Raw genomic sequence first — 137,071 nt, 5'->3', positions numbered from 1 at the left:
AGTAATTGTTACTAGACCAAAGACCTTCATAATTGTATTTATAAAGTCATAGATTCAAATTATGGTGAGAGGTCTTGAGCAAACACCATAAAATTATAATAGTAATTACTAACGTGTGAATAAATATGTACATTTTAATGTTTTCTATTAATTTTATTTAAATAATTTTTTGTATAAAATTAGATGTCCCCATCTTTCCAATTCTTTATAAGTATTGTATGTATGGCAACAGGAGCCAATCTGGCAAAGTAGTTTATTTCTGAGTTGATATGTTTATTTATTCTGGGTTATTTATATCGTTTTATGTCTACATTAACTGGCTAAAGTTATCTGAAATAAAACTGTCTTTTACTTTAGAAATGCGAATCTTGTTTAATTGTTCCTGAAGGTTATATTATACACACAAACAAGCTTTATTAACAAACTAACTGAGAGCTAAGAAGTTTGTCTGTTGTGTCCTCAAGCGATATGTCTGCGGACTTATAACCCTAAAACCATGTTTCTACAGGGTGGCCCGTAAGTACCTACCCATCCGTATGTTATTATGTTATATTCAATTACGCATGTATTATAAATTTGTTTCTTTTTTTCAATGTAATATGGCCGATCTACGCCCATGTTGTGATAAATGTCTCACAGAACATGGCGTCGCATAATATTATGCAGCGAGAATGAGGGACAGCACGCAGATACACTGGATACATAAGATATATGGATGGATAGGGACTTACGGGCCACCCTGTATACCTGTGGTGGGTAGAGTACAGTTGTCCTATTGTGTAGCTTTGTGCTTAACTTCAACAAATAATTTGTTGTAAAGTATAAGATTGCACAATGGGCTATCTCTCTTTAACCTACCGCAAGTATCGAAACTTAAATTTAAATCATATTGATCATACATGCCATACTCTGACCAAGAAAACTTTTTATTTCAAAAAATTTAAGGCTTTTCTTCTAGAAAAGGATGTTTGAGAAACTGAAAAATTATTCGAAGATATTTTTAAATCTGACTTTTAGAAACAATAAAATAGTTTATTCTCTCACATAATGCTCACGTCAGTTAAACCTGCAAGTTTTCAAAATAAATATTAGATGAAAGTAAAACGATAATTTTCTTGAACTCAAGATTTTCTAAATTTTATTTCTACGAATATTTTTTCTTGCAAACCCGCTAAGAACCCAGCCTATTGTACGTTCTCACGAAATGGTACTCATATTTTATGGAACAAAAATATTTTAATCAACATGAGAAAGTGCCAGTGATTGTATTGTCGATATATGACAATGTTATTTGTTTGTTCTTGAAATTCTCCCAAAGCTACACAAGGGCTTTCTGCGCTAGCTATCCCTAATTTAGCAGTGTAAGAAGAAAGGGAAGGCAGCTAATCATCACCAACCAATAGTGGGATTGATCGTCACATATAATGCCTTTCCACAGGTTGGATGTGACGGGGATTCGAACCAGCGCCCCTCACATAATGAGTCGAGTACTTTACCCACCTGGCCATGCCGGGCCTTGTATACGGTACTTTTCTATAAAATACTAAAACGCTCGCTCCTTCTAACCCTTGGAGTAATTTTGATTTTTTTGAAATATTAGTAATCAACTTCATTTTGGATTTAAAAAGATGGTCGAAGGCTTAAACTTTAAAGTTTTCAATAATCATAATTTTTTTAACGATCATGAACAATACTAAATGAAATACTTGTGACAGGAAAGAGAGAATTTAATCTTAAGCATTTAATGAATTAACTGTAACGACCTCATTCGTCTTTACACAAGCTGTAAATTTAATCTCACTCAGTTGTCGGTTTAATCTCGATGAACATAAGTCGGTCTTGACTTAACAGTAAGCTATGAATCTTCGAATCCATTGTTTGCATCCAGTTGTCGACAAAAAGAAAACAAAAGAATAGAAAAAATAGGCTCCAATCTTTGGTGCCGTAGGTGCGTTATAAGGATGACAGTCAAATGGCAGTATTGATAATCTATGTTGACCTAAAGTTATTAACTTAACTATTAAGACGAAATAAAAAGTTGTTCCAGCTGTGAGAAATACCAGCATTAAAAGTGAGCATTACTATTCAAATTTTAATATTAAGTATAGACCACAATGTGCTGTAATTTTTTTCACCAATTACAAACAAGACGCCATTTCACCTATAAAGATATAGAGTAAACGCCAGTAATCACTGAAAGCAAATATAAAAAAGAGAGAATGAAGTTGTTTTGGAATTTCGCACAAAGCTACTCGAGGGCTATCTGTGCTAGCCGTCCCTAATTTTGCAGTGTAAGACTAGAGGAAAGGCAGCTAGTCATCACCACCCACCGCCAACTCTTGGGCTACTCTTTTACCAACGAATAGTGGGATTAACCGTTACATTATACACCCCCACGGCTGGGGGGCGAGCATGTTTAGCGCGACGCGGGCCCGCGACCCTCGGATTACGAGTCGCACGCCTTACGCGCTTGGCTATGCCAGGCCAAGAGAGAATGAAAATACATTAAAATCATAAGACGAAATTTAAAAAATTCATAAAAATTATATTATAAGAAGTGCAGTATTTAACATTTAGAAATAAATGAAAGGTTTACAGCCAAAATTTAAAGATCACAAATCAAAATATCAAATACAAACTAAAATAAAAGCAAAATGAAATGATCTTCGTGAAACACATTTCACATCAAATTGAAGATACTTACTAATATATACTTTTTTATTTATCTCCTGGTAGCAACGAACTGTTCAGATGCCTTCTCTAAACGTGGTGGTTGTCGTTACCTTCCATTTTCTGGTTATTCGTAACGCATGTCGACCATGGTAGCTGAACCACTTTCCATCAGTAGCTGATTAGACAACACTTGAATAATTTCACGCACGTTTCCAATATGCATTTCGTGACGTGTTTCCCTTGTGAGCTGTTTCACCGTGATCCTCCCATGAGCACACTAGAACTTCAAACAGTTCGCAATATTATTCTTGGTTCAATTAACGAGAATGATAAATTTAAAGAAAGAAAACAACAAGTCAACTCAGATCAGAAATTTAGCTATAAATGTATATTAAAGGTCATAATAAAAGAAATTGCCATGACCTGACCTATCCTAGGAAAAGATCGTTCAGATAGGCATGCAGCATGTTGCTCTCATCATTCATGGTGACTGTAGTACCTACTACGACACCAGAACTCCGACAAATGTATCATTCGCACAATTTCATGCAGAACAATGTACATCCTATCCAGTCGGGCTCTGCAAGGCCTAGTGGTTAGGGAAACTCGACTGGTAATTTGCGGGTCAAACTCCCGTTGCATCGAACAAGGTCGCCCTTTCAGACGTGGGAAATTCCAAAGTGACAGTTAATCCCACTGTTCGATGGTGAAAAGAGTAGCCCAAGAGTTGGCGTTGGGTGTTGATGACTAGCTACTCGCTGTTAAATGTTCACTGTTAAAATATGGACAGCGAAATTCCAAACAAACCAAATCTAACGAGATACTAGAGAAAGCAATGCTTCAATCATGTTTTTCAATCGTTGTGATGTAGGTCTTAGAGCAGCCCTATGTATTTCTCTGAGTGTACAACACAGATTGGGACCAAACTTTGCTTTTTTAAGCAAACACTGTGTTTTACAGTACAGTTTGTAACTAATTACATAAAAAGTTGTTCTGGCATATTATGTGTTATCCAGGAGTAGACATAATCAAATATATACAAATTGGTTGAAATGTCTAACTGAAAATACATGTGCTGTTGCATATACGTAACTAGCATTTCATAATTGTATTACGTGATGTCACCATTCAGGGACTAGCATGGTTTCCATGGCAACTAACCACATTTCAGTTGCATTCTCCATGCCCATTACCCAAATTGCCAAGTTCATTCCCAGAATAGTGGCATCTAGGGTGTCGTAAAAACTTACTACGTCAGATAAACGCGAAAAATAACTCACAAAAACTTAGCAAAATAATACCAACTTTTAAAAAAAACTGGTACATTCCAACCACAATATAATGAGCGATTTTCATAGTGATATAACACAAGGATATTTTAACATATGTTTAATATCACGAGTTAGTTAAGAAAGTTTATACCCACATGCAATACAAAACCGAACATGAGTCGCCAGAATACGAGTTTTGAGTAGTTCTTTCAACATGTTCCTTTTGTTATAATTTTCATTCGTTAAAACAGAAACCATCTTAAGAATTTATCGAAGATCCTCACACATCCTAGCTGTGTATCTAACGGATTTCGAGCTAGATAAATCAAGTAATGATTGTAAAACATGATACCTATTTTTGATTACCAAGTGCCACCAAATAGCTTGGAATTTGACGGTCACAACTTTTTTTTTAATTGTTGATTTTCCAAACAATCAACTGTCTTAACTGAATAATAATTATGATTTACTGAGTATACATTCTATTATGAAACTCCATTTTATGCTTGGAAAGGAATGAATGCCACTTCATTTCAGGCATTACTGTTTCAATCAAATAATTAATTCAACTGCTGGTTAATTAGATAATCCCAACTGTGATGAAAAGGAAGTTGTCATCAGTGCCTTGGCCAGTCATTTGTGCAAGCTGACTACTCCGATGGTATACTCTTTGTGAACAGTCAAATATACACCACCAATTTTTTTTCCATCAGATAAGCATGGCCAGGTGGGTTAAGGCGTTTGACTCGTAATCTGAGGGTCGCGGGTTCGAATCCCGGTCGCACCAAACATGCTTGCCCTCCCAGCCGTGGGAACGTTATAGTGTAACGGTCAATCCCACTATTCGTTGGTAAAAGAGTAGCCCAAGAGTTAGCGGTGGGTGGTGATGACTATCTGCCTTCCCTCTAATCTTACACTGCTAAATTAGGGATGGCTAGCGCAGATAGCCCTCGTGTAGCTTTGCGCAAAATTCCACACAAATTTATCAGGTGAGATAAAATCACATAACTCAGCAGTATCGTTATCATAGTCAACTTGTTAATCCATTTCAGATTCTTCGAATAATAGATGCTCAAAATATTAATCACTGACGTAGAGTTTCAGTTTGTCGTGTTAGGCATTCATGTGTATGGTAGCGATTTCACTGAACAGTCGACAAACAAGGTGTGGACAGCCTGAACAGGACTGAGTTGTTATTGATGCTGCAGGCACGAACCAACAGCCAAACCCAGTCACTAAGATGGAACTATCATTTCCTACTTTTTATTGTAGTACCATCATTTTTAGTATGCAGATATTTTACCGATTTACTACTTTGCAAGTTTGTGTGCAGTGCATATCTCAGAAAACAGCCATTTGAGATATTCCTATGGAGAATGCAGAACTTAATCCAATCCACTGGAAGCTTTACTTATTATCCAAATACCAAAACATTTACAAAATAACCAGTCACTGTTGCCCAGCAGTGTGGTACATCACAGTCACGTGCAGTAGGTGTCGATTCCAATCAGTCAAGTGGTTAATATGTTCAACTCATTATCTGCTGGTAGCGGGTTCGAATCTCTGTCCCACTAAACATGCTCATCCATTGAGCAGTGGGTGGTTATGACTAGCTGCATTCCCTCTAATCTTTAACTGCTAATTTAGGGACAGCTAGTGCAGATAGCCCTTGTGTCGCTTTGCACAAAACATAGAAATTATATATTTGACATTTGGTACTGCCCTTTCTACCAAACCATCAGATTAACTATGATACAGTGAAATGCACATTTTAACCATGCTCAGCAGTCGAAACAGCTTTGCAAACAACTATATATATCTTTCGAAACTAACTCCTTCACTCGTGTGGATGTCTCCAGTTGTTCAGCAAACGTACTTGTAAAATAGCTTCATTAACATGTCAATTAACAGGTAAATTTTAGCCTTTGAAATAACTGATAATAACGGTCTCATATTCATTACATTTTTAAGTTTTAGACAAAATATAATTTTATCTAGAGCATTTCTCTTGACATATAATCATATAACTCCATGATGGAATTTTCACTGACGCAACTGGTTGTTCTTTTGAACGATGCACGTGAAAACATGTCTACACCTTTTCTCAATGTCTTAATGTAAGTACGTCTAGAAACTAGTTTAGAATTACTGCAATAGTGTGAGACACTTTCTAGTGCAGTTCAGTCTTTGCATTATCCAAAATCTACAGTATTCCATGTCTTAAAGCTTAATAAATAGTATGGTGGCTACAAAGTCTCAGCACTTTGTACTTTTATATAAGATGCCGCCCTGCATTCGTAACTGACTCTACAAAGTGTTTAATTTTACACGCACACCTACACATTCTCGTGTCCTTACGAAGTGCACGTTCGTCTTAGTCACAAAGAAGTACAGCTATCTTGGACAATTTAGCCAAAGACCATTGATAAGACGACTTGAAATTAGACAAAAGTGAACTTCTTGTTTGTTGGAACCAGTTCTTGGCTACTGTATTCTTTGCAGGATTGCAGGCCTTTAAGAATTAATAAATTGCTTTTCTGCATGTACCAGCACACAATTTTGTATACTTAGTCTTAAGCCTTCGGTTTTTGATGAGTTGAACACCTTTCTCAGGTTCTCATCTGCAGCTTGAAATATGTGCCCAAAGTCAAGTGTATCATCCACATAACAGAGATATCTCTCTTATTGTAGTCCTTTAGATATAAGCTCCATCAGTTACATTACACGCACAAAATGGTACGAGGAAGAGTCGTTCTTAGGTGTTTAAAGCAGTCTTAAGAATACTTTCGCCATTCAGTTTGACTTTTCAATGTCTAAAAGCTAGATATAATGGACTGAACTTATGCAAACCTTTCAACATATTCAGACATCCATCTGCGTTTGCTGAAAGAAAGGCACAATTCTCAACTAGATAAGTCAAATGCTCTGGAATTTGTATGTTCATTTTTGTATACAATACAGTGGTTGCAATACTATATATTTAGATTATTCATGTAACTTTTTTTTCTAATACCATTTTAATGAGTATTTAAACTAGAAGGTTAAAATTTAATGTTTATAAGAATAGATCCTGTTTTAAGAAAGTTACTGTTGAAAATACTGTGTTTCAGGCATTGACTCCACCAGTGCAGCATACAGTGGTAATTCTTTAGACAGCATCTGTAATACACTGCAGTAGAACGCTTACATATTAAGGGAGGATTATCATATTCTTTACATTGTCTATTGTTCTTGAGTCAAATATAGTTAGTATTGAATGGTTATATATCTAGAATGTAGTTTAACTGTTGCAAAACAAAACTGGCTGTCAGTTTCTACAGTAAATACACCCTTGAGATAGCAATGCCTAAGCCCACGTGAGAGATATCTATCTTTTTCAACATAATAACATTGCCAAGACTAAGACAAAGATATACTTCTTTACTCATGTCTAACTTGTCAGCATTTTCAACGACAAAGTTTTTGCCAAATGACTGAAATGGTACTTCCCAAGGAATGCTGAGGCAGGATTTAGTCTATTATGACTGTGACCATATCAGAATCAGTTAAACTCTTAACTATACATCCATGCATACTTATCGATGCATACCATGTGATGCTCAGTCCACTGCTTTTCAAACTAGCCATCATGATGTGGTACGCGAGCTGAATATTGCACTCATCCAAGTTGCTGACCATGTCTAACTTAGACTTTGTTAATTAAAACTAGTTGTGATAACGACAGTTATAACTCATCTCTGACTTTTCTGCGTCGATTATGGTATTAGTCTGAATGCTACACGTATCTATTGTTCCTGTCTAATGAGGATGTTATCTATTATAATTTATCTCGGACGAGCCTCTGATTTATTATGTTAAGTATTTCGATTTCAAATAACCGGAAATTTTGATTTAAATTTAGAAGTGAATTAAATGCTAATATGTATCAAATTTATTATATTTATCAACAAGATTATCTTTCTTAACACAAAAATATTTGGGCCCGGCATGGCCAAGCGTGTTAAGGTGCGCGACTCGTAATCTGAGAGTCGCGGGTTCGCATCCCGCGTCGCGCCAAACATGCTCGCCCTCCCAGTCGTGGGGGCGTTATAATGTGACTTTTAATCCCACTATTTATTGGTAAAAGAGTAGCCCAAGAGTTGGCGGCGGGTGGTGATGACTAGCTGCCTTCCCTCTAGTCTTACACTGTTAAATTAGGGACGGCTAGCACAGATAGCTCTCGAGTAGCTTTGTGCGAAATTCCAAAAAACAAACAAACAATCATCATCGATTTATAATGAAGACATGCTAAGTCTCCTATCTGTTCTCAAACTAAATATTTTATCGAAGATTCACAAAAAGTGAATGAATTCTAAGTTAATATTGTTACACTTCACTGTCTCTTGGCAATTTATAAACCATAAATTTCTGAGATAATAAATATCTGAGATTATTTTGGTACTACATCAATGAGTTTCTCATCATCACCTATTGAAGACATGCTTAAAAAAATCTTCTCATACAATTTCCATAAATTGTCCACATAAACAGACACGCTCTCTTGGGTTCATCACCACATGATGAAATCTGCAGCGTAACTCACTGAAAACTATATCACAGTTATCGAACTACTTACGATTCGCCAAAATTTTATAAGACATCGAGCTGAGGGGACTGTTATGCTCACCATAAGATTGTATCACCTTGCGATACAAGATTTTAGCTGTTTCTATAAGCAACCTTTCCCTTGCAAAAGGATTAGCGTGCATTTACGACCTTTTGACATACAGTTAGAAAGAATCACATGCTTACAGATAAGTTTCACGAAAATGTAGACACTTTCCCTGATGTTCAGAACTATACATATGCAAGGCTGGCATTTACAGCCGTTCCAGCTAAAAACTGTATTTCGGATCTGAACTGTTTCGCAAGTTTGCATACTGTATGATAAATGAGGTTTATCAGCTCAGAAAATGGAGTGTTATAAGTTTTTATTAGTTAAAAAGTATCACAAATTTCTAAAACACATCATTTGTGTTTAAATATCTAATATTGATACCAAATGGAATGTAAAAAACTGCTCAAGTAGCAAAAGATTCGAAAGCTGGAAGATAACTTTCAAACTAATTATTCATACTTGTAAATACAATTCAACTCCTGTCCTATTTTTTAATACATTATTTAAATTAACTGAAACCGAATTGGGAGATCTCGAAAATTCCCAACTCTTCCCTTAGCCAGAAACTTTTAAAATTTATTTTAAAAGACATATATCATGAGAAAAGTATTATATAGATAGCTTAAAAGTAATTTCTAATCAGAAACAATTTAAAACGAAAATAAATACACTTAGTTTTTGCTGTTCTCTTTCTAAGTAAAATATTGCGCACGGAAGACAAGATATTTATTAACTAAGAAATGTCCCCCAGTGGCACAGTGGTATGTCTGAGGACTCACACCGCTAGAAACTGAATTTCGATACTTGAGGTGGGCAAAGAACATAGTCCATTGTGTAGCTTTGTAATGAACTCCAAACAAACAAATAACTAAGAAACTAATAGACTACAAGCAAGTTCTACTCTTAAAAAGAAATCCTAGCTTTGCACCTAATTGAAACAATTACACTATGTAACACAAGTTTTGTTCCTGGATAGTATGTGTTATTTCTTAATTGATTTTGTTGTAAAAGTACAGAAAATGGTCATTATTCCCTTCAAATTTTGCTTTTGTGATCTGGATAATGAAATTTAGAAATTAACCTATTTTATATGTAAAAAGGTTTGAATAAAACAACATATGAATCAAGATTTACATATATTTGGATATTAAAGTTATACAAAAATGAACAAATATGTTTAAAAGTGAGAAGTTTTTCGAGATTTGCGACTGTAATGTAAATCACTTTCACGTATCAGCCCCAAATATAGTTCCCCATCATGTTTTTGTTATACGCTCCTTGATAGCGGCGTTCAAAGTCCAGTATATTTTGGTGGAAGCGCTCGCCTTGCTCCTCTGAGTATGCTTCCATGTTTTCCTTGAATTTATCAAGATGAGCGTCAAGGATATGGACTTTCAGGGACATCCTGCAGCCTATTTTGCCGTAGTTCTTCACTACAGCCTCAACCAGTTCCACATAATTTTCAGCCTTGTGATTGCCCAAGAAGCCTTGAACCACTGTGACAAAGCTGCCCCAAGCTTTTTCTCCCTTCCTACTGCGCTCCTTATGGAATTCTGTGTACTCACACCAGCTTTGAATTTTGCCTCAGACAGCTCATGGAAGAAGTCTCGAAGGTACTTGAAGGCTGTAGACTCCTTATCAAGAGCTGTGACAAATTGTTTCATAAGACCCAATTTTATATGCAGTGGTGGGAACATCACCTTCTGGAGGTCCACTGGTGGCTCACACTTGACATTGTGCTTCCCCACAGAGAACTCGGTCTGTTGTGGCCAATGCTTCCTGTTGTCGTGCGCTGCGGTATCTCTGCTGTACCAAAGGCAAAGATAACGGGGAAACTTGGTAAAGCCTCCTTGGAAACCCATCAAGAATGCCATTAGTTTGAAGTCTCCGATAACCTCCCACCCATACTCATCATATTTCAAGGCTTCTAAAAAGGTCTTGACGCTGTTATATTTCTCTTTGAGGTGCACCGAATGATCCAGGGAAAGAGACGGATACTTATTCCCGTTATGGAGCAGCACAGCTTTGAGGCTTTTGGATGAGCTGTCAATGAAGATGCGCCACTCGTTCGGGTTACAGGTAATTCCAATTGCCTCGCACAGACCGGATACATTGTGACAGAAGCAGAGCCCAGAGTGAAGAAGCTTGAAAAATGTCGGTGACGCTTCCTCTGACTTGCGACCTGCACACTTTCATCTAACAAATCACACTCCTTGAGCCTAGATGGCAAAAGCTCGGCATTTGACTTTGTTAGACCAAGATCTCTCATCAAGTCATTGAAGTCTTTTTGGTTGGGGCAGTATGGAATTTTCTTACAAGCTGCACCTCTGAAATTGTAATCTGGATCTTCAAAGTCTACCTCCTTTTCTGATTTGCTGTTCTCTTTTGAGGATGACTGCTTTCTCTCCGGCGGAGTGGGTACAGGGAGCTCAGGGCAGTGTGGCACTGGGAAAATGGATAATAGAAGGTCCCGATACATGATAGCAGATGCATTCTTGCCAGCTCGACATTTGGAAGAGTCCACCATGCAAAAGTAGCAATTACTTGAGTGGTCAGTGGGTTCACGCCAAATTCTTGGAATAGCAAACTTCATGGCTCTCTTTTCCATTTTTCCTGCAAAAGAGCAAAATAAAATTGTTATTATGAAGAATAAATTTATTTCATTCACAACTAGTATGTAAGATGTTCATGCAAAATATTTTATAGGTGATATTTTTTCTATATTATTGAAAATTAAAAAATAAAAGATATTTAAATCTTAAAAGGTCTGAAATTTGTATAATATAAAACCTTTCTCTTCAAGCAAGCAGGAATTGTACGTCTTGTCTTCTAGAGTTTGTTTGCAGTGCTCACAGGTAAAATGAGGTACCCAGGGTTTGTCTTAATTCCCGACAGCCATGCCGAAATACACCTTGTAGGCTTCACACATTTTAACAGATGGTGTCATAGAGTAACTTTTCGCTCTTGTCTTGATAAATTGCCCACATACATAGCAGAATGCATCTGCAGAATGCTTGCAGCTTCTTGATGCCATCTCTATTAAAATCAAATACGTCTATGTGTTCACTTAGGCAGCCAGAAGTGAACTGAAGTGGTGAGTGGAGACCCCCTGTATATATATATATAACTACAGACAATTCTAAAAGGTTCTTAAAAATTCTCGTAAGTTAGGGAAAATTCTCTATCAGCTACTCAGCACTGAATCTACCTGGAATGTGGTGGAAAATGGACAAATTTGAAAATTTCATTACCCAGGTCACAAAAACAAATTTTCAAAAGAAAAATAGGTCTTTTCCATTTACTTTAGGCATAAGCAATTGCGAAATAACACTTTCTGCCCAGGAATAAGAAAAAGTAAAAAATTGTTACATAGTATTATAAACAATAGCATAGGAAGCAAAGGGAATGGCATTTTTCAATCTGTTTCAAGTAAAAATGCATCAAAATTCGAGAACGTATTCTCACATACACATAAAAAAAATGCATACATTTATTCCAGAACTAAAGAATTTCCAGGACCTTAAGGCGAGCCCTGGATTCCAGAATTGGTTAAATGGGTGCTCCTCGGTGAAATAAACTTTGCTCCCAATTTTGAATTTGCTTTCTGCACACTTCTGATAATGTGCTCTAATTATCATTTGCTTGTCATGTAGCAGTAAGTGAGAAAATGAAAAAAAAATATTTTATGCGTAATTGCTTTTTAATAACTTTCATTGTTTTATATTTTAAAATTTCTTGGCAAAAACAAATTAATTTCTCGAAAGCAAAATAACATGGTCAGTCCTACACATAACAGCAGCAGTATTCATTCGAAAAGTTTTTTAAACTATACAAGTGGACCCGGCATATCCAGGTGGTTAAGCCACTCGACTCGTAATCTGAGGGTCGCAGGTTCGAATCCCCGTAACACCAAACATGCTTGCTCTTTCATTCGTGGAGGCGTTATAATGTGATGGTCAATCCCACTATTCGTTGGTAAACTAGCTGCCTTTCCTCTAGTAGTCGGCTAAGATGGCTTGGCGGTGATGTGATGCATGACTAGCTGACTTTCCTCTAGTCTTACACTGCTAAAATTAGAAGAACGGCTAGCGCAGATTGTCATTACATAGTGTAGGTTTACGCGAAATTCAAAATGCCCGCCCTTTCAGCCGTGGGGCGTTATAATGTGACGGTCAATCCCACTATTCGTTGGTAAAAGAGTAGTCAAACAAAACTCTTCCCTAATCTAGGCAGGCGTTAAAAACAAAATCCAGTATGTTACATCATTTCGTAGGATGTGCTAGATTTAGTTGTGATGACAAGAAAACACATCTATAATTTATAAAATATATCAAAAATAGTACATTTTATTTGTTGTTAAGCACAAATCATACACAATCGGTAACTTGTGACCTGGTCACCACGAATGTCAAAATCAAATTTTTATCGTTATTAGCACTCAGACTTAGCGCTAAATCCATGAGGGATGCAGTTAAACAAACAAACAAAAAAATTGTACGAAAACCTGAAGGTGTCACTTTTATGTCATTTTACACGACATTCAACAATGCTTGTTTCTAAATTCTGTTGTGATTTCGTAGTTCGCTTTCGGTACCATTCCATCACCCCAAAAAAGGGTAATTTTCAGCTTTCCCTCTAGTCTATCATTTCGAAATTAGGACCATATCGCAAAGATAGCCCTCTCATTGACAATAACTTTTATTTTATTTCAACAAAATGCATTTTAGTTTTCAACAACGAAATAGTGGTTGTTTTGTTGAATATGTCACCATGACAATTCTGGTCATTTGAGTAGAAAACTTTACTTTTTCAACATTATCTTTTGGAAATATGTTACTGAAATGTCCATTATATTTTGACTAGTCATAAAAGCAGAAAAGAAAATGATAGATACTTGTTAAGAATTACAGAGCATTTTATTAGAGAGAAAAACGGAGAATAAAATAACTTCATTACGAATCTTTGCCTCATTTTGTCGTCTTTATTTTTATTCAGTATCCAAGTATCAAGTTTAATACTAACATTACTTTCCCATCTTTATCGACTTTCAAAACCGAATAACTCTCAACGTTTTGCAAAGGTTTTCAGATGAACTCTCATCTCTTATCCAGCAGGCTAGCTGATGAGTTTCTATACTGAACGAAAATCACTTCATGTACAATGAGTTGTAGAAGCAAAATCATTACTCTAAAACAGGGGTGTGCAACAGGCGGCCCGCGGGCCACAACCCGGCCCGCCAAGCCATTTAGTGTGGCCCTAGTTGTTGTAATCTAACCATATGGCCTGATCTGTAATCCAACGCAAATGGAATATTTTTAAAAGCATCGATCCTACGGGATTCCCAGGCTTCGACTCGACAAACTTCTAAAATTATCTTTGCTAGAGAGGAGCAGGCCAAATTCGATTGGTCGGCCTCCTTAGGGCATGAATAGGTGACGTGCACTAGCACTATTGTCTACGACTCAACGTCATGTCCTGAACCTCGCCTTCGCCCGCTGGCGACAATTTTCCCTAACCTCTGCTGTCCGTCATTCATTATAGGTGAAAATTTTATTACCTTTTACAGTTACTACAAGAGATTGAAGGTAAATTGATTATTATTTAGCATATTGTTGTGACTTTACTGAATTTATTAAAATTTTTGCTTTCAGATGCATCTGATTCTATGTACAGTGTGACCTCGTTATTCGCGGGGGTTACGTTCTTTACCCTCCCGCGAATAGCGAAAAATCGCGAATATTGGACGCAGTTTTAAAACGTATATGTATGCGATTATATACTATATGAAATGCTTCCCAAACACTAATGATACTTATACTCATTGATGCAGTAATAATGTAGCAATATTGCATACTGTTATGTATTTCACTAAATTGTACCGTGCGTTACCGGGCTGTGCTTTGCCGTTTGCGTTGTTGGGGAAGCTGAGGCAGTCAGCCAGTAGCAGTCCAATCTTGTTTGGTGAAGACGACAATTGATAAAACGGCTTGATTGAGTAAATACAACAGAAATCTCCTCGAAAAGCCCTTTCAGTCTCTGTGACCTACAAAACGCAGTTCGCGCATAACCCGCGAATATGCGGGGCCGCGAATGGCGAACCGCGAATAGGCGAGGTCACACTGTATTTTGCTATTCTCAATTAATTTAAGTACCGGAAGGCTATGATCGGGATGCCAATTTAGAAACATGTGTTTCTGTCCATAAGAGGTTCCATGTGTAAATAAATTCTATGTTTTTTCTACTTTGCTATTTTCGTGAGAATAATTTTTGTTCTGATTTCAGGGCTAGTAAAATGTCAGCAGTTAAGAAACGAAAAATTGATGATGAGGGAAGGTTATTCAACAGTGAATGGTACACAAAATATCTTGTTGTCCCACATAATCAAGGTGTTGTCTGCCTCGTCTGTCAAACTACAATTGCAGTCATGAAAGAGTACAATATTAAGCGACATTACGCAACTAAGCACTCCTCCCACTTTGATGAAATTGTTGGTCAGGCACGAAAGGACAAAATTGAACATTTAAAACATCCATTGAAAAGCAACAAGGTGTTTTACCACTTTCAAGAAAAATTCAGAACTGGTGACAAAACTGAGTTTTAAGCTTTGTGAATGTATGGCAGAAAAGGAAAGCCTTTCAGTGATGGAGAATTTATTAAAATTGTTTAACAATATTCACAGAATATGCATGTCCAGAGAAAAAATATTTGGTGGAGCAAACTAGCCTTTCCCTTTACTGTCTCACGCAGGACAAAAGATCTTTCAGAGGACATCAAAGAAACTTTGAAAGAGAGATTGAATTCGTGTGAAGCTTTCAGTCTGGCTTTGGATGAAAGCACTGATATCAATGACACATCCCAACTTGTCATTTTCATCAGAGCTGTTACTGCAGGCTTTGATGTTTTCGAAGAGTTTTTAGATATGGCAAGCCTTTCCTCCACAACCACAGGACAGGATATTTGTGAACAAGTGCTTAAGGTTGTAGAAAAGTTTGAACTGAATCCTTATAAATTATGTGGTGTTACAACAGATGGTGCTCCTTCCATGACAGGTAGGACAAATGGATTCACCAAGAAATTTCTAACTGCAATTGGAGCACAAGACGTAGTTGTAAGCCATTGCATTATTCACCAAGAGAGCTTGTGCACCAAAGTTCTGGATTTTGCAGAAGTCATGAAAAATGTCGTCCAATGCGTAAATTATATTCGAACACGAGGATTAAATCATCGACAATTTAAAACTTTTTAGATGAGCTGGACAGTGAGTATTCAGATGTTTTGTACTTCTCTGCTGTACGTTGGCTTAGTAGAGCTGCTACTTTGAAGAGATTCTGGAATCTGCGAGAGGAGATTAAGTTCTTCATGGAGAGCAAACGTCAGAATGTGGACTTCTTGAGCAATGAGAACTGGCTGAATGACTTAGCATTCCTCACAGACATTACACAGCATCTGTCTGATTTAAACTTAAAACTACAAGGGAAAAGTCAACTTGTGAATAAGTTGTTTGAGCATATTTGTGCTTTTGAGAAGAAATTGGAACTTTTCCAGGTTCAGTTGAGAAGAGCCATATTGACCCATTTTACATGTCTTGCAACCAGGAAACTGGAATTTCCTAATCTGGATTGCACCAAATATGGAACCAGTGTACAAAAGCTGCGTGATGAGTTTGCAAACAGATTTCCAGATTTCAGACAAACTGAAATTAGATTGAAATTGTTCGCTCAACCTTTTGATTTGGCAGTGAAAGACAGTCCTGATGATTGCCAAATGGAACTCATTGAACTGCAGGCTGACATGGACACTAAAAGGAAATTCTCTGAAAACAGTTTGCTAGACTTTTACAAACTCTGTGCGTGAAAAGTTTCCCAATTTGTCCCGTCATGCACAAAAAATTGCCTCCCTTTTTGGTAGCACCTACTGCTGTGAGCAATTTTTCTCCAAAATGAAGCTCATCAAAACCAAATGTAGAAGTCAGCTGGCTGATGAACATTTGACCAGTCAGTTAAGAGTGGCAACCACTTCTGTCAAAGCTGATGTTGACAAGCTCTGCAAGGACTCTAAATTTCAAGTGTCGCACTAAAATGATCACTCATGCAAAAATATAAAATATTATTGCTTGCATTTTGAGAATTTTTTTTAATTTATTGTGCATGTACACGAATAAGCTTGTTTTTTAAGTGGCCCCGCTTGATTGATGAAGTTGGTTATATGGCCCACCGACGAAAAATGTTGCACACCCCTGCTCTAAAACGACGTCTATTGTTCGGTATACGTAACTGATGAACGAAAAGGAAAGTTTGACAGAAAACAACATCTGCAGTCTAAAGCGAGACTATTGATTCAAAGTGTTATTTAAAATAAAGAAATATTATTTTCAGTACCAGTCATTATCATCTGTAAGTTAGATTCCATTTATAAAACAAATGCTATAAATTAAATTTTAAAAATGGAAGAAATGTCGTCTGATTATATATTATACTCTTTTTTTCTGACGCTTATCAATTTAACAATTAGGCCGCAATTTTATTTTCATTCGAAGTTTAACAAAGCGTATCAAATTTGCTGTTACAAATCCTGAAGACTGTGTGAAAATATATATTTGTTCTCTCTGGAATTCGGCAGGATATGTGAAATCAATATTAATAATTGTTCCCAAAGGAAGGAAATTTCGTCTATCTTTCGAGATTGCTCTGGTTATCAGTTTTTGTGCAGCAATTTGTATATGTTTTGTTTATGTTTGTATACAACGTCACTATTATCATCATTATTAAGAACATTTATATTTATTACACCCTAAAATTACACTAATTCCCGCCTAGTCACTAAATTTGTAGAAGAACCTCGAGAGTAAGAATCAACTACATACGTTTTACGAAAGCACTAGCGTATCGCCATTATTGTAGAGCCAACTAAAATTTCAAGAAACTAGCCTAACGGTTATGTTTTATAACCGGAATCTGCAGATATTTGACCAGGAACATTTATATATTTCGAACTTTACAAACCGTTTAACTTCAACGAATTAACATCGGACGTTAGTATTTTTACAGAAAAATTTTATGAGTGAAAAACTCGACTTGTAACTCGCGTGTGATCAGTGGAGACTTAGCTAACTCCCTATTGAGTGAATTGTGCCGACATCAATTCGAAATTAATTCACTCATCGTGAACCCTCGTTAGGATATCAAGAAAGTTCCGGATCAGATAGAAGACTCAGTATTGTTTGTAGGTTTTTAACACTTTTTTATATAAATAATTATTTGTAATAATCGTTATTATAAATTGTGTTATTGTTTTTATAGTAAAATATAATATTAAGAAAGAAAATTGTCTGTATCAATCTTCTTGCCAAATACAATAAATCTGATACTTATTGATATTTAATTAACTTCTAAATCCAAATTTTTAATTTAATTATGTTTCAGGCTGTTTCAAATACCTAACATAATAAATTAGAGACTCGTGCGAAATAAATCGTAATACGTAACAATTATGACGATATTACGAGGATATTATTTCAGTTTGTTTGTTTTGGAATTTCGCGCAAAGTTACTCGAGAGCTATCTGTGCTAGCCGTCCCTAATTTAGCAGTGTAAGACTAGAGGGAAGGCCACCACCCACCGCCAACTCTTGGGCTAGTTTTTTACCAACAAATAGTGGGATTGACCGTCACATTATAACGCCCCCACGGCTGAAAGGGCGAGCTTGTTTGGCGCGACGGGGATGCGAACCCGCGACCCTCAGTTTATGAGTCGCACGCCTTAACACGCTTGGCCATGCCGGGCCTATTATTTCAGTTTAATTAATTTTGAAACAAGTTAAACATATCTAATGAACAGAGTCCAGTGGTTAATTAACTTAAAACATATTTAATAAACAGAATCCAGTGGTTAATTAACTTAAAACATATTGGTTTCGAATCCAAATCAAAACAATCTAATTCCAGTTTAATTAGCTTAAAACATTCTTTCCAGTGGTTAATTAACTTGAAACATATTGGTTTCGTAAATCAACAATTTTTTTCCTTCTTTTTGTATCTAGCACCCCAAACTTAGTCATTTATTTATGACCACAATATCTTATTTACTCCACAGGTATCTATATGAGCCAGTTGAAAATAATACTGCCTCATAAAATAAATATATTATTACAAAGTATAGGCGTTTTGTTTGGCTTAGTGATAAACTACACAACAGACTATTTGCACTCTGTCCACTCTGTCAAGTTGAGTCAGATATTTTCAAATTGAGTCAAGTATTACTGCCTAGTTTAAAAGTAACTCAAACGAAAGCTAATAAAATAAAAAACAATAAACGTTTAATTGCTGGAAAAATATTTTTCTTCTATATACAAGAAAACTTCACTAAGTGTCAAGTATAACTACTGTTTATAACTGATATATTCAACTGAGCCAATTAAATCTACTAAAAAGTTGATACTTAGTCGCTGTTCTATAATAACGATTCTCAAGATGAGTGCGTCTTCAGATAATAAAACATAAAGAAACAGCTGAAATGTAGCTTCATGTGATAACAGTAACACTGTTTATATTTATTTGAAACTCGAGGTTGAAGTAATAGAATATTAATATTCGTAACGAGTAGAAATTGTGTTTTTGCTTCTCATATTTCAAGAACTTTTTTTCAGGGCGATTTCTTGGAAAATTACGTTACGTATTATTTTTATTATATTTCAGACGACTCTCCAGTTTATAACATTACGTATTACTATCTCAAATAGTCAGAAATTTGAATTTGAGCTTAGTAGATAATTAAATGATAATGCTTATTAAATTTATGTTATTTGCCAACGATATTGGTACACAAAATTTTCTTCTTAACACAAGTATATTTTAATATACAGACAGACAAACAATAAAATTTATAATAACAGTTATTACAAATGTTGGTTTATATACAAGAAATTCAGAAATTTACAGACTGTACTGAGTCTTATATCCAGTCTAGAGCTGGATATTTTATCAACGATCCAGGTTCACGACGAGTAAATTAATTCTGAGTTGATATTGCTGCCCTTCACTTGAGCTAACGACGACTTCCTGTCTTTCTTGCTCGCATCACACAGGTTAGAAGTTCACTTCTTACTGAATAACATAGTTAATGTCCCCATAGAAATTCTAACATCCAAAGTAATTCACTGAAAATGAAAGAACGGTTTGTAATATTCGAAATCTATAACGTTCCTGGTCAACTTCTGTAGTTTTCCGATTAATAGACGTTAATCACAATTATAGCTTCCTAGGCTTGTAGCTGTCCAATAATATTCTTTCTTCGTTCAGCTAGCCGCTTTTTAAAAGAATCACGCGAGTTTGTAGAAATTTCGACAAAATTCTCGTTCGTTTTCGTCAAACCAGTATTGTTGATTTTTACCACAAGAACGTTCTACACATTTCGAGTACCGGTGGGACTTGCGCAATACACAGTTAATAATATACGCCACATGCAAAAACGAAAACTATATCGAAACAAACGTAGGCACTAAAATAAATCTATAACAGCAAATCTGTTACAATTATTATCGTTATATCTGTATCTCATGCTTATTTTCAATGAATACAGTTAATTAATGACTACCTAGGTTACGTCAGCTAGCATATCTTTTACCCTATAATTCGAGTAGTAAAAATAAAATTGTACATTTATTTTATACGTATTTTAATACGTTCTGTAGAGACTAACATAGTCTGGTGGCTAAGGCGCTCGACTCACAATCTAAGGGTCGCAGATTCGAAATCCCAGCATTGAATATACTCGCTCTTCGGCAGCGTGGACGTTCTAATGTGCATAGCCCAAGAATTAGGGGGATTAGTATTAACTAGCTTATTTCCCTTCGATTTTCCACTGATAAGTCAGGGACGGCTAGCGCATATATCTATCGAGTTGCTTTGCGAAGGGCCCGACATGGCCAGGTAGTTAAGGCACTTGACTCGTAATCTGAGGGTGGTGGGTTCGAATCCCTTTCACACCAAACATGCTCGCCCTGTCAGTTGTGGGAACGTTATAATGTGACGGTCAATCCCACTATTCATTAGTAAAAGAGTAGCCCAAGAGTTGGCGGTGGGTGATAATGACTAGCTGCCTTCCCTTTAGCCTTACACTGCTAAATTAGGGACGGCTATCGCAGATGGTCCTCGTACAGCTTTGCGCAAAATTCAAAACAAACAAGCTTTGCGTGAAATTCAAACCAAATATTCTGTAGATAAGATACTTTTGTTTAAATGATTTCTAAACAACAGTTCATGCTTTTGTTTTTCATCACTCATGCTGGCTTTTGGCAACAATGTATATATATATATATTATAACTAGAAAGATCACTAGCCATTTACTACAACGAGGTTGTCTGCACTTGTGTTATAGCCATCCAGGCCACTAGAAAGATCACTAGCCATTTACTACAACGAGGTTGTCTGCACTTGTGTTATAGCCATCTTGCCAGAAGTATTGTCTTTGTATAGGAGTAATAATGACAAGAAATATTTTAAACTTGTAATTAAAATTTACATATTTATAACACAGGCACAATGTCGAGGTCTTAGAAAAAACGTCACGAATATTTTAGCAATGTTAACTACAAGTAAACGTTCGGAGAGGTGAGCCTTCAGTTGCAATTAGGCAACGCCGGTTATAAACATTTACTGGCCCCATACGAACTTGTTTTTACCTTCTTGTAAACAGTACTTAAGCACTTTGGATTATGAGGAATAGGTAATGATCAGGAAAACGTATAAAAATTAATTAAGCGAAAAGTTTTATTTTAATACAAAAGCTGATTTCAGATTTAACCTATCTATATAAATTTTAATTAATAAAAATCTTATAATAATGAAAGAATGCATAAAGAAAGAACTATTTTTAAATGAAAACTTTTATTTCACTACAAAAACATTTTACACAAATGAAAAAGTTTAACGAGAATCAAAGTTTATTTTCTTTATTCACGACTTGCGAAATCAACAGTTAAGGTTGAGTAACCGAGCAATGATGCGACAGAATGTTTCAACTGAAATCGTAGGAAGTTCAGCCAGCCTCTTGTATCAAGAACACAAGCGTGTCTTAATTAATTTCAGTTTAGATAAATTATGTTCGCCATTAGCTCCAGTAACACGTACGGTCAGTAAAACTTTCAGAACAATTGAAATATTTGGCATGATGTCAATTAAACGATTTTTCTGAAGAACATATCATGGAATCGAATGCCGTTCCCTAATGATCAAGGGTTATTACGGATAACGTTTCAAGCTCAGTATATAGGCTTATCCCGTAAACGCCACCTACCGAATAATTTTGTTCCTAGTAAAGTTCTAAATATTTGCACCGTTAAACAAATCACCGTTAGACTTGTTTTTGTGTTAAGAAATATCGTACACGAACCCAGTTTTTGTGGAAAATTTTTAATTGTCGAAATCGTTCTTCAAATTACAGAAGTATTTGATGAAGTAAACTATTATAAAATTATATACAATTTTTATTTCTCACGATCATTAATTAATGTGTGTTTATTTTTCTTATTGTTAAGCCACATCAGACTATCCACCAAGGAGAATCGAACCCGTGATTTTAGCGTTATAAATCTACAGACTTACAGCTGTATCAGCGAGGAACATTTAACAATCTCTTCAGCTCCATATGTAAATCGTTTATTTTCTTCGTTGATGAAATTATTCCACTTGAAAAACAGCTTCTTCTGGATCCATTTCTAGTTCATTTTCAAGCTGCTATTTTCGAACCTTTAAAGCAATTTCCTTTGAATTTGATCAGGAGACGTTCTGTGTTTTGTAAAAATGTTAATGCTTGATATATCTGTTTATTTTTGCTTTGAATCATCATGCTATCAACGTTAATTCACACCAGAATATTTTAGTAAATCACTGACAGCACTAAGAACTTCATTTTCATTTCTTTAGCTAATGAAAGTGCTTCTGAATACCATTTAAGGTCATTTTGTTCCGAAACATTAATTAAATTATTATACATGTTGCCTGAATGATACCGAATTACTTTCACACTATCAATTCAAGGCCGGTATGGCCAAATAGTTAGGATGTTCCACACTTAATCTGGGGTCGCGGGTTCGAATCCCAGTCGCACCAAGCATGCTTGCCCTTTTAGCTCTGGGGTCGTTATAATGTAACTGTCAAACATACTATTCGTTGGCAAAAGAGTATCTCAAGAGCTGGCGGTGGGTAGTGAAGACTACTTGCCTTCCCTCTAGTCTTACACTGCCAAATTAGGGACGGCTACCGCAGATAGCCCTCGTGTAGCTTTTCGCGAAATTCAAAAACAATCATAGATCCAAAACAAAGGAACATAAATTTGCTGCAAAATTCCAAAAGACGACTTAGCATCAACAAATGACTTTGCCATGTCACCGAGTACTTATTTTAAACTGTGGCATCCACAGGGCGTGGAGAAAGTTCGCTGATTAGTACGCAAAATGCAAGTTTGTATATCCTTCTTAAAACTTCTAAGAAACAACTCACTACTTGTATAATAAAGACCAATCAAATTTGAGACGTTTAGATGACGTTTCCCGCTAGTACAGTGGCAAGTCTACGGACTTACAACGCTAAAATCAGCTGTTCAAATCCCCTTGATAGCAGATAGCTCGATGAAAGTTTGCTATATAAAAACACACACAAACCATTTAGATGACGTTTTGGGCATGTTAAGATATCAAACTTACCTCTATACACAACCAGGAAGGCGTGAAGTTTTGATATCTTTACAGTATTTATTTCAGTGTTCATTTAAAATAAAGAATTTCAATTTTATGAGATTTTATTTCTACATTATCATTTGCTTTATATCAGTAGATAAAAAAAATATAGGCCATTTAATTAGTCTTACTTAGGGATTTGTCGGTAAAACAAACGCCAATATTTTCATTTTTGCAAACATGAAATAAATACATACAGTAAAAGTAACCAATGAAAGAAATATTCAATCTCAGTAGATCTGCAAAATGTTGATACTGTTATGAATGATTTAAATGTCAAATAAAATAATACACCAGATAAAAATATTAAGAAACTTGCAATACATTAATGAAAATTGTCTGAAGTAAATGTAACCATGGGCAGGCGGTTAGAGTGTCTGACTCGCATTCTGTTCCACCAAACATGGTCGCCCTTTCAGCCGTGGGTGCGTTATAAAGTATCAATCCCACTATACGATGGTAAAAGAGTGGCCCTAGAGCTGGCGATAGGTAGTGAAGACTAGCTGCTTTCTTTTTAGTTTTTACACTGTTAAATTACGGACGGCTCATGCTTGTAACCATCGTGTAGCTATGCGCAAAATTCAAATTCAAAACAAAATACAGCCATGAAAAGGAAAAACAAAAGAAAAAATTCGATACTTAATACTGAACTGATCAGACAGAACAGAAAAAGAAAAAAAACGACCAAGTTTAGCTTTTGTTTGTTTGGAAATTTCGCACAAAGCTACTCGAGGGCTATCTCTGATAGCCGTCCCTAATTTAGTAGTGTAAGACTAGAGGGAAGGCAGCTAGTCATCACCATCCACCGCCAACTCTTGGGCTACTCTTTTACCAACGAAAAGTGGGATTGACCGTCACATTATAACGCCCCCACGGCTGGGAGGGCGAGCATGTTTAGCGCGACACGGGCGCGAACCCGCGACCCTCAGATTACGAGTCGCACGCCTTACGCGCTAGGCCATGCCGGGCCTCCAAGTTTAGCGTAATTCCCTAGTGCTAATATAATTTTGCACAGTTTAATGACGACGTAACCATACCCGTAATGAAAGGGTGGGTGTAGATAGTGCCATGCATTGCAAAGGGAAAGGCACTTAGGGAATGAATCTCTCATTCCTCAGAACACCATCTCAGACATCAATATTAACGTGTTAAGAATATGTGTGTAAATTTCTTCATGTGTTTACAGACACTTATAGTACTGGTACTGTCACCCTGTTCATGTAGATGTTTTTAAAGTACCGCCATCCTATTGAATTTTAATACTTGTCCCCAATGTCCAGGTTTTGAAAACGTCTCTACATTTGCCATTTCTTATTAGATAAGACGATTGCTATCTATTTTCATCAGACCAGTCGGTTCAAAGAGTCTTTTGTACTGAAGTTGTTTGGTAGGTCCCACTTACCTTTTATCTCATAGTTAGTTAAACACCCTACACTCTCTTCTGATTCTTTCTGAACTCTAGGTTCCTGAATAAAAGACTGTTATCTAGATGAGCGTTTTTAGACAATTGTCATTTCCAAAAGAAGTGTCAAAAGGGAGATATCTATCTCAATTCAAATACATTTATTCGATATGATACAACAAAACCATGCATGTATATAATATCAACATATATATATATATGGTAAAACAATAAATACATACTCAAATACTTTATGTGTTTTTCTACCGTTCATGCTTTTAGCTTCAAAATATTTATTTCAATCATTCGACTCACAAAACCTCGTGTTTTTTTCCTGAATGTTCTTGACAAAAAAGACAGAGTTTTGTTCTTTTTACATTTTTTATAAGACTGACCATTTAGTAAAACTGTCAGATTGCTACTGATATCAATATGAAATTTTGGTAGTTGCAAAAAAATTAATATTTCTCCTTGAATGTTCTCCATAAGAATATGTAAAAAACAAAAGAATATTTAACATCACAAATAAAAAAAATCAATAGCGTCAGTCACTGAGAAACTAAGTGTTTGGCAAGAACAAACACATTCGTTCCTTTTTTAACCCAATGTGTAAGCCTAAGACCTAATCGATTACTCCAACTGAATTATTCTTATTCTTGGATCTTACAAAGGCTTTTATTTTTATTTTTCTCTTGACTTGTGAATCCTAGTAAATATGAGAGAGTATTTTTACATATAACATAAATATTATACTCTTTTTGACAATGAAGAAACGATTCACCAATACTTTCTTAAAATTCCCAAGCTTACAACTGAAGTTTTTCTATGTTAGAGTTTCATATATGGGTGGACTTGGATTCTTCTCTAGTAGGCGTCTGTGACTTGTTCGCAATAAATTTGAACAATAAACGGATAGCACACAATCCACTTGTTTTAAAATAACATATTCAAAACAATTCAAAGGTATGTCTAAAAAATTGTACACTACAGGAAACCATAGTATTATCTAAAACTTTAAATAATTCTATTTTCTAGTTACAAGTCCACACAGACTGATTCATCTACTTTAAATCCAGTTGACAAAACGAATTATCTTTCTCTACTCTTATCACCCCATGGATTACCACAGTTGTATCCTGAACTTTAATTATTGCCTCCTTTTCGTAAACCTCCACACAGGTGGATTCAGTTACTTTAGAATACCCTTTGACAACATAAAATATTTCTCCTTATTGCTGTTTACAGTGAAACACTTTAAATATTGCCCATTATAGCAAAACTAACAATCACGGAGACTAACTTTACTTTCGCTAATATAACTTCACACAACATTTGCTAGTTACCAAAGTTGTATCAAAAGCCTTAAATAATTGTCTCCTTTTTTCGTCAAAATTCTACGCAGGTTGGTTTAACTACGTTGTTTGTTTGTTTTGAATTTTGCGCAAAGTTACACAATGGCTATCTGTGCTAGCCATTCCTAATTTAGTAGTGAAAAACTAGAGGAAAGATAGCTAGTCATCACCGACCCCTGTTGGGCTGATCTTTTACCAACGAATAGTAGCATTAAAACGTCCCTACAGTTGAAAGGGAAAGCATGTTTGGTGGAACAAGGATTCCAACCCGTGATCCTCAAACTACAAGTGAAGCGTTCTAACTACCAGGCCATGGTGGGCCCCCAGTTATTTTAGAACCTACTTGACAAGATAAATCATTTATCCTATCTCTATGTTTACAATACAGCTATGAAACACAGTACAAAAATCACCCGTTAAGACTAATCACTCAAACGCCATTTAACTACATGTTTTCTTTCACTAACTAACTTTTTAATCTTCTTATTGAACTATTCTTTTCTGACACTCTCATAGTCGCCTATTTATATATATATCGTGCCCAACTGAGGCCTCGAGCGTTTTAGAAACTACGAGACGCTCTGATGTAGCAACACTCACATAGCGAGAAATACTTAAAGGTTTCGAGAACAATGACGTCAGTAACTGAATTGCATACATAACTTTAGAGTCTTACCGAGTTACGTAACGAAACTTGTTTTAAATATCCAATCTAAAATGATTAACTTTAATACTATTGTCATAAAAATTAAATAATCATTAAATATTAGATCACTAAATGATAACTCTGACACTAAACAGTCTTGTATAATCAACACCCGACATGAGAATATTTCCTGAAGTTTTATAATTTATAAATAACATGTACAGAAGTCTGATTTATCAAGAAAGTTCAATGTTGCTTTAACAAAATGTCTTAACACTTTACTATCTACTTTAACAAGGGAACCAACATTTAGAAAGACAAATACTCCTGAAGTAAGCTCCTCAACTTGTTCAGGCACAGCCACCACAATTCATAAAACCGGAGTGTTTTTCTTTCGAATTATCCCACTCAGTTTGCATTAACAAAGCCATGAAATCGGTTATTAAGATACATCCCCTACCATGCTGAGTTAATAGTAAAATATGCTAGAATATGGGGGATCGATTTCCTGCAGTGAACACAACAGGTAGCCTAATGTGACTTTGCTTTAACAACAAACTTAGGTTCAATTTATCCCAAATGTTTTCAGTATTACTTGTTTCGTGTGTGTGTTTTGTTTTAAATTTTCAACTATTCCGCCCAAAAGACTGCTTTCACACTTTACAGAAGTTCTCTAAGTAAATGGCCATGAAGGATGACGTATTCCAAACATTTCTCGCGGAAATCTTTAAGATGTTTGAAAAATGAAAATAAGTGGTTATAAACACATATTCCACTTCCTGTTTGTTAAACTATACCGTATCACGAGTCCTACGACACCAGGAAAGGCACTTCTGATGTCTTTACATCCACTTATATCCTTTCTCTTCTATCTTCTTGACAAACTCTTTCTTATTGGAAATTCTTTTATCATGCCTCGTCAATCACTTTTCATTAGTTTAGTCTTCTTTTGAAGCAAATATTTTGTAGAGGGACAATATGCTAGGGAATACACAATGCTGTTCAGTATCATCTCATTCACTGCTTGTGCTCAGGGATGGTTTCAGAGTGAATAACTGAAGCATGCTCCCTCAACAGATATTTTGGCATAAGTGCTCATTTAGGTTATCTGTAAGTATAGATATAACTGATTTTATGGCTAGTTGCTGAAGAGAACGTTTTGTTTGTCCCTAAATAGAAATAATATAGACTTCAATAGAACACTGTTTGGAAATCGAAGCTTCCAATTAAAAAAAATTGAAACAGCTATTAAAACTTTACAAAATTTTTCAAGTTTGACAATAACGAATCTTGCACTAACGTGATCAGTCGATCATTAGATATTATACCTTCATTAAAAACATTCATCACTTCAGGCTGGTTTTTCTGCAGATTTTTTCTTCGATTTCACACATTTTCAGATTGTTTGTTTTGAATTTCGCGCAAAGCTACACGAAGGTTAGCTGCGCTAGTCATCCTTAATTTAGCAGTGTAAGACTAGAGAAAAGACAGCTGGTCATCACCACCCACCGCCAACTCTTGGGCTACTCCTTTACCAACGAATAGTGAGATTGACCATCACATTGTAACACCCCCACAGCTGAAAGGGCGAGCATGTTTGATATGACTGGAATTCGAACCCGCGACCCTCGAATTACGAGTGGAGTACCTTATCCACCTAGCCATGTCGGACTCAAAACCCTCCGATTGATGTGTTTGATCACGCTCAATATTTCATAGATTAATTTAATCTAATTCTTTGTAAAAGAATTTCGGTTTGAGGGTAGGTTTGTAAAGACCATTATGAGTAATAAAATGGAATGGAGTACATTGCACTCATCCTTGGCGTCGCTGTTGTACAAAAATACAGCTATTCAAAATGTAAATAAAGGTCTCATAGATTAATTTAGTGTAAGCCTGTCCAAAAAAAAAGAAATTCAAATGCCGCAGCGTTTGAAAATCATCTTTTATTTTCTCTCACTATGAAAAAGTCTACAGTTTTTAAACTAACTAGTTAGGCCTATATTGTAAATTCAGTTATTAATTTGTTACAATATAGTATCTGTGATTTACAAATACTAACAAACGTATCTGTGAGATGAACGGTGAGAGTTTTGTGGAAGTTAACAAATAATTTATATTATTTATTTATTGATTTTATAGAGAACAAACACTGTTTTATCTGCGACCACACCTTGACGGTGGTTTGTATCTATGTATGCAAAAGTCTAAATAATTGCCTTGTTGTGTTCATAGAGAGGGAAATGTGATTTCCTCCGAAATATTCCAATGGCAATATAAAGATTGAAATTACATAAAATAAAAATAATTCATGTCCACTGAGTTTGATTATTTAAATAACATTTATTTGTTATCGAAGAGCAATAAGTAGCATGGGACTAAAATTCTCAATTAGTATAAATATGTGAATTTTGAAAGCTTGAATAAACAATATGTGAAAAAGAAATCCCTCAAATTATGGGGCTTGTAAACAAAATGTAATTATAGAATTAATGTTTTACCAGTTTTGAGTATAAGTATTGTTTTTGTGTTAGATATACCACTAATGATTGAAATTACATAGACTGTATGTATACCCCACGTAATGAAGAAGGAAACTGGAAATATTCCCAGTGACCATCCCTACTGACTAATCTATATTTATCTATCACTAGAGGTATGAAACCTAAAAGTAAAATAATCTTTACTGATGCATCCCAAATCATTCTTAGGTAATTTAGCCGTGTTTTGCATGTTCAATACAAGACCCTAGAAGGAGTTAGAGGACAAATATACACAGTCTTCTATTGTAAACCTATGAAAGAGACCTAACTCGTCTGTTTTTAACCATCTTATTAAAAAACAACACTACACAACCAAACAATCACAAAATATTCAGTCACAAAGTGAGCAAAATTAATAATATCTAACTAAACAGTATTTTATGTCATAGTATAAACCTTTCGTCAAGTTAAACACCTAGAATATTCTATACTGTATACAACGACTGTCTTAAGTTCATCCACAAGGTCTGCTCCAACATTTGCAGTCCCTTTGACAGCTTCAATGCAGGATCTGTAGTTATGAAGGTGCAAAGCCCACCTCATGATCCTCGCACTATCGCCTTTGCACCTCTGAATTTATGCAGGTGGTTTATCTGGTTCGTCTGGATGATAAACTCCTCTCTGTCTAGATAGTTTTGGAACTAACACATGGCAGATATGATGGCCAGATTCTCTCATTCAGCCACAGAGTAGTTCTTCTCATTATTTAACATTTTTTTGCTGATATATGTTACTAGAAAGAGTCCATCTTCATTTTTGTAATATTACTACCCCAATTCTAATGTCTGAAGCATCAGTCTGGGCAATGAAGGGTTTGTTGAACCCTGGCATCCTGAGAAACAGCGAGTTTTCCAATATTTTCTTTAATTTCTAGAATACCGCATAGTGTGATTATTCCCACTTCACTTTGTTGGGCAAACCTTTATTGATTAAATCAGTCAATGATGCAGTAACTTCAGCATAATTTGCGATGACCTTTCTGTAGTATCCTGCTAACCGATCTTACTTGTTGCTTGGTCATCGGAGCCGGTGAATATTGTATGTAGATAATCTTTTCCTTTTCCATGGCTATCTGTCACTTCCCCTCTATATGTCCAACAAACTCCAACACAGAATATCTTGCAGCACTTGAAAAGCCTGATGGTGAAGCCTGCTGCCCTCACTCGCTGGAACAGCTAAATATCTTCAGGTAATCTTCCCATCTTGCAGTGTGTGTCAGAATGTTATACACACCGAACTCGATGTTGGCGAAGTTGTGAAGCAGCATCCTCATAAAGCAGTTGCATGTTACTGCTGAATTGATTAGTCCAAATAGCATCTGATTAAACTGATAACATCCGTCTGATGTTACAAATGCTGTTTTTTATCTTTAGATTTTATCTCGATCAGGATTTGTCAATAACCTTTACTGAGTTAGATCGTTGAAAATAACCTAGCCCCATCTAGTTTTGTCGTGATAGCATCTGGGTTGCCCATAAGTTTTGGGTCGAATTTTCTCACAAGGTTCAGCTTCTGAAAATCTATGCAAAATGGTTTAATCTGTCCCCCTTATTCACGGTTACAAATGATGAACAGTAGACTGAATTGGAAGATTGCCTCGTTTTCCCACTTTATTAGATCTCTCGTTGCATAAAGCATCTGGTTGTAGTCTCGATCTTGTGTTGTACAAGATCAGTCTTTGTGGTTTATTCGTGAAAATATCTGCATACTGGCACAGTAGGTCTTGTAATGCTTTTTTCTTGCTCTCCTCAGTCAGTTTTTTACTGATGTTGACTAATAAATCAGTCTTCTGGTTCTGCATCAATGATGGAAAACCCTTCAACATCCATTTCTGTTTCAATAGCTACACTAATTAGATCTTCGTTTCTTCCAAAATACTTCTTCAGCAGATTGGTATGGTATATTTTGGTCTTCCCATTCGCATTCACCTTGTAGTCCCTTCTGTTAAATACTTCCTGTACTTTAAAAGGTCATTTTCTTTGCAGAGTGAGTTTATTGTAGTCTGCGGGCAGCAAAACTAAAATATTTTATCCAACCTTGAAATGTTGATCCATGGCCTTTTTACAATAGAAACGCTTTGGACTACCCTGAGTTGCATATAAATTCTGTTGATTGAGTTGACAGGTCTCCTCTAGTCAGTTTCTCAGGTCTAATACTTACTGGCATCTGTTTCTTACTTCTGACTCTTCTTTTTTCAATTCATAGCTCTTTCATTATTCGCATCAAACCTCGTATTGTTCTTCCATACAGTAACTCGAATGGTGAAAATCCTGCAGTTGCTTGTGGGACTTCTCAATAAGTAAAAAACACTTCCTGCAAGTACAGGTCCTATTCTTTATGGTCTGTCTTGACGCGTCATCTTTAACATGCTCTTTCAAACTCCATTGACTTTCTCACAAAGTCTATTACATTTAAGATTGTATTGAGTGATAAAAAGTTGCTGAGTAATAATAAGACTGCTCATTTCCGGCATCAGTTCTAAAGTTAATTGAGTCCATCTGCGTTAGAATTTCTCTAAAGAAAACCTACTCTGCAAAATATCTCCAGGAGGGCTTTTGCTACTCTCTCTATCTCTGTCTTTACCAGTGTTATTCTTCCATATAACATATCAGATAGTCGACTATTGTCAGCACATATTGGTTGCCCTTGTCAGACGTAGGTACTAATGGCCCAAGAAGGTCTACAGCTACTTGATGAATGGCTATTCTATGAGAGGACTCTCTCTAACGGCACTTTGGCTACCTTCTCTCTAGGTATTGTCCTTTGGCAGGTGTCACATTACCTGCAGAATCTACTCATATCTCCGATAATACCCAGCCTATAAAAGTTACTGGTTATTGTGTCTGATGTTTTTTTCTCTCCGAGGTGCTCTCTCACAATTGATTCATGAGCCAACTTCATGACTTCAGTAAGGTATTCTGTTGCTACTATGATCTGTCTACCTTTCCCAGTATAACTGTCTTGACAGATTCGGTATCGTACTGCCTTCCAATCCTACACTCTATAAATATCTTTCCCACTTTCTTGATGACAAGAAACTCAATTGAAATAAAAATGTATCTTAGAACGGCTGGTATGGGTATTAACACTTTTATTGATAAGGAGTGAACAACGTTGTTCTTTCCTTATTAATAAAAGTGTTAATACCCATACCAGCCGTGCTGAGATACAATCATTCCCCCTTTGTTTGTGCTTGACTTTCTTCGAGGCATTGGTCCACAGTTTCTGCAGTGAAGTATCTTTCTTCTGTGCTTCCTTCAGTTATGCAAACCTAAATTCGAGATGCCACCCTCAGATACATTCGGGGCTTGATGTCATGTTTGATCTTTTCTTGAGCTCTGGTAGTGATAACAGATACTTCATCAGTCTTATTCCACTCTAGCTCCTTTAAATTTCTACCACCTGTTATGTATCCAATCGCGAAGTCGTATATTGGTTCCTTGATACACGTGGCCTCAAGATCTTTTACATAATATAAAGTATCCATCTTTATTTCTGCTATGAGAAATTTTCTCACTGCCCAGTCAGTTAGTACACACAAGCGTATCTTGAATGTCACTTGACCCTCAAATACTAGACTAATCCTCACTGCTGAACTACTTCACTCTGTGTTTCTTATAACCCTCACTTTCTTGTCTCCAATATGACCTTCACATATTGACATATTTTGATTTGTTGTCACCTCTTGACTTTTATAGCATGCTCCCATCGCTATTAGCACTGTTCATCCATTTGCTAACTTGAGCTGACCATTAGTCGTGCACTGATTGATCGTGCTTTCTTGTACTGAATTTGACAAGTAGTCTTTATTCTCTTTTTCCTGGTAGTATTATCCATAGTGCCAGTTACTCTTCTCTTGTTGCTTACCAACACTGTCTTTGTAAATAGTCCCAACTACTTTATGTTGAGGTTTCTGCTGTTGTTTGCTGGTAGTGGATTTGCATTCCTTTGCAGTGTGCCTCATTTTATAACAAAAGTACCCTCTCTTCTTCCTTCTGTCTTTTAACCTCCTGTCATACATGGTAAGCTCCTGCTTCTAGTCAGCCATTATTGGTTTCAAATTTAACTGGACTTACGTGTTGTACTACCTCCATATAATGTTCTGCGAACTTCAACATCTTCTCTGCATTTTTTGGTGCGCTCTTCTTTAAGAACAGTGACATGCCAGTTAAACACTTGATCATATATTTATCAAAACCACCTAACGTGTTTGTATAGAGTAATTGTAATCTCTAGACTATTTTCGTTGCTACTACAGTTGATTAAACACAGTCCTACTTAGTTACAGTGTTATTCACGTTTTCTTCTATAGCCGTTTATCCTGTATAATCCTGGTTGTAACTCACCAGTTGTTGGAATTTAAAATTAAATTCATTTTATTCATTTGTGTAGGCTTTTATTTATACTTCTTTATAGTATGAAAATATACTCTGTTTTTTGTTGGGCTCAGAATTCAATAGTAGGTGTCTGTGACTTGTTGATGATAAATTCAACGATAAATGACCAGCGTGCACTTCACTTATTTTCCAAATAATTTATATATTAGGAACAAGTGAAACGTGTGTACAACAAATTTTCCGTACTATAAGGACTATACTGCAGGGGTTCCTAACCTTTTGGCACTCGCGACCCCTTACCTAAAAGTTTGAAACCCATGTGACCCCCTACTTAGGGCTTACTATCAGCAGCTTAATTTTTATTTTATTTTCTGTGAAGGAGAGGGAAAGAAACATCTAAAAAAAATATTTAAAAATTCTGTAATTATTTATTAGCAAATTAAATCACATTGGTCCAACCTGAATTCACAAAAAGAACATATATTTCTTACAATAATATTAACATAGGTTTAAACAGCTATTCAACTCAGCTAGTGAGATGCCTGATGTTGCATTTCAGCAGCAAGCTTTGAAATTCGTAGCCGAGCGTTTGTTAGAGCTAGTCTCATGTCATCTCCAACATCCAATCTGTTCCTATTCTTTGCTTTTATATTGAAAAGAGTGGAAAATCCTGCCTCACACAAGTAGGTAGAAGCAAATGGGACAAGGACACGTAAAGTTATCATGCTGACTTTGGAGTATGACTGATACATAGCGCACCAGAACTGAGTCATGGATTTCACTTTGAAGAGATCACGAGCTGAAGAGTCGTTCCTTAGATCCAGAAATTCATCTTGGATATCATCTGGGATGCTGGATACGTCAAGTTCAGTACAAAATGGGTTCCTTACCAGGGCCTCCTGTTCCTGTGATTGCTCAGAGAAGTAACGCTCGACTTCCTTTTCTAGAGACTGAAGATGTTCGGTAATCTCATCCTTGAGGAACTGATCCAGTTGGATCTGAGACTCATCCGTCACTCCACAAAGTTTTTTCAAACATAGCGATGTTTCCAAGATTGGTTTTCCGACGCCAGTTCTGCAGTTTGGAAACAAAGGCCCGAAGACTATCTTGAAAAAGGAGAACATGTGTTTCCCTTCCTTGAAGCTTCAAATTGAGTTTGTTCAGCTGGTCAAAAATGTCGGCTAGGTACGCAACCCTTTTATCCCATGCTTCATTTTCGAAGTGAGCTACAAGATCTTTCCTTTCTTGAGTCTCCAGGAATAGCTTTATTTCATCTTTCATTTCAAAGACACGATTAATAACGTTTCCTTTCGACAACCAACGTACTGCTGTGTAGAAGAGAAGGACTTCGTGGTCAGCATTCATGTTATTGCATAGTTCTTTGAATAGGCGAGTGTTGAGTGCTTGAGTCTTCACATAATTTACAATTTTGATTACAGATTCAAGCACTTCCTGCAGAGAGGCAGGGAGAGTCTTACTGGCGAGAGCATATCAGTGAATCATGCAGTGGATGCCCTTTGCTTGAGGTGCTAGCTTCTTCACTCTCGACTGGAATCCTGATTTCTATCCCAGCATAGCCGGTGCCCCATCCGTACAAACCCCACACACGTTTTCCCATTGAAGATCTTCGCCTTGAAAAAAAGTTGAAACTTTTCCATGACATCATCAGCTTTTGTTGTGGTTTCAAGTGCACTGCAGAATAAAAATTCGTCTTTGATGTCACCTGAATTAATGTATCTCACGAAGACAAGCAACTGAGAACATGAACTTACAACTGTTGACTCGTCGAGCTGAAAGGAGAACAAAGGGGAACCCTTGATTTCAGTCAAAACCTGTTCCTTCACATCCATAGACATTTTAGAAATGCCCTTCTGTATAGTATTATTTGACAGGGTTACTTGCTGCATCTTCTTTGCACTGGCTTCTCCAAGAATAAGATTTACTGCTTTCATCATGCAGTGTTTAAGAAGTGTTTCTCCAATCGTGTGAGGCTTTTTTTGTTTAGCAATTTCGAATGCAATCTCATATGAAGCTTCCACTACGGCTGCACTCTGCTGCTGAAACGACCCACTTCTATCGATTCTTTGGCTTTTAAGACACCGTTCATGCCGTTTGAAGAAATCAAACCCTTCATTGCGTGTTCTGGATGTTTCGTCTCGAGATGACGCTTGAGTTTTGATGGTTTCATTGACTCTGCACTCAAGACAGCATGGCACAAAACACACTGTGGTTTCTCGATGCCGTCGTTGACAAGCACAGTGGTGAAGCCAATGTTGAGGTAGCATTCTGAGTATCTGTGCCGTTTAGCCATGGACACAACTCACCTCTACTGCTTACTTATCTCCTTGTTAAAATAAAATAAAAATGTTGAATAATGAACGCTTTGGCAACTGTAGATCTTACACTGACTACTTGTGGGGTTGCAGGTAGAGTAATGATGGGGTAAGTATTGGGAGGGAAGGGAGCGTGGCCAGTCGCGCGATTCGTCATCCACCAATCAGCAACTGACATGTGACTCACGTGTCGACAGCGAGCACACACACACTTAATCACAGCTAAACAGACACACAAGCATACGTACATGCGCGTGCACTCACATACTCGCTACTCACTAGTACACACATACATACAGTTGCAGACTCATACACATTCACACTCACGCACGCATACATACACCCATAATATCACCTAATGACATAGAATTAGCGTAGCACACGTTTTGCTTTGCACCGAAACAAAAAAATGTAAGAGCATGAAAATGTTGATGAAATAAAATTAATGTTATCCCAAGCTACTTCTAACAAGGCTACGCGACTCCCCTGCTAAGGCTTCGCGACTCCCCTGCCAAGGCTTTGCGACCCCCTGCCAAGGCTTCGTGACCCACTGGGGGTCGCGATCCACCGGTTGGGAACCCCCTGGACTATAGGCATATTGTAAATAATATATATAGTTATTTTCCTTTTGCCAAAAGTCCACTTTTTTGCATATTTGAAAATTGGGGTCATGAGTTGTTTAAGCACATAAACAGGGTCATATTCCTAATAACAATTGAGTATACTTGTTGCAAAGCATAAGTGTATTCGATAATGAAAACCACAATGAAGAATATTAAGAAGTAGTTATTCGTATTTAACCTGAAGTGAGAGGATATTTTGAGCTTGGTAGGAAAGCAAACAATGTAGTTACGTGAATTTACCATAAAGTACAAGAAACTGCAGTATTAGTGTAGCATCTTTTGTACAAGTTTGTTTGTTTATTTTTGTATTTCGCACAAAGCTACTCGAGGGCTATCTGCGCTAGCCATCCATATTTTAGCATTGCAAGACTAGAGGGAAGGCAGCTAGTCATCACCACCTACCACCAACTCTTGGGCTACTCTTTTACCAACGAATAGTGGGATTGATCGTAACATTATAACGCCCCCACGGCTTAAAGGGCGAGCATGTTTGGTGCGACGGGGATTCGAACCCGCGACCCTCAGATTACGAGTCGCACTCCTTAACACGCTTGGCCATCTTTTGAACAAGAAACTGCAGTCTTATTATAGCATCCTTTTTGAACGTTGTAGAAGCGTATTGTACCCGACTGGGACTGGTATTGCTTACTAAAAGACAAGGTGTTTCTACCAACCGATATCCGGTTCACCCACGTGCGAGACAAGGAAGTGTTTATCAACCCACTTTGCGACCCGACGTGTTTGTTATCTGTGCTGTCTCATTATGATTAATCGTGTAACTAGTCGGGTACAATATGTGTCCGTGTCTTATTGTAGTCTTCCTGTTGACGTACTGTTAGAGAAATTTCGAACTAATATATACATTGCCATTTTTTATTTAAAATGTTTGCATATCACGAAAACAAATGATATACATCACATAAGTTGGTGATCGTGTAAGAATAACATGTTTAATAAAAAAAAGTTTGCGGTAAAAAAAAACAGTAATATTGTTTACAAATGCACAACAAAACCTATTTGATCCACGGTCATCCTCTAAAGCAGTGGTTCTTAACCTTTTTCAGTGTTTTCACCCCCCGCGATTCAAATCAAGTAATCATTTCCCATTGCACCCACGTGGAAACTTAAATATAAAAAACAAGTATAAAGCATACATTTTCTTGTTTTGTAAAAAAAACTATAGATTTGCAAACTTTAATTATTCATGGGCATCCTCGCACTTAAAGCCTATACGGAATCATCTTTAATTATTCATGGGCATCCTCGCACCCCTTGGGAATGATCTTCGCACCCTGGTTAAGAACCCCTGCTCTAAAGCCTTTGTTTTGAGAGTTTTTACAATGCCGCCATTAGATCCCGCGATGGATCAGTGGTAAGTCTAAGATTCTGAAAAATCCGGGATCGGGTCCCCATTGTTGATACACGTAGATAGTCTATTGTATAGCTTTGCGCCAGAAAAGAAAAAAACAAGTGCATTAACACCAGTTTTAATTCATTTTCGTTGTTTTGTTGTTTTCAAAACTTGCAGAATTTCAAACTTGCATATTCAGAACATTTAAATTAGTGCTGGTCGAACCTATTGTGAAACTTAAAGCGGGACTATACGGCGAAACAGCAGTCAATGGGTTAATGTTGAAATCACTGAAAGTATAACATATAAAATATATATATTAAATTTTATAAATCAGATTACTGAAACAAACAATTCCTATGAATTACTAGAATAGTAACATACATATAAGATTTAAATTGTCAAAATAATTCAAAAACGTACTCCTTCCGTTTTCTGTTGTGTTTTCCAAACAATTAATGACTTTTGAAGTAAAAGAAACCACACGACATTCAAACTTCCACGAAATTTGTAACAAGAAAACTCAAGGAATGTGCGTACTGTAACATTTATATAAATAATATTGAAGTATTTATATATTTTTTTAAATAACTTAATTCCTTACAAAAATTAACACGTATAAACAAAAACAATGCGTTGCGTCTCATGGTATGATTAAACTTAACCACAGGGCTACACATTATATTGCACGTACTTTTAAAACACGGCCACCGATCTTTATATTGATCTGGATTTCTCATTGGCTAGTGTCATTGTATTGAAACTTTACGTCAAACGGTATCCATTTTGTTAGTGTTTTTTTCATTTTTGTATCATTTCGCGCAAAGCTACACGAGGGGTATCTGCGTTAGCCATTCCTAATTTAGTAGTGTAAGACTAGAGGAAAGGCAGCTAGTCATCACCATCCACCTCCAACTCTTTAATAGTGGGTTTGACCGTCACATTATAACGCTCACACGGTTGAAAGGGTGAGCATGTTTGGTGTGACGGGGATTCGAACTCGCGACCCTCATATTACGAGTCGTGGCGCCTTAGCCACCTGGCCATGCCGGGCCCCATTTTGTTGGTCCTAAAATTGTTGGGTGCAACAGCGTCAGTAGGAAGGATATTTATGTGTCTGTTGAATGTTATATATTCATGTGTCTGTTGATTGTTGCATATTCATGTTGTATATGAATGTTGCATATTCATGTTGTATATGAATGTGCCTATTGAATGTTGTATATTCATGTTGTGTATTTATGTGTCTGTTTAATGTTGTATATTCATGTGTCTGTTGAAAGTTTGTTATTCATTTTGTATATGTATGTGTCTGTTTTATATTCATATCACTTTCAATAATATGATATTTTTCATTACATCACTGTGTGCATTTTAATTTATTTAAACGTTGAATTTTTAAGTTCTTTGTAGTAATTATGAAATTAAAATAACTTTATAACTTGCAAGAGTACTTGTTTGTAGAATTAGAACTGTGAATATAGAGAAAGCAATAAATGACAATATTGTATTTCTTTAAACTGATTGTATTGTAGTCTGTTTTACTATTAATAATAAACTTATAAATCTTGTTAGAAACTTATAATAGTCTGTTTTCAAGTAGAAAGTGAAGTACAAATGCAAAGGAAGTATTAGAACTTAAAGAGCACATCTATTAATTACTGTAGTTGATTATTTATTAATACATCGTAACTATTATTTTGAATACCATATAGTTGCACAAACAGGCTGATAAAATACATGTACTACTGAATTAGGTTACGTTACAATAGCATATACATATGCATTTTTTTATAGTGACAACTTATACGATAATTAGTTGAAATTTGTTTGTTTTGTTTTTGAAATTCGCACAAAGCTACTCGAGGACTATCTGTGCTAGCCGTCCCTAATTTAGCAGTGTAAGACTAGAGGGAAGGCAACTAGTCATTACCACCTACCGCCAACTCTTGGGCTACTCTTTTATCAACGAATAGTGGGATTGACCATCACAATTAAACGCCCCCACGGTTGAAAGGGCGAGCATATTTGGCTCGACGGGGATGCGAACCCGCGACCCTCAGATTACGAGTCGCACGCCTTAACACGCTTGGCCATGCCAGGCCTATAGTTGAAAATCATGCTACATACACTCGGAAGTATGCAAAGCTATACTCTCTACACTTTGGGTATTGTATACACATTTTTGTACTCCGCACAACTGATGTTTAATATTAACTTAGAAAGTTTTTACGACTTGCAACTTTAAATTATTTTGAGCATTAATATTTTTATTAAACACATAATTATACATTTTGTCAAAGAATAAATATCGTTATCATCTCGTGTACAATCAAACATGTAAATGGTGTAACTACAAAATATACTTCTCCTGCTTAACATTAATTGGATTCTCATATTTATTTCTCTTTAATTGTAATTACGACTTATATCATTAACTGAACAGAACAGTGGGACCACCATGTATTTTATACACATTAAATTGGATATTTCTCCCTTTCATCGAAATTCATAAGTTTGTCAGGCCCTCGGATCCCCTTTTGCACCACCATCATCGCTATTTGCGCTACTGCATGTGCCCATACAAATTAGAGAAAACTCATTCTAAACCACATCTTCCAAAAGAGCTATCTGTATATTAAGACGAAGTGTACTTGGTTGAGGAAGTTCAAGATATGTTAACTTCAGAAGTCTCTTAAACATTTTTCTATTACCTGGCCCCCCAGTGGCTCTGCGGTATTCCTGCGAACTTATAACGCTAAAATCCGGGTTTCGATACCGGTGGTGGGCAGAGCACAGATAGCTTATTGTGTAGCTTTGTGCTTAATTCAAAACAACAATCTATTACCTGAAATATTTTGATTATTTTTACCGATGTATTTACCAAATTACCTCTGTTTTTCTTTGTTGTAAAATTTATAACTTCCAAGTATTTTCATCTGTCAAAGTCGTCTAACAATCTGTACAATAAATTCTTTTCTGTGCTATTTTAATTACATGACCAGTCATGTATCATACGGCTGCTTCATTATAAGAAGGAGGAAGAATTACATTTGTGTATTTTTGTGATAACAGTCATGCTATTTGGGTTCACGTACTTCAAGGTAATACCTGTGTATCACATACGTCTAACATCATCTACAAAACCTCTGTGAAGTGCCATGTGATCTTTTGTAAAATTGATAATTTATCCTTGGCAGTGTAGTTTCCTGCTCCCGTTATTTCATGAGTCATGAATAACCTTTTATATGCATATGTGAGCTGTTGAACAGTAGAGCTATTATTGCAACTCTAATATAGTTTAATGGTAGCATGAAGAAAAAACAACAGCAGAGTTTCAAGTCATCTTGGTTTGATTTATATGTTGAGCGACACTTTTAAGAAAATAAAGACAAAAGCACTAAATTTCTAATAGTTGTTGTACAAATCTGGTTACAGCTGAAAACCCAACAGTGTTTTACGACGAGTTGTTTATGTTCTTTTATCTGTGATGTCTGTTAACTAAAAAATATAATTAATTTTCTGTCGCTACTAAAAAGGTTTCCAAAATCACTCTTTGGGTTCTTATAAGTTTTACTTACATCTTTTAAATTCGAGCCCCCACCAGTGACACATTGGTATGTCTTCGGACTTGTATCGCTAGAAACCGGGTTTCGATACCCGTGGTGGGTAGAGCACAGACAACCTTTTGTGTATCTTTGTGCTTAACTGGAAACAATTCTTATTAGGTTCCTTTTACATAAATGCTATAGTGCTACTCAAATAGGAAATTATGGTCTGTAACAGAGTGCCGACATCACATTGTTGACTTAGAAATTAATCATCTTAAAGACAACAATGGTATCGAATATGTTTGGCACTCGAATCGTAATCTGACGGTCCCGGGTTCGAATGCCCGTCGTACCAAACATGCTCCGCCTTACACTGCTAAATTAGAGACGGCTAGCGCAGATAGCCCTCGTGTAGCTTTGCGCGAAATTTAAAACAAATAAATAAATTCTCGGCCTGGCATGGCCAAGCGCGTAAGGCGTGCGACTCGTAATCCGAGGGTCGCTGGTTCGCGCCTGCGTCGCGCTAAACATGCTCGCCCTCCCAGCCGTGGGGGCGTTATAATGTACGGTCAATCCCACTATTCGTTGGTAAACGAGTAGCCCAAGAGTTGGCGGTGGGTGGTGATGACTAGCTGCCTTCCCTCTAGTCTTACACTACTAAATTAGGGACGGCTCGGTGCAGTGGGCTAACAACCTACTCACTTAAATACCTGTTGAAGAATCCGCAAGCGATTGCGTCTCTATGTTCCTTGATGGAATCTAATAGTGATAACTACCTAAATAAATAAATTTTCACTGACTTCACACAGTATTATGTTATTAAACAGATACAGAATAAGTTACTATGAGTATTTAACTTCGAATATTCTAACAATTTTCTGTTGATTAGTTTCTTAACACTATTATATGTTTAGGTATGATGTCAATTTATTTAACATATTTAGTTTTAACACATTTTGTCTCACAAAATACTTAAAATTATATTTATATCAAGAAACTAGAGAGCTGAACGTCAACAAATCGTTTTATCAGAATAAATACTTAAACCAGTCTTCAACAGTATACAGAATATTTGGATAATTATAACAACATATTTCTAAGTCATAATGCTAATTTGTCTTTTAAAGGTGCTTTAGAAATTTCCAATAATTTATCAAATAAGCAATACTTTAAAAGTCTTGAATTTGACCTTTTAACACGAGGTATTCAAATAGTCATATGACTATCGTGAACTCCTTTCAATCAGTAACTGATTTAATTAAGGGGTGGGGAAGTAGAATATTGTTTGCCATGATTTCTCGCACAAAACTATACGCGGGCTATCTGCGCTACCCGTCCCTAATATAAGAGTGTAAGACTAGAGGAAAGGCAACTAGTCATCATCACCTACGGCCAACTCTTGGGCTACTCTTTTACCAACGAATAGTGGGATTGTTCGTCATATTATAATGCTCCCACGGCTGAAAGAGGGATAACGTTTGGTGGGACGGGGATTTCAACCCGCGACTCTCAGAAAACGAGATTGACTACCTTAACCAACTGGCCATGCTGGGCCAGGAGTAGAACACCCAACCACTACTCCTTGGAGACCTTCATAGTGCGTTTTCGTGCATATTATAGGTTTGGCAGAAGAGATATATGACACGAATTATCATACATTTTGATGGTTGAAGTTTCAAAAGTTAATGAGAAAACATAGAAAATGGTTAGGTATGAAGCATTACCTACAGAAAAATTCATACTTAAAATTACTTTGAACGATTTGAGTCATATAGTTTACGTAAATTCAAATACACAGTAACCAATAACATTTCTCTGCCTTTTAGATACCAGGTATCGTGTCGCTACTTCCCGAAACTGTTGTGGACCACTAGAACACTAGCAGAATATTTTATTATTAATATAGGAATATAATGTCCATTTTTCTTTGTTTTTGTGAAATCTCACTGACCGGTGGTTGAGAAACCCTGATCTAAGCTATCTGTGTTGATGGATAAGAGAGATAAGGCTGGGTAGCTTGAATTATCACAATCACATATAATTAATAAGACAACAGTAGCTTTGTTTGTTTAGAATTAAGCACAAAATTACACAAAGTTCTATCTGTATGTACTCTGCCCACCATGGGTATCAAAACCCGGTTTTTAGCAGTGCGAGTCAGCATGCATACGGCTTTGCCATTTAGGGGCGACAACCAACAGTACCCTTACCCCAATATTAATATAGAGAAAATAATAGTGCAAAGTTTTATTAACATTAAGAAAAAAAAGTCATAAGATACCCTTATTGTGAATTACACTAACAAATTATTAGTTATAGTAACTGTAGAAGACAATTACAATTTTGAAAATATTCTAATTGTGATGTTTTCTTTAAAATTTTCTTATGGGGACATATTATTTAATATGTTCAGAGCTAAATTTAAAGGCTTATCATGAGGACGAGAAACTCACTTGAAGTAAAAATGTATTCCTGAGATGGGTGGTATAGGTATTAAAGGCTTTTGTTGGATACCACGTGTCTCTCGAATATATACAATTCATCTTTCCAATTGTTTAGATTGTCCACCGAAATTTCTATAAAATATGAAAATATATGAAAAAAATTGAGTTGATAGCTATCACTTCAGAATCAGTCTAAAACTCCGAGCTTAAAAACGAAAGTTATGTACTCAGAAATCCAAGTTAATTTCAGTTGAGCAAAATTATTACCAATATACTTTAAGTCACAATATCATAAGAAGGTAATATTTGACAGTGACAAATTGCTTCATGTTACTTTGTTCACAGAGGAAGAAAATCCACAACACGTGAGTTTACCAGTGAAGCAACACAGGATCATCTTTTGATCTATTGTCACAATTACAAGAAACAAACGTTGACGCTTTTAGGTTAGACTCAAGTCACAACCTAAAAACTTTTATTTAGCAACCGAAAGTACAAGGAGCCAACAAAATGACCTCTTTATAGCTTCCGGTGACTTCACGTTAAAAGGTCAATGCCCAGTTCAGTATATAGTTCACTGAACACCAGCTGCATGTTGTAAAATAGATTCTTTAGACCAAGTGGGCATTAGAAACATTCAGTACGTTTGTCGTTAAATAATCTACAGTTTAACAGACGACAATCAAAACCAGTGACACTGAGCGCATGGATCAGGCACCACTGTAAGCTATAGAAACGTAAAAAGGAGTAATTACAACAAATTTGAAGAAATTCAGAAGAACATTGACAAAGTCAATGGTGAAATGCAAAAGGATATCAACAAAGTTAAAGTAAAGAAATACATCATATTTATAGAAAAGGACATCAGTGACAGGATAAAGCATCTGGTAAGCCAGTTATGGAATGCAAAGATTAAACCAGCCACACCTCTTTCTATTTTGGCTCAAGTGTTTCAACCTAAAACGCCATCTACTACGAAATATGGAAAAGGAGTGTTCATTTGGTCTACCCTTATTATCACAACCTATTACTAAAAGACCTTACTCTACCCCTGACACTACCAGAAACATTCCAGAATTTAGGTGCCAAATTTAATAATGGCTAGTCGATACACAAACAAACTGTAATGGGAAGGCATCATTGGAGGTATACTGGATGCAGTTAAAAACATTTCCAAAGTAAATGGATGGAATAATGAACAACAAGCTGTTGATTTTAATACCTATTTAAAGCGTCTAATAGCAAGGAGTAGTAACAATGACTAAGTTTTAGTAGATGCGTTATAAAATAGGTTTGGAGCGATACACCAGAAGAAAGTATCTTGAGCAAACTCCTATAGCAAGATGCAGAAAAAGATGATACCTCAGCCAAACTTGCAGATAGATGATTTATAAAGACTTGACAAATTATGTAGATGATTCTCATGTAATGAAAAAATTATTGTCACATGGCCAATTTATAGATGCCATTGTAGACACTGATATGAGAACTAGACTGAAGTAAAGTCGATGTTCAACTTTTAAACGAAACTTGGCAGTGTAACTGGAATCCATTAAATTCATAGATAAACAGTTAAAACATCATCTCACAGTTACCGTATCGCCAGATTCAGTAGCACTGAAATATCAACTCATGTTGATGACCGTTTATAAGAACTAAAAGAATTAGTTATATAACTAATAACACAGAGTGGAGAAAATAAACAACAAGATAACGAGTGTTTCGTTTGTAGATTGGAAGACTGTATTACCAAGACTTGTAGGTGTTTGGATGGAATAAGAACTACTTCTAATGGATACCAGAAAGAGGAAGATGTTACTGATTTGAGAAATCTGGCTGCTACAGTAGGTACTATGAGAAACTAATAGCTGTTAAACAACAAGAAGGCTGTACTTCAAAGATAAGTTTCAATCTGAATCAGATCAAAGAAACAACAAAGGGTTAACCAATCATTGAGAAACAGGAATTAACCGAAATATTATGGTAAATTTCAAATAAAAATTTCAGATTTTAAGAAATTAGTCCACGAGTCCACTAGTTTCCTAATGAAAAATCTTGCAGTATGTTGATAGACTGACTTGGTAATGATAGATGGAAAACTGTCTCCAGATACGAAGAAAGAATAGGGAGTGACGTGAACAGAAAGTAGTATTCCTTGCTGCATGGAACTTTTCTATGCCTCATGATATCAAGGAAATACTCTACATGACAATTACTACACTAAAGATTGTACTCTCCATGATAATAAGGGGAATATTAATGGTACTACTGAGAAGTAACATACTTTATACCAGGACTCGTTAAAAATAAATTGACATCTAGTAACCGGACTATATTATATAAAAAAAAACAAAAAAAACTTCAGCATTTCCTGATGGATTAATGACTGATAGTACTCTCGTGAATCTGAAGAATAAAGACGTCATCATTAGAACCATGAATACACAAAAACAACATAAAATTAAGTCATATCTAGATGGGACATTGAAAGATATAAGGCTGTACGGATAACACATCCAAATAAAAAACATCGGTCGTATTCATTCAACTTATAAAAGTTGTATGATTGAAGATACGGATGTCTTACAACTAAACAGTTTCAGCACTTGCGTAACTTGCTCATGGAATATCAAGACACCTTCTCCAGTGGGCCTCATGACTTAGGCTAAACAAGTGAAACGTCTCACACGATCGATATTTTAAATGTAGCCTACGTTACAAGCGGCATTAACAAACGCAAACAAATCAAATCACCTGTACAAAGTATTGATAAACCAAATAACAAAAGTAGATATGAATACTTCACGAAAATACCACCACTGTTTCAATTCTCATTTTGAAATACCCCTTCCCCCAGTAGCACAGCGGTACTTCTGCTGTCTCACAACGCTAAAAACCGGGTTTTAATACCTGTGGTGGTCAGAGGTCGAACAACCCTTTATGTCAAAAAAAGCAAAAGGCTAACCATTACTACGTACTATTACTTTTCTATCATTTTTGTTGAGCATAACAAATACATCCACACTGTGCTAAAAGCATGAAAATACAAAGAGAAAAATGGATTTAAAGAAAAGCTGGCACTCTTTCATACACTGTTATTCTAATAAGCTCATCGGTTATTCTACCTGTGCTGATAGTATCATGCCAAATAATGACGGTACAAGTTATTTATTTGTATGAATGTGAAAATATGTGAACTTGTTTTGTGCTAAAAATCATTTTTACTGTTGTTTGAACTATTAGTTACAAAGCTTAAACCTCGAAAAGTTATTGCTTCGAAGAAAGGTTTAACTGATGTTAACTTGTTGTTAATAGGACTGTCCCCAGTGTTAACTTTCTTATGAAGTATTTTCTGTAAAATTACGTTTTAAGTTGAAACTTAAGATATGTAACGTATTTGACAGCCAGTGTCAAGATGTCGCTTTTTGTTTACTTCTGTCTCTTACTTTAGTATTGTCTGAAGAATGTTCGTACCCCCCTCTTTGTGAACTTTGAATACAAACCTCTTCCACAAGATCAAATTGAAAACCTCAAGTGCAACAACATATGAACGTTTTTTTCACTAGTTTATGGCCTTTATGCTACACTTCCGAAAAGAAAAATTATGTATCATCATGCTATATTATAACCTAAACATTGTGTGGCCATAAAAAATAAAGTAAAAATTAAATATATCAATTCTTAAACCCTCAAACTCTTATATCAAACCGAAATCTTCGGTGTATGCTTCTGTTAGGCCTAATTTCAGATGGTTATTTGATATAAAGGCATTTGTTTTTAACTGGAAAGGAGGAACAATCTTACTTGTCAGTCCATAATGATATTAGATTTGGTAAGTTTTTTTTATGTGCAAGTGAATATACAATGGAACTTGAATAATTTTCAAAATAACATATATAATTGTATTTCTTTAAAAATCACCTGTTTATACTACAGTTTAACTTACGCCAACGAAATTTTTGTTTACTAAAATAACAAGAAACTCTTTCTTTCATACATGTGTTTTTAAATAGAAAATCAAAGGGATTCAGTTAATATCATAAACCCGTAACGTGATATATGCAAAGTCTTGCTGAATGTTTGTTACTTGAGCAATTACAAAATATGTGTAACGACAAACTTCCTGTTTCATTGTAGAACAATTTATAGGAATTACAGCCACGGCAGGCACAATTTATGATATGGTGAAACTTCTAAATCTAAACATTTACAAAGATTACTGGATCACAAACATCAGTTCAACCTAAAACAAACAAACACGCGATAAGGAAGTTGTTCGAGTTAGAGACAAGCTAACAGTAATACGAGTGGTGTGACACTGCCCCTTCATCAATGTGAGATTAACCCGTATGATGTAGAATGCTGTATATACTACTGTTTCGAATATTCTTATACAATGCTTCTTTTTTTTTTTTGTTTTTTTTTTAATTTAGCGCAAAGCTACTCGAGAGCTATCTGTGCTAGCCGTCCCTAATTTAGCAGTGTAAGACTAGAGGGAAGGCAGCTAGTCATCACAACCCACCGCCAACTCTTAGGCTACTCTTTTACTAACGAATAGTTGGATTGACCGTCACATTATAACGCCCCCACGGCTGGGAGGGCGAGCATGTTTGGCGCGACGGGGATGCGAACCCACGACCCTCAGTTTATAAGTCGCACGCCTTAACTCGCTTGGCCATACCGGGCCTATTCTTATATAAGTTATGTCGTACGAAGCTTTACTGAGTTACTTATATAAGTTATGTCGTACCAAGCTTTACTTAGTTACTTATATAAGTTATGTCGTACCAAGCTTTACTTAGTTACTTATATAAGTTATGTCGTACCAAGCTTTACTTAGTTACTTATTAAGTTATGTCGTACCAAGCTTTACTTAGTTACTTATATAAGTTATGTTGTACCAAGCTTTACTTAGTTACTTATATAAGTTATGTCGTACCAAGCTTTACTTAGTTACTTATATAAGTTATGTCGTACCAAGCTTTACTTAGTTACTTATTAAGTTATTTCGTACCAAGCTTTACTTAGTTACTTATATAAGTTATGTCGTACCAAGCTTTACTTAGTTACTTATATAAGTTATGTCGTACCAAGCTTTACTTAGTTACTTATTAAGTTATGTCGTACCAAGCTTTACTTAGTTACTTATTACGATTAACACCTATTTGGCCAGGTGGTTAAGGCACTAGACTAGTAATCCGAGGATCGCGGGTTCGAATCCCCGTCACAACAAACATGCTCACTCTTTTAGCCGTGGGGGTGTTATAATGTTACCGTCAATCCCACTACTCATTGGTAAAAGAGTAATCCAAGAGTTAGCGGTGGGTGGTGATGACTAGCTGCCTTCCTTCTAGTTTTACACTGCTAAATTAGGGACGGCTAGCGCAGATAGCCCTCGTGTAGCTTTGCGCGAAATTCAAAAACAAACAAACAAACTAATACAGCACTTAATGCGTATATTTATAATGTTCGTAAATATTAATTTTGATGTATTTAACACTTCAGTTTAATATCGTTCAATTCTGGTTTGACACCTGATTGCAGAATGTACAATTTAGCGTATTATTTATGTCAACGCGGAAAATACATTCTAATTGAAGTCTTAATTGCAACTATTTAACTCAGCAAAGATAAAAGATAGAAAGAAGAGTATAAAACCCAAAACAACAACAAAATCTAATACACTTAATAAATCTGTGTGACGGCGAAGAAAACAAACTGCTTTATAAGGTTTCAAAAGATAACCACGAGTCAATGGAGGACATATTTTTGTTGAACGAAATACCCTACGCAATTCGTTTATTCTTAATTTAAACTGAAACTTTTAGGCATTTTATTGGCTAAAAAGAAGCCAATTCCCTCACTATTTTAGCGTTGGGGCTGCGAAAAGTAATTTGAAGTGGTTAGTAGACTGATATCAGTAAACGCATTACGAGCTTAACGGCCAAGCACAAGAATCGTGGAAGTTTCCAAGTGATATGTAGAGGTATTCATAAACCGTTTAGAACCACTTTGGTAAGATATTGCGCAGCAAGTCGAGTACAATATTATATATGCAGTTGTTTTCAAAGTATTTCTGTTTGCTCATCCCACTGCTGACTATCGTAATGCTTCGATCTTCCTTACCGAATCGCAGGTGAAATCGTTCGTATCTCAGTTGAAAACTAAACATAGAAAGGTGATAGCAGAAACATCAAAGGTTGGGAATTGCTTAATTAATGATGCTGAGAATGTGACTTTATTAATATATCTACTGAATTTACTCTCAGCGGGTAGACCTTGATACTGGCTAGAATGGACATTTGAGGATGTTGAATTGTAATTGAAATTAATTAATTAACAAATAAAAACACGAATTGAACATTTAATACTTAACAAATATTAGTATATAAACGTCCCTTGGCTCCTAAGATGAATAAGTTTCTATGATGAAATTTGTTGAATATATAATTACATATTTTTGTGATTATCTAATCTCAGAAAGCTTTAAGTTAATGGCAATTATACGATGATTTTGTGCATTTTCTTCATAAATATTTAAACGTCTCAGTGTCACGTCTGTTCTAAAGGAATCACTGTCTCTACATGTTTTTGCTAGACATTTTGTTGATCCGGAAATGAGTTTAAAATGCCTTCTTCAAATAAGTGAGTACTTTAGAAAACATCTGTTGTGCTCAGTAATCTGACGCCTTTCGCCCTGTCAGACCAACATTCCTCTGTAAACTCGGTCATGCACGTGCTGTGTTGGTAAATCAGAAGTTTAAATAGAAAACAACGAGCGTTGAATAACACCGTAACAGTAACGATATCAGGTGACTTTGTATCTAGCAGTGATTTAAAATAGTTTTAACAATGTTATAGCGTGTCTTTTTTTTTTTTTTTTTTTTACCAATCGAGATATTTATTTATTTTATTTTTTGCAGGATTTATTTCAACTCTAAATGTTAATTTTTCTTCCAGTGTGAAGTTGTTGTTATTTGTTATTAAATACAAAACTAGAGAAAAAGGTAACTGGGTCCTGACCATCACAAGTGTCGAAACCAGATTTCTAGAAGTACAAAAGTGCCGAAACCAGGTTTCTAGAAGTACAAGTTCACAGACACCACTGTGCCATTGACTGGACTGCCTTTTAGTGTGAAGTTGCGAACTGTTACACCAGGCTGCTACTGTACGTTTGTCACGTGTTAAGTTTATTTATTTGTGTTGTTAACTTAACCCGATGATCTGCTGCATAATTCTCTCCCCAACTACAGTGGCTCAGCCGTAAGTCAGCAGGTTTATAAGGCTAAAATTTGAGTTTCGATTCCAATTGTAGGCAGAGCACAGATAGACTATTTTTATGCTCGTAGCGGCTCAGCGGTAAGGTGGGAAGCTTATAACACTAAAACCGGGTTTCGATACCTGTGGTGTGCATAACAAAGGTAGCCCATTATGTAGCTTTGTGCTTAAGTACAAACAAACAAGTCTCTACATAATAAACTCGTCTTTAACCACTGTTGATTTTAAATTCTATTATACTAAAGGCACCTTTGTGCAATCAACTAATGAATATAGAGTGCTTCATGTTTTGACTTCAACAAGGGGCTTGTGATTCGACATTTATAATCATTGTTTCCAATGGGTATACCAACTAACGTAAACACGTTTGAAAGATAGACCGAGTGGTGTCCAATGATGAGGGTCCGGACTAATGTTCAGTGGTTATCACTATTACAAATTTTGAAAAAAGGCGCACTCTGCGCTTCTTGGACGCGGTCATGTTGTAAAAGAGACGGTCAAATCCCACCATGCGATTTTTATGTCCCACAGTTTGAAGCGGGCGGTGTTGACTACCTACCTTCCCTTCTCGTCTATTACTTTAAAATTGGAGTAGGCTGTCTGTCACAGGTAGTACTAGAGTAGCTTAAAGTGAGAATTCAACAAACAAATGTTGGGAAGTCAATGTGAGAGAGAGATTCCAAAATATTATGACATTGACATGAAATACATATAAGCAAACCTACATCTACACGGCTAACAATTGCAAGATGTAATATTATCATAGAAACATGAAGAGTAAAACCTGTTATAACAGCTTTTCTAAGAAAGTTTATTATATTCTTGGTTGAAATACCCCATCCATACTGTTAATACAACAATAATGTAATAACACACAGGTTCTAGCTTAGGCGCTCGTTGATTTATTTTATTATAGTTTAAATATTGTCGATTCACTCTCGTCAAATTTGTCAAACGTTCGGCGCGTGTATTCATATTTCTACATAAGTAGCGCGAGCGTTAACAACTCCGTACATGTTAGTTCAATATATCGTGAATGAGCTCAGGCCTTTTTAACAAATTCCCTGGTGGGACAGCGGTAAATTTACTGACTTACGACTCTAAAATCTGCGGTTCGATTCTTTACAGTGGACACAGCAGACAGTTCAACGTGACTTTACTCGAAAACAAATACAACCTTTATTTAACACATTCATTTACAAAGCTTAAATTGTTGGCTAATAAAAAGTGTATAATTATAGTAAATTGCTCAGAAATGTACTCAAGACTAAAAATTCCACCAGCCAGTGTTTTATTTTATTGGATGAACAATTTACATGTTTTTAAATAATAGTTTACTTTAGGCCAAATATAGTTTTCTTCTTACAAAAGAGTAAAGTTTACTATTTCACTCTAATGACTCAGAAATACAACACGTCGCTTCCTCAAGTGTTACCTTGTAATGTAAACATACCCTTTTACGTCATTATCATAATAATAAAACGTTAAGTCTAGCAAGCCCTATGAGTATCGCCAAATCAACGTTGCATGGCATTGTTTGCCCTTATACGGAGAATTGATGACATGCGCAAATCGTTTGTTGAGCTCACACACGACCGGTCAACAAACTACCAGAATTTTGTGGATAAAGCTTTGTAATATATCGAACGTCTCACTTCTCACCTGGGAACTGAAACGATTAATTTTCTATCAGGAATATAGAAAACAGTGAAACAGGATTTGAAGCTTTTGTTTCATTGTGTTTTACGTAGGTGACTGATAGTACACAGACACAGTTTGGTAAGTATTTTTAACCTTGTTTTTTCTTCAAAAAATTTATAATAAGTAAATACTAAATAGGCCTAGCGGCGTAGCGTGGTTGAAGTAAAGTAGAGACACTTATGAACCCTGTTATTTAAAAATAAATGTTTATGGTAAAGAACCTTGTCCTTTTATAAATATTTATTAAGTTTTAAGCTGTTTGTATCTCGGCAACGATTGTTGATAACCTATAGGATCTCTAGGATGACCGTAAAATAATGAGTGTGTGTGCTGTTACTCGTCTTATTAATGCGCTTGAAAGATCAGTATTATATATATAAATTATAATATAAGGTTTGTGTTTCTTTTTAGTGTACAAAAACACGTCTGAATTATTTAATTCATATAACATGCCAGGGGTTAAATCTTAACTTACCCAGAAAATATTGCATATTTTTTATTATAATAACGATGGTGTATGTAAAGTAGCACTATTCCGTTTAATTAGCCGTATTTCAGAGAATTGTCTGTTAGTAATGTAGCGCCGTAACCCTTGCTTGTTCCTAAGCAAGAGCTTCACAATGTATTATACCCACTGCTGGAACCAAACCCTGAATTACCGCCGAAGCACCATGGCCAGGTGGTTAAGGCACTCGACTCGTAATCCGAGGGTCGCGGGTTCGAAACCCATTCAACATGCTCGCCCTTTCAGCCGTGGGGGCGTTATAAAGTCACGTTCAGTCCTAATATTCGTTGGTAAACGAGTAGCTCAAGAGTTGGCGGTGGGTAGTGATGACTAGCTGCCTTCCTTCTAGTCTTACGCTGCTAAATTAGGGACGGTTGGTGCAGATAGCTCTCGTGTAGCTTTGCGCGATATCCAAAACAAAGCAAACCAAACCGAGACAAAATTAAAATGCAGATGTTAGCTGTTTATATTTGTGTTTTGTACTTATAGAAAAATACTAAGGCTATCTGCTGCCGTCTCTAATTTTAAACTACTGACCAGAGGTCGATCAACAATGCCATACGGTTAACACTGATACCACACAGTGTTTGTCACTTAATTATAAAATAGTATTAAATTAGAAACGTAAAACATGTTTAATATTGATTTTGCATTATTAAGGTAGAAATATTATAGTCAGTTTGTCAAGCATGGCCTAGCGGGTTAAGGCGTGCGCTTCGTAATCTTAGGGTCGCGGTATCGCGCCCGAGTCGTGCCAAACATGCTCGCCCTCCCAGCCGTGGGGGCGTTATAATGTGACGGTCAATCCCACTATTCGTTGGTAAAAGAGTAGCCCAAGAGTTGGCGGTGAGTGGTGATGACTAACTGCCTTCCCTCTAGTTTTATACTGCAAAATTAGGGACGGCTAGCACAGATAGCCCTCGAGTACCTTTGTGCGAAATTCCAAAAACAAAAACAACAACAACAGTTTGTCAAATATCTCACAGCGCCCTCTTTTTTATTATTTTATCTCTCTTGCACGTCTGGTTATTTTGAGGAGAGAACTCTTTTTCCATAAGAAAAAAAACCGGTAGAAAATTCAATAAATTTCTATCAGTAATTTCAAGCACTAAAGAATAGTTTTAAATTCAGTAATTGTTAAAATATCGCTCGCATATTGTGGAGTAAACTATAAATGAGTAACGTGTAAGTTTCATCTTTTATTTATCAGTATTTATTCTTATAGAATTGTTCTTATTGCCACATTCGTTTGTCGTGTATTTATAGAAACAGACGGTTTATATTTATTCTTGTTATGTAATATTTGAAATAAGAACTCCTGATTGAAAGCGAGGAATAATACCGTGTTTCTCCGATAATAAGACCTACCTATAAAATAAGACCTAGTGTGATTTTTGGGGATAGTTTTAATATAAGCCCTACCCTTAAAATAAGCCCTAGTTAAGAGTGGCAGGAAGAGGAAAGAAATAAAAAATAATAATTTATTAATTAGTTTAATAGTTAGTTAATTAGTTTAAGTATTAATCAGTTAGTTTAATAGTTCAATAATAGTTTATTTTAAATGGTTAGTTTAATAGTTTTACTTTGTAACTTCATTTTTTTAATATATCAAAATAAGACATCCCCCGAAAATAAGCCCTAGTGTCATATTTTGGAGTGAAAATTAATATAAGCCCTGTCTTATTTTCGGAGAAACACGGTATGATATGTCAGTCACACTATATGTTTATTGTGTTCTGTGCCGATGGGGCCACTTGAGCCATACAAGTGTAAACTTTAATGATTTTGTAATTTTTATACAGTAATTTAGATGAGTCAAGAAGCTGCTCTAATAAGGCTGCAATGAAATATAATCTTCAGTGTAAAGCCCACTTCTGTTTTTGAGTTAAGAATGTGTTAAGCTATATATAGTACACTAGGGAAAATATCGAACATTAACCACCTGAACCTTGAAATGTAATTATATATATATATATATTCTGAAGGCATAAGAACATATACTAAACGGGATATACACCATTGGCTTCAGTATTTTCTTTCCTGGTGTCCGATTTATTTTGATCGAAAATTGTACATTAGTTTTAAGACACTTCCAGTCACTGAGAAAAAACAAACGCAGAAAAGAGTTACATGTCTCAAATATTAAAGTGAACTATTAAGACTACAACTGTGTTTTGAAAGTATTTCAGGTATGTTAAGAACGGCCTGACATAGGTAACTTACAGATACGGTGTGGCTTATCTGACATGGAGACTCGTTAAGACAGATAGAAGTACACCAGCATTATCTGTTGATGACTTGTGTCATAGCATACGAGTAACTGGTTTAACATAGAACTTAAGATATGATTGTCATGGTAACATCCTGCTATAATAATTCTTTTACGCATTCAAATTTTGTGTAAATGAACATTGCTATATATTGAGTTTTCCCTAAAAAGACGCAAGTGGTTGACTCGCATAATGTTTTACTTTAATTCAATAAGTATTACACTTGTTTTTGTACCAAAATGTTCTATTCATTTTATTTATTTTTTAACTGATGCCCAAGAATGCTAAAAATCTGATTCCAATACTCGTAGTGGACACAGCACAGATAGTTCAGTATGTAGTTCTCCGATTAACAAAAGAAAACCTCTCTTGTCTATGTTTATCTTACCGTCATTTTTCTTCTTTTTTCCCTCCTTGTACTGGACTTTCTCAAAAGTCTTGTTGCTAACATAACGTTTACACCCAAGACCGTGCAGTGGAAAGCTTTATCCCCCAACTGAGGCTGTACATTTTCACAGTCACCTCACACATGGTGTGTTTTGGTCATGAAGCGTCGGCCGTGATTTGGTAATGTCTAATACAGAACGCTGGTGTCAAGGATATTTGGAATAGGTTTGGGTCATGTTACACACAGCCGTTTTATGCATTTACTATAATTCATAACGTACGACAATAATTGGTATAAGATGAAGACTTGATATTACCTTAGATAACATGTATGTAACAACGTTACATACCAAATTTAATGTGTTATATTTTAACGTACTTATAGTAATACAAATTCTTTAGAAAACAATAGTGAGTTAACAATATTTACATATACCCAATTTTCAACAGAGAAGTAGCGAGTAATCGTGCAGTATAGAGTTGCTGATTTTATAAATTTGTTTGAGTGAGACGTGTGAAAAAGTAAAATATTAGTACTCGTCTTGCACCTTGTAGGATGGTCTAGGGTCCTTCAGGAACAATGTCTAATCTGTGAAGTAAAATGGTGCAGACTGGTGATTTTCTAGATCATTGCGATAAACCAATGACAATGCATTATAAAAGGATTCTAATTGACCAAAACGTGAACTTTTTACTGATGTGTGCGACCATAATAGGTAGGCCCTGGTGCGTGGGTCTCACGTGATTGTTGGTTAATTTGTGTGTCATTTGTATTGTCACACAAGTAGGGTTCAAGGTACATTACGCTTTTTTATATATATATTTTTACACTGATGTAATAATTTTACCTTAGTGTCACCAATAATGCTAATTTCGCTTTAGGCCAATAATCAACAGTAATTTATTAATCACGTGACTAGTGGATAACCCATAGAGGTTAAGGAAGTGGGAAATATTTTCTGACGAGCAGTGTCATTGAAGCCTACTTCTGGTAACGTTAGCATACGCTTACCAAATATATGAAGAAGGTTGAATATGTTATATTAAAACGATTTTAAATACGTGAATCAGCAAGCGACAGGACGCCCACAGTTGATTTAATTTGCGGTGGTGTGGAATGTATCACACCTACGTTTTAATATTGTTTGACATGATGTAAGTGGTGTGTAGTCAAAAACTGGCCGCTTTCGGGAAAAGTATGAAACAGTACTTTCCGACGCAAAATATACATACATTCAGACAATAAAGACGTATTTAGATCGGCAATTTAGAATTTCAAAAACGGGAATATCTCTTGTACATAATGGCATTGGAAACAAAGGAATATTGATTAATCTGGGACGTCGGGACCATCCACAAACAGATCTTCTATAACTCGTACCCAGCCTTAGTAAGAAAAGTGTGGCGTCTTTTAATAGGTGAGAATATACAAACAAAAAGTTCATTTGTAGAAGACGTCCTCTTATCCTAGAAACCATCGCACAAATAATCGACAAGGATGTCCTCTAAAAGCAACACAAGTCACATGTCATAAGTTACTTCTATGAAATACGCATTCGATCCGTCACGTACGTCAAGCTGCTGCGTAATGAAACGGTTATTCATACTATTGCGTACGAAGCCATACTACTCAAGTTGCTGGATGTAGAACTGTGTATTTCTGTTAAAATGCGCTTTGCGAAACTATAATTTTCTCATATATGTTTGATTTTGGAAAGCAGTAAAATAAGAAGAGCGTGCTTTGGACATGACAACCTTAGGGTTGAATCTTTCGCAATGGGAATACGCTACAGTGATTTTGTGAAGATATATACTTCTCAGAAAGAGCATGAGCGTGCGTGGCAACGAGGACTGCAATGTGGCGAGGCTTAAAAATTCTTTAAATACAGCGAATTTAATCTCTATATAAATAGAAATATTCAACTTCTGTTGCACTGTTGGTTGCTTATTTTGGTTATAAGCCATGACAGCTGTAACGGATTTCGTATTATTTTAATATCTGCATTTGTTTCAGTTTGATGCATGTAACGTATATTGTTAAATGTGTATTGCGCAAGTCCCGCTTGCTCTCTAAATTTGTAGAAAATTCTCGAGTGTAAGAATCAACAATATATGTTTTACGTAAGCACTAGCGTATCTTCGAATATTATTGTCAAATAAATGGGCCTGGAATGGCCAAGCGCGTAAGGCGTGCGACTCGTAATCCTAGGGTCGCGGGTTCGCGCCCGCGTCGCGCTAAACGTGCTCGCCCTCCCAGCCGTGGGGGCGTATAATGTTACGGTCAATCCCACTATTCGTTGGTAAAAGAGTAGCCCAAGAGTTGGCGGTAGGTGGTGATGACTAGTTGCCTTCCCTCTAGTTTTACACTGCTAAATCAGGGACGGCTAGCACAGATAGCCCTCGAGTAGCTTTGTGCGAAATTCCAAAACAAACAAGTCAAATAAATTTTCGAAAAAAGAAAGAATACTGCGTATTTCACGAATTCAAAAGCACACTTTCATCAGACTCTTAGGCTGACTGATGACGAAACACGGATCGGAACTCAAATAGAGCGCTTTCTGTGTCGTCACGTGATACAAAATAGCATGAAACAGTGACCTTATAAGGATGAAGAAGGAGGGGAGACAGTGTAAAAGCTAATTACCAAATATTTAGGTTTGCGTGGAACACTGTCCGTTAATTTTGTCGTTGAAATGTATGGAAAAAATATTAAAGCTTAAATAAATTCTTGAAAATCGCGACATTTACTATCTTATCGGGACGTATGGCATTTTTAATACCACAAAATGAACCGTTATTGTCTACAACTCGGGATTTTCGAACATGCGCTATAAGTAAAAAGCATAACATTCTTTGTCTTTCACTTAATGTAGAATGTTGTTGCTGTTGGAAATCTTTGGTGTTTTACGTTGAGGTTTGCTGTTTGTTTAAACCATAAAGGTGTTGTCATTGTACGTGAACTCTATAACAAGAGGACCATCTAAAGTATACATAAAAATTAAATTTTTAGTATATATATTTGTTGGTCCCTGTGATGGTGAGGCCCTAAAAGCCTTAAAATATTTAGAGGGCGACAAGTATGTTGTATATGAGCATCCGGGCATTCGACAGGTTACTCAAACTGGTGAGTCAAGCTGCTTCACCACATGTTTTCATCTGTGTGTATTTTTACGTACTAACTGTCCCCTGTTGTTCTTACTGGTGTCTGGATATAATATACCCCAGTATGGGGTCATCGAGATCTAATTATTCAGGAACTTTTATCTCGCACCTAAATAACGGATATGTTTGTAAGAGTGGGTTTGGTGTTTTTTACGGCGCAAAGCAACTAGGCTGTCTACGCGTGATTGTAAGTTTACTACTGCAGACGATTGGTTCCACTTCCTGGCCCCATTGCTGTTACAGAACCCAGGATCAACATTCCCGATAAGTGACTAAAGAACAGATTATTTAATCAACAGTCCTAGCGCAGACATTTTGTCAGCCTAGCATGAAGGCATATTAATCACTGGACGTTTACTTTTTTTTTTTTTTTTTTGAAGCAGTTGTGTAAACTGTGGGCTATTGTGACATTATGCTATGGAATCAGATTTCCTGGTGTGCATTATGAAAGTCAATTACACCCTTTCAACGACTGACAAAATTTCACCAAGATTGGAAACTGGAATTATTGTTACAGCGTAACGCACGTCTGGCAGCTGAACATTAATATACTATTTTAAAAAGTTCCAGCGTTGGTATTTTGTAAAATAGATTCTACGTCCAGTACAAGTAACAATAATGATTTTTTTCTTCATTAACGCTTGCTCCACGCTACTTATTTTGACACAAGTTCTAAGGCCTAACTTCACAAACAACTTTCAACAGAAATTCCAATATTAATGGTGTATATGCACAATTTGCTTTTATACTTTCTCGGATAATTGTAATTATTCAAGTAACTGAATAAACGAGATAACTCGTAGTTTTACCGTTCCTTCCCCCCCCTGCAATATATATTTCATGAAACGTTTCAGTTGTTATTGTTCGTAGCCTCTTGTCCATAACTTTGGATTAAAATACTGAGCAACTTATCTTAGAGCAGTACATAAAAATACTTTGTTTCGGGGGCCAATCTAGTGAGGCAAATTTCACGCACGAAAGATGCCAAATCACTTTTTTTCCTGCAATTTTCGCATTACTTTAGGTTTACTTGTTGTCATATCATGTTCAAATACATTTTATGTAATAAAAATACACAATAATATATACCGAAAATATACTGACAACAAATCGTAGCAAGGTATACAAACGACGATTTAAAAGCAAAAAGGAATTAGTGGACATCTTACATGTTTTACAACAGAACGTGTAGCATGTTCCACCGATTTACGCCTATAAATCGATGTTTACCTATATATTATTATTGTATTAACATAATGTTCTTTATAAGTGATGCACATAGTAAGTAGCCTTATAGTTCTGTTGTTATTATTACATTAACCTGGCAAGTAGCATATAAATCATGCAGCTACTTGAGCTGACTAGAGTCTTTGTAGAATGAATACCTGGATGTATGCCATTGCGCCGGTCTCTCGTGTATGTTTATGTCAAAAGTTAGGACTAACTTATTGTCTAAGGTACAGCTTAAAATAATTGAAATTATACAGATCTCAAAATAATTGTAGTCATAAAACTAAAACAATAACTTTTAACTAAGTAAACTTTCCCCTAATATTGTTAATGCAATAACATTATACTTAGTAATAAATTATACTTAATTTATGTAGATGTCATTATTAGTAATTATCTGTCACACGATTAAATGGAAGAGTTAACATTATCAGTAACTTTGTTACCAATGAATCAAAATTGTGGATCACATTTTACCGTCTGAAACCACAATCCCATCTAAAATGTTAAAATGTAGGGCTACTAACATTCACGCACATGGGCTAATTCGTAAGAAAGTTTATGGGAGAGTATGGCCCGAGACACCTCTAGAAGGCTATCACATCTTGCTAAAGTTTCAGTTTTGTAAAAAAAAAAATCTCGTGAAGATTTCTGAAAGTTGGCAGTTCTGATATTATAACAAGAGATACAAAATCGCACTTAATGTAATTTAATAGATTTCACTTGCTAAAATAACCCCACTTTTTTTTTTGATTAAGATCTTCCTGTTTTACAGTTAGACATGTATATGTATGTGGGAGCCTGAATTGTTAAAAAGTCTTTTACTATCAGTTGCTGATGGGTTAACCCTTTACCACAGTTGGTACAGCCCCCACTTCTGGAGCAGGGAACCTGCCTTCAAATCTGATTTGGAGAGAAAAAACACTCGCATTTTCTAGCAATAAGATGCTCCATCACAAATAGCAGTTATCAAAACAACCACAAGAAACTGGAACTGCCTGTCATAACACAACACACAAATGATAGACGTAATGTATAAATTGGGAATACACTCAATGAATTCAAAATTATAAAATGTGTTAAAAGTTTCATAAAATTTTAAAGGGACAAAACATGATCTTGTTATCCCATCAAGAATGTCCCTTCCAACTCTCAAATACAACTACCTCTAACTGCTCATGTATTCAGCAAATCTTTTCTTGAACTAAGTTAAAGTTTTTGCCTCCACCACTCTTGAAGGTAACTCATCCAAAAACCAACAATCCTGTTTGAAAAGTAATAGTTTCATGAATAACTTATTACTTTAAGCAACTTTTGAATACTAGAAGACTCTGGATTGAATCTCATTTTCTCTTGTTTTATATTTGATAAGAAAAATATAAAATTTATGTTGGAACGTGCTGAAGAATTTGATGTATTTTATAATGCACCACAGTTAATTTAATTCATAATATATTGAAGTTAGCAATTAATCTAATAACGTCCAGGTATCCAATTAATCTGATAATGTCCAGGTATTCAATTAATCTGATAACGTCCAGGTATCCAATGGCTAATTAATGTAAATAAAGAGTGGTACATGAATTCATGTATATGTAAGTTTTTTTTATCAGTGAATCTTAAAAATCTGAAGGTGTAATGAAGTTTTTCCTCTTAAAACTTTTTAAATAAAAATTCCTTCATATTTGAAAGTTTATAGTTCACTTTTCAAAAAATATTTTGATATAGTGTATTTATATGTATCATGTTAACTTGGAATACAGCTGATATTTATAAAAGAACTTAATAATAATTCTGAAATGTCACATTCATGTAACAATGTAATTGGGAAATATGCTTTTCATTAAAGTGCTGCCAAAATATTTTGCCATAAAACAGTTAAAAACAAAGTTATGTCACTTTCAATCTGACAGTAATTCCAGAATTCTGCCAAACATGCCTATACTTTAAAACTTTTTTTTTTTTAAATTATGAAAAGACGTTCTCAAGAACTTTGAATATCCACTTTTTGTCTAAGAAATTGAATGTACTTCCCATTAAGAAAATACTTGCATTGAAAATACATGCTATACATATGTGTTACAGCACATGTTCATGAAATCGTTAAGATGAACACCTGGCAAGCTTTCTTTGCTATTAATGATGTCCAAAATGAACAAGGTTTCATACTAAAACCACACATTATTTTGATACTCTACAAACCATCTCTAAAAGTTATGATTTCTCTTTTGCTTGGCTCTTTTTTAAGCCCATCTTTACTCATTTTGTTTTTATTTTCTTGACATAACTTAAAATTACTGGTCATAAATTACTCTCTAATATTTGGGGTGAGCACAGTCTAGTGGTCAATTGCCAGATTGTGTACCAAAGTTTCTGTGGCTTATGTATCATTATTACCAAAAACAAATACTCCACAGTTTGAAGCTGTACATCCATTATAAGAGTGATAATCGAATTGAAATGTTCAATTTGAGTAGCCCACAAGTGTTGGCATTGACTACCTATCTTGCTTCTAGTCTATCACTTAAATTAGGAATGGAGATATAAGAACTTGTCAAGTCTGTAACTGTTTAAGTTGTATCTGGTTTCCATGAAAAGTCATGTGTATGCCATAAATCATTCCTTTTAGATGAGGAAGAATAGCCGTTTGGTTATTTTTTGAGTATTTTATGCAAAAAAGTTGTTTTAAATACACTGCAGATGTGTATTTTTATGACTTGAAGTTTGCTTCGATCTTAGAAAACGATTGTACTTCCGTAGGGTCCACGAAAGTGTACTGTTTCAAGAATAAATAAAACCAAAATTACGGATAACGAGTGTTTTTATTTTTTGCTTTCATATGTTATGTTATAACCTAGAGTGCATACGTCTTGTCATAATTCATGGCATGCACATGTTTTACTGACGTTACTTCAGTACACATTGAAACATTTAAGCGCCTCTTATGAATGTCATTTTAGTGTATACTGATTGACAGACAACACACTAATGTATTGTGTACAAGTGGTTAAAAGAGATGACATTTTCCAGACAGCTTTTGGTCCCCTTTTGGGGAAACAGTCTACTGGCTCGACTAGAGATGTCGTTGAGGGTGTAAAATATTGTCTCCAACCTGTCAGGAACTGATCAAAAGAATAATTATCACGCAGTTTGGAAATAATTTAGGAAAAAAAAAAAACAATCGTAAAATTTTATGTATCTATGAGGAAACGTTTTTTTTTGTTTTTTTTCCTTTGAGCATATTTACTGAATTACCAACTTTAAGGTAATTATTATTATTTGACGGTCACACATTCTTGCGATATTCCAGGAGTTTACTTGTTGTAAGATCTTACGTTTTGATCTTTCTGTTTTTCAATTCTAACCTTGCAGATAGTTGGTTGTGTAGTGACAATGGACAACAAGGTTTACTAAGACAGGCAGGTATCGAAACGTATTATTTATGAATGCGATTTGAATACAATTCGTCCAGTAACTTCAAAGCAGTAGTTTTATGTTTTTGTTGTTATACTTTCACTCAATTCATCAAATACAATATGCACGCCTATATAAATATAATCCATAATTTGCGTATTAGTTTGTAAATATATATGGCTTGGATTTTTTTTTTTTTTTGAGGAATTGTATGCTGTGTTGCCTTTTAATGTATATTTTGCGAAAAGTAAATTATTTTTCGTTAAATCACTGAGAAGTTTTGGAATCTTTAATGATTGCACAATAAAAATATTTTATCTCGCTTGAAATGAATGAACTGTTAAATTTGTATTAATTTATTTGTTATGGCCTCGTGATTAGGGCGTGCGGCTCTCAATGTGCAAACTTTCCTGTAACGTAATGTTGAAAAGAAACGTTTGGATTTGTTTTGTTTTGTTTTTCTACGATTAACCATTCGGAAAATACAGAGCGTGATAAGCCTAGATATATACTATCAGTGATCTCTTTCTTAGAACGGGCCTGGCATGGCCTAGCGCGTTAAGGCGTGCGCTTCGTAATCTGAGGGTCGCGGGATCGCGCCCGAGTCGCGCCAAACATGCTCGCCCTTTCAGCCGTGGGGGCGTTATAATATGACGGTCAATCCCACTATTCGTTGGTAAAAGAGTAGCCCAAGAGTTGGCGGTGGGTGGTGATGACTAGCTACCTTCCCTCTAGTCTTACACTGCTAAATTAGGGACGGCTAGCACAGATAGCCCTCGAGTAGCTTTGTGCGAAATTAAAAACAAAACAAAACAAACAAACTTTCTTAGAAATAATGAACGGCGTATTTCACTCTTCTCTTTGATTTAGACTCAAATCATTTTGCAAGTGAAAATATTATTGTGTTTCTCAGACTGAATATGCTCGTCCTTCCGGCTGTGGGAGTGTTATAATATTCGATCATTTCTACTATTTTACTATTTGTTAGTTTACGACTAGTTTAAGAGTTTACGGTGGGTGGTGATGACTAGCTGCCTTCTCTCAGGTCTCACACTGCCGTCCTCCGCTGAGACAGCGGTAAGTCTACGGATTTACAACGCTAAAATCAGAGACTCGATTCCCCTCTGTGGACACAGCAGATAGCCTGGTGTGGATTTGCTATAAGAACACACACTGCTAAATTAGATATGGCTAAAGTAGATAACAGTCGTATAACTTTGCGCAAAATTCAAATAATCAGATCTCTTTTTTTTTTCTGTTTACGACACCGATAAAATGCGTGTTGATTTTGTTAGGATAGCTTGTCAATCAGATTATTGTTTATTAGGCTGTAAAGTCCCAAATGTTGCATATATACTAGTAGAGCAAACGTGATCACCAAGTTTCGTTCAATGTATTTTGCAGTGATAAATGTTATTTTATCCAAGTGATGTCGTGGTGAGAATATTGTCTTTGTGGCAGTATTCACACTGCACTGACGTGTAATCGGGTTATTTATTTACTTGCTAGTGGTTATTGGCCAACATAGTGCTTTTAATAATTCTGTAACACTATTGTGACATACAAATTTGTGTAAAATTTTGATTATACGTTTTCGATAATTAATATGCTGATAATACTGATAATAAAAACAACACTCGGTTATCAGGACGCTATGAAATATCCGTACGCAATTGTCATTAAAAGTGTACTGACGCAATCTAATACACTGTTCATTGGCTTAAGAACGGTATTGTTCAGTGATGTTGTAATTCTATGACATGCTGTAACTATCAGAAAATCGAATTAATAATTTGTTTCACTATCATTATGAGCAATCTTAACCAGTATAATCGGTCTCCCGAGGCTTGACTATAAATTCATTGTTACTAGCACATACCAGCTAAAATAATTCAACGTTATCTTTTCCTAAACGTAGTGATGAATAAATAACAAAATGTACAGTCAACATGGTTATTTAAAATGTTTAGGTTTCGATGCAGTGGATGCCCAGCACAGTAGTGTGCTCAGGTTTGCTCTGTAGCCTCGGGAAGATTTTTTCCGCTTGACGTCGCTGTTCCTTGTTATTTTACTGAGTGAAAGAAACGACCGCTACTGAAGAGTGCTGTTTGACAGTTGTCATTTCTATACGAAGTATCTAAGAGGAGATATACAATTCAATTTATTCTCCATGGTATAATAAAATCACGCATGTATGTAATATCAGCATGAAAAATAATATAAACCAAACAACAACAAATATATACTCAGACTCCTTCATTTCTTTGTGTGTATTCTGGTCATGCTCTTTTTGTTTGTGCTTTGAATTTCGTGCAAAGCTATTCAAGGGCTATCTGCGCTAGTCATCCCTAATTTAGTAGTGTAAGGCTAGAGGAAAGACAGTCATCACCACCCACCGCCAACTCTTGGTCTACTCTTTTACCAACTAATAATGGGATTGACCGTCACATTATAACGCCTCTACGGCTGAAAGGGCAAGCATATTTGGTGCGACAGAGATTCGAAACCGCGACTCTCAGGTTACAAGTCGAACGACTTAACCCACCTGGCCATGCCGGGCCCCATGCTCATTCTTATTTTCAAAATATTTTCAATCAGGTGAGAAGAAGTTCCGTTTTTTTCATAAAATTTAATCATAAAAAATCAACAAATGTTTTTGTTCCGATTTTTTTTTATCTCGGAGTGTGTTTTGTTATTATGGACAAAGCTACACAAAAGGCTATCCGTGCTCAGCCCACCTTGAGTATAGAAACCCGGTTTCTAGCAATATAAGCCTGAAGACGTATCACTGTGCCACTGGGGAATTTCTCAGAGTGACAGTACATATGAAGATTGTTGGATTGATTTTAATATCGATAAGAAATTTTAGGAATTGCAAACAAAAAAACCTTTTTTTCGTGTAATGTGTATTCTTGAAAAGAAACGTTTTGAGTTTTTTATATGATTAACCATTCAGAAGATACAGAGCGTGGCAGACCTATTCATTTGGTTATTATCAGTGATCACTTTCTTGGAAATAATGTATGTGTGTCTGTGTAGAATTAACATCGTACTTTACTATTTTGTTTGATTTAGACTCAAGTAATTTTGCTAATGGGAAAAGGTTTTTTTTCTCCATTCTTTGTGCTTCCTCAAATTTTCTAATTTATCAAATTAAATCGATCGATGTGACTTCAGTATTTATAGATTTTGCTTGATGTATTACATTCTGTTACGTGTTGTTTTTTTTTCTCGTTTGAAATGCAATTAATACATTATAAAGAGGCTTAGCGATGATACGAATTACTAGTCAATAAATAGGCGAACAAGTTTAAAAAAAAAAACCGAAAAAAATAAGTATGATGTAGGAACGGCAATACCAGAAAGTACAGAAGCGAGGTATGGATGAATGCATGAAGCCGTACAGAAAAAAAACACCTAAGTAAATAGTTAAATCTTTCCAAGAAAAAAAACAACAACAAAACTTTTTGTATATATAACTATGTTGAATTTCTTTTATTTGTATGAAGACAGTTTTTAAATAAAGGCATTTAAAACGAATAATGCTGTAGTTTTACAATGTCTAATTATCCTTACCTTGTAATGTTGATTCAGTGACTAATTGTGTAGGAATGTTTGGTATGGTTTTGTGTGTTTATCTCTACCTTGTCTGTGCACTTCTTGACATTGCAATCCCTACATCATTCTTTCTCATTTTTTAACTTGTTTCCCCACTTTTTTGTCCTCCTTTTGTTTTTAAATAATACCAATGAATATTTTATAATGAATGGCAATCACTAGAAATGCAACAACTTTAGCCCAGTGTGATGAGTTGTCTTGATGAACATCATGTGTTGAAGTTGGTAAAACGCTCCCCAAGTTAAAAATTGAACATTTTGATGTGTTGATCATCGCAACAATTTCAATCATTCGTGAGCTAACCCTTCTGACGTCAGAATCAGAATAATTACAGACTATTTAAGCCATTCATCAGATTCCTACTTTAGCGATATTTTTCCTAAATTGAAGATCTTAACTTTTTAAAACCTCGAAATCCCAAGTTAGGCTTATAAAAGTATCTTGCATCGTTATAAGAGAAAGTTGAGACTTATGAGAAATACATAATATGCGTTGATCATTTTTCTTTTTGACCCAACCCTACGCACTTAGTGATAAGTTAATAAATTACATGCTCGTGATATACATGTTAAATTACGAAAATATATATTTTTTTAATTTCCATTTTTATATAAGAAATTTTGCTTTAGTTATCAGGTCCTATGCAGTATTTTATCATGTTTTCATGCGAGCTAACGTTTCAGCTCTTTGGGACGAAAATAGTTTAAGTTACTCAGGATTAACTATCTGATAACGTAATGGCTGAAAGTGAAGTACAATTAATACAAAAACTGTCTACTTGTTAGTTCGTTATTAACGAAGAAACGGTTTCATAATCACTACGTGTTTGTGTCAAGTTTTTATAAATCTTATTATGTGAACAAGAGATTACGAAGCTTGTAGTACAACACTTTATTAAAGAATAACTGCTCTATATAACGTCGTATATTAACACGCTTAATGAAATATAACGGCCTAAAGGAAAACCGATATTGTCATAAATTCTAATTGGCATGCACTTACACAGGCCATAGTGGTACACGCATGGTTTATTTATTGTTTTTTTTTACATTTCCAATCAATATATTTTCCTCAAAAATGATATGTTAAGACTTGAAGTATTTCTCCATTGAAAATATTATAGACCTGGCAGGATTTTTCCCACATGCAATGTTTCATGTGTTCGTAAATATTGGTGTTCCATACACTGTGAATGGAAGCTCATGCGCACTGAACGATAGCGTAATCATTATCTTGTCAGCAAGTCATTATATATGTATGAACTCGTGTTTACAAAATATATTGGATTTTATTAAGAAAAGTGATTCTTATCATTTACATTTTTGATGCGTTAATTCTCACAAGTATAATGAATGAGAAGGTTGGTTGTCTGATGTAGGGACAGAGAAGTAAGGGATACTCCAGTGAAATCATTTTGTTCAAGAAAACTTGCAAGCACATAGGTTCGTATAAGTTGTCTTCTTTTTGTTAATATCTTAGAGAAATCATTACGTGAACAATAACGCGTGAAACATTCATTTGTGCAAGCTTCTCGTGGGCTTCTTCACCGGTGGCCCATAACGAAGAGGGCTAGCGTTACTGAAGCTAATGTAGATCGTACGTGTTTCTTTAGATAATGGGCAGTATTTTTGTTCTCTCTCGCTTGCACTTTTATTACATTACTGTTCACAGTTTTACTGGAAACGTCTGTTCCAACTTTTTTCTCAAAAGAACAAGCAGTAATAACTGCACATTTATCCGTCTGGATATAACATACTTGTTTACTTCCTCGTTACTTCGAAGCCAAATGATTTCCAGTTGCATAATGACATTGTATTTTTATTTTAAAAGTGCATTTTTATATAATGTAGCAATTTAAAAAGTACTTGTAATATCTTTAAAGCACTGATATGTGACTGTTTGTGGAAGTGCTGTTCTATGAACATAATCGAATTGTTATGCTTAATAACTAATAAGCAATTTATGTATTGTCAATAACGAAATATCGGACATTTTCAGTGTGTGAATTTGATCTAAACTTAATAAACAAATTATTTCTTATCATTATTAATTTACAGTCATGTGAAAAAGTTAGGACACCCGATGAAAGCCTGTGTATTTTTGTAACATTTTTGAATATATAGATATTTAATCTCAATTTCAACAATACTGAGAGATTATAGGAATATAACTAAACAATTAAAACTGAAGAAAAGACTTTTCAAGATCTTCTGTAAATGTAATTCTACAAAAATGCTTATTCTAACTGAGGAACAAGTTAGGACACCCAACCCACTAATAGCTAGTGTTGCCCCTTTGGCTGAAATAACTGCAGTAAGACACTTCTTGTAGCCATCTACCAGTCTGACATTCCAAGACTCTCCATTTCTTAGTTTTCAGCCAGTCCTTGGTAGATTTACTGGTATGTTTTGGGTCATTGTCGTGTTCCGCTTCAGCTTTAATTTTCTTACAGATGGTCTCAAGCACCCTCTGATACACAGTAGAATTCATGGTGGATTCTATGATTGTGAGCTGTCCAGGTCCTGCTGCAGCAAAGCAGCCCCAAACCATGACACTTCCACCTCCATGCTTCACAATTGGTATGAGGTTATTTTCCTGGAATGCTGTATTTGGTTTACGCCAAACATGTACTCTGTTCTGGTGTCCAAAAATTTAATTTTGAACTCATCTGTCCAAAGAACATTATTCCAGAAGTCCTGGTCTTTGTCTACATTCTCTCTGCCAAACTTCAGTCTGGCCCTGATGTTTCTCTTAGAAAGCAAAGTTTTTTTCCTTGCACACCTCCCATCCAAGTTAAACTTGTGCAGTCTCTTTCTGATTGTAGAGGCATGCACTTTCACATCAACAGTAGCCAGAGCCTGCTGTAGGTCCCGTGATGACATGTTAGGGTAATTGGAGACCTCTTTTAGCATCTTGCGGTCTGCTCTTAGGGTGAACTTGCTTGGACGACCAGACCTGGGCATGTTGGCAGTTGTTTTGAAAGCCCTCCACTTGTTGACTATTTTCAGGACAGTGGAATGGCTGATTTCAAAATCTTTTGTGATCTTTTTAAATCCCTTACAAGACTCATAAGCTGCTACAATTTTCTTTCTGAAGGCCTCAAAGAGCTCTTTTGCTCTCACCATGGTGCTCACTCTCACTTCAACAGCCAGGAGCACACCAAACTAAATGTCTGAGGTTTAAATAGGGCAAGCCTCATTCAAAATGCTGTGTAACGATATTCTAATCATGTGCACCTGGTGTGATACACCTGTCTGTGAGTTGAGCCATTTTAAGTGGGAATAGATGTGGGGGTGTCCTAACTTTTTCCTCATATAGAATATGAATTTTTGTAGAATTACATTTACAGAAGATCTTGAAAGTATTTTTTTTTTCAGTTTTAATTGTTTGGTTATATTCCTATAATATCTCAGTATTGTTGAAATTGAGATTAAATATCTATATATCCAAAATGTTACAAAAATACACAGGCTTTCATCGGGTGTCCTAACTTTTTCACATGACTGTGTATTGAATACCCATTTACTATATTGACATTTTTACAGTTGGTCAATCTCAATGTAGATTGTTTTTATTTTTTTTCTTCGGAGATTTGCTAATCCTATTGACTTAGTCAACTCCAATGTAAATACAGGTTTTTATTTTCTATGGAACGTGAATACCATTATTTAACGCACTTAAGAGTTAATGTCTTGTTGAATTAATTTATCTGAATGAGGTACATTTCTAGAAGGATGCTGTAACAAGTACACCGCCACTCCTCACCTTCGTGGTTTTAGTATTGTTCCTGTACCTGTTTAGATCTGATCATTAGGTGGCGTTGTCATTTCAAGAAAGCGATAAGTCTTTGACTTGGACATAGCGTGGTGGCGCTGTTCGCGTGAATTAATTTTTTTTTAGCATTTTATATTCTTTCTGGCTTCTTGTTCAAAATAGTTCATCGCTGTCATGATAGTATGACATAGAAGATTATCTTACATCACGACATGATGGTTCAGTTTTACACATGAAAGGTCGTGCGTCTGTTTTCAGTATCACGTCACTTTATTGTAAAGCTACTCAGAGGCACAATAGAATCTTTGTAGATTCGTACTGTTACCTCTCCATTCCACCAGAAGTAACTCTGAAAAGGCCATATTATAAAATATTGCACTGAGGCTGTTGTTCATCTGTGTCTGTGCAGACTTGAACTTACTGAATGCAGATAGAGATTTGAAAAATACAGGAATACAGTTGCTAGTTCAGAATGTTATTAAAAGTATACTGTTATAAAACTTCCCTCGATACATCCACTCTTTCTGTACTTATCCAGGTCCTAACTCTCTTTACCTATTATTTCATTAAACGAAACAAAGGCTTGGACCAGATGGTTAGAACGGCCCACTCGCTATCTGATGGTCGCTAGTTCGAATCTTCGTCCCACCAGACATAATCGCCCTTTCAGCTGTGGAAACGTCTATAATGTGACGGTTAATCTCAGTACTCGTTGTTAAAATAGCAGCTCAAACGTTTGCGGTGGGTAGTGATGACCAGTTACCTTCCCTGTAGTTTATTACTGCTAACTTAGAGGTGGTTAGCGCAGATAGCCCTCAGAATACCAAACGAAATTAAAAGTTTATTTTTGTTTATCATTGTTTTTATATAAACTATGAGTTATATTTTTCCGTGAATTTAGATATTTTCTAGAGTTTTGAAAATACTAAAATCCGACTGGAAATCATATGATAATCCCATAAGGTATGAAACTTGGCGTTTCACTGAAGTGGCTAGTTCAACCGCACCTAACATCTCAGGATTCTGAAGAATGAAGTGGACAGACACGTTTGGTATAAATAGTTGAATACCTAAAGCATGTTGTTTTGTCGTATACTAACTACTTTTTAAATCACTAGGGTGTGACGAAAAAGTCATTCTGGTAGAAGATGACGTTGTTTTAAACTACAGAATGGACAGTTCTTTATAACAAACCTGATTTGTTTTTAAATTGTAGAATAGCTAGTTGTCTGTTGCGGGGTTGTTTTTTCTTTGTGCTTCAAAAATTAAACGTTGTTTCTTCTACTTAAACAGTCATAGTATTAAGCCTAAATACTGTATTCAACTATTATTTAACGATGATTTTGCAACGTAAATACGTGATATTTAAACGATCGATTTAAAAATTGTGTTTAGCATGCTAACAAATAATTTATGTGTGATACTATTGTTGACTGACTTCTGTTGTTAATATGCAATGTTTTTGGACGTCACACATGATGCTTGATATAAGTCTGGGGCAGAGAACGTTACAGCAGCCACCAGTAGCACAGCGGATTGTCTCTTTTCTTAACAACGTTAAAAACCGGGTTTCGATACTCATGGGACAGATAGTTTATTATGTAGCTTTGTGCTTAATTACACGCAGACAAGCATCCTAGCAGTTAGCGTGTCGGACTGTGGATTCCTGGTTCTTGTTCTGTTACCGAAAAAACCAAACACCCTATGTACTTTGGAGTCGTGGATGTGTTGTAAGAGTGGTAATAGGAAAGTGGTAATACTATTGGATTAAAGAAGCCCGTGGGTTGCCGGTAAGTGGTGTAGATTAGTTGCCTTCCTTCTTTCTAGCCTATAACTTCGTAGTTAGAGACCGCTAGCGCAAATAGCCTTCGAGTAGCTTTGCGGGGAATTCAACAAGCAATAACAGTATATATGTTGACGTACGAATAACCTAGGAAAGTTGGAGTACAGGCACGTACGAATAGCCACTGCATTTCTTTATTTTTTTCGTGGGCGTTGAAATCGTCTAAAGAGCAGATGACATAAAGAATGTATAAAAGTAATTATGATAAATCTTAATTTGAGAACCATATCTATGCTCCAGAGGTTCTGGCCTACATCTTGAACCACGTACACTACTATCACATTTTTGTAATAACCCAAAAATCAAATATAATGTTTTGAACGTATATTTGGGTACTTTAGTGAATGATATGACCTCAGTGCCTTCGTTAATTTTAGACCTACGAACTAACGACGATGAACGAGATGTCTACTGTCAACTTTAATGACGCTGAGAATTTTTAGAAGTCGTGTCACTGATCATTAGCTTTATTAAGAAACAAGAATTTGCAGACAGCAGTGAGTTTATTGTTGTCAGACTTCCTCGCTAGGTGCTGCTGTGACGTCAACTGTACCAGACGTTATGAATTAATCTGAGTTTTGTATACGTAGGTTCGCCTAAACGTCTATAAAGTGAATAAATGTAAAACTACTTGTAAAATTTAATCATTTATAAGTTACTCAAATTGGTAACTTTCTACTGATCTTTGTAAGCCATCATTAAGTAAAGGTAAATAGGTTTGAATGTCCATACAAAGTGTTACCAGATGCAAATTCTTTTATATTTTTTACTGAATCCGTCTGTGGTTTGATATTAACGTTATATTTTTTCCAAAAAACCTAATATTTAGAGAGTTCATTTAAACCATCACAATATCAGCGAAACAAACAGGGTAGACGAAGATATGTCACGTGCTAGCTGTACAGACGCCAGACACACGGGCACTTCTGGACCAACAGCCTCTTCGTTGCCGCTAGCAACGTGATTGATCTGTGATCGAGTAATTTTTCGGCGTTGTACGCAGAGGTCGCTCCTGCAGTCAGTCAAACCCATTCGACAGCAGTGGCTGGCTAGGTTAGTCATATATACGGACGTTTATTCTAGAAAGAGATTAGACAATTTTTATTAACCTCGTTAATAGTTTATTATCCTACTAGTGAATCTAGTTTGGGTAAGTAATAACGTGTGACATATAATTTCTGTGATATACTTATCTAATTAAACAGTTACTTTGGTCTATTATATATTAGTCATAGTTGTATTAGTTTCATTATGGTTCTATAGATGTTTGTAAAATGATTTGAATAGTCGAATCTACAGAGTATTGAATGTTTACAAGGGCCTAATAATTATTTGATTAAATAACTTGTTTTCGAAGAATTTAATACATTTATCAAAGAAGTAATATACAACACTCACTAATATATGAACCTTTCGAAGTACAGTTACAGATATGGATTTTAAGTTAGTTCCAGAAACGATAGTCACTGATTACGTTATTTTATCTCACAGTAATTAGTATCGTTTCGTTTTTGTTTTTTGACAAACAATTAATACTGATTTTGCAGTAGTGATAATTTTTCACTGTGGCCAGCGTTTTATTGTTGTCGTAAGCAGCGAAAAATATTTATATTTGGTAATATTTGAGGAACAATTTTTTCTCGGGTTTTAAGGATTGTTATCAGACCTAAACCATTAGTAGAAAATGTAACGCCTTTATCAGGTCGTACTTTGATATCCTAAGTTTTTATAATAAACTTTACTGAATTTATAAACACACTAATTTTAATCTTTAATTTGTTAAATCATTTAACCAGATTACATTGGTTTATATATATAAATATGGTAGTACTGTATGTCCATGTAACTACTTCGGAGGGTGTAGATGAATCTTCACTAAAATTAATATAGAGGTTCATTAGGTCCATGCCTGGGTACTTGCGAATTTTCAGTTTTGCGGTTTTTATGGGCGTTTTTGTGTTTTTACCACTATTTCTTATCCTGTTGCGGATCTCCGCCAGATAATATTATGGTTTGTTGGGTCCATGCGGAGATGCACACAAATTTGCGGTTTCAAATTTTGTTTTACAGTTTTTAGGGTTTTTGTTTACAATTACATATAAGGGAAGCAACTTTTCATGTCCTAAGATAACCTTCCATTAATCCCGAATTTGCATAACTTCCGTCCAGGAGACGAGTACTCGGCTAGTTTCATGTACGTTTTGAAAAAAAGCCAGCGATCGAGTGCTTATTAGTGTGTAACATTAAGTCATTGAGGTCGTCTGTCTAAATAAATCTAGGTAACCCAACAGAATTGGGTTACCGTGTTAGTCAACAGGGAAGAATGCATCCAACGATTGATAACTGACAGAGAATTTGATGTATTGCTAAATAAAACTAATATAAAACGAACTACTTGTAAAGAGGTGATAGAAATTCTGTATTGTACCTTTCAGTAACCGTAATTAGTCGATTTACTTGTGTACGAAAATAGTAGTTACAAACTGATACTGAAACTTGATAAACAGATTGTACCTGATTTATTCTAATTTAAAAAATTAGTTGTGAATTACTTTGGTCAGTTTTTAATTGATATATTGTTCACATACATTTCTAAGCATAATAAGTTTTCTCAATTATGTTTTTATGTAATAATATACTCTACCTCTTTTTTATTCATTTATTTTCCGCACACATTTTTTTATGATGCTTCCATTTGGATTTAGGTTAGTCGTATATGTGTGTGTTTTTTGTTGTTTTTTTGGGGAGAGGGAAAGACAGGTTCTTCGACTGTGACTGAGGATCAGATTAGGTCACCGCTGTTTGTAAAACACATCTGTCTGTTTTTGTATAACATATCTAGGCCACGTTGTATCTACGACGTAAGTAAGGCTTTAGTTCGTCTGCTACTAACGTTGCATGCTGGGTATAATTACAATGCACTGTTCATCATATAGTAAATAAATACTGGTTTTGGGAATAATTAGCGTCTGTGGGAGTTTAAAACTTAAAAATAAAAAACAGAAGTGCAAATATAAACAAAAATATCTATAATTACTCAGAAGATTGTTGAAAACATGTACTACTTAAAAATGTCTTTATCGGAATTACCAACAATATTTATATACGAACGTTGCAAGTGCGTATAAGTTTTTCTGTATCTGGACGTCAGCGACGGTACCTTTCAAGAAAAAGAAATGTAATTATGTTCGTAAGATCTGTGTATAAATCAACGAATAATTCGTGTGGATTAACACTTAAGAATAAAATATAAAGGAATCACGCGCTCCAGGTGCGCTGTTTCCATGACAACGCAGGTGTACCGCTGCATGGTTCATGTAGTCAGGTGTGGACTTCGATGGATTGACGAAATTAGTCATCAGTAAAGTAGAATGTGGGTAAGTATGTACATGGTGGTTGAAGGGTAACTTGTCTTGTTAGTTGAGGCTTCAACTTTTATTTGCCCAAATACAAAAGCATATCGCGGGCCCCCAGCAGTGGCGTTCTACGGATAAAGTGGTATTATGCTTGGTACGCATTACCCCACCTACCCACACACCCTAGAAATTCTGGGTTAACAAAATATGTCATTCTTTTTAGGTTTGCGACCTTTTAACCATTGAAAAAAGTATTTTTCATGTGTGTTTGTGCACTTTCGGAATTTCGCGAATTTTCCACCACTACGAACTTGCTACAAATGTTTTTCTCTTAATTTTGTTCTAAAATATCTGCTGTTAGCTGTTTTATATCTCAAGTTAATGTTTATACTGTATGTAGCATATTAAAAAACAAACAACACAAGCGGTAACGCACTTAACGTCTTAGTAGCCGGAGAAATGCAACATGACGAGTCGCGATGATTGTTGTTTTTTTTTTTGGAATTTCGCACAAAGCTACTCGAGGGCTATCTGTGCTAAGTTGCGATGAGAAGTCATCATTTTTCAAGAAGACGCGACCGGAACATTTTTTTTGTTATTTGTATTCAATATATATTAATTGTTATTAAAAAAAACGCTTCTGTCTTTTTTTTAATTTGTGAAGTGGTTAAAAAATCACTTGTTCTATGTTCACTTTCTTCAATTTATTGTCAAACTCTAACTGTTTATCATGATTTCCATAAGTGCACTGAGAGCCATTGTCGGCCATTTGTAGAAAGGGATATAAAATTGTAAGCATAGATTCAAGCGTAATAACAGTGCATGTTACTCAGAGCAGAAGATGATACAGTTGGGTTCATAGAAAACAACTACATTCAGTATTCGATAGCTAATAGACGCTTAAAGATTTCTTGGGAGTTTAAGAAGGGTGTGAGAGGTGTGTGCGCGTCTGTCTTGTATTATTCTGTACTCTATAAATGAAAAAGGGTGATAAAAATTAAATAAACGCTAGCAACACGCTAGGATTAATATAAATTATATAACACTTTAACACTTAATTATTCTTTCGGCTTAGGTACCTGTGGAGTTTTGTTTTATTCAGTGTTATGTAATTTCAGCTAACGGATATCGGCGATTTTAAGAACCCACGAGTGAAATAGATATCGTGACAACGACGGTTACAATGTGAACTAGATTAAGGAAATAAACTGTAATTATCAGTTTTATTTAAGACTTTTTTTTTACGGTAAGAATTAATGACGTAACGTTATTATTATTTAACATCAGTTATTTATTTACGTAGATTATTTCTATTACTTTACTATAATCCACAACAATTGGCAAGCTAACAAGTTGGTCTTATCATACGAACACAATAATGTTTTTATGTGGTATTGAATACTGTTGACAATGGTATAGTACAATACCTGGTCAGTGTTTTACATGTATAGATCGGAATTTCCAAAACTGAGATCTGGGAAACTGGAGAACCGAGATATATACAAAAAATATTCACTTGCAAGTGTTCCTGACATCTAAAAGTGTCTTTATTTATGGTATGTACCATTATACCTGCAAGGGGTGGAATGCAAGTACAACACAAGAGGAAATATTAACATGTATTAAAGTAAGTTATTGCATTTTGTATGCACTCATTGGTTGGAGTCCTCGGTGATGAAAAAGGCCTAATGTCCAGGAAGGGTTGTGAGCCTAGGATCGACGTTGATAGGAAGCTCCCTACTGTGTCAGAGGCTGGTAGCCTTTTAAGCAGTGGAGTCGTAATTTTTATGTTTTTAGTATATTTTTTCTTAGTATTACATTCGATGGGTGTAGTTGGAGAATTGGTCACCAGACCATGAAGGAACTTCTAAATCTGTCTCTGACCTTTAGTGAAGACATCTAGGGTCATTGATTTTGTAGATCTCAAGAAAAAAAATAACACTTTATTATAAGAATTTGAAAGAATGTTTGTTTTTGTAGAACGTTCTTCTTGGATATTATAGCTATCTGTGTTTAGACGTATTTTTCTGCGTAGCAAATTTAAGTTTTTTTAATGTGCGAGTGCTAACTCTGCCTCAAAGTTTTCAGCGAAAACCAAAAAGTGAACTTTATCTGACCTTTTAGTACTGTTTAAAATATGTCTCTACGAGACAAGATTACACAATTGTAAAATAAGAAGAAAGAGCGCAAGAAGTGAATTACTTTTTCCACGAATTTGTGTATCAGTCATTAGTGTTATGTAAACGAATGACATTGGGAGCCTCATATCCACTAATTGCCATTGGGGAGATATACAATTTAACAGTCTGTTTATTGGTTTTAATTTGTGAACAAAAATACTTTATCCACGAATTTTGTTTCCTCTCCATTGTTATGAAGGTGGGTGTAAAAGATTTATGACAGTTTATTTGGATTAACGTTTGTTATTAAACATTGAAATGCGATGTGGGATGTAAATAGGAGGATGAGTTACGGTATTTATTTATTCTTTAAGTAAATAAGACAAGAAACTTGTTTTGTAACTTGATTTGAAAGAGATTGAAAGGTATCGACTTTGAGAGGTAAACGAGTTTACAAATGAACTTGATAAAGACAGCTGTGGACAATTTATTGTTTGGCAGGGTCACTTACCTTCCAGTGCGTGTTGATCTGCATGTCATCACGTGCTTTTACAGTCAGACAGGCGCTAATCCATTTCCGCTTGTCACTCTTGATCACACCAGATGGCGCCGTGCGAGCGATTACTCATTTTTAACTTCACCACCACATTAGACTTTCGTACTTATACACACTGAGTAATACCAAATATGGAACAAACAGAGCTCCCTATGTTAGGTAATATTTTAAGTCGAAGTACTGGCACGCCCTAACTGTTGTTTATATGATTAACACTCGAACAATATCGTAACCAACACTTTCCAGGTTGTTTTGATGATGCATTCTTTTAATAGAACAGTACCGAAAAAAAAAGGGGGGGGGATAAAAATCACCTACAACACATGCACACCCTCTGAGTATGTACCTACAACACATGCACACCCTCTGAGTATGTACCTACATCTATAAGAGAACACCAACATTTATTTCCCTATACGAGTTTAAGAAGAGTATTCGACGCTTGGGTTGTTTTATCGACTTCTGCCTCGTTTGTGGTTAGAATGTCACTTTAAATCGCGATAAAACGTCTCATTTACAGTGATAAACGGAGAAGAATCAAAGCTCGGAGAAGTTGTTTTGTTTGGCATATAGCCTACATAAATATACCACAAGTGTGCGTGTTTCTGTTGCTCATATGTTAAGCTATATGCGAATATTAATCAACGAAACCAAATATGAACCATCACCAACAGTGTTCTTACCCGGAAATGTATTTATCCCAGGCTTTACATAAATGTTCAAACTGTATGCCTCGCACGTGATTCCGCAAAGTTTGGTTTGTTGTTATTTATGCTGTTAATTTTACGGTAAATCCATACTGACGTTCGGATGCCACGTTTTACAGAAAATTTCGATTTAAGAATATATTTGTTATTCAGAAAAACTGAGTACTTGTTGATACTTGATCTAATGCTTTTGAAAATTATTTTCGTGGTTAATACGTCGCGACGCTAAAACTGTTATGTGAATGAATATAGATACAACAATAATAATAATAATAATAAAAAAACACCAACATAACTTGCATCTGTACCGATAGCAAGCAGTCTTAATGTGTATCTCCACTACGTGTTAGATACGTCTTTCAGTATAGCATGTTCTATCTGGGTTTGTGTCATAAAGTATGCAATCTTAATTGCCTCCGACGCATAATACAGATAAAATACTCTGCTGGTTGAAGAATAATTATGTCAGTAGTACGTTTCAAATTATGGCCCGGCATGGCCAGGTGGACTAAAGCGTTCGACTTGCAATCTGAGGGTCGTGGGTTCAAATCCTCGTCGCACCAAACATACTCACCCTCTTATCCGTGTGAGTGTTATAATTTTACGGTTAATCCCACTATTCGTTGGTAAAAGAGTAGCCCAAGAGTTGGCGGTGGGTGATGATGACTAGTTGCCTTCCCTCTTGTTTTACACTGCTATATTAAGGACGACTAGCGTAGATAACTCTCGTGTAGCTTTACGCGAAATTCAAACAACAAAATGTTTTAAACCCGTATTTTAGTTTTGAGTGCCCAACGACTTAATACGTGCAAAAAGACTGTATTTGAGACTGACGTATTTTAAATACCATTGGAAACCTTACCCCACTCCATTTTTATGTCGAGGGGAGAGAGTGTATACAATATCTGAGCGCAACGATTATCTTCGTGATTGGTCAGTTGGTTTATTTTCAAATAACATTTACACGAAATGTTGGAGACGTATTATGATCAGTTGAACACGGGTTGTTTGTTAAGAACTAAATTCCACAAACCAACCAGTGTATATAAATATAAACTGCTAGTTATATAAGCTGAACTTCTTAATAATGAAGATTAAAACAATTGAAAATAAAACACCTTACTACCTAATTTTGTAATGTTGTGCTTGTTTTCGTTTTGTTGAGCACAAAGCTGCACAACAGGCTGCCTATGCTCTTCCCACCATATGTATCGAAAGTCGGCTCCGCAGCCTTAACGCTGAGCAACTAGGGAGCATATTTGTAACGAGGAATCAATCGTGTTGATAAATTTGAAGACTGACACCAAATATTTCATTTTTTACTAAGTGAACAGAGCTGTCATTAAATGATAGGTGAGTATGAAATTTTGAAATGGCCCAGCAATAACTTCAGAGTAACTTGTATTTTCAAACGTCACAGCTATAAGAATTAAGCACGTGCTCACGCATTATGAAGCATGACAAATTCGTGTTAGTTAGATTTTTCTATATTACTTTATAAAAACGTTTTGAAGTTTATGTAAATCCTTGCCATACTTATTACATTATTAGTTTGTTTAGTAATTACAATAAAATCCATCTGTACGTGTGGGAAAGCTTTCATTATTTATTTTTTAGACACGACCAGAATCTAATGTATGTAATATGTGGACAAAACTTTAAGAGCTCAACATAAGACGATAAATTTGGATCGTTAAGATTCTGTTGTTGTTTCTGTTTTACAAATAAGTGACGTTACGTGAAGGTACCTTTAAACACTCTGAAATGTGTCATTTGTGCATGAGACAAGTGGTTTCGCTTATAATAATAACGTACACAAAATATACATTTAGGTTGTAAAAGAATAAAACTGCAAAAGAAGTTATGTACTCAAGAGCAGAGTTGGTTTTAAAGTATTTTCTAAGGTGTTTTTAATAGGCCAGATATGGCCAGGTGGTTAAGGCACTCGAGTCGTAATCCGAGGGTCGCAGGTTCGAATCCCCATCACACCAAACATTCTCGCCCTTTCAGCCGTGGGGGCGTTATATAGTGACAGTCAATCCCAATGTTTGTTGGTAAAAGAGCAGTTGGCGGTGAGTGGTGATGACTAGCTGCCTTCCCTCTAGTCTTATACTGTTAAATTAGGGACGGCTAGCGCAAATAACCCCCGTGTAGCTTTTGTGCAAACTTCAAAACAAGTCAAACTTTTTTTTAGTAAGTATATATAATTTTGTTCATTTGGAATAACATTTTCACAGAATAGATATAAAATAAACTTCCTATGGAAGAAAACTAATTAAACCACACTCAGTCTTTTATGAGGCCGACTCGCTTCATACTTTGCACCAGTGTTACAAGGAAGTTAATTAACTAATGTTTATTCCTAGAAAAACTAGAGACAAACAACTCAATGTATGTCATTTTGTAGACGATCACATTCAGTTTCCTCGGCATCGCAGGAGTGCCCTGAAGACTGCATTGCAGGAAGACAGAAAAAAAAAATCTGTGTGAGGCCTAAATTGACATGTGTTAGGTATTTTAAGTCAGGGATAAAGTTGTAAGTTGCTAGTTTCCTTTAAATCCAGTTATACCATATACGAGATAGGGGATAGATGTAGTGATAGAATATTTTTAAAAATTGCTACCTTTTAATTTTTATGAACTGAAACTTATGCGTAATATCGCAGAGTCTATCTCCACCTGGTGTATAAACAAAAAACAAATAGTGATTATGCATTGAGTTTGGAAAATATGACTGTACTGTTCTCTTTCGAATTTTTATATTCATAAATAAAGTATTATTTTCAAATAAAATGCATGAAGCTACAAAATGGACTGGCGGTACTCTACTGGTATCAAAACCACGTTTCTACCGGTGAAAGTCCGGAGACTTTTTTGTTTATTATAGAAAAGAAAGATGGGCAAATTCATAGTTAGAGAAAACATAATTTTCTCTAACTATTTTTAACTGTTGATGCGTGTACATGTTCATTGCAGCTGTTCCTCGACGCACCTGCTCTATGAATACAAATATTTTATAGACAAAGACAGGAGACAGATGGAGGACATCGCTAGAGAAGGAGGAAATATGCGGCACGTGCTTGTGTTTGGGTTCACAAAATTGGTGTACGTGTTATACAGATTTTGATCACGTGAGTTTTCGAGAAACATGCCACAGACGGCTGTCGGATTTATCTGCACGGGCACACACTATCGAGTTCTAGGAATACTGTTTAGATGGTAGCGTCTTCTAATTGCCGTCACCATATAAAAATTAAAGTTTTCTAAATATTTAAATACAAATAAGTAATTGGTAGAATTACGAATATAAATCCATGTTTTCAGAAGCAATAAAAACAACTTCCAGTAACAAGGATTTGTTTTTTTTCTCCAGACGATAACTATAGCGAACAATATTTTAGCGCACATTCTAACAGTATTTTCCAACTGAGATGTTTCTCTCCGCTGTATAGACTTATATATAATTTTCCCCTAGTGATTATATAAAACATAATTCCCATTTTCCAGTTTGTTAAAGACTTTAATAACATTAGTCTGCTTGTGATAAACGGTTTGAATAACGCAGGTTTGTGTGTTCTGATGTCTCATTTATGTTTGATTTTTTTTTTACCATTTCTAATCGACATATTAAGCACTTTTAAAAGCGGTTAAGGATATAAAAGATAGAAAAAATAAAATTCCTTCGGCTAGAGGACACTGATGTTTGTTACTGTAATTCAATACTCGGAAAAACATTAAATTCAGTAACTATAGGCATTACGTTTTCATAATGGATTTAAGTCGCGATTAGTGAATTTTTGTTTTTGTTCAGATAATGTACATATATTTGAACTAACAACATTAGAGGTCGTGGTTGTATTACCTAGAGAGACAAGATTGTGGACCAATATTGATCTTGATAATTATTCCATTTAGTTTCTGTTCAATTTTAAACTAACTAAATAGTTTGGCTTTTATCACAAAGACTGTTATAAAAATAACAATAATAAATGCCTGTAGGGGTGTAACTTTCTATAGGAAAGATCCGAGCCTTAGTCCCAAGAGGCAATAAACATCGATATTAAAACATATATATATAATATAAAATCCGTCATATTTGTTGTTTTTGTCTGTATACTCGAATTATTGTAAAGCAGAAGTAAATAAAAATATTCTTGAACTGTGTTATAAATTTAAAGATACTGAAGGTAATTTGTGTTTGAATCTTGTTTGGTTTCAACTTAAACTTTCTAGAATATTCACAGCAAAGATTTATATTTTGTTATCAATAAATAATGTTCATCCAGCTTGCAAGCTTCAGAGAGTAAATGGTAAAAAATAGAAACATCAAGGTATTCCAGGTAGGGATAATTACAAACGTCGCATATTTTTGTTTTTACCATGGCTATTGTATACGATACAAGAAGCTTAGTTTCGTGATGCTACATAAATAGAGCTGTTTCTAATATTCAGTTAAGATTTCTACGTTCCATAGATTAGCAAAGCATTAAACCAGAAAGTTATTTAAATAAGCTTGAACATGACGTTCTTGTACTATGTTCAGACAAAATATTTAATTAATTAACTTCATGGAGACTGATTTTTCACGAACGAACGAAACATTTTTTCACTGTAGAAGATAATTATTTAGAACTGAGTTTTCTAAAGACTTGTTAACGATTTTTTAATTGAGAGATTTCCTTAAAATAGTTGATTTGGTAAAGAAAAATAAATTATTTTGTTCTAAATTATTTGAAGAATCGTTTAATGTATTGAATATTGTTGTCGAGGTAGCTGAAGATCTCCTTGTTTTTAAATTTAAATTTCTGTGCAGCACTTAATACTCGCACCAATGGGGTTTAAGCAACTCAGAGGTAAATATATAATTCTGTGATTAATAATTCTAAATTATTTTTTAGATTATAATTTGGAAGTATGCAAAAATTAGTTAACTAAATGGCAAGTGATAGAGTATAATAGATTCAAAACGTTTGTCTCGAGACTTCAGGAAATCAAAAACGAGTTTCTAATGGTAGGTATTTTAGACACTTTACCTGCACAGGTAAGTTTGTTAATTAATGACTATAACAACATTTGGTTGAAGTTAATCTGACGTTTATAAGAACAGACCCCTAACCTTCAGGTATAGGGGTGTTGGGACAAAAGTAGTTATTACGCCAATGACACTATGATTTAGAAAATAAAATATTGATGGCTATATTGCAAGTACTGATGTGTTTGGAAAATTCGATGTATTGAAATAAAATAACACTATAGCTATTTTATACTAAGGTTGCATGTTACTACACTTGTTGATTAACGATTGTCAGATATGAAAAATATATGTGGAGTACACAAGAAGAACATTTCGTACTTTAATTTTATAAACTTTTAACGTTTTGTGTTTACACAGCGTTTTGTGCTCATAGTCTTAGTTACATCTCCAGAAGGTTTAAACTTTGCAAAAATAATAAAGCCAGTTCCTTAGCCTAATTGTCATGATTCGAAACCTTTAGTGTTATGCAGCTACACAAGAAGGTTTAACACGAGTTTGGAAAACAATGTCTTAGAGTTGTTGGTTTGAATTTAACTTATCCTTTATTATTGCCTTATTAAGGGAATATCGAAGGTTACACTTTTGGAGTTGAAATGCCCTTTCAATATCATAAGCACTCCGAACTCCAAGCGTTATGGATAGCATTTAACTGCATTTTCATTCTTTTAACAGTGATTTTATTATAAACTGGAGAATGTTAAACAGTTTAGGCCGCTAATAAATACGACTAATTTACCATATGTTCCCTACATTTCGCTGTATCAGCTTTATTAGGGGATTATTTATATTATTCTTTAATTACTTAAAATAAAAATGACATTGAACTGTAGAGCATAGTAAATAATACTACTTAAGATAATAGTAGTGTAGTGGTACTATGCATTTTAAACACCAGTACATTCAACTACAGTATCTGCTTAATTATCACCTGTTGAATGATTTAGGCTCGAAGTATTGTTGAATAAATCATCTACTAGATTAATACCTTAATTGTAATACAATTTGTTTCTAACTTGCTACAGTACTTAAGTTCAGTAGTACAAACAATGAGGAAGTCTATTTGTTTTGCTGAGGCATCAGAACTGATGTCTAAACTAGTTCTATATTCATATTTACTCATACAGATAAGGACTTTCTCTGGTACAAATCGACTCTGCTATATTGTGTACTAAAGTTGGATGCTACGATACTCAACAGCTTTATCCTTCAAATGAACGTTACCGACTTTTTTGAACAAATGACATGCGTTCAACAAAGATTATTTGTTTTTGTTTAACTTCGCCCAAAACTACACGAGGACTATCTGCGCTAATCGTTTATAATTTAGCAGTGTAAGACTAGAGGGAAGGCAGCTAGTCATCACCACCCACCGCCAACTCTTGGACTACTCTTTTACCAACGAATAGGAAGGTTGACTGTAACATTATAACGCCCCCATGGTTGAAAGGGTAAGCATGTTTGGTTTGACGGGGATTCCAACCCGCGACCCTCAGATTACGAGTCGAACGCCTTAACCCACCTGGCCATGCCGGGTCTTCAACCACTGATGATAGTGTTATTACAAAACGTTACCATGACATCAATGATTTACTTGTTAAAATGAACCGTGGCATAAAAATCAAAATGTTGTTGTTTATTCAGTATTTTACTACATCATGTGTAATAGTGTGATATATTCTACACCAGTTAGTACCCGTCTCCTGTACGGAACTTGTATAAATTCATGGTTAATGAAAGGTTATCTTAGGACATAAAACGTTGCTTTCCTTATATACGACTCTTGAAAAAACGCCTATAAAAATGCAACACGCAAAATGCAAAACTGAAAATTTGTTTGTATCTCCTCATGGACCCAGTGAATCTCCACATTTGGTGAAGTTCCATGTACATAGGGTGAAGTAGTGTTAAAAAACAACACAGCAAACAATCACAAAAACGCTTGTAAAAACCGCAAAACTGAAAATTTGTTTGAATCCTCACTTGGACCCAATCAATCTCTGTATCAGGTTTGAAGATCCATCCGCACTCTACGAAGTAGTTCCATGGACATAAACACAGACACGACTACAGGGTGTTCGGAAAGTCACTGTGCACTTATAATATATATTTATTAACAGACATGTTTCAATATAGAATACAGGAGGTAAATATGAAATGTTTCAATATAGAATACAGGAGGTAAATATGAATGACAATTATAAACAATGTTGAAAGTGACCCCCCGTTGGCATCAATACAGGCTTGGATCCTTCTTATTTAGTTTCTAAACACCGCTATCAGTTACTGGCTTGAAATAGACTGAATAAAATATGATTACAAAACTGCACAGTGACTTTCCGAACATCCTGTATTATACTTATATAGGTAGTAAAGATCCATCCACACTCTTCGAAGTAGTTCCATGGATATAAACACAGACAGTACTATTATACTTATATAGGTAGTAACATTTACCAAACACTGTGTGTTTTGTTTTCTTCTTGACGTTCTTTCTTTCTTTTCCTCGTTGTTGAGGTTATCGACCTTGAGTACTGTTACTGCGGGGAGCGATTGATGGACGCCTAATAAACTGGAAGATGAATGCAGCTTTGTACTTGGTGTAACCATAGATGATCTCTGTACCTAAATATCCAACGATTTTGCTGAATACAGAGCCATACGTAACTGTGCGAGTTATATACTCAGACTTGATGAATGACATAAACGCGCGTTCCCAGCTTGTACAGCGATAAGTCTACGGATTTACAACGCTAAAATCAGGGGTTCGATTCCCCTCAGTGGACTCAGCAGATAACCCGAAGTGGCTTTGCTATAAGAAAAACACACGTAAACGCGTCCAAGTTTGTGTACGTTTTGTTGCAAAGTCTCTACTTTCACAAAAGGGGGAATATCTGTAGTGATAGTGTTGTATTGTCCTTTTTTTGGAATATGTATAGTATCTTTGTCCATTTTCTTGGAATATATATAGTACCTTTGTTTTGTTTTCCAGATTTTCGTGCAAGGTTGCTTAATGTTTATTTAAGGTAGACGTTCTTAACTTTGAATTAATAGACTACTGAAGGCACTTTAGACAACACCACCCACCGCACCCTTGAAGCTGCCTTTGTCTGCCCGATATGTGTGATTTTTACCTTCATCTTTACAACGCGCTTACGACTACGAAAAAGAGAGTGCGATTATTATTATTATCACTAATTTTTTTATTTGGTAAAGAGATCCGCAGATCCATCATCTGGCACGTTAGCCTCTGGGCCGCGCTCTGTTCCTCACCCGTTTTGTTTTAGTGTTAGAAATTTAATTACTACAACAATTTTTACCAGTCATAAAACTGATTTCAAAGACGACAAAACAAAACTTGTAAACTTGCATCGTAATAATTCTCTGCTGCTTTTGAAATATTTAAGTATAAAAAATCATGAGTCTTTATCGTAATATCCAGCTGTTATCCGGAGAGGCCATTCACTTCAGTAGGGGCGTAGTCAGCACTTCAGAGTGTAGTGGGTGTGTGTCTTTTACAAAAAGGAAAAAAAGTGAACCTTTTCTCCAACACAAAGAATCTTAAGTGACTTACATGAAAGCCAATTACTTACTAAAAAATAAATGGGGAGATAATGCACGTTTTATGTTTTATTCGAATATTGAAGTGACCATTCGACCTCTCTCCCTCCAGGCTTTTTTTTTTCTCTTTTTTTTTCTTACAAAGGTGAACATTGAAGAAATAATTTTGAAGCGTAACGGGGTCATGGTACATAATTTTTTTAAAACTCGGGGCTATAAGTTTGCTTTTTAAAGAAAGATTCATTGTGCGTATAAATGGTTTTAGTGATCTATATAAACATCACTTTTGTGATGTAATTAAAGTTTTAGATTTTTACCGGTTGCGCTGTGGTAACTCGAAGCTTGAGCTTATGGTTAACATGCCATTACCATGTACATAATATACACTTTGAATGGAGAAAGGGTCTTATCATCACAAGTACATTTCTGCACGAAGTTTGTAGTAGAATCACAGAACATCGGGAATTTTTAGAGGCTATTCTATCATTTGCACTTTAACAGGCACCATTCTCTGTAAAATGTCAAAGTAGATATTTTTTATATCTACGCACATTGGTTATGACAAATCCTCAACAAATCTGTATATTCGTTTGAAACCCTCAAGAATATTTTTTATTTGATGAAAAGAACCCACGGGAAAACGTTTGTTTTGTTAAACTTCATGTGGGTTAGTCTGCTTATAACTGGGCACGTGAACTAGTGTGAATTGTTTTTTCTGTTTATCTACTATAATTAAAGATTCACATAAGACCGAGTATAGCCAACTCCACTATACACAATAATTGTATCAGTTGTAACCATACGCGAAATTGATTGAAGACCATTGTTAAGGTAGATCATTGGAAATATGCGAAGGCAACAGATACTTGGTCTAAACTCCAGCCATACATTATACTTGTGGTATAGAATAAACAGTAAATCCAATATGGTTCTAAGTGATAAGCTGATTTTTCTTTTGCACTTCTCAGAATACGTAGACCTAATTCCTAGGGTAAAGACTTGACAATGTGCAAAGAACACTCTTTATGTGAAAGTTCTAAAAATTGGGCAAAACAATACACAAATGTTTACATGTTTACGTTCTTAGTAACTCGAACTTTAAATGTCAAACTTGTTATATTTCATATGAAGCCTTCGGGTTTTACATTTTTTTTGTAAACAAGTCTCCAAGAATGCTTGTTAGTTTGAGATTTATTAAACAGGACAATTGAAATTACTGATAACGTAACATCTGAAATAATAAAATTATGAATTATTCAAAATTTTAACAACTTCTACAGAATTAGGGGTAGTTTCAGAAAGTAGTGTAATATATTTTATTTAGTTTCAGAAAGTAGTGTAATATATTTTATTTAGTTTCAGAAAGTAGTGTAATATATTTTATTTAGTTTCAGAAAGTAGTGTAATATATTTTATCTAGTTTCAGAAAGTAGTGTAATATATTTTATTTAGTTTCAGAAAGTAGTGTAATATATTTTATTTAGTTTCAGAAAGTAGTGTAATATTTTTTTTATTTTAATAAGTTATGACAATTGAAAAGATGGAAAACAAACAGACAAAACAATTGCAATTATAAAAACCTACGAGTCTGAAAAACTATCACAAGATATTAGCTATGAATTGCGGTTGTCTGATTGATAAAACGTAAAAAAAGTTTCGTTTAAGTGGACTACAGTACAGGGCTCTATAGACTAGTGTTGAGTTTCGGTTTGTAGGAAGTTGTTTCTTCTGTGATGTTATGGGTCCCTTTAGTAGGTGGAGCAGTGAAACCTTAATTTTCGCCAACTTCGCTGCTCTTTAAATTTCGGCCTTAGCTTTATGAGGTTATTCTCCGAAAAAAAAAACTAGCTTTATTAAAGTATATTAGTAACGAGAGTAGTTTATTGGTTGAATGTTCTTCGATTTCTCTGAGTACGTACTTCGATGTGGTTCCAAAAGTGTATGCTAGGTTTAGGAAGACTTTGTTTTTCGAATTTCGCGCAAAGCCACTCGAGATCTATCTGCGCTAGCTGTGCCTAATTTAGCAGTGTAAGACTACGGAAGGCAGCTAGTCATCACAACTCAGCCCCACTTCTTGAGCTAGTCTTTTACCAACGAATAGTGCAATTGACCAACACATTATAACCCCTTCACGGCTGAAAGGGTGAGCGTGTTTGGTGTGATGGGGAATCAAATTCGTGACCCTCGGGTTAGGTGTCGAGTACCTTAACTACCTGGCTATGCCGTTCAGGAAGGGGAAAAAATACGACAGTATTGTCAAATAATTCAATTTTCACAAATGATCTACGACACGGTTCACTCTACAGTGAGAAGTAATAAAACTCGCGCTGTCACCAGCTGAAAAGTGTAGAGTTTAATCACTTCGGTCAGATCGATGAAGGCCCTGCATGACCAGGTGGTTAAGGTAGTAGACTCGTAATCCGAGGATCACGGGTTCGAATCCCCGTCACAAACATGCTTACCTTTTCAGCCGTGGGTGTGTTATAATATGACGGTCAATCTCACTATTCGTTGGTAAAAGAATAGCCCAAGAGTTGGCGGTGGGTGATGATTACTAGCTGCCTTCCCTCTAGTCTTACACTGCTAAATTAGGGACAGCTAGTGCAGAAAACCCTCGGGTGCTTCGCGCGAAATTCAAAACCAAACCAGACCGATGAGAAAAAAATCCTAACGTATTATAAGAGCTTACATCATGAATTTCAAAATGCGAAATTGTCAGTATTATTTGGTGAATTTGCGTCGGTCATTTTGACAACTAAATGTGTTTGGAGTGATGGTGAACAGATAATATATTTTTATAATATGTGTATTGATTTTAAAGTCTGAAGAGTGTCATCGTCCGCCAATCTAAAGTACGACACGATTTTTATTTTTAACTTCATCTCTTGATAAGGTAAAATTACCGTTGGTGGTTGATACTGTGTACTAATTACAGTGTTCGTACTTGAAATAGCGCGGGGAAAAAGTTAATTACATGAGTTTATGAGATGAACGTTCTTGTCGTCAGTTCCTCATTTAATCTTTATCGACTGCTGTGTTAATCATGTTAATCAGAATGTTGTGTGGTGCCAGTGACACTTTTAGTATGTGTTTGTGTTGTACGCCTAATATAGTAAGAGAATGAATAAAAATTACAAATATTATGTAGTATTAACCTATTATAGTTCACCCATTTACAATTTTTTGGTTCATTCCAATGTCTGTTTGTTCATGTATTTCTCTTACATTCTATTAGCTGCGTGAAATCTGTGTGGCTGTCTGCCATTTTTCAACTTTGAGACGCTCTGGATAGCTGAAAATTGGCATAGATACTGAAGATAAAATGACTGTGCAAGATAGCTCTTCATATCTAGCTTTTGATGACCTGTAGATAAGAAAATATAGATGACTTTTGCATTGCTTTAATACAGACGTCCGTGTTATCACTACATAAAATATTAGCTCACTTTTCGATACAATATGATAATAAAAATGGGTTTAGAATGGAGGTTTATAATTTTCCTAGGTGGGGACAATCCTTGTACTTAAAGAAATTGGAAACAAAGGAATATTGTTAAACTTTGGGAGCAAGGACCATCTAGAAAATGACATGCAACAAGTCAGCCTCCAGTTGTGGTAAACAAAGCGTGGCATCTTATTTACAAGGATACACAAACACGAAAGTCAGTAAGAAAAGCTTGACCACGTATTTCAAACTATATCGTAAAACTATATAAAAAAATTAGTTCGTTTACTTACTGTAAGAATGTTTATGTTTTCTTTTGTCCAAGCCATATCACGCTATCTAATACGTCCGCTGAGAAGAATCGAACCGTTGATTTTAACGTTCTAAATCCCTAGACCTGGCCCAGCATGGCCGGGTGGTTAAGGCACTCGACTCGTAATCTGAGGGTCGCGAGTTCGAATTCTCGTCACACCAAACATGCTCGCCCTTTCAGCCATGGGGACGTTATAATTTGTCTGTCAATCCCACTATTCGCCGTTAAAGAGTTGGCGGTGGGTGGTAATGACTAGTTGCCTTCCTGCTAGTCTTTCATTGTTAAATTAGGGACGGCTAGCACTAATAGCCTTCCTGTAGCAAAATTCAAAACAAACGAGCGCAGATAGCCCTCGTGTAGCTTTGCGCAAAATCCAAAACACAAACAAACAAGAGTACACAACACAATCAAGAAGGATCTTCTGGAAAACTGTATTCGTCACACGTAGACAAGTTGCTTTCTTAAAATATGTATTTAACTGTCGCATATCTCAAGCAACTGCAGAATCATAAAGGTATTGATACTGCATCATATGAAGACATGGGGATTTCTTAGCATTCAAACTGTTGAAGTTGCCTTGGGAATCCATTGTCCTTATACTGTAAATGGATTATGAAGAGACTACAGGGACGAATGGCTTTAATTGGATGTAGCAGATTTGCGACGGAGCTTTTTGTAGCATAAAATAGGTAAAAGTCGTCATATAAACCGTAACTGCACTTAGCGACAAGGATTTTAGCGACATGTTGAGACCTTGAATCTCTTTAGTGTAACGTACTCGAGCTCCGTGGAATTTTTTTGTACTGCCTGTTTCACTAAACTTCCTTTCAAGAAATCTGTACCGAAATATAAATAATCTAGCTTGAGACTCAAGGACAAAAGTTGCTCTATGTAGCTGTTATTAATGTAAAAGGATTAGTATATGTTTACTGTCGTGAGACATTCGGTCAGCGAGAATAAGTACATGCAGAAACTGCTGTGGAAGGATCAAATTCATTATTATTTCAATCATTACCTGAGGCGTCGGAACCAGGAAAGCTGCACCCACACTTTTATATAATGAACCCGTATAGCAACGGTAAATTATTATAATTATTTTACTGGGGTCATGCTCCCAGACCTCTATGAATTGAACTGCCTTTGGCATTACGGAAGATGTTTTTTAGCAGCACTTTATACTATCAATCTCTCATTGTAAAATCTGCATGTCTAACCAAGCACTCCCATTTTCCTACTTCTTCCGACAACACTGATTACATAATTTTATTGTTTTTATAATATTACGTTTTGGCATGTCTTTTGACTCTTCAAAAGATATAAATCCTACAATCTGAGATTAACTGCGATTTCTATGATCTCCAGCAACAGGGAGCGCAAAGTTTAGAAAAGTAAAGCCAATCGTGACTAATTAGATAAATTCTATAATAATATTAATTATACGTATAAAAGAAACATGCTAATCTGTAAAAGCGATCGAACTTTCTACTGTAATAAAATTCGTTCTAAAATAGTCTTTGTTTAATCTTTGAACCGAGACGTCATGCTAGTGACAATGTAATGGGTGTGACCCGTAATTGAAAGGTCATTGTGGAGCAGTGCTTCCCGAAACAAAGAAGAAAAGAAAGGTTTCGTAAAGACTGAACTGTCCGCAGTGGTTAAAATAATACAACAATTTAAGGAAGATTTTTTGTTCCTGATTCAGTTAAAATGTTCAAAACGGTAACCCTAATTTCAAAGCCGGAAAGGTAATCGAGCTTCTCATGTCGTATGTAAGGATACACCAACTTGCTGAGAGATCACGTGATGTGCGCTTCCTTTTGTGTCACGTGCTTCTGATTTTCACATTTCCGTTCTTTTCTTACGTAGGTTGACACTTGAGGGCCGTTTGCTCGTTTCAGTAAAGTCCGCAAACTTCTCAGAGCGACGTTGATCATTCAACTTTGATTCTCATTCGTGACGTTATCGGTAAGAGTTTAAAATTTATTTGAAAAGAACTACGTTAAGAAATAAACTTACCTATGTCGTTGTCTTGCAAACCATTGGTTAGAATGCTGTTTCCTTGTCAGTTTCGTAGTACGGTTACTTGGCTTCCTTTTTAGTGAAGACCATACTAGGTTAAAATGTTAACACTAAACGGTGTTTTCATAAGTTGAATCGCTATAATTACAGATACTTTCTGTATGTTTCCTGTTTATGTTTTTTTGAAATACATGCCTAAACGTTTGGGATTTCACCATCTTAAAAGACTTTACGAAGGAAAACAGGCTCTACTACTTATTTTTATACACATTTTTAATAATAGTAGTGTTTCAGAATTTTCATAGAATATAGGCAATGTCAGTTAATATTTATGCTAGGATAATTATCTTGAACTTTTTAAACAGTGTAAAATATAAAGAGAACGTAGAATTTTGTTATAACAAAATTGCCTATTTGGCATAAAATTCAACAATCGAATGTGTCGTAATTTATGTATTGTAACCAGTTTTCACTACGTTCTCTCTTCTTCATCTTCTAACGCGTTTCCAGAAAGTATTCTTTATATTTAATAACCCCTCTCATGTATTTACTTTGTTTTTTCTTGCGAAAATTATCACTGAACGTAATCGAGGCTGGTTAACTATGCAGGGTTGCCCGGGCAAGTTTCCGGCGGATGGCTGTCAGGAAATGATGCATAAACCTAACGAGTTAAATTTCCGTTAACTTTACTATTGTGAGGTGTTAGTAAAGCATAATTGTTTCATCTTCTTATTAGTAGCAGACTTTCTGCGGAAAATTTTTCTGTTAGATAATCTGCCAAAATGTAGCTGCTTCGTACAATACGTGTAAAACGTGAATTTACTACTTTTGTTCTCCAGGGTATATCTGTTGACATTATTTCTGCCCAAATTAAATTAATTTTTGTTTGCATTACAAAACATTATTAGGTTAATTTAAATGTTTTATTACATTTCTTCTTAAATAAGAAACGTTTTGTTCTCATGGCATTTGTTTTTCGCTGGACTAAAAGTATTTTTTTCTAATTACTTGTGACAAACTTTAAGTAGAAGTGGAAAAAGAAACAAACTTGTAGGGTATCTACTTTTGAGCAGTACACACTTAAAGATCAGAAGGACATAAATTATAAAATATTGCGTTTTATTTGCGTAGTAAAGCACTACGATTGTCGCTATAAGTTGTATTCACAAGAGCAAAGTACTGTTTTGGGATTCGGTCGAACTTTCGACTATATTTTTATGCTGATGTGAATGTGTTTGGAAGTGCTTAGCGAACAGAGAACAAGTGTTTTGTGGAGATGTTTCGTATTGGAAGATATTCATAGTCAATAGCTATATGAAGGTATAATAATATTTTAATGGAGAATCATTTCCACGAGGATAAACCTCAATGTGATCATCCAACCTAACGTTCGTTATTGTTCCCAATATAAATTTTTGTTTAGGTGAAATAAACAAAGTTAGTAGAAATGCTAAAAATTAAGGTGAAGGTAAAAAAAAAAAGTTGTTTAAATTCGCATTTTAATTTTAAATTTTAGCAATCCATAATAAAAAAAATACATGCAACCTCAGCTAACAAATTTCACCCTAAAAACACTTAACTTATTCAACATATGATCATTATTTCGTATATTTTGAAACCATCTTAGTCGTCAAGTTACGTGAAATAAATTTATTGTTATCACTACTGCACATTTCTTAGTGACTTAACATCGTTGTGTTAAAATTTTTATGCCTTGTATTGGAGGAACTTGAAAACCGCGAAACCCAACTTTTTCGATTAACTTGCATTTTTATCTGCCCGTTTTAAGTTGTGTTCAAGCTATATGCAGTTCTTTATATGTTAAAGTGAAACTTGTTCTGCACTCTTGATAGGAAATGTGGAGACCTCAGTTATCACTAAAACATAGCAAAATTTCAAACAACTTGTGTCTGTTTGCTAAAATATTTTACTTTCCATTTTTTATAAAATAACCATATTTTTTATAGTTGATTTTTAACTTGGATTAGTTTTAATGTGAACTTTCATACACTAGATACCCATAGAGGGCGTTGTGAAAACAGCGTGTACTAACTGACAGACTGTCCTTGTGTATGTGTACGCTCTTCTGGGCTTGCAATGTTAGTTCAACTATATAGGGGTTTGATAACCGTTTTCCACTGCTGCAAGTGCTAGATCAAATGTAAGATTTTAAATTACCATAAGACAGTGCATTAATCCTTAGTATAATTTTGTACACGTTTTGAGTTCTAATGTACATTTTAAATCTTACAATAGAAAATTGATACTGTTCTTATTAGTATAATAATATATGGGCACGAATGAATGCTAATACAATGTTAATATTATTAAACATAATCGTATTTTAGGACTTAATTTCACATTTTCGTACTTTCGATTTTTTTCAGAACATATTAATGTTTGCTTAGCCCTTCTAGTTCTACTCCACTTCTAGTGAAGCTAATGTTAGCTGAGTGTAAAAAATCACGTATTGTTATTTGTATTTACATCTGTTATGTACGTTGATACTGGACCGCGAATTGACGTGAACGGTGAAGACTTAAGTACGAAACCTTTCGCATGAATTGTTCTGCTTTTCCAGTACTGCGAAAATTAATCATTTTATTTCTCTTTAAAACTTGCGTATTGAAAGCAAAATAGTGTTCGTAATGGAAGCTTATAGGCGTTATAAAGTTTAAAAACTGTGCCAAAATTAATAAGTGGGTTTATAATTTTTTTTGGATTAAATTGCTATACTTTAAAATGTAAAAGTTGACAACCTAATTACTATTCTAAACATAGTTGTAAAAAATTTGAACCCGTTTATCCTGGATTGAGGTAAAATTCGTTAGTAATTTGATGCTTTTGTAAAGTTTGTAGGTTTGAGTTTTGTTTTCAGACCAGGTATTGTCATTAGTATGACATCTGATACAAATCCCCAAATAATTCACTGAAAGAAACTATGCAAAATGAAAACAACTGAGTCAATTCTTGACAAAGAAAATTATATATTATTTACTAATTTATTAATGAATTATTGTATCAGTATTTCTTGTTCTGGTTTTATACTAAAATTTGCTTGGATCCATAGCAGTTAGTTTTTAACACTAAGATTAAATAAATCTTTAGAATATTTACACAGGTTCTGCAGTAGTGTTCTCGAGTTAGTTGTATTCCAACAGATTGTATTTGTATAATTTTTTAAAATATTAATAAGCAGTTGATGTGTGGAACTTGCATAAAAAAATGAATAATCTTTTTAGGGTATTTTTAGATGCAAAATATATAAATCCTTTTATGATAAATTATGAAAAAACAAATGTTTTAGTGACCAGAATCTAAATCCTATGATAAAATGTGTACTTATGTTTTTACATTTCATTTGTATTTCTTCTATTTCTCTTAAGAGCAACCATAACCATTTAGTTTTGCTGTATTTGTTGTAATGCAATGAAAATAAAAATATAGGATTAGTAAAGTAAGGCTTACTTTACTTGGGTGATATGGCTATGCCAAATGAATTTTTTCCTTTGACTTGTTAAATAAAGTATTATAGAGCTTGAGTTATGGAGAGTCCAGAAATAAGAGTTCTGAAATGTTTGAATGTGAGGAACAGTGAGAACTTCTTGTGAAGAAATTAAGTTATTCATTTTAGTGCAGGTTAAAGCAAATAATGCTGGCAATGGAAGATTATATCAATTAGCTTGCTGTTAATCTACCTTGAATAATGTAGCATTTAATATTATGCAAAAATTAAATGTTTGAGTACTTGAAAGAATGCTTAAACCACATAGACCTGAGAGACTATACAGATTTAAGGTAAAGGAAAATGATCTGTGTAAAATTATTTTGAGTTTGTTTAAACTATTTAGTAGTGACAGGTATTAATGCTGTTGGGAGATGTCTATTTCAAAAGATTTAAAACTAATTAAAATTTTACTATTGTATGCAATATATTATGAGAATGAAATGTTGTCATGTTACTTATTGATATAACTGAGTGTATTGATTAAATTAAGATGCAAGTTAAGAGGATTTTCAGGTGAAGTAAGAGAAGCTTACTTAGAATAGATATGCACACTCTGGTTTATACTTTGGAAATGTTACAATAAATCTAATATCATAGAATGGGTAGTGAGATGTTCAGTAATATCATATGAAACCTGGCAGTCATATGTCTGAATTATTATAGCTAGACTTCATATTTTTACCAAATCATGTATGTAAGAGCTACACCTGTTTAGTTTCGTATTTATACTTGTATAAGAGCTTGTACTCACTTTCATGTTACCAAAGCATAAATGTTTAAAATATTATAAATAATTTTAACTTTTTTTTCTAGTTAAAATGTCAAGAGTGAATCCCTCGGAGAATGCAGAAGATGTTACCCAAGCACCTTCTCTTCTTGTGTCACCAGGTGCTGATAATGCTGTTAGCATGGCTTTGGACTTTGATCCATTGAATTTTGAATTTAAAGAAACCACGTCAAAATCAACAGTCACTAAAGTTGAATATAGCCAGGTTGAAGAAACATCCTCAAATTTGGTGAACCTTGACATGTTTGATCCTCTTGCTCCAGTATCTCAAGACCTTGGTGATAATTTATCAGAAGAGGAGCAAATAATTGATAAAATAACCTATTCTGCTGATGAAGGACTAAATTCTAAGCAGGACTTTCATACAGGCTTTGGTAGCTCTATCCCTCCTGATTCATTGGATAATTTTGAAAGTTGCCAGGAATCTGAAAATGCACCTCCTCAGATAATGACCTTAGCCACAGAAGAGACAATTGTATTTACTGATACAGATGGTTCAGTGACTACCAGAATTACCACTACCAGCTCCACATCAGTAATTGAGGAAGATAAACAATTTGTGGAGAATGAACAGGCAGATGGCTTCCAGGTAGAAACAAGTGATACTTTACAGGTTTGTAATCACAAGAACAAGCGAGTTAGTTTGTCAGTTTTCTTGCTTTTTTTTTTTTTAATTTGGAAATCGGTACCATGGGCATGCCAGGGCTTTAACGTAACTCAGCTCTGTATTCGTATTTGCATCATGTGTATATTATAGTTCAAGTAGTGGTATAAGAACACAAGAAAAATCAAGACTCTTTGGTCCCCTGAGGTAACTTCTTACCCATAAAAGTTGTTTATAATTCTTCATCTCAGCAATGGATGATATATCATTATCATCAAATAGAAAATTCTGTTGCTTCAAAGTGAACTGGCATCTTGGTGTAAAGTGCAAATATGTTGAATTATGTTAAAGATTTAACTTTTAGTTAGATTAAATTGAATAATTTTGTTGTTCTAACCAAAATGCTTTAACCTTTCATTTTTTAATAAATATTTGACCCATCTCAGTCATATGAGATACATGGTTAACAACTTTAAAATTGGTTAGGCATATAATTTGAGTTGAAGTTAAAAAAAAAATGTTGTGGTAACAGTGTTTATTGTTGCTCATTGCTAATTCACATCCATTCCAAAACAGTTGTAGGTATAATTCAAGCTAACTATGCTATGTCACATCATCTGACAAAACATCCTATAAATTCACAAAACAAAGCTGGTGCAGAATCAGTCTTGTTTTTTTCTTCATAGTTTAAACCTATTAATGAAAGTGGAATTTTAATCTGTATTTCCAACATTTATAGTCTATTACTTAAGCCACTTAGAAATAGGAAGTTTTTTATAAATAGCAGTTTTTATTATGATTACAAATAATAAGAATGAAATTACAATTTTTACATATTTATGGTCAAGTTAAATGTTTAATTTCATAAATATTTGTCAGGATTTTATTAATGTTAACTATATTTAATGTTTACATCTTCATATAATTTCTTATGTACATGCATGTGTACAGTATTAATCTCAAAAAATTACTACACACACGCGCATGCACCCAAAAAACAAACAAAAAAACTGAATGATGAACTAACCAATAATTTTATCAGTTTTTGTGTTGCTTTATATACATATGAAGTAACAATCACAAAAGATGTTACCTTACCATATTTTATTTACATTTTCCACAAACTGTATGTGTATGACTTAATTGTTAATTTTAGCATGGTTTTATTAATATTTGAATGTTTTAATAATGTTCTTCACTTTGTGTATACTGGTATATAAATCACTACTTCATCAAATCCACTATTATAATAGTTCCATAAATTGATTTCCTCTATTGCAAGATCTTTATACAGATCTTTTAAAATGTCTAACTAGTGAATACATATTTCCCTTCAAATCCTAGTAGAAATAATTTTGGAACTATTTAACCAAATACATATTTTACTGTTTTTCACATTTTGAACATTAGAACCAGGTAATATTAGTGTTCTAATTCCAAAGCTAAAGTTTTATATAGGACTACTTTAAGGTGTCAGGGTATCAAACCTGTTAAGTCGTCTTACTTTGTCATTTTGGCCTTGCTGTTTCATTTTTTTTTAATCCTCATGTTTATAAGTGTATATTTACAATTATGTGAATATCAGGTCCACGTGTCGTGTATAAATGATTGTAGTGCTTATCATGTGAATGGTTAATTTTCATTTTTTGCTGGATCTTCTGAAATATTGTTATTCCTTTTGTCATACTACATTTATTTTCTACTGTTCTTGTTTTAATTGATATAAAGGTTTTATGATTTCTTGTACTATTATTATAATATACAAATATTGCACAAGAACGTATATTTAACAAGTCTAATCATTGTTTAAACAAATTATGCATTTTATTTTAAATATTGTTAAAAAATCTATACATTTATTTTCAAGGCTGATCCAAGACTCCTGGAGGCTGTCAGTGATAGAGACACCAACCTACCGTATAAAGCACGTTCAAGTTCTTCCATCTCATCAGAAAGCAGTGTAGAGATCGGAGAAACGGATACAGAGGTCCTGTACAGTGGAGATATGATAGGAGAAAGAGTGCAAAAGGAACAAGAAATGGAAGATTTACAAGTACTGGGTGTTGAAAGAGAGAATATAGAACAGAAAAAGGTATAAACATTTTTTACCTTTATAACACTTCTATATACAGATATAATCAAAATACCTTAGGTGTGTGGGTGGGGGGGAATTTGCAGCCACAACAAGATTGAGAATGCAACTTAAAGGAATGAACTAAAAATTTGTTGCCAAACTGGTAGCTACACTTAGAGCATTTGATAAGAATTTTAAAGCCAATATTTATTTGTTAGTTAGCCAGACTGTGTTCATTTGATAAGAATTTTAAAGCCAATATTTATTTGTTAGTTAGCCAGACTGTGTTATTTTTTGTTGCTACACTTAGAGCATTTGATAAGAATTTTAAAGCCAATATTTATTCGTTAGTTAGCCAGACTGTTATTTTTTTTGTTGCTACACTTAGAGCATTTGATAAGAATTTTAAAGCCAATATTTATTTGTTAGTTAGCCAGACTGTGTTATTTTTTGTTGCTACACTTAGAGCATTTGATAAGAATTTTAAAGCCAATATTTATTTGTTAGTTAGCCAGACTGTGTTATTTTTTGTTCATCTTTGGGCATGATATTCGATGTGCATTTTTGATTGTCATTCTTTTGTGTTACGTATTTGCAAAAAACATTCCTGATTTGAAGAAAACTACCTAATGAAAAGCATAATAATAATATGGTATGCAATTTTAATTCAATTATTTTTTGTTCATTAGCTAGGTGTTTCACTTTGGACTCTAGAAAATCTGATGACTTTACACTATTGTGTCTTGATCATAGATAAACTATGAACTGCTTGTTTAATTTTAAGTTACCAAAATTTTAAAACTTGCTTACAGTGTCAGCTCAAGAAACATTATCTATAAAACTAGACAGAAAAGATAGAAGCAGTGTATACAAAGTGTATCCAATGAAATTGTTAACCTTTTTTAGCACATGTAAGGTAATTTTATAATTATCTCAATTTTTTTCTTGGTAACTAAGTTAGAATATTGCAAACAGTATGAGTTTTTTTTACCACATCTTTCAAACATTCTTTTTGAATACTAGGTATGGTTGTAAGAGCTTTAAGTGTGGGGGAACATCTGGGGAAGAGTGCATATTTATGTTTGTAGAGTTTCAAAGCAATAAAATTTTATTTCTGAATTTTCAGCAAGTCAATTATAAGACAGTTAGATAAGGTTTATTGTTAATGAATTGGGATAAATTGAAAGGTTGTGTAGAATAGTATAAAATTTTATTTGTTGCTAAATTGCCTTTGTAAGTATGCTTCAAAAAAACAAACAAACAAAAAGTTTAACAGAGAATAACAAACCCATTTGTCATATTAACGGAGAAAACCTGGAATAAATGTTAGAAGTTTTAACAAGTTTAAATTAACAGATTGAAAGGTTTACAAAACTATAGAAATTGGGGCATTTGGTTAAAAGAAAAAAATTGGGAAATTCGAGAGTGCTTATGAGAAAAAGCTAACTGAATGTTGAAACTTGACAGTAAGGACTTTTAAGTGCATTAAAAGTAAAGAAAATGTTAAACTGATAACAAGGTCTTTGTTGGTTTGAGTTATTCAAGCTTTTAAATGTTCTCTTTGGTCATAAGTGAAGATCTCTGCAATATTTCTGACCCAGATTGTTCTATGGGAAATACTGGAACTGGGCTGAGTCATAGATATTGATCCATGAGTGGTAAGTAAAATGATTGGAGAATAATGAATAAAGCACTAGGACCTCACAAGGTTTTGAAGGAGGTTAAAACCAGATGTGTAAGTTCGTCTCTCCCATTTTTGGGGGTTATTAGACATTGCACAGGTATCTGAGGGTTGAAGAGGTGCTAATGTTATTTTGTTTTTAAAGACTTACCCTGGAAATTACAGGTTGGATCAGTCTTATTTCTCTTGTGGGGGGGAAAAATTTAGTTGAATAATAAGGCAAGATGAAAAATTAATGAAATGAAATTTAAAATGTTAGGAAACCTTGATAAAATTCTATGTGAAGAAAGCCAATGTTGGCTTATCAGAGTAAAATATTACCTTCATAACTTTTGGGGGGTAGTGGTGGAAAGGGTGTAATTTGTGTGTACTTATATTTTAAAAAATGTTTTTGTGTAGAAAATTAAATTCAAACTGATAAGAGATATATATAAAAGAAGACCATTTAGTTGAATTGTAATGTGGTTGAATAAGAGAAGGCAAAAGGTTGTTATTAATGGAGTCTAGTTAATATTTAGCACTTGCTTTTTCCTAATTGTATTAATGATATGGTGGAGGCATAATTATTAAACTACTCAATTTCTGATAATTTTAAACTCTAGTTACATTGAAGGTATTAAGTTATTAAAGAATGTTGATCAGTTGGCAAGTTGAACAGATGTATGGTGGATGACCCTTGTTTATAAGTGCAATAAAATACAAGTTGGACTACCTTTATTGTAAATGGAAACTCAGCAGCATGATTGAAGAAACTTTTGACATACTAATAAAATTACTTAAGCTATTTGAAGCAGTGGTCTGTTACTAGTATTAAAAATAATTGAATTTTAGGAGATATTTATGAACATAGTGATCACAAGTCAAAAGAGGTAACCATATCTATGCATGTAACTAGTTAGGCTTCACTTGGAATATTGTGAACAGTTTATTTTGGTTTCCTTATCTGAGAAGGGATATTGACTTTTTTTTGAAAGGATTCAAAGGATTTGATAGGACGATTCTGGGGATAGAAGGGTTATATAATGGGGTTAGGTTAAGACCTCTTAATTTGTTTCTTCTTGAGAAAAGAAGGGTGAGCTGTAGTCTTATTAATGTTTGTGATTATTCAAAGGATCAGTGTGATAAAGGTCTGTATTTTGAAGATAATAGGATGAGAGGACATAAGTTTAAGATTTGGAGAAAGCAGGCCAAGTTTAAATTAAGACAGTTTTATTTTTATAGCAGGGTGACTGTCTTATGTTGTTGGACATCATGAAGGCCAACACATTATAGGAGTTTAAGAGGGGAAGCAATTGCTTAGTGAAATAAAGAGTGGGTTTACTAACTTTGCTTTCAAAGATGGTTGTACAAGCATAACTTTGAATGACCAAATGGTCTGTTTGTGTTTGTATGTTAGTTCCTCACCATTTGTTTTTACTCTTTTTCCACATTGAAAGTAGTGAAAGTTTGCAACCTCAACACATGCTTACACTAATGTTACCTTAATTTGATTTTACATATAAAATTTTAATATTTGAGTAACTGAAAGTACTAGCAAGTAGTGACAAACCTAATGGGGCATGTGTATGATAAAGTATAATTTGAATCTAAAATCTAAATACCAGTTACTTAAGCTTTTCTTTTTGTAATTTTTATACTTTCTGTAAATTATTAAGTTAAAGTATTTTGTATAGTAATTGTAATATCATAAGTGTTATTATTTGCACTGTTTAATTAAGGGTCTTGTGTATGCAGGCATGCAAAAGAACAAAAATTTGAGTAGTTTTACATACATGAATATATTCCTGATAATCTGTATATATAAATTAATGTACATTTTTTTTCCCATTGAATTGGTGTGTGTATGTGTGTGTATAAATTGTTGAAAATTATTTGAAGTTAAACATTATCATGATGAATAATGTAAAGGTAGAGCTACACCTATGACTAGAAACTGAGTGCCACTTGAAAACACCTTTTCATTACATGTATGCGTATACAGTAGCAGCCAGTATTTGATTGTATTTTAAGTACTGTTCTATATCTTTAACACCACAAATTAATCTTGATTTAATTTTAAGTAATTTCTTTTACTTCTGGTTACATTGTCAACCTTGTGATCAAAATGTGTTGATTATTAAACCACACTAGACTTTCAGAAAGAAAATTAACAAAATTAAAATCTTAAGCCTGATTTGTGATAATGATTGCTTAACATATTTACATAAGTGTTTTGTTTGTTAGTTACCAGAAGCATGTATATGACAGTGTAATTATGTAAATTATCTAAACAATATTTACTCTTTAAAACTTGGAAAAGCTGCATATAATGTTTTAGGTAGTTAAATGTTAATAGAATAAATGCAAGAACATACTTGCCATTGTTAAGCACTAATTCATGAAATTCTTCAAATGCTTTTTGCTAAAAATCTTGCATTTTTTAGAGACATTGTTAATATTTTAAAATTGTTAACTTTAAACTACAATTTAAAAAAATTAAGTTTAGTATTTTTTTCTTTCTGGTCTATAAATAAATGTGCAAAACAAGTTTAAATTCTTGTTTTTATCTCAGAATTCTAACTCTGATCCTGTATTTTCATATCTATTTTTTTAATGCTGTACACTCATTTATTGCAATAGATTATACATTCTAAGAGTATTTTTTCTGCAGTACACTATATACGTTATGTGCATAACATTTCTTTAAGATTGCAATCTGTATTACTAGAAATCCATATGTGGCTTGTTCATTCAACATGAAAAGCACTGTCTTGATGTTGATACTGACTGTATTCTTTGTCAGTAAATAACACCTTAAATAAACTCTTAACTTGTATGGACAGAAAATGGAGTCATTGTCATACAAGTTGAATTTAGCTTTTTTGAAGGGAATAGTCAATAAATTACTAAAATTTTCAGATTATATCAAGGTCTTAAGTGTTGCTAGCTGTGAATATGCTGCTGCTTTTAGTGAGTTAGGCAAATAAATAGGAGATGGTTTTCAATTATAATAAATGCAAAACAATGCATGTAGGTTATCACAAGTTGATTATAACTTGGATGGAAATAACATATTAATAGTGTCATTAAAGAAAGGATTTTGGTGTAACAGTTAATCAATTTAAGTTATTGAAACAGTATGCTGTTGCAAGTGGTAGAACAAATAGGATTTTAGGTTGTATCTACATAAATATTGAATACAAATCTAAAGAGGCTATAATTTCATTGTATATGTCGGTGGTTAAGCAACATCTGGAATAGTGTTCAGTATTGAGTTTTTTTCCTTAGGAAAGATATTGAATTGATGGAGAAGGGATTACCAGAACTGTGCCCGAGGTAGAGGGGTTGTCACATGAAGAGAGGTTGAAGGTTTTTCGAATTGTTCTCTTTAACAATCTGAAACACTTCAATCAGATCCACTTTAACTCTTTTTTTCATGTTGATGTATCTCTTCCTCACCCATCCCCCATAACTAATAGTGAAAATAATAGGACTAGAAGATATAAATTTTGAGTGGGTAGGAGCCATCTTCAGCTAAGACAGTTTTATTTTTCTGATAGGGTGTTTGGATTTTGGAATAGGTTGTCTTTGGATGTGGTGGAGGCATTAAATTTAATTTTTTGTTTAAGAGAGCTTGATAAGTATGTGAATGATAAAGCCTGGCTTTAAGATGTCTTTTTAAAATTTTAATTTTTATAGTTTTTAGGTCAGAGGAGGAGACATCTCATTTGGACTTAATAGGTCCCATGTTGTCTCGGAACAGTTATAAGTAAGCTGTATTTGTTTCTGGGTTAATTTTGTGATCTGATCTATGCAAGAAGCTTGAGCTTGCTTTGATAGTTTGGTACTAATCATGTTTAATCAGATCTAATTTACAATCCTGTCCTGTTTTACAGTATGAGATGAAAAATGGGACATTTTTTTTGTGTAGTGTTGTAACAGTGTTCTCATTACTGTTTAAATATGATGGAAAAGCTATTTTTTATACATGAATAAACAAAATTATTTATTGGATAATAGAATTTGCCTACCTGCAAGATACGAGTTAGTTGAAGGCTGTTTAGATTTATTAGGCTTTATTTTCGCTTTGAATTTTGCACAAAGCTGCATGAGGGTTATCTGCACTAGCTGTCCCTAATTTAGCAGCTTAAGAAACTAGAGGAAAAGCAGTTATCACAGTCCATCACCAACTCTTGGGCTACTCTTTTACAAGTGAATTGTGGGATTGACCATAACATTGTAATGCCCTCATGGCTAAATGGCAAGCATATTTGTGATGGGAATTCATACCCATGACCATCAGATTACAAGTTGAGCTCTCTCATCTTCTGTCCATGCTTGGCTGTTACTAGTCCTTAGATCTTTTTCAGTTAAGAAGAGATTGACTGGCTTCTATTTGTACCAAACCATAAATTTCTTTGTATATCAGTTACTTTATCATTATCTCTGACTTGGTAATAAACCTAAGGTCTTTGTAGTATAAAAAGCATATTTTGATTTCTTCAGTGAGAGCACCATAAATAGCCATTTGTTTAGCTTTATACTTGATAACAAGTAACTTATAAACAACAGAAAGAAACAACTTTCAGAACTTTTACAAATGTACTTTGCTTTTTATATTTCCTACTTTATGTATTTTTTTTAATTTTGTGTAATTCCCTAATATCATAAAAGCATCTTAACTCTGGGAAAATTTTATCTTAATTATGAAAGATATTTTGTTTTCTTTCCTTCAGGATTTTGAAGAAGCTGACCAAGTGAAAAAGGAAGAAAGTATGATATCTGTGGCCAAGCTTGTAAGTTTTTTTTTTTTTTTTACATTTTCTTACCAATATTTATTGTTATAAATATACAAAGTGTTATTAAAATCTTATCTTTGTTGCAAAATATGTACAATAAATCTGCTTATTAACAAAAACAAACACTTTCCTAACTTTGCATTTTATATTTGGATAGTTTATCCATTTTTACAAATGTAAAAAATTTTTACAAAATTACCTGATTAGTTTTTCTGTCTTTTAAATGTACTCGCACGCAAATGCTAAAAAATGCCTAGGAATCATTAAAAGTTGCATGAAACAACAAAGTGCTAATTAGATTTGCAATAACAAGTCAAATAAAATTTGTATTAAGTTAGGAAAAATAAAACTTAGCATTTGCATGTGTAATTTTAAAATCAGTTGTAAATGAATTTACATATTTAAACTTGAAGCTTTTAAATTGCTCAGATTTATTATTCAAAACATAGTTGTGTATCTCAGGACATCTGGTATGGGGGTATTAACACTTTTACTAATAAAGCAGAGAATGTTTTGACCTTAGGTCATCTGCAAGTTAACCTTCAAGTGGGTTTCTCTTCATCATGAGAAAGTTATATTCAGTAGTTTCTTCTTGGTTTAAGTTTCACAGGTTTATATTTGATTTTATAACATGCAAGATATAAATTATTCTCAGTAACACAGCTCATGTGTTGCTTGATCTGATGTGAATAATCATTGAACTTCAGAAAACCACCTATACATCTGGTGCAGAAGAAGGTTCTATTCAGCCAGGAAGCAAAGAAAAAGTGGAGACTGGTGTGAACCTGGAAAGTCTGGTCAGTAGTGCAACATTTTCTTTACTTAGCATGTTTCTATGAGTTTGAATTGAAGCTAAGAATTAAAAATGCTAACATTTTGTTAATGCAGGACTACAGTGAAGTTTTTGAGGTGTTATATTAAAATGTTATTTTTATTTAATACACCAGGTGTCTTTGTGTACTTGTTTTCCTGTGAATAATTAAACTGAAACAGTTTTTAGAAACTATGGAAATGATAATGTATGGCACAGTATTTTTTTTAGTTAAAATAAAGGTTGAACTAACTTTTTTTCATTTGTATTTCAGTATAGTTTTTTTGAATCATGGTTGATATTGAAATAGTTCTTGTGTCTCATACTTAAAAAAATAACTGAGGATAAAAATGAAATTTCTAAATTTTGTCTTAGGTGATCAAAATTGAAAGATAAACTAATATAAATAAGATAGAAATTTTATCACTGCCACAAGCATAGCATGGTTCATGGCAGGCTGAATGCATTGAGATAAATAAAACAGCACTATTTCTATAGTGTAATTAGAATGGTAGTAAGGTTTTGCATAATAATGTGAGCTATTTTTAGTTTTTTGGTTGCATTAGTGCTTTTGCAGTGTTTTTGTTTTTTTTCTATCAGTTTTTGCTTAATGTGAAATTCATTGATGTGTTCTCTCTTGAGTTAAAATTTAAATATTTTTGTTTATTGTGATGTGCATGTATGTGTAGAAATCTACATATGTTCAGCATGTTCAAGAAGGCAAAGTCTCTCCAACTCGAGATGCTATAACCACAGGCATCAATGTCAAGTCTCTTGTAAGTTTCCTACTTGCAGCTTTTTTAAGCTCACGGAGCTTTGCAAATGTGTGATTATATGTATATACATATGTATAAGCTCATGTAGCTTTGCATATAGTTATATATAAATGCATGGCACTCAGCAACATTTTTGTTTGTATTGATCTGGTTTCATTTCCTTAAACCATAATCATGTTTTTGATGCATTATTTTTTAATTTTATTTTGTAATGCAACTTGTTTATTTTTGTACTGTTGCACTTTGTTCACACATCTTAAATCTGTCTGTTATGAGCAATAAGTGCTATATTTTTAAAATTAAGTATTGTAAGCATAAATTTTACTGTTTTGCAAAAATTTTGAGCTGTATTTATCACAAATTACTGTCTGATGGTAAAATTACTATAATTTATATACTTTTGCACAAATTACTACTATAAATGTAAAAACAAAAACATTCATTTGGTAGACTAGTTTCAAATTTTCAAAGAAATGAAACTAGTATTGGACTGCAAGTTGTCAAAAGGGGGGGAAAAATTTGTGATTAGCTTGGATGATTATATGTGTTACTAACTATGACAGGGATTGATATGTTTACCACCATGTCTATAAATAATTGACATGTTGAAAGGAGATCTTTTAAAAATGTTATCTGTAGACTGCTATCACCAACTTTTATTCACTTGTATATATCAGAAATAAAAGATTTTTACTATTCAATATACTATTGGGTTTTTAACCTTTTTGTGATGGCCTCAGTATAAAATACAGGAGATTGTATATGTATTTGCACACCTTAAGTATTTATGCTGTAACTTTTAATGCGGTATGTGAATCTTTACAAAAGTGGTAGACATTTAGTAAACATTACAAGTCTTGTACACAGAAAATCATTTTGTAATGAAGTATTTTTACTAAAGATTTGTGAATATATCCAACCTGTTTCATTACTAGTTTGAGTGTAAAATGATTTTAATGTTATAATTAAAAAAACAAAACAAAACTATTTGTTCCCAAAATCTCAAGCATCATTTGTGTATTCTCTAAAACATACAAAATACATTTCAAATGTTTGTTTGTAGTAAAACTTTATTTTCTCTACCCTAACCATAGTGCATCAGTCAATTTGATCAACCTCATAACAACCAAATACCCCCTAGTGGTACAGTGTGTTTATGGATTTACAATGCTAGAATCCTGGTTTCAACACTTATGGTTGGCAGAGCACAGATAGCCCATTGTGTAGTTTTGTGCTTAATTGTAAACAACCAAAAATTTGAATTACATTTTCTTTTCTTTTTTAGGGTGACTTAAAATTTTAACCTGAAACGGCATTTGTTTATCCTAAGAAGCTTTAATCTTGTAATAGTATACATTTATACTTAAATGTTATTGTTTTTATTGTTGTGTGATTGCTGTTTGAACAACAAAATACTACTGTTCATGCCGTTATATGTTGTAAATCACTTTGGGAATGTGGAACTATTTTTACATTATCAAATTACATCACCCACAAGCTACTTTGAATCTGAACTGCTCATGGGCATGTTCTGCAAAATATTTTTATTATAATTTTTTTTTTCACTAGTCTAACTTTAACCTAAAGGGATCCTTAATTTTACATTTTATTTACTTTTATAATAATAAAGAATAAACGTGAAAAACAGGAGATCCTTTTATGAGTTTTGGTTTTTAGCTGTTCATGACACTTAACCCTACTTTTTCATTGTTATAGTACTAATGCACAGTAATTTTTATTTAATTAAATAGTGCACCAAAGAAAATACAATAATCTGCAAAAAACAAAAAAACAATTATTCTGAACTATTGCCATTTTTATAGCTTTCTAACTATGCAACAAAAACTGTTACAAATGTATTGAAGCTAGTCTTTATCCTTCCTGGGTTAGTAAGGCTTGTACTAACTGATAAATTGACAATTCTCTGCTCAGAAAACAATCTAATATTATATCCTTTAATAGATTAAAAACCATGACTTTATATTGGTTATACATAATATAAATTAAACGTAAAAGTGCGATTATTAATAAGTCCCCGTAGGTGTGGTAAGTGGGGTCTTGTTTTCTATTTGATATCTTTGTAACCAAACAAAATTGAAGACTACAAAAATTATGGTTTGTTTGAGCAATGACAATTTTATAATGAGTAATTTATGTTAAATTTCATATGTACTAGAGAAGTGGTGAATAAAATAGAGGGGATGCCAAGAGAAAATGTTGCTTTTTTCACATTAGGTGAAATTCAGGAATTTTTAAAAGTATTGTCTTGTAAAATTAAGAACTTAAAACTTGCATACTATTAAAATATGAATTATTAGCTACAATTTTTTGCAATACTAATTGGTGTAACATTAAAAGTAATTTAATTAATCTTTGAACATAACTTTCTAAAAGGCTGTAGTGTGCAGTTAGACCAACCCATTGAAAAAGGGTTAAAACATTATTAATTATTAGTGGATTTTGACTGATGTTAAAATGTACAATTTTTGGCTTTAAAGTGAATTCTATAGTACATACATTCATGAGTAACAGTTAACCCAAAACTGTTAAGAGCAAATTTTGCTTCTAACATATGCATGTGAAAGATTTGGAAGTACACGAGATATAGTGAATAAAGTATACTGTAATATTTTAAAATATTAAATTAATCTATAACTCTAAATTCAAGTCTAAGAAACGTTTCTTTACAGTTAAGTTCTTGCGTAAGTTTGGTTATATCTTTGTAAAGAAAATCTCATTTGGCTCATCTGACAATAATTTGATCATAAGCATGCTTACAAAATAGAGCACAATAGTTTTATGTACAAGTAGCAGGACAAACGTGATCTTGGGTCTTAACACTTCGTCACTGAATGTTTCAAATTTTTAAATGTGAAATTTAAATAAACAGCTGTTCACACTGAGTATTGATTATGTATTTCAATCATACATTTGATACAGTCCACAAGTTTCAGCTGTCAGCAAGAAGACACTTCTAGAGATAGTGATGTTATTGACACTGGAGTATCTGTAAGTCAGTTGGTAAGTGATCAAAGCTTATCACATACCTCTTAATAAATGATGAAATTTATAATAACTAAAGTAGTTAGTAAGGAATCATATTTAAGTTGAAATTATAATATCATTTGATATGAATATTAAAAATTGCTTGGCAAATGATCATATTTGGATTAAGTTGTAGATATTTGAAGTAATTTAGTATATGATCATGTTTATGTTGAAATGACATGAACTGGTTGGTGAGTGTTTGAGCTGCTTTGACACATGCATATCCTTGTCTTTAAACAGTTTTGAATTTTTTATTTTTATTTAACAAGTCCATTCCTAAGTAATTAGTAATTTTCAAATTTACCCATTTTGGAAGAGTAATATTGACCATTATTTTGAAGTTATTATCTATGTGAAATGTATGTTCACAAAAAATCTGATGGTTTGTTTGTGCGTGCGTGCGTGCGTGTAGTCAAGATCCATATGAATTTCTGGCATCAATCAGATTGAAACTCTTGACAATGTGATGTTAATGGGAATAATAAAATACATTATTAGCTTGCATGTTGTATTAGCATAGTCTCTAAAACTTTTAAAATGTATATTTACAAAAAAAATTGTTTTCTCTTGTTTATTGTATTTGATACCAGTAAAGAAACAACCTTTGTGAAGAAGTAAGTAAATATTGGAATGTCTAATACTAATCCTTCAAAACCAATACAAACATGATAGTAGGGATGACATTTGCTACATGATAAGCAGAGGTGCACAGATAAAAATAGGATAAATGAAACTTAGTTATTGAATAGTTGTGTTATATTGCTGTGTGTAAATTCTTGCCTGTACTATTCGGTATGAATGATACAAATGCCATCTCTACTATATTGTTTGTTGTTTTTCAAGAATTATTTGCATTTACTTCCTTTTGAAGTTTTTTCACTTTTTTAATGCAGTGTTTCAAGAGACATAGGACGGCTTTACTTAAAGTTAAGTTTTAAATACAGTAAAGGTGTAATTGTAATATTCATTTTTATTTATTATTGGCTGGTAATACCTGTTTTACTGTGTACATATATTTTTAAAAGAACAAATGTCTGTAGGAAATTGAACTTCAAGGGGGTAATGATAACATTATTTACACTAGAATTGATTTTTTAAAAATTATTTTAGTCAATAATCCTTGTAAAAGGAGATTGACTGAATTCTTTGTTATGGGTTTTGAGTTACTATGTAATAATAATAACAAAACAATAAATTCCAGTTTTTTGGTATGATATCTACAAACATTTCCTGAATTTCTGTCATTACATTGATACTGTTATTAAAGGAGACATGATTTTGTATTGTAAAGTTTTGAGTACCTATTGAAGAGATATTTAAGATGTCATTTCAATGAACTGTATAACCCTCTTTATATAGTTATTACTATTGGGTGCCTTTTTTAGTCTTCCATAAATTGCTAAAATAGTAGTGTATGATCAAAGGAATGGAGTACTCTGACATCAGATATATATTATGTTGAATGTGTAAAAGGTAGTGGTGTGCACACTTACTCCGACTGTCCACAAGGAGATAATTAAGTCTTTATTGTATCTAAGTAAATACAGTTTTACAATTATGTCCTGGCATAATTATAATAGAATGTTCACGTGCATTAATATTAACATTTTCTCTTGGGGGTATTCTACATTATATTGAATCAAGTTATAAAGTTTCCAGTATTCTGCTGAGGGAAGGAACTGTTTTTGTTGTGATTGATTTGGAATTTTATATCTGATTAATTTTCTTAATACTATAGTTAAGAGTAAGAAAATGATGCTAAATAGTGTCCTTTAGTGAAAACTGTAGTTTTATGATATTTAGAATCTTGTACAACTAGTCCTTAAAGATTTATTGACTACAGAAATTCAATATTTTTAGAAAAATGTTCAAAACATAATTGTAATAGTTTCAGTAATACCCTTTTGAGTTCAGTCTACAGATAATGGTTGGGCACACTTTTTATTTTGTACTGTTGACAAGTGTTAGCTGAAAAAAGTATTTTTAGCTACAAATCTAAATGTTTCTTTAGTTTAAAAGCAATGCATACCCAGAGACATTAATTAATTTAGTTAATTTTTTTCAAAGCTGTTCTATGAAATGACATTGAAGAGGAAATGACAAATAGATATAGTATCTTAGTATTGTCACCATATTTTTCTTATACAGTGTGGAATAGACAAACATCTTTTTAGCATTTGATATTAGTAGTTTAGGTTACTGTTTTGTTAAGTATTAATCAAAGTTTCTTGATTGTATTTGTTTTTCTAACGAAAATTTGCAAGTTTTTAGTTAGCAAGTAGTGTTCTTGACCTAAGAGATTTACTTAAGTTGCATATTGTGTGTGGGTAATAAACAAAAACTGTTACCACTTAAGTTATTTCTATGTGTAACATAAGTTATTGTAATTTTGTACTCTTAGAAATCTAACTTAACTGATCAGCAAGAAGACAGTATAGAAAAAGAACCATTGGAGGAAGTTAAGCCCTCTGTTGATCGAGCTAAGGTTGCCCAAACATTCAGTCAGGTACTTAAACATTCTTTTCTGAAATAAATGTTTTGTTTTTGTTGCTATTGTGTACATCAGCCTCTGCATACTTCTACAGTGTTTTCCAAAGTTTAAAAATCTTTGGTTTGAAAATGCATATCTATTTAAATATTCATTATAGTATATTCTCACACAATCTTTACATTTTTAAACCACAAAACTGCCAGAACATCACAAGATAAGGTTTATCATTTTCTTTATAGCTTATCATGTGGTTTTGGTTTGATATTCATCAGCTAAACCATTTAATACCTATTAAGTATGAATTATGAAATGTATTAGATATAACGAAGTAAAACCATATGAACTAGTTAGTAATTGAACCTTAGCTTTCATATTCCTTTATCATTTAAAAATTGTACTACATTGTACCATAACTCCTTGATGTGATAACTTAAAGGAATATGAATTACTGAGTATTTATCACTAAGTTCTGTGTCATAATTAGTATCAAACCCCTCTTTGGAAGTAAAGAACATCATAGTGGATTTTGCTTTACATTTATCACCATTTCTACAAGAAATAAAGGTACAATGCATTTTTGTTAATATGCATTTAAACATTTAGTAAGTAATTCTTTGTAACAATTTTTTTCTTATATTTTACATTAAATAACAGTTAATAATTTGTAATTCTGATTTGAAATATTAAGCATTAAAATCATGGGAATAACATGTTTCTTGTTTTTTCCTCTTTCTCTTTGGACTTTTCATGTGAGCAGGAGATTCATCCTGTCTGGCCCTTTGTCATGTCTTGATTGGGTCTCTTATTCAAAGGTTTTGCTTGTATAAATGCTAATATAGTTGCAAAAAATTAAAACAGTTAACAAATACTTTACATTTATTTATTATAACTAGCTAACGTACCTGTCTTCTCCTGAGTTAAGTTGACTTTTTCTACATAACTGTTGATGTGTGTATTCCAAATCCATTTTAGTATAAAAGTATAACCTATATACTTTTGTTGCTAGTTTATGGGATTTGACCTGTTTATAAAGGTAACTGTCCTTCTGACTTGTCCTTCAGTTTTAAACTTATTTTTTTTATTATTTAACTTCTCTAATCATATGAAGTTTTAAGGTACAAAACAACATTTTGTAGTTTGTACACTTTGTTTTATACTTTCATCACATAGTCTCTTAACACAATATTAGGTTATACTGTTATTGGTGAGTGACATGATACGAAAGCCACTGTTAGAATGCATTGTTATCAAAACTCATTGGCTTTTCTATACATTAGTTGTTATACAAGAAATGACTTCTTTTCTATGTGTTTTTTCACTAGCTTGCCTTGTTAAAAAGATCCATACATGTGCATGGATAAGTAATAATACCAAGGTGCAAACTCTCAATATCCACTAAGTATGTATGCAAAATTTCAGGTTTTTAGGTTCTTTCATCTTGAAGTAATGGTGGTTATAGACCCACAGACATGCCCCTTTTATAAATTAAAAATATTTATATAATAAGGAAATGCTTGTTTGTTTTTTCTCTCTTGAAATAATTTTACCTAAAAGCAAATTGTTTCACATTGTAAAAATCATAACTTTAAATTTGTATTTAGTGCAAGCAAACACACCCTTAAATATTGCAGTTATAGGAGATAGTGGTAATACATTTTGTTTCTTTTACTTAGAAGAGCAATTGCTTTCTTGCAACTTGCTGCAGACAATAAATGGTGATATAGGTGGGGATGTTCTTGGCTTGACTCCCCACATCTTGCTCTACTAACTTGTGTTTCTTTTGAACACTTTATATATTTTTTTTTACTTTTTCACATGAAACTGGTGAACAGAGGTTAATTCTAATAGTGTATCTCCCACTGTGTAGTTTTTCTGCAATCGCCCAAAAACCCAGAGCATTTTATATCCCATTTTTATAACCTGTACCTTGGGGATATTTTACGTAAAGACGTTGTATATAGTCTGCAACAGTCTGCTTTCCTTAAAATTATGCATATTGTATTTGATTCAGATTCTAAAACATATTGAAAAACATTAAGCTTAAAGTAAGTTGCATAACAGTATATTTAATATGTATGACTAACATAATTTGTCCTAAAAGGAGGAGAGGAAATTTCTTGTAAACTAACTGTATACCAATATTGATTTTGGTATTTAAAAAAAAGAAATAGGTATATTATTTAAACATGTATTTGATTTCCTTTTTCATTCACTTTTAATGCACGAGTACTTTAATGTTGAGTCATACGTTACGTTTATTATTTATGCTGTATAGCTTCTGTATCCAAGTTTGCCTTACAACCATGTAGTTATCATTACTTAGAGCCAGCAAGAGGAACAGGAAGTGTTATGCAAAGTCTGTGGAAAGCATGTTTACCTGATGGACAAAATTATGGCTGTAAAAAGTGCTTTTCATAAATCCTGCTTTCGTTGCAAGGAGTGTGGAAAATCACTCAAGTAAATCACTGTTTTTTATTATTGTTACTAAAGCAGCTATTTGAATGAAAAGCTTGGTGTGGATGTTATATTAAAGCTTTATATTCAGATGCTAAGTTAACATTTGTTTACACTTAACATTTAAGATTTTAGTTGCTGTAAACTTTTTCATTGTAGTATTGTAATTTTAAAGGTTCTTTTGGTTCTTGGTGGTAGTTAATCATTCTGAGTAATTCATGTCTGCAAAGAAATGTGTAGATGAACAACTGTTACTACAACACGAATATTTTGTTTAGAGATGTGTATAAGTTACTTCTGTCAATTGTATAAACATTTTTAAGACCATTTATTCTAATGTGCATAATTTTGTATAACAGTGTTGACACGTATTCATCTCATGGAGGAGAAATATACTGCAAACCACATCATAAACAGCTTTTTCAGCCCAAAGTCAATGTTGAAGACATATCGGGAGGTAAGAAATGTTTTAAGTGAAAGACTGTAGCTAAAGTCACTAACTAAAGCATAGCCAGCTTAAATGATCAAGGGAGATTTTAAATGTGTTTTGAAAAAGATAACATTTCTGTTATTATATTATGTAAACTAAATATTTTACATTTTAAGTTCTTCAGAATAGAAGATCTGCTTAATAGAGCACACTGGTAAGATTATTTTAATACTGTTTTTTATGTATGTGATTAACAAATATTGTGCATTATACAAAACTGATTAATTTAAAGTGTATATTTAGAATTTGATAAAAGTATGTAGTTGTAGACTATCAGAAATAGTAAATGTGGTGCATTAAATCATTTTCTGATGTCAATCTCCTGCTTTATTTTTTCAGTATATTTCATCATAATATTCATTTTTAAATAAGATTATAATAGTGTAGATTAATGCCAGATAAGTCATCTTAAGTACAAATTGTTCTTTTTTTGTTGGTAAATGTGATTATTTTAGATTTGTATTATGTTTATGGATTTAAATACTTAGTAGCAGTTCTTACTTGAAAGTTGACTAAAATGGAAAAAGCTGGATGCAGTTTTAAATTGGAATTGTTTTGTATACATAAAACTGTTTTAAAAACTTAATGAAAATAAATCATGCATGCACTTTAACCCCATAGCTCTACCAATTGGAATTAAAATACTAATATTTACTTAAGTCACAGTATGTTATTTATGATAGAATTGTAGACTTGGTGTTACACCTCACTACCATCTAAAGAAATTGACACGCAGAACAGGTGTGATTTAATGTTGTTTCTTCATTAATTAACAGTTACATTTTATTATTCTAAACAGCCTCAGGATTGTAACAGCTTAAATCTGTTTTTATTTTTTATTTTGTTGGTCTTTGAACATTGTAAAACTTTTAAGCATGCTTAACAAACATGTGCATCACTTGCAGAGCACCTAGCTCAAATTCTGGTAAACAGACTTATTTTAAGTAGTTTAGAATGCAAAATGATAGCATGCACAAGAAATACAATGTTCTGCAACTATGATAATTTAACTGGCTTTCTTTCTAACTACCTATAAGCATGTTAAAGTAGCCTTACCTCCTCCTCACCCTAAACTATAATAATTTTGAAACTGTAGGCTGAATAGTTTCAAATCTTGTTAGAACAAACTATTCTCATACAAACATCATTAAAAAGCTTTTTTATTAGTTGTAAATAATAGAAATCCCAAAACATGCATACCATCAGTCGACAGTATTATTAGACATTAGTTTTACTTATCTAACCATTGGTCTTGCATGCTCAGGTCTTTATACCCCCCATTAACCCTTAAACAGTGAGAATGTTGTAGGTAACAGCTTCAGTTGCCGATGGTTGCTATATAAGGGTTAAATGCCCTTTGCAATATCTAACTTGCAAATTCCTCCACCTTCATTAATGCACCCTCTATCCATGGTTTTTAACTGCTGGGAGATGGAGACATTCATTTGGTCTGGAATGTGTTCTCCTAGGGTTTCTGAAGTTTCTTGGGAAGAATTTGGATTCTGTTTTTTTTTTTTACTATGTAGGCTTCTCAAGAGTCTGACTTGTATCCTATTCCTTTTCTTCTATTAATCATTTGGATTTGTGAGATTGTGGGGCTTTTCCTTGTCCTCTTTTAGTCTACTTCTCCCTTGTTGGTGGAGGGAGGACTGTCTAGTTTCTCTTTTTTGGTTCAGGCTTGGTAGTATTACTCTTCTGTTGCATGACTGGAAAAGTAGACATTGTATTATTCTTGTATCCTTGCTTTGGTTTTCCATTTCCTAGTGGAAGTATATTTTTGACTGCTGACATATTGATATTCTAAGTTGGAGTTGTTGGAATGTTAGTTGGCTTTTTCTCTCACTTTGTCCTGCTATATCCTGATAAGTCCTTTCTTTCTGAGCCTCTGTCAACTAGGGAAGGAGATGTATCCATTTCTGCATTTCTTTTGGCATCTGTTTCTCACATCTGCTATCAGTTGTAATTTGACTTGTTTTGGCCTGTTAAGCCTGGAAATGTTGTGACCCACTTTACCTCTTTTGGTGGTGATTTTCTTGACTGTTTCCATTGTGATCCTTTAGTTTTCCTTACACTTCATTTCCTTAGAGGTAGATTCTCAAATACCTATTTTGTATGTTTTGGTATTTACAAATGAGGCATTTTCTAAACTGCACATCAGTAGATTCAGTACATATGTTTTTCTGCTGGACATTTGACGTATCTAGTGAAGGGCTTTTTGTGTGTCAATATTTAAGCTTCTTCTAATGTTTTTCTTTCACATTCTTTACATGCTGCTGAGGCTGGTGACTTTTGTGAGTGTTTTTAGCATCTGATGGATTATAGGTGGAGGGAGCACTTTTGTCACTATTTCTCTTCACTTACCAGGGTCCCTTACATATTGCTTTTAATGGATGCCACATTGTGGCAAGTGTTGCTCAGACAGATGCTGATCTCAGTCCAATTTCACACTAGCAACAGATTTGATTATACTTCCCACTAGTTGCAACAGGCTCTGTAGAATTGAGCTTTTTTACAAGACCACCTGGATGCTTACCAGATGGTATTTACTCTGTTATCACAGATCACCACTGATGGACTATTGTGAGTAAAGCTAAAGGGAAGTATGCTTGTCTTTGTCAATCATTGGATTGAATAAATTGAGATTGGTTTGCTTTTAAAAAATTTAGGGAACTTGATTCACTTGTTGCACTGTTTCCAAACTAGTGTTCCTCAGGACTCTCTAATGCACATTATCCCACAAATTCTATTATGGAAGTACTAATGGTACAGGTATTTTTATCATCCAGGAAAGAGTACTCACATGGTAAAGATTAAGCTACATTGTGAAAGGATGAACATATGTTTGATACTGTGAGTCTATAGAAATCTCTTGCTGGTAAATCATGAAACATTGAAGTTATGTAACTATTTGGAACCAATAATTTTGTCTCTTTAGGAATTAGGCTTATACATTTAAGACACTGGAATGGTGGACAGAGGCTTTTCTTTTAGAGTGTGTACCTCCACTTTGAGAAGAGGGTGAAGCTGCAGACCCTCCTACTGAGGTTCCTGGATGTTTTACGTAGATGCCATTTGAAGTGGCACAACCCTCTGTTGGAGCTTTACTTACAATTCTAGTTCAGATTTGACATTGTTAGTCAGTTGGGGTGTGCATGGCCTTTCTCTTTTATCAATGTTGGTTTTGTATATTGTTCATGGAAGGAGGTCCACCATCTCCTCAACTCCGAACACGAAGTGGTTCCATTCTAGGCCCTTGAATGAGCTCAGGTTACACATCCTCTCTAAAATTCCAGTAGTAAATGGAATACCCCTTGCCCACTTGGTTGGAGTGAGGATGAATGTTTATAATTCCATACTGGATGAGTTTTGTTCCATTGATTGTGTACAGTGCATACAATCCCATCATTTCATGCCTGGAGTGTTGCCTTTTAGACTTCATGCTGTTCGCCACAAGCATGAGCAAACTGAAACAGAAATTCACCTTAGAATGCTAACTATCAATTTCAATAAGCTTTAATTAGCTTAACTGTAATGAAAATTATTTTGAATATATTCAAAGTGATTTTTAGAGTATTGTTTTAAAGTAAGATTTTTCTGACCTGGTGGGGAGAAACCTAATTTTCTGAAGTATTGGGAGAAAGAGGTAAATAAAATGTTCAACTTTCTTCAATACTTATAACTGATGTAGAGAATATGGTTGTTGTTTCAGATCATATTCTATATCAGGTGAATTGTAGTAGTGGTACTCTTGCTCCTAAGGATACTTGGTTACATGTGTGCTCTTCCTTTATTTTAAAGGAATATATCAAACCAACATGAAGCTGATAGTTATTGATAATTTCTTGTCAAGTGAATAATTAATTTTTTTCCATTTCTGTATATATTTTCATCTGATATGATGAAGATGCTCAGAATTTGATTGAAACTGTGTAGTCACAGTCCATCAAGCAAGTTGTCCTTTTGGTACTTTTCTAATTTTTTATTAGATGCTGTATTTTCCAATACATTGTTATCATAATGCTTTACATGATTTTTTTTTTATTCTGTCAGCTTTGAGTACATAATTATTTGTCAGATTTAGTAGCTGATCAAAATGCATCTAACCATGTCTTGTCATCCTTAACCCTTTTGCTACAGATAGATGTGTATCTTTACTTTGGGTATGCTTATAGTTTGTATTCTTATGTGCATATTGAAATGGTTATTTGATGTATGTGTACTATCATTACAAAAAGAAAAAAAGCTTAAAGCTCTTAACAGACCAACAGTAAAAGACAAGAGGCTAAAATTGTAAATTATATTTAATTTTTATGTATCTTTTATTTATCATAAAAGTAACTAACATGCACAAATTATAAAGTTTCTAGATTAGGTTACATTTTTAAAACTTTCTTCATGAGTTATGCTCATGAATGACTTGTTAGGTCACTGAGTACAGAAAGTTGAGCTGTGTGTTTGCTGTGTAACTTACAGCTTGTATTGCATGATTTTTAGTTACTGTTCAAAGAGCAATAAAACAAAGTATGAAAGGGTGTAAAACGTTATGAAGCTTAAACTGTTTAGGGTATATATAACTAGGTCTCTGTTACTGTCGCTATTCATTCTAGAAAGAAAGAGTAATTTAGATTTACTTCATATTTGTTATGGTGGTTACAAGGTTGGTCAAAACTGACAGCCTGTTTAAGAGTTAGGTTAAAGAAAATAACACAAAATATAAAGTTTTTAAAATCTAAATGATTATCACTTGTTTTGTTAGAGGTTATGGAAATCAAATTTGTAAACAGAGAAGTATTTTCATCTGAAAATAATTTCCTTGCACTTGGACTAGTCAGCTTTCTAGTTCTGTATTTACAGGCCCCAAATATCTAATAAATATATATAAAATTATTATTTTTTTATAACAAGTTTATGATGTGTTCTGAACATTTGCCAAGCTTTATGATGATAGACGTGCTAAACTAAGTGTTTTATAGTATGGATACTTTCACAGCTATTTTATGGTTCAAAGGTTGATAAAAGTGACCATACCTGTGTTGAGATATTTAAGTTGATCTTTCCTTAAACCAAAGTTGAAGTAGTTTTGTTTTTGTGGCATTCAAGGAGCAAGAAATATCACTGATAGAAAGTCCAGAATGTGCTCTCTCCAGATATGTGATCCATATACAGGACTTATGAGCAGTGAAAGAAATGCTGGATTTTGGATTAGTTATATCATTTTATCAGCAGTGATCTCACTCAAACAAATTGGTTATCTTTTTATTTTCAAATACAGTTGTGTGTCCTTTCTTCATTGTTGTTGGTTGAAGATGTTCTTCATCTTCTGATTTAGCAAGAAGCTGCTACTATTACTATCATCTTTGTTCTTGTCAGCACCAAACCTGTGTTTAACTGATGGCCACAGTATTTTTGTAATTGAGAGATAGATTTGCATCAACAAATGTTAACAAGGTCATTGTGAATGCAATCACAGTAGCTGAACATGTTGCAAGTTGAATATCTCAAGAATCTTATACATGCAGGTAATCAAAAGAATAAGTCATTGATCATGACTTGGTGAAGAATAGGAAAGTTCCAGTCATAGTTCATAAAGTGTAGTTATTTGTTGAGATTTGTTGGGTGCTTAGTGATAAACAGATACAATAAACAGGCAAAAAAGGGTGGCCCTCTTTGTAGACTCATTACTTGGAAATTTGGAAATTGTATTTAAGTATCACCAAAACTGGATAAATCACAGATTCTTGTCTTATCCTTACTACCAAGGACCACTGGTTAAGAAATTGTGTTAATGTAATATTTTCTACGTGTTTTCACAAAACATAAATGAAGGTGTATGCTATTTGATATGTAAAATATACATGAACTTCAGATTTTTTGTTAAATAGTTATATAGTTTAGAAACTGTCAATGACATTGTGCAAAATTTAATTTTCCCTAGATGTTGGACAGATAGAAGAGAGGACTGTTGAAGACCTTGACAACATAAGATCTCGATTTGAGTCACTCCCACAGGAGGAATTTCGACCCATTTCCACAGACCATGCAGCTTCCGTAAATAGAACGGAAAGTATCCAAGCCAGGATGGCAAAGTATGTTTTATGTTTGATATTGAAAACAATTTATTTTTTCAGCCTTTTGATAATAAAACCATAAAAAATATTGTAATATAGATTAAGAATCATTATTTATTTGGGCTGGATTTTGTAGTGGTAAATAGTATGAAGTTGTAAGACCATTTAGTCTGTTTAGTTTTTACTTGTAAAAGTAGCTTGTATCCTTTCCTTTTTTTGTAATTATTTAATTTGACTTATTTGCTATTTACTGAAAATTAGTTTTTGTTTTCTGAATTTTTCCATTTATTTTGCTAGCTTCAATATATTTTTCTTGTTACTTTTAAATAGTATAACTGTTGTACTCATTTAATTTTTGGAAACTGGGTCACAACTGTAAACCAAACTTTTGGAATTTTCAGGCATATTTGTGCAGATTGACACAGTAACAGTGTCAAACATTGTCATGGGAAAAATAACTAAATATTATAGATTAGCAAGGTTTGTTAATCTCTTGCACATTACATGTGCTTTGGCATATGTTATGATGTTTATACTGTTTGTTAGTAGTTCCTACCCAAAATTCCTATTACATTTTTTTCCTAGATTCAAGTTTTTAAAATATTTGTAAGACTGAGAAGTGATGAATTTCTGTACCATTTTAACTTGCCTTTGTGTAACATGTCATTGTTATTTAGCTGTAATATACAATGTGTAGGTATCAGTCAGCTGTAGGCAAAAGTTGTCATGATGGTGATAAGTCCACATCATCAGAAGATGAAGATGATGCTGCTACCAGGGTGAAGAGTGAAGAGGTGAGATTTAGTTTTGAACAATTTTTCAAGAATAAATATATGTATCTGTATGCTGATACTGTTGTTTTAAACATTTCAATAAAACTTGATACTTTGTTTTACTAAGGTATTGAAATATGTGTTTAAACCATTAATAGTGGTGTTACATGATAAACAGAAACATTTCTGTATTCTAAATGAAATTCTAGTTATTAATGTAGAATGTGTATAAACATGTATAAACCAACATGTATCTTGATTAGAACATTTTTGCTTGTAGATTGCTTTTGGAATGTTCTGGACAATTATCATATTTAATCTCTATTGTAGACTAGTTAAATTGTTATAGGTAAATTCTTTTATATTCTTAGTCTGAGGCACAGCATGGCCAGGTGGTTAGGGCATTCAACTTGTAATCTCAGGGTCACTGGTTCAAATCCACATTGCACCAAACATACATGCCCTTTCAGCTGTGGGGGCATTATAATGTGACAGTCATTCCCACTATTTGTTGGTGAAAGAGTAGCCCAAGTTGTGGGTGGTGATGACTAGCTGCCTTTCCTCTAGTATTACAGTTAAATTTGGGATGGCTAATGCAGATAGAACTTGTGTAGCTTTGCACAAAATGCATAACAAACTATTTGTCTGAACATTCAACAACAAAAAAACTAGATAGTAGTGTTGTGTTATAGTTTAATGCAAGAACTAATAAGTAATATTGCACACACCTTAAATCTTAATTAAAATCAAGAATTGGTTGTAGTTAATATTGTGCAAGTACTGAGTTTTAAAATGGAAAAAATGCCCATCTGATTGCTTTCTGCGTTATGTTGTCATAAAAATTGTGTTCCTTACTTGAAAAGTTATCTTAAACTGATAGCCTGAAATATAACTGATTATCCTTTAACATTTTAATAAATAACATACACTAATATTAGTTAAAAACCACAGTAAATGGGAAGATAAAATCTAAGATAATTAAAGACTGGTCTTAACACATTTTGCAGCTTCATTAGTATTCCATTCTCTCCTGACAAGACAACTGGTTAACAGTGTCTATGAATCTGGAACCTCAAACTTCCTTAAGGACACAAAGTTGCCATTTGGTTAGCTTAAAGTGATCTTGGGAACTGAGCAACTTTTAATGATTCTTCTTTTTATGTAGTGATCTATTCATATAAAATTCTTGATTTCCAATTGATTTGAAAGATGCAGTCTGTCATATGAATTAAAATTGCCCATATTTGTTTTGGTTTCTCTAATAGATCTTGCCTCACATGATTAGTGTGGTATGAACATCTTGTTTTATGTATTCTGGTGTTATTTTATTTGAAGAGTTTATTTTTGATGGTGTGAAGATATCTATATGATTTCTAAAAGTATTTTTCCTTTATTTTCTCTAAGTGCTCAGTTTTTGTGTGGTACTCATTACCAGGTGGTTTCATAATACCATTGCTTGGTGTTTCCTTATCTCCATGGGACAAGGTTTTTCTTGCTCTAAAATGGCAACTTGCAATAAAATTAAAGTGCATCAGTATGGACTGTGAAAATGAGCACATAACAGGAATTTCAATATAGATTTTAAGAAACTTTCATACAACTTAGTTCAATAGCCTGTGTTAACTTGAATTTCCAAATTATTGTATAAAATGTGAAATAATCATTAAGAAATTAAGCTATCGATTGTTACATTTTATGTTTAACAGTTAAATCTTCTTTTGTAACTCTTAGCTTTGTGAATTCCATACTGGAATGCTGTTTTAAAAAACTTAGAAATGTAGGAACTTGGTCTTGTTCATTAACATGATTATTTTCCAAAATCATTTTGTCTCCTTCTGATAATGTAATGTAACCAATAGCACAGCATGCCATAAAGGTAAATAACTGGAAAAACTTCATTAACTGAAAACCTCCCTAGCATTTTTAAGTTGTGTAATAAATTAAATTTCAATTATAGATTAAAGAACTTTCCAATTTTCGAGAAACTATTGGAGCAGGAAGGTCAGAAATAATGCGAGCGGCCTATGAACGTGCTTGTAAAGAAGCCAGCAGTGGATCACCAACACGTGGCGAGACGGTTACTTTAGGTGGGGAAGTTAAGGCTGTTAATATTAAAGAAAAGTTTGAGAAAGGTGCTTTAGACCAGGAGAAAAATGAGAAACTGGAAAGAGCTCGTCGGGAGAAAGAAGAAGACTTGAGCATTGTCAATGAAACTAGTAAGTTTAAATTTGAGTTATACTAACATTTAGAGGTGATGAGTTTGTTTCACAGTATTTTCAAGGCTCACTATCAGAATCCAGTAAATATTTATAAGTTATAAAACAACAGTTGGTGTGTGAAAAATATAACTTTTATACTTTTGCAAGAAAAAAACCAGCAAAACTGTCACGTTCAAAAAGGCATGTGAACTTTTAACAGTAATAAACACTCTCATCCATTCAGGTTATTGATGATAAAAACATTGTTAATATATCATAAAGTGCAACAATTTACTGTTGCATGATGCATGACTTTTGTTCTTGGATGTAATATTATTGAAGATTACTGATAAGGAGTGGATTACAACAAAACCAGTAATTCAGCAAGATGGCAAATTCAAATGTTAGACTATTCTTACTGTTAAATATAAGAGTAGAGTAGGAATAACAAAACTGATATTTTAAACAGTATTCTGAACAATATAAAAATAATTAAGCTTATGTACACAGTTGAAGACCAAAGTGTACCATTCCAGATGGTATTGCATATTTGTGGTTAGTTATCAACTATTCATTGTACCATACATTTCTGATTTACTAATGAATCCTGGTAGAGGAGAGTGAATAACAGATACAATATATGTAGAGTAGGTAAGGGGAAAAGATGTAGATACACATGTCTAAAATTCTACAGGTTATGTAAGTGCAATTTGGAATCTGTTCAATGGACAAAAGTATTTGGATTTTGAGATGAACATCACTTTGCACTCCTTTGTCTGAGTCAACTGTTACTGATTCACAGAAATACAACTAAATGTAACACATCTGACTTTTTCTTTGGTTACAATTGAATTGTACATCTTACTAAATCACTTTTTTTTGTAGGTGTACGTAATAAATTCAGAATTAAAATCAGCATCCTTCTCTCAGTGCACATGTAGTTAGTTGATAAAGTAATTTTAATTCATCTTTTAAAAATTATCGATCTTGAATGCATGTAACTAATAATGCAAATTACAAGCATCATACATTTAAATGGCAATTCAACACCATCAGTGGTCTAGTCTTGTTTGTTTTGTATTTTCAGTGGTTGCTAATGAAAGGTTGGATTCTTTGAAATCAGTTTTACTCATTGAAGCATTCTAATGGTAGAGGAATATTCTTAAACATTTTTTACTAACATGCATAACTTTTGGTAATAAGTAAGAAACAAAACTTGTTTTCATAAGCATCATGTATGATTACAGGAATTTTACATAGTGTAAGTTATAAAGAATTTTTATAATAGTCTCCTTCATTATTACAGATAATTAAGAGTAATGGATTAATGAAAATAAACTGTCAAATCAGGTTAGTGGAAATGTCAGTATTTTCTTGTGGGAAATAGTGTAAATCAATGGAAATATGTAATTGCAGTACTGTTAAAACTTGGTAAATGGTTTGACAGTTTCACAATATTTTTGTGGTAGTAAAATGATGCAAGTAATGTTCTAAAAATATTCCCATAAACCACCTGATTTTGTATGTGGGTTAAAATTTAGATGTAACTACTAATAATGCGAATTGATTGTAGGGGACAGTGTAGCTGAAGCACGTACTCTTTTCAAGCAGTTTGATACTGTCAACACAACTACCACTCTTCCTGTACCTGGCAGGCCCTCTCATGGAGAGACGACAAAGCGCTCTCGTGAATTAGTGATTGGAGGTAACACTGCTTGTACAATAGGAGAAGTAGTTAAGTGCAGTGAGCCAGGTGCCAAAGAACAGGTGGAGCTGGAAGCAGCAGAACTTCAAGAAAGATTTAATTATTTTGAAAATTACAATAAATTGAAGTCCCAGCCAAAATATGTACCTGATGATGAAGTTCCTAGGGATCCAAAGGTGATACGTGCTTCGGATGTCCAAGAAGAAGTGATGGGAACAGATACAGCAAAACGGATGTTGGATAAGTTTAAACAGCTGGAAAACCAGGGTGCTGGATTGTCTGCTCAAAGTGTTGCAAAGCCTGTCAGGAAAATCACTCCTCCAGGGGAAACCCTCCAGATGGTAGAAAAACATGAGCCCTCACCAGAGCCTTATCATGATCCAGATATCATTCGCTGCACCTACAAGGTGGAAGATGACATGACCTGGAAAGCTGACCAAGCAAAGAGTTTAAAAGCAAAGTTTGAACACTGGGATACTGAAGTTGAAAGAGAATCTAAAGTAACAGATGAAGGTTTACCAGAGTCAGATACAACTAAAAATTTGCGAGCTAAGTTTGAAGCTATTCGAGCAGAGAGTACAAAGACAGTTGACAAGCCTCAGCCCAAAGGAAAGAAGTTTACAGTAGGTATTTGTTTTAGGCTTAAGTATAGATATATTCAAGCTTTTATATTTCAAGATTTTGTTTATTTGGTTAAACATTTCATTCATACCAATGAACCAATATGAGTTCGAAGCTATTCGAGCAGAGAGTACAAAGACAGTTGACAAGCCTCAGCCCAAAGGAAAGAAGTTTACAGTAGGTATTTGTTTTAGGCTTAAGTATAGATATATTCAAGCTTTTATATTTTAAAATTTTGTTTATTTGGTTAAACATTTCATTCATACCAATGAACCAATATGAAGTGTTTTAGTTATACATGTCAGATGTGGTTTAAATTGTATTGTTTACTTTACTTCACATTTATTCAAATCGAGGTATTGTTTGTTAGAGAAAAAACTTGGGTTTAAAAGATTTTCGTTTTCCAATACATGTTTATGTTCAATTATACAAGTTTTTTTCTTTTTCAAAAATGAACCAAAATATATCTATGTATATTTTATAACTGTTTTCATCTTTAAATAATTATAATGCAAACTAAGAGTGGGTTTGGTAGTATTTGTTGTATTTTAGAGACTGTGTGATCTGAAATATGTAACTAAATAAAATACCTTTTAGTATGGCAGACTTAAATTGCATATTTTATTTTATTGTTGAGAGAAATTTTATCCTGGAAATTGTATTTTGCAGACTTTTAATTATGAAGTAACCATCTATTTCATTCAGTAAATTAAATTTCTGGTAGGGAAGAATATTTGAAGTGATACCTAACCTTGATGGTAAACAAATGAATCTTTTTAACCAGCATGTCTGCTAATTAATAGTGATTTCATGCAACAAATATTTGAAGTTACAAACTGAAAATTGCCACCATAAGAGGCTTGTTGTTGTTGTTTGATAGTTTTACTATTAGTTCATAGTTGGAAACTGAGGTAAATAGTAATGTACAATATTCCCATCAACCACATGGGAAGGACACAAGTATATACATTTATACCACTTCTGTACCATGAAACAAGACTGGCTGATAAGGTGTCAAGAAACATGATCAAGTGATTTGTACAGTGTATATTATACTTTAACAGAAGAAATTCCTAGATAACAATAGTTTAAGAAATGAAAGGTCTAACTGTTCAACCCATATGATCTGAGAATAATGCTTTTCATTATTTAGTTGTTTAACTATTTTATCCATGTTTTACTACTGTAGATTATTTCCACAGGTGCTAACATAAAACTTTTTAAATATTTTATTAGGAACTTGGAATAAGATCTGGTGAAGATTGTGACCTTTGTGGAAAAAAACTTTATCCTATGGAAAGAATGGAAGCAAGTAGTTTTAAATTTCACAAAAACTGTTTCCGCTGTTCTCACTGTAACAGCATGCTCAGGTTAGTGTACAAGGAAACTGGAGTTTAAAAACTAAAATAATTTTAAAATATCTATAAGTTGTATAGATTTATTCAAATTTTAATATAAAGAACCATAACTTTAATACAAATTTAAAGTCTTTGTATTAAAGGAAACTTGTTCACAGAACAAAATCTTTAAAATATTTACTGTATATGGTTTAATTTTCTTTCTTATGCTTTAGAATGAATTCTAAAGTTTTTAAAATCACCAAGTTTTAATATTTTACAAGAAACAAATCAAACTTTCAGAACCATAATGCAAGATTGGTTAATGGGATATCATAATATATCAGTTATCTGTAGGGTGTATATATCATAATTTGAAAAAATAAATTCTTGGGGAATGATCATAAATCTTATTTTGGCCTCTTTCATAAGTGTTAATATAAGGCATAAGGAAAACTAAAAACAAAAGAACCTATGTCAAAAATATTTGTGTGGGAAAATGTGATTTTTACAAGTATGTTTCCTTGCTTTAAAGAAATGTTCTTTGTAAACAGTGGTCTGGTTAATTATCGCAAGTTTTTAATATGGTATCAAGTAACAAACTCAATTATAGAAGTACAAGGTGTGAAGGTGTTTTTCTTTTAGTCTAGATATTTGCCCTCAAATGCTCTTGAATTTAGCATTTGTTTCAAAATACATTTAAAACTTCATTATTTAAAAAACCTAAGTAATTTTATAAATTCCATATCTACGTTGATGGTTACTATTTTCTTCAGATATCATGTTATGTAACTAAGAAAGTTTTGAAGCAATTTTTTTCTACTGCTATTCTCACTTAATGTAACATTTATCATCCAGACTAGATAACTACACAATCAACAGTCGCAAATTCTACTGTACACCACACTTCAAGCAATTTTTTAAGTCCAAAGGAAGCTATGAAGATGGATTTATTGACAATAGTAAGAAGGAGTCTAATGAGAATGGGGATGCTTCAGATTACACAGATGGTGACACTCCTGGCGTGCATCAAGTAACTGTGAACCAGGAAGTGGCAGCCTAAAATCAGTAGATAACATAGAAACCTTCAGGTTTGAGCCACTGTTTCCCCAGAAAGCTAACAAACATTATAGCTTTAGCTTTTGTACATTATCAGCTTACCAAAACTCAAAACTGTTTTTTAAAAATTTATTTTGAAATACATTAATATTATTTAATACATCTTGGTACTTAATACTCTTTTTTTTTTTTTGAAATTCGTTTTAATCTCATCTTAAGTGCACAAGTTCTTTGATATATACTTTTAATTCCCTTTTGGGAGTTCATGCAAATATAATATAAATGAACAGAAACCTGTGGGACACAGGAAAGCAAATAATCAAGAGACTTGTGGAATGCTATAAAACATTAACAAACGATTACTATTATTTAGAGAATTAATTTAAATAAATTAAGATAATACTGCCCTTTCCAATGATTTAAAAATAGATCTTAAATAGTTTTTCTTACTATGTTCTATGAGGCATACGTAAAAAAGCTGGTGTCAACCAATAAATGGTTTTATCCTGATTTAGCTTATTCAGTACATATATAAGAATGTAACAATTTGAGAACAATTTTCCAAATATGTAAGATTAAAAAGATTTTCTGAAGTAGATTTAACTACAAAGTGGAATACTTGTGTAGTTTAAATTAAACACCAGGAAAAACACTATTGAATACAGGCTGCATATTTCTCTGTTTTTAAAATAACATCAGTATCCTGTGAATGAATTTGAACACATGTTTTAAACCATTCAAAGAATTTTCTAAATTAATTCATGTTTAATGTGTGAGGTATTTGTAATTCACCTTTTCCAGTGTAAAATAACAAAGCAAAAAATTCCAGAAACAAAGGGAACAATTTTATTATCTATATTTTCACAGTACATGACCTATATAAGTTAGTATTTTAATTTTATGTGAGATTTGATTTGCATAACTTAATGTAGGTTTAATGTATATATTTATGTATATCTTTATCATTAGTAATTTTTGGCTGAAATAATGTATCAAGTTTTAAGTTCTTTTGAAATATTACTTGCATTTTGTGTTTGTTACGATAAATGTGCCAATTTTGTGATAATTATTTCCATTCAGTTTCTGAACCATTCCTATTGGTTTTTACAACAGAAACTGGAAAAAAATTCTTAATTAATATTGTTACTTTTTGTTGAGTTAAATTTATAAAGAAGGAACCAGTTAAAATCTGGTCTTCATACGCTTGTTTTATTACAGTTACTGTTAAATAACTTGGATGCAAAACATTTGATTTTTATTTGGGAGGAGGGTGCACTTATTTTGAGGCACTATGTTCAATATCAAATTTAATATACATTTCCTGAATAATTTGTACATGAACTTAAAAAAGCCAAAAATGATATTTTAAGATCTAAAGTGATGTAGTTTTTCAAACGTGGAATAAGTTAATTCAGTCAGGTTTACTAGTAATCAGTGTATGTGGAAATGAACCTGCAAGTTTTGAATAATGTATTTTACTGTTTGGAAGTTTTAATTATAAGACTTCTTAATATTGCAAAGTCTGTTTGTACAAAGTTTAGATAAAAGATCAAAGTGTACCATGGTGCTTGCTTTTTAAATTAATTGTTCACTTTTTATCAGTTATTTAAACTAAATAAACGATTTTTTTTTTGCCTTGGGATTATGGTTGGGATGTCGTTATTAAATAAATTTAAATTCAAGCCTGTGTGGAACTGGTTTTCAGTGAGGAAAAAAAAAACTGTTGTCTTACTTTGATTGGTATCTGTCAGTTATTTTAAAACATTTAGTGTAGAAACTTTTTTTGTGATTAAAATTTATAAAAGTGAATCGCTTTGCATTTATGAAGATGTATGTCAATGTATAATAAAGCAAGAATAAAGGCTTCATCTTTTTTTTTTTTTAAGTTCTCTGTGTTTGTTGGTGTGTGTAATTGTAATAACTTTCTATACCAAATGATAGAAAGGTTTTTCTTATATTTGAATGTACTGTCACATTAGGAAAAAAAGGTTATACTATAAATACTTGCTTTCCTACACTACTCTTTTTTTCTCTAAACATTGACATCAATTTCAATAAGGTGAAGATAGTGAAAATAAACATACGTGTTGAAATTACAATTCACTAAGACAGAATTCTGGTTGCTTAATATGATTATCGTGTGAAATAAAAGTTCAGAAAATAATTGCTTGAAGTGTATTACTTTAAAACAGCAATGTATGTAAAGTCAAAGAACATTAAATGTGTGATATTTCATGTAAAGTGTTTCATATATGAGTATGAATACGCTTAGCGATCCGCATTTCAATGTGTAAGAAAGATGAGAAATGTTGCATTTGAACTATGAGAGCACCATCATAACTGTTGATGAAGTGTCACGACCTCAGGACTACCACTGACCAAAATTTATATTAGCTTGAAATCAGAGAAATTGTATAGTTGAAGCTTTTCTTTGGTAAAAAGAGTTGGCGGTGGGTGGTGATGACTAGCTGCCTTTTATGTAGTCTTACACTGCTAAATTAGGGATGGCTAGCGCAAATTATCCTTCTTAGGCTACTTTTTTACCATCGAATAGTGGGATTGACTGTAACATCATAAAGCCCTCACGGCTGAATAAGCGAACATGTTTGGTGTGACGGAGATTCGAACCCACGATCGTCAGATTACGAGATGAGCGCGCCTTAACAATCTGACCATGCCGGGCCTATTCTGGGATGCGCCCTGGATGACTAGCAAGAGGGAGTGCCTTCGGGAGAGTTGAAATACCAGTACAAGTTTTCAAACCAAATGACAAATGTGCCAAAGTAAGAATAAAACTTTAGATATTCAAGCTATCACAACAGCTCAGTATTAATTTCCACTATAAAATACATTTTTATTTGTATTAACAATACAAAATTTACAAATTAAAAATTAAATACTTGATAAAAGTCGCATCGAAAGGCGAACGTTTGTTGACGTTTCAGTCATCAGTTTGTTGAGAATAGCCAGCTGACTGCAACTGACATTCCAAGTCTAGTTCACACTGGGACACCACAAACATAAGGTATTTTTTATTAAATTATTATTATAAAGGATAAAGTATTGGTGTTTTTTTAATGATATCGTGGTGCTTGTACAATTGTCCAGTAACATTTGACAATGTTCTATCATAAATTATAAATGCATTGTCATGATATTATAGAAACTTGTGTTCATAAATGGTGGTTACTGTGACTACTTGTGATAAGCAAAAGGTCGTCCTTTGCACTAAACTATGCAATGAGTGAATTTCTTCTGATGACAATATTGTGATCTATCAATAATGTGACTGCGTGACTTTTTTTTAATGCAACTACCTGGTGATGTTAATATATAGAGGGTGATATTGTGACTGCATGGAGATGTGGTAATGCTTGCATGCTTAGTATAGTTAACACCGTTTCAGATTTAAATCAACAACTACAGTACTATTCTATATTGCATTAGTACTTAGGCCTAGTCAAGTCATCTTACTTTCAGCAATTTCACAATGTCTGGTGTAACATCATTGTATATTTAATATGTTGTTAATGCTTACTGTTTAATAAATAATATCAGTTATAATAGCTAGAATTTACCATGTTGATTTAGTGTTAATATAATGGCATTGATAATTAGTTGTCTCTGCTTGTCTGGGTTGATAATCTGATAACTCGATGGGTATATGGTAAAAGTTTGAGAACGACTTGTTTGAAGCTTTTCTGTTGTAATAAATTGTTTACTTCTTTATTTACTGCATATACTGTTAATTTTCATCTTGTCAGTTCTAGTTATTCATGAGTAATGCTAATAGTTATTCCGGTTTTTAGAAGTTGTGTTTGCACTTAACACCCACTCAAAAAAACAACAACAACAACAACAACAATAATAATAACAAACAGTTTGTTCAGTTAATGTATTTCAAATCATAATAGCTCGTAGATATTCAGCCTGGTGAATCTGAAGGGCAAGAAGTTTCTTCACAAGAGGTTTTACCAAATGGCAAGAAAGTTTTGAGAACATGAATTATTTACTCTCCATCAAAAGAAAGTTTGTTTTATTTTTTCTACAAACTGTTTGCTCTTGATGTCAAAGGAATTGTAACATCTAGATTTGATACTGATTTTAAGCACAGTGGAACCTAAATCTAAAGGTGTCTGACCATGATAAGCATCTCTCACGTCTGGAAAAATGAAAGGCTTTGGGAGCATAGTTGAAGCTTTAAATACCACTGATCAAGTTCATCAAGCAGTAATGGACAAGGAGAGAAAGAAATGGAAGGATATTTTACATTACCTTTTGGATGTAACCTTGTTTCTGGCTCACCAGAATCTTCCTTTTGATGGTCACAAAGAGGACTTGTCATCAGCAAACAAAGGAAATTAATGGAAATAGTATAGTTGCTGTGAAATTATGATCCAGTTTAGAAAGAACATTTTGTAAGTATTAAGCATTCTATCCCATCTGGGAGGAGATTGACTTTGTATTTATCTTCAAAGATTCAGAATGAGTTCTTCTGTCTTTTTGGGAAGTACGTCAAAAAGAAAATAGTGGCTGATATAAAGTATTTCGGGATTCTTTTGTACAGCACTACTAATGTGTCCTACATTGATTAGATGTGTGAAATGATCAGATAAGTTCATATTAAATGTGGAAAAGTTGAAAGAAAGGAATCATTCTGGGGGTCACAGAGGTATCTGAAGAAAAATGAACTGGACATATACCTGTGCCATGGTCAAGGATATGACAACGGTGCAACTGTGACTGGGATTCAAGGTTGTGCTCAGTGAAAGATCAGAGAGATTAATCCCAAGGCTTTGTTTGAGCCATGTGCAAATCATTCTTTTAACCTTTGTGGTGCACTCATTTTGAAACATTTATTCATTTGTAACTTTTTTGAACCTTGGAGAATGTAAACACGATAGTCAAAAGACTTTCCCAGACAAAATAAAGTGTTCATTCTGACTCTATGAGCTCAGTGAAGGCAAATTTTGAGAAAAAGGTGGCCTAAACTCTTGAAGTACTGTGCAATCACAAATAAAATGTGGACACAAGAGGACCAGCTAAGATTTTGTATGTGATTTCTCTTTTTTTGAGTCACCTTACATTCTGGTGTGAAATCCTGGAATAAATTAATCTCACACAAAAGTATTTGCAAATAGTTGGAATCAGCCTTGAAAAGTGCATTGTGAAGCTTCAAGCTCTAAAACTGTTGCCTGAAAATCAGCTCGATGAAATTATAGAAAGGGTCATTGATTATGCAACTACAAAGTGTGAAGAAATGATATTTCTATGGTGAGAAGAGAGAGAATAAAGCTTCAAAAAAGGATGTTAGGAGAGATGGCAAAGGATGCTGGTCTCACATTTCAGAGAAAGTAAAAACGACTATGTTTGAATGTCTTTATCACTTTCATCAAGAATTGGCATTTGTTCTAAGACAATGGATCAAATTCTGTAAATTTTCTATGTTATTCAATCATATACTTTGATTATTGCCTTAGAGGAAGAACTCCAGAAATGTATTCCAAATTTGACTCAGATTTTTGATGAATTCACTGATGAAAATATCAATGTGGAAGCTGGGTGACTTCGGAGACATTTGGAAGCTGCCAAAGTCAGCG

The 137,071-nt window shown here is 34.0% G+C and overlaps 1 protein-coding gene and 2 long non-coding RNA genes across 3 annotated transcripts; 2 read left to right on the top strand and 1 right to left on the bottom strand.

The window, feature by feature from the left end:
- Positions 1 to 37,886: 37,886 nt before the first annotated feature.
- Positions 37,887 to 56,453, bottom strand: LOC143223392 (uncharacterized). Its single transcript, XR_013012890.1, has 3 exons — positions 56,060 to 56,453; positions 43,927 to 44,049; positions 37,887 to 38,015 (listed from the first exon to the last, which is right to left on the bottom strand). It is a non-coding gene; the product is annotated as an uncharacterized LOC143223392 (long non-coding RNA).
- Positions 51,166 to 72,302, top strand: LOC143223393 (uncharacterized). Its single transcript, XR_013012891.1, has 3 exons — positions 51,166 to 52,974; positions 68,861 to 68,924; positions 72,158 to 72,302. It is a non-coding gene; the product is annotated as an uncharacterized LOC143223393 (long non-coding RNA).
- Positions 72,303 to 74,105: 1,803 nt separating this feature from the next.
- On the top strand, positions 74,106 to 133,356 carry LOC143223391 (uncharacterized). Its single transcript, XM_076451325.1, has 16 exons — positions 74,106 to 74,152; positions 98,530 to 99,116; positions 100,975 to 101,199; positions 107,578 to 107,637; positions 108,348 to 108,437; positions 109,141 to 109,227; positions 112,168 to 112,248; positions 114,677 to 114,781; positions 117,090 to 117,223; positions 117,580 to 117,677; positions 123,646 to 123,796; positions 124,476 to 124,572; positions 126,509 to 126,767; positions 128,323 to 129,077; positions 130,312 to 130,445; positions 131,271 to 133,356. Exons 2-16 carry the CDS (start codon positions 98,535 to 98,537, stop codon positions 131,473 to 131,475), a joined length of 3,063 nt encoding a protein of 1,020 aa, XP_076307440.1. The 5' UTR covers positions 74,106 to 74,152; positions 98,530 to 98,534; the 3' UTR covers positions 131,476 to 133,356.
- Positions 133,357 to 137,071: the final 3,715 nt, after the last annotated feature.

This window comes from Tachypleus tridentatus, chromosome 8 (genome assembly GCF_004210375.1).
Source record: "Tachypleus tridentatus isolate NWPU-2018 chromosome 8, ASM421037v1, whole genome shotgun sequence".
Classification (NCBI taxonomy): Eukaryota; Metazoa; Arthropoda; class Merostomata; order Xiphosura; family Limulidae; genus Tachypleus; species Tachypleus tridentatus.
Note: the sequence above shows the minus strand (reverse complement) of the source record. Positions and strands in the feature narration are given on the sequence as shown.

What these genes read in the sequence shown, in the direction of transcription:
- LOC143223391 (XM_076451325.1), top strand. Translation starts at nt 98,535, where the DNA reads ATGTCAAGAGTGAATCCCTCGGAGAATGCAGAAGATGTTACCCAAGCA. An exon ending in GTGTGAACCTGGAAAGTCTG is followed by an intron (nt 108,438 to 109,140) that starts GTCAGTAGTGCA and finishes ATGTATGTGTAG; the next exon opens with AAATCTACATATGTTCAGCA. An exon ending in TTGCCCAAACATTCAGTCAG is followed by an intron (nt 114,782 to 117,089) that starts GTACTTAAACAT and finishes ATCATTACTTAG; the next exon opens with AGCCAGCAAGAGGAACAGGA.